The following is a 140,818-nucleotide window of genomic DNA, read 5'->3' on the forward strand; positions in this document are numbered from 1 at the left end:
CAAATCTTGGCTTCGAATAGAATTCCACATTCAACGTTATATTTGGACCCATCACGATAATTAAGCACTACTCTTCTTAGAATCATTAATCATTTCACTATGTGTATTTTCAACAAATTATTTTGATTGATAATTAAAAACGGGTTAATACTATAAGATCAAGAGCGATCGGGCATGAAATACTTTTCCTAGATGAGCTAAATACGTTTCATCTGAAGTCATGGTGCGAAAGCAAAATGTAGAAATAGTATTACTAAATTTACTATCACTAGACAGGCAAACATTGTAGCTGTCCAATTAGGAGAAATGGAGTTCCCAGTTGCTGAATTTAGATACTGCTTTCTTACCACCGAACTGAGTCTTATATACTCACTAAAATATTCATTCACTCCTGAAATAGCTGTTACAGATGTTGACGATGAAGTTAATCCTTCAATTTCAAATAGATCAATAAAAAGTTTTATGAATTTATTCCTTACCCTTATAATAAAGGATTTCATTATAACTTGAACAGCAATAAAAAAACGAACTATAAGTACCTACTTCTTAATTTATCCAAGACCGTCCCAATTTTATTGTTGAGTCCCGGGACACTGATTAAAATGCATAGATAACAATAGGCATTGCAGATCAAACATTTTTGTTCTTTGTATTTATAATAAAGGACAATGGCGATGCAGAGGGACTAAATTGAGACATTCTTTGTTCCCTGTGTGCCTATAATTAATAATGGATGGAGAACCAAAGTTTGAAGTAATGTTTTTCAAGCGGAGCAGACATGAGCTACTTTGTATAGTCTTGAGCTAAGGGAGTGATTCCGTGACATTTAGTGTCAGCTCTCAGTATTGTCGGAGTCCGCCAGAGAGTTGTCTGAGAGCACACAGAGCGCTAATTGTCAGTAGCGTTGTTCTCCAGCATAATTTTCCGATGGTATAGAAATGGCGCTCGTATACTAATCAAAGACATTAAAACAATTTATACATTAATACATATATATATATATATATATATATATACATATATATATATATATATATAGTGACGTTAATAACAGTTTTTCAGTCAATAGTATCACCTTATTATATACTTATAATAAAACAGTAGAAAAAAATTATTTTGAAAACTGGAACACCTGAAGAAGAGTCATAATCCAGCTAAACTTTAGGAAATATAGTTTTTCATTTTGATTAGTATCTTTTGTATGTGTAGGTATCGTTACGCTTTGTAATTTTGACTCCTTACCAAAAATTGTCAGCCACGCGAACGAAGTCGCGGGCATCAGTTAGTTTTACAATAAAGTGACTAGACCTAAAAATAGCTATGTCAATAATGGCATGACTTAATGTTAGCAAAACCCTTGAAATACCTATATTTACTAAATATAAATAATGACATCCATTATTTGAGACCATTTCACTTAGGTATACGTTATGTCAAGGAAGAAGATGAGACACTACTAGTAAGGGTAAGGAAATACAATAACCTAAACTGTTTAAAAAACAGCAAATTCTTTTAAAACAAAAGTGCTGGCACTAATGCATGTAAAAGCCTTTCCGGAAGTTGTGATTCACTTAATAAACTTTCATTCTGTTATCTTCATGTTATCTTGTATTTTATTCAAAAATATCATACTCGTAATAAATGTCATGTCATATTATGGAAAGCACCTATTTCATAATATAACATGACAGTTTCTAAAAAGCATATTTTCCATTAACAAGTACTTAATTATATTTTAAATGACGTCAAAGATGCGACGTCACTTCTTCAGCAAAATGTGACAAATAGCAACTTTTGAGCCTCGGGCGAAAGGAATGAAATTACTTATTCTCCCTCTTGACATAGAATGCCATATATTTATATTCATCTACTTCTTTCAGTGCCATCTTCATGGAAGGTCGGCAATCATCAATGCGATCTGTACCTTTGAAGCGGCTACGTGCGGAACAAAGATCGCGTACTTTTGTTGTACAATTGTCGGTTTCTCGGCCACTTCTTATATTTATATAGCTAGTTGTTCACCGCGAACTTAGACCTCGCGAATACAATTATTTTTTTACAAAATTGTGAATATTTCAAAAACGACTGAACCGATTTTGTTTTCCCACGAACTTAAAAACCTTTTAAATTCCATCAAAATCAGATTAACGGTTCGAAAGTTACCGCGTTACAAACATAGATAACATACAAAAAAAATATTATTGCCCCAAGTTGAATTGTAGCACCAATATTAAGTATCTGGTTATCAGAAATATCACTAAGTTTGAAATGCAATAAATCTATTTATATCTTGAAACACCCCCTTTTTGAAAGAAATGGATGGAGCGATGAATTGAAAAGTCCCGGACTAATTAGGTTTTTTTTTTAAATCAGATTTTTTTTGTTGAATAGTACCTACGTTTTTTTTTATTAGGTATACGCCTAAACTAGGCTATAGTTAATACCTTTAAGTTATGTTTTCACTTATTTTTAAAGTTAATATTACGATATTCATATCACAATGACTTGATCAGCCAGAATGACCCATTTCATCTGACGGGGTAATCAGGCTAACGGCTGCCAACGAATTTTCTCGAACTTGCAGAGCCCAGTGAGGTGTGACAATAATATTCAATTGCAGCTATCAATATGTGGAATTCGCGTAAACAAGTTAAATTTTTAATTAATATGGTAGACAAAAAAATAATAATTACCTGTGTACGGTGTACCTATAAATAGCGATATGTGAATACATATGCTTAAAACGAAACTAGTTAGGTATCGAGAGCTTAATCGTATTGATAAAAGTTAAAATCAAATGTTATATGAAATTAATAGTTCCTTCAGAAGCAAGTTACAGTTCATATAAGTTATATCAATGGCGATACGATTACGTAATACGTACTCGCAAAAACTCATACTCGCCCCACATATATAAACTCATTTCGCACCCCTCTGATAGACGTTAGCTCAATATAGTAAGCAATAAGCAGGATTTAGTGCGCAATTGAGGCCAGGTGAGACAATGCTCACGACAGTGAAGCACAAGCCCGCCGAATACATATAGAACGTAATTATTTAGTTAATTAACGAGCTTTATAAAGAGAGTTACTAAACAGGGGCATACTTATAAAACATAACATTCATTCGAGTTTTGATAATTAGATGTAAAATTTTACTATTAATTTTAAAATTATTTTAAAGTAGTTATACCATATTATAGTTATACCATATTATATGCTGGGCTTCGGGGTGCGCACAGCATCATGTACAAAAAAGCGTATAAGTACGTAGAATACAAATTTCAGGACAGGACAATAAAATTTTAAAAAATCAGTATCATGTAAGATATAATACGAATTATCAGATTAATTAGCGGATGGTCCCAGACCTACCTTAGCTACACAGAAGGTCAAATACGCACAGTATAAACTGTTATAAGTACATATAATTTTTTAACGCGAAGTGTTTGTCACTCTCGCAAATATTGCTCACATGTTTTGGGAATGGGGTAGAAGCCGACCTTGTTTCGAGATTTATTTTGTCGCGCACTCGTAAATCTAAATGGCACCAATCTTCATACCTAAGTACTACTGAAACTATGAAGGAGTGCTTGTTTGTGGAAATATATCACACAGTAAAAACATAGTAGGTAATGTTACAGACTACAAAATCTAAGCACAATATAGTAATTTAATAGTTTCAATCAAGTGGTTGCAACAAACACAAAAAGTAGACGTACCTAAAACGTATACCTACAAAATTACATAGGTACCTAATGGTAGAAATAATGATAAGTGACGCAAATATGCAATAGTCTACGCTGCGTACATATTTTTAACGTACCTACCTACTGACCATAAATAGATAAGACTTCCTTAAATACCTACTAATACTTTCAATATATACACATTTTATTAAGTACTGTTAAAACTTACTAGTTATCATTTTTCATTGATAAAATATTTAAATATTTACACTAAAAATATATATCTCATTGATTTATGAAATATTACGCGGATTAGATAGGTACCCTGCTTCAAAGCACTTTATTTTCAAAAATTCAATTTGCCGTGCAATACTGACATTTGCAATACAGTACAAAAACTGTAACTACCATTGCCACCTAATTTTTACACTATTATTTTTACTTAGTTACATTTTAAATTTATTATTTTAATTTGTTATTTCTTTCTTTTTATTTCTAATAATTATACCTGAGCTTTCGAATAAAGTATATTTTAGGATAATATTTTTAGCCGAATAATGTTTTTCTTTCTTTACTGGCTTTGCTGTATTATTTACATTTACTTTTAAAACATATACGTCATTTGTGATCTTCAAGTGTCTGAAAGTAACATAGGTATCTATTATGTTAGATTATGGAGATCGAGTATGTCATGCACACTCAAATGGTCAAACCGGTAGCGGCGTCGTGGATCGGGTCGGGAGGTTCCATCTATTGTGGTTGAGCTTCGCGATGGCTGACTCACGCGTCAACTCGTGAACGGGTGCTGCCGGGGGAACTGGTCAGCTCGATCTTTTATTAAAAGCTTTTTTTTGTTTGGTTAATTATACACATATATATAAATATATATAGGTATATATATTTTCCTTTCATCAGCAATTGATCACAATCATAATATGTTTCAATATACCTTTTGACCATGTACTTTATTGTGTACTTACATTGTTATATTACTGATAAAAAACTATACATAAATTTATATTTAAAAAATGGTAAGCCCTTCTGGCATAATAGGGACCAACACTGTTTGAATGAGTTTCTTTCGGCATTTCTTCTCAGCAGTGGTCGTTCCGATATGCTAGTAGTTAGTAGCTTTGGTAAACATCATTTAATTTAGAATATGACGTGAAAAAGTGCCTGTGAAGGCCTAATTTCTGAATAAATGATTTGATTTTGATTTTGATTATAGAAATATTAGTATTTGAACAATTACCTACTTATTTATGGATTTTGTTTACATATTTTCACCTCATTTCATAATAAATAAGTAATTTTATAATTCCACAAATTGCAATCAATACACAGAATACATTGATAAACGAAATCATATTAACAATGGTAAACGAATAAAATACTAAGCTGTGCATCTAGCGTGGCCGCCTTTTTTTACAAACTCAAGAATTGAACGGAAACGGAAACTAAACTGCAACGGAAGTACAATCAAAGAATTTTTTTTTGTTGATCTATGGCCAAAGCCCATAGGGAGTATTCCTGCACATTTATCCCGCCAGAGTACAACACTGTATGTTAGGTACACAAAAGCTTTGCCGCATTTTGCTATGTCGATTAAAACGTTTATTTTAGAGTACTTTATTAATCCTTTCATTATGTAAGCATTCGTTTGTGAAAATATACAACACTGTAGCATATTTGGGTGCCTAAATATTGGGAAAAATCGTTTTCCATAAGATAAAAAGACTTCGAAAATTATAGGATACGCCTCACGCTGTAAAATTTTCGAGCCAGTAAAAGGTCGAAAAGAAGCTAGGAACATTTCACAAGTGAAGACTTATTAAAATATGGACTTCATACAGGTAAGATCTTCGATCAAAATCAAGTTGACCACAGTTGACCAAAAAATGCAGAACATAACCTAAAATAGTGTTATTATTTTCAGGATAATCCACTAAGTCCTTCCTTTTTCCTTTTAACTCGCATCACGATTACGTAGAAGGTATTTTTGATCGTTAAAACTGCAACAATATTGAAAATTGGCGCTTTTTCCCTCCATTGGCAATGGTTGTGTACCTTAGTTGTACCAGTAGCGCCATCTGCGATGAGTTTTGCGTAATATGCCCTATTGACAAAACTGAGATTTATTGTATGCTTATATCATGGATTTAGTACTAGGGAGTACCTACTAATTTCATGGCTTATATAACATTTATATAGAACATATTATGCAAAGTTCAGCGCACATAACCAAGGAAGGCAAAAAGCGCCAATTTTCAATATATATTAGATATATAGACATTGTTCTCCGTCATATCTTCTTTGTAACTCATATAAGAAAGAGACTAGAAACACGAAAAAACGAGACAAAGCACCTATAACTATAGAAAATATTAGTAGACAAAACAAATGTATTTGCATCTAAATCTATGATTCGCATAGATTAGTGATGTAACTGAAATAATCTTATTACTTTAATGAATATAGTGACGAGCCATAATCAGAAAAAAAAAATATTTAAAATTGTGAAAACAATGTAAGGTTAGGTTTAGGTTTTTTTTAACTATGTCTAATATAAAGTTTGATACGATTAAAATTTCTTTTTTCTGACAATGTTTCCATGTCAGAAAAAATAAATTTAATAGTTTCCTAACATAAAATAAAAACATTTATATATGTCTTCTATCATATTACTCTTGAAATTAAATACCTCACCATACTGGATAATATAGGCTAACTAAAATGAATTTGTAAAATTATTACACTAGTAATAAACAAAAAACAAAATAGTAAAAAACAAACTGCTAAGGCGCAGAATTAAGTACCAAAATTGGGATGCGGCGACGTGGCACTGTTTTCCAATCGATCCCTATCAAAGTGTTTGTTTAAACAAATACAAAAAATTTGAATGAAATATATTATTTTAGGATATACATGCCTGTATATCCTAAAATAATATACCTATTAATAATGGTGGATTTTGTTTAATGAACTTTTTGATTGAAATCGATTTGCTTGAATCGACCTATAGCAATATCCCTACATTACATCCCTATTTTTTATTGTATCTTTCATGAAATTTGACAGTTCGCAGCTGTGCAATGTTGGATACTTTGATGTTTCTGTTGTCGAGGTTTTTATGTCGTAAATGTGTATTTTTGCATTAAGTTATAACATAAACAGAGTATTTTATTTAAGTGCTTTTAGTACATAAAAAGTAATCATAAATCACAAAATGATAGAGGTAAATAACATTGTTTTTAATATCTTATTTGTTTTCAGTCAACGGTACTGTACTTACTAAAAATAAACAAGATTGATGCAAAAGAGGATTTCTACTAGTAACAACCTGTTTATGTTGAATATGATGTCGGTTCTTATGTTTTTCTTGTGATTGTAACCTATTAACATTTTCAATATGGCTCACCCTAGACAATAAATAATGGGGCATTCTTGTTAGAATGCCATATATTGCTATATGCTTCATATAAATTGTACATCTGCCAGTTACTAGTCTTCAAATAAACATTAAAATGGCTTGCATTACTGACGAATACATTCAACATAAAAGCATGTTAATATGCAGTTACATAAGTATGTGTCTTATTGTTGTTGTCAAACAATAATATTGTATTTCAACTTTAACCTTACAGATTTATTGCTATATCTTTGGTTCACATGTCATGTAATATAACGTGAGTATTTTAAGATATTGTTATTATACCTTTATTTATCATGTTTATTATCAATTTTAAAATAGGTACCTTATATTTCCATCTCTTAACAGGTATCATGGATCCAGTTATAGATAATGAATGGATTGGATTCAAACAGGAATCTGTGGAGGAAATAAGAAATGTTGGCAATATTGTCCGTAGCTGGCAATCAAGGGAACTTGGAATTGTTCCCCTCAACAGCCCTTCAAATAAAATAGTACTTGAAAATGCTGCTGAAGACATACTTGTTCGGAAACAACTTAATATCAGGGTGAATTTCTTCTGAAGCTTTAGCTATTTAACGAATTGACTGCTACCAAATCACAAATAATTTAATTTCCTAAGAATAAAATAAGCACATAGTGTACATTTTCATCAGTCAAAGTGTTTATTTTTATGTAATGGAACAAAATGTATAGAAAGCTTTTATATGAAATAAGAATAATTGAGATGTTGATCAGGTCTATTCAGTGATAGTGAAAGCTTATTGACTAGACTATATCTTCACCCACAGCAGAGGTATCTTCATTGTGGACATTTCTATGTTTGTGGCCATCAGACCCATGTTACAAATCCATTTATAAAAAAAACAAATTAGTATATGTTGTACGGGTTTCTTATTCTAAGAGTAGAAGAAGACCTTCCTCATTAAATATGGAGATCTTTAATTTTTTTCTATATGACGACGGAAAATGCTTCTGAGGCTGAACAAATTAAATTTACTAATGCATGGTATAATTTTTTCATGGTGAATGCAAAAAGTACCTTTTTTTAGTTTAGCCATTTGCCCACATGCACCATGCATATGTCAGTTCTTTGTAGTCTCATATATTCTCTCTTCGATTGCATTCGAGTTTGGGACTCCACCATAAAGCCCACAGTCATCATAAAAAAAAATATATTAAAATTTTGAAGATAACGGTGTCATTTTACTGAATCCTGCGTGAATAATTCTTGGAAATGCTATTGCACTATCACCTGCTATGCCATGAGTCCATTAGTGGTTCTATTCCCAGGGCATAGTGAATAATCCTAATGTATAAAAATGCTGATTAGTATGAGAAAAGGTAGCTAATATGTTCTTTCATGTTTCAGTCATGTGACTTACCAGGATATCCAAGATCAACATTTTTAATGGTTTTTAGCCCTGATGGGTGAGTTGACTTATTTATTATGTTCAAATTAGTATTTTATAAGTCATAAAAACCTTATTTATTCATGGCATAATTTTAAATTACTTTATTTTTGTTTCAAAATGAATGATTCAAAATTATGTTTGAATAATTTGAAGTAACAAGGATAGGCCATAATATATGATATTGATTATAAAGCATCATGTACAGATTTATTATAAGAACTCACAGTTATCAATGCATAATGAAATTATACTTTTGAAAACATTCCAGGACCAAAGTGGCATCAACTCATGGGAATCACAATGTTTACGTTTCCGAACTAGCCAGCGGGAAACATGTACGCATATTAAAAGGCCACCCTCGCACACCCTGGTGCATCGCTTTCCATCCTTCACATCCACAGCTGATTGGCTCGGGATGCTTGGGGGGCCAAGTGCGCGTATGGGATATTGAAAGTGTAAGTGTATGTTTGTTACCTTGTTTGTCTAGGCTCAAAGGCTTCAAACTATACTACATGGCTACAAGCCACCCTAGGCTCCAACGCTCAACAACTAGGGAAGAAACGGGAAAACGCTCAGTTGAGAAGAGAATAAACATAAAATTTCTATACCTACTACTAAATACAATACCTACATTGCTTTGTTAATTAATATGTTGATGTTGAGTGATTATAAAAAATAATATAATTCTATAGATTATGAATATATACCTTATATCAGTAATGAAAAGCGAACCTGTCAAGTATACATTTCTAGCCGCCTGCCCTGGCTTTGCTCGGATAAAACTGTAATAAAAAGCCTATGTTACTTCTGAAGGTTTCGTCTATCTCTGTGCAAAATTTCATCAGAATCGGCCTAATAGTTTTTGAGTTTATTTATTGTAAACAAAAATACAATATATTCTCTTTATAATATTAGTATGGATTTAAAAATACATAATACCTGTTTGTATGAGAAGTATTCGGTGTGGTAAAAACAAATAGATAAAGTCCCAACATTTGAAGACTTGTAATTTAATAATTTAACATTGGTTTGAAAGGGTGGCAGCGAAGTATGGAACGTGCGGAGCGAGACAGTGATAGCGTCTATCGCGTTCCACCCCCGCGAGCAGCTGTTGGTGATCGCGACACACAACGAGCTCTACTTCTGGGACTGGAGCCGTCCCGCGCCCTTCACCAAAGTCTCCACAAATAATTTTAATGAGAAAGTTCGGTAAGTATTTTTTCTGCTCAGGTCCTGGACTGGTTCAATAAAATTGCCAAATCAACAAACGCCAATCAAGAGTTTTCAAACTCTTGATTGGTGTTTGTTGACTCGGTGTGTGCAACATAACATACTTGTACATTTACACAGTGCCAAAATTGCCTAATTATATATATTCTTGGGGTGTAATTTGTCTGGATATCCAAACTGAAAATTTTAATATTTTAATTACAAATATATAATGTCGGTGCTTTGACACCTTCACATCTTGTGACATAAAATCCGAAATACGTATATTTCAAATTTTACAGATATGTGGCTTTCGACGGCTTAGGACATAAACTGATAACGGGTATATCATATATACCGGGTGGTCCTCAAAGTCTGCACGTACAAGAGCAACAACCACTGCGGCCCACCGCCAACACTACTAGCACCAGGCGAGACGACCCTGACGACAGCAATGACAGGCCGGCTGACAACTCCGGGAACTCCGAAGATGTCATGGCGAACTCGTATCAGAACTTAGTACAGAGATACGATAGTCTCGTAAGGAATTACCAGCGGCTGTTCAGAGTGCGCCATCGGCTCGTGAATATTAACACTCCGTCGCCACCGAATACGGTATTTATCTCATATTTGGTCAACATATAGGGCGTCGTATTTGTTTGTTTGTAATAAATTTATTGTATTAAAACAAGTACGTAAATTGAAATTAATACAAGAAAATTTATAACGACGGACTTATTCCATGTAGGGATCTCTTACAAACAACTTACAGTAATAGGTTAAAAGGACACTCAAACGAACAGTAACATATAATTAGCCTGCTGCTTTATTTTGCGATTTATCAAAAATAACTACTAAATACTGCTAATTATTTACATGAAATGTAGGCGTTTTGCCACCACCAAAGCCATTGGACAAATATATATCCACATTTGGCGTATAGTATAGTATTAGCATTCTTGCCATAACCACCACGCTAGTTGACAGTTTCAGTTTATTAGTGTGTATGCGATTACTTGCCACTAGACGAGATAGGTGATCATAAAAGTTATGTCAGATGCCTTCTGGCAACTTGAATAAAATGTAACTTCAGTTTTAGCAATTAACACTCGAAAAGAAAGGTCGATTTCTTTGGATACCGGCTCAGTTTCACCCTCCGTGTAAGCTCACTCAATATTTGTACAGTGTAAAAAATACTAGTCTTGCCCCGGAGCTTCGCTGCTATAGGAATTTCGGGATAAAAAATACCTTATGTGTTATTCCAGGTTATATTCTACCGGTGTACCAAATTTCATAACAATCCATAGATTTAGCGTGAAAATGTAAAACACACACATATATCCTCACAAACTTATATACACACGCATTTGTAATATTAGTAGGATGTGTTGTATGTATGGTATTGTAGATCGACCGCGGCACGGACCCGATGGAGACGGACACGTCGCCGAGCCGCGGCGCGTCGCTGTGGGTGCGGCCGCGCTCCGACGACCACGGTACGGACACAACTCATTTACTTTGCCCGCGTTCTCTCTAGCCGTACATGGCCGTCCACGTGAGGTAAGTTGCCATATTGCATGTTTCATTAACCCCCGACGACAGGAGGGGTGTTATAAGTTTAACATGTCTGTGTATCAGCATCGCAGCAGCCAAACGGCTGAAGCGATTTCGACCGTTTTTTTTAAAGAAAATTGAATCGTAAGCGTTCTTAGCTATGTTTGAAAAATGTGTGTTCAGCCGTTTGACAACTGTCATGTCTTTTCTTTTCGGAAGAAACTTCGGAGTAGATAGGAGTAGATTGTTTTGTGACAGACAATTACCACGTTGACAACACTAACTGAAAGTGAAATTTATTTTTGTGACCGCCTGAAACCTTCGCTGATTATTACTTTATTTGTATACAATGTTAATGTTTATTTTTATGTACAATGTTAATATCAAATAATAACTATCATTATGAGCCATCCAGTGTAACAAACTTTTCATAGCTCTCACTCAGGAATAATTTAGCTTCCTACTAGTGAAATAAATGTAGAAATCAATTGAGTAGTTCCAAAGATTACTACACACAAACACTTCCTCTTATTCAAAATATTTAAGTGTAGATGTAATTAGTATAGAAATGTACATTGATATAATTTTGTTTGTCAGCAACCGCAAGCAGCAGTCGGCGACCAGACAGCGGCGACAGCGGCGGCGAGGGCAGCAGCAGTCGCTTGCTGAATCTCGACGTCTTGTCCATAAACAGCAACCCCACCAGGTTTTTAACAAATTATATGAATGCTGTAATATTTATGTATAATACAGTAATAATATATGTATATTTTTTATCATTACATTTCACACTCCATCTGTGAACTCTTGAACTTCAATAACAAAAAACATATGACTTACAGAAATCAAGAAATGTCTTCAAATCAAAGACAGTCAATATTTGGGTCAAGATCATCAGCATTCCTGCCACTAAATGAAGCCTACCGCCGCACTGTTCGCGCCGGAGAATCCTCTGAACGCTCCAGCAGACTTTTACCAAACCCTTTTTCTTCCACCAACACATCTCCAAGACCACCTCGAGTGCTCCCTGACGGATTACAACAATTTTTTAGAGATCTAGACAACTCATCTCGGACTAGCATTTTTACGTCCTCGAGGCAAGACTCTGACCGGCCAACCTTTGGACAGGATTTTGCCCGTCGAAGAAGAAATTCCTCCCCGTCCACCTCCAGAAGCAATCCATTGCTCCCAGAAGACTCGCCATCTACTTCTGCGCAACCGTCCTCAAATCCTAGCGGCTCCTCTCGCAACACTCCTTCCGCTTCAGGATCTTCAAGGCCGACAATGACGAACTCGTCAACACAAATAAGCCCCTCTACTGCGCCCGTTGATGCCCAAAGCATTAATGAGAGCCTCGATTTAATACGCGATATTTTAAGAGATTCTGGAACAAGATTGTTAAATTTGATCACGAACATGTCTTTGTCGACCCTGGCTAGCGTGGAGCGCAATATGCCCAGACGAGGCAGCGGCTCGCGGCCGCATTCTGATGACAGTGAAGGCGGCAGTCTCCAGCGGCCGTCTGTCAGACCCCGAATGCGATTATTTAGCTCTATGCTTATGCGACGAGAGCTATTAGGCTCCAGTTCGGACTCTGATAGTGATCAATCATTAGAAGTCAACATTTTTAGGACGAGAAACTCAACGTTTCGAGAAGACAATGTGGGAGACGACGATCTCTCGAACACAAATAACTCCACACCTGACAACGTTCCGCTCGCCACAGATAGGATGGTGTTCGAACTTAACAATGACGCTCGAGACGAGGAAGTACTACCACACGAATTAGACTTTACTGTATCTAGATGTAGATTTAGAGTTAGAACCCAAAATAATTTCGCTGGGGAAGGTTGCAGCACATCCAACAACTATGAAGCTTCTTGTAGTAGGACACAAAGTAATTGCGATTTTAACCCCAATCGGCCATCTACAAGTAGAGACGCAGGTACATCGTCGAGTTGGGAAGGTCCATCGCCATGTACGTACAATGTATCATCAAGTAGGGTCAATGCATCAAGAAATGGGGACAACGTACCAACAAATAGAGATAATGCATCAACAATTAGGGATAGTGCATCAACAATTAGGGCTAGTGCATCAACAAGCAGGGATAATGCATCAACAAGTAGGGCTAGTGCATCAACAAGCAGGGATAATGCATCAACAATTAGGGCTAGTGCATCAACAAGCAGGGATAATGCATCAACAATTAGGGCTAGTGCATCAACAAGCAGGGATAATGCATCAACAAGTAGGGCTAGTGCATCAACAAGCAGGGATAATGCATCAACAAGTAGGGCTAGTGCATCAACAAGCAGGGATAATGCATCAACTAGTAGGGATAGTGCATCCACAAACAGGGATAATGCATCAACAAGTAAGGATAGTGCATCAACAAGTAGAGATAATGCATCAACAAGTAGGGATAGTGCATCAACAAGTAGAGATAATGCATCAACAAGTAGGGATAGTGCATCAACAAGCAGGGACAGTGCACAGACCCGAAGCTCTGGCGTTTCCTCGGATGAAGCGTTCAGAAAAGTAAAAGGTGGTGTTAAAGCCTTACAAAAACACGCAGAACAATTAACGAATATGTGGCTGCGGGGTAATCGTACGACTATGCGTGAATTGCGCACCATGTGGGAGAACCTGCGGCGGCGAGTTCTAGCGCTGCACAGGGAAACAGGGAGGCAAGACATACCGAGTTATTACACACGGTCCTTACTAGAAAGATGCATGATGTTAACAGAAATGTCAGAAAGCATTAATCTCGGATCTAATAGAAATACAAGAGCTAATCAGAGAAACGAAGATAATAATAGATCTGCAGAGGCTCGTGATCTACCTATGAATTCTGATAATCCAGGCATTTCAAACCAAAATGAAATGAATACCTCAACTGAGAATACATGTGACAGTAGACCAGCACAAGTCCGCAGGTCACCGCCGACCCGCGCGTCTGGGTTCCGGTCTTCACCGTCTATGAGAAGAAGACTGCGACCTAATTTCAGATGGAGGCAGGAAGACGAACTGAGGAGGCGTTACCGAAATACCACTTCTCACAGAATTATCGCCCGACAAAGAGACTTTATGCGAGCTATTGAAATAAGCAACACTCGGCATGAGATCCGCATGCGAGCTATGCAGGTACTTTCAGTCATGTTCAACATGATGATGATGTGTCTGGAGGAGCGGGGACTGAGTCAGCTGATCATTGACATGTTACGCACACTGAAGAAAGCGCTGGCATTGACATGTTTAATGTTAATGACGAATAGACACAACGGACGGCCAGCTAGTAATCAGACCCCTCCCAGTCAAAATGTAGATTCTCTCAATGTTGTTCGCATTCAAAATGTAGATCATACTGGTCCTGTCAACGTAGATGGCCCTGACGATCCAGCGTCTCCCCACATACCTAGCGACACAGAAGACAGTCAAAAAACGAATGTCGAAAACAGAGCAACAGAAGAGCCTAAGCCCTCTACATCGCAAGCTTGTCCTGCGCCACCTGCTTCAAGTAGAATCTCGCAAAGATGGAGTAACCGGCTAGCCGTACAAATTTCTGCGGCGAATAGAAATAACTCTGCGACCGCTAGGAATAGACGTGACCTGTATTTGGAATGTAAAAGACTGAAAGCTTTACATAGAACGAACCCGACTGCTCATCCACTAATAAAAAAAAGAGTTTTGCCTCCGGCGTCTACTTACAGAATACCAGCGCTGCGATTCTTGCCCAGTAGAGTAAAAGGTCCCGGCTTGATAACACCGAGGCCTAGACCCACAAACACTGATGAACCAGTAGCCGGTCCGTCAAACGAGGCTCCTGCCGCTGAAGGTCAAAACCGAGAATATTCTCTAATGAATGAATTTGAACATAGAGTGAACTTAATTCGGATAGCACACGCCCAAGCGGCTGGCCTGAGGCATGCAGCGCGCAACAGATTTCGTCGACTTCAGACAATACGGTTGTACACTCCATCGTCAGTACGGGAAATGTTTGCGTTGCAGACAAATAATTCTGATAACCAACCGGGAAACCGCTCCCCTCAAAATAGTACAGATCGGCCAAGCGGGCTACGGACGTTTGCGGCTACTTATGCTCCTCTTCCCCCCGGAGAAGCCTTTGACGAGTTACGCGCAGCAATGAGTAACTTCTCTATGCCGGTGCTGCAAGTGAATGACCAACCTTCTAATTCGGAGGCTCAAGGACCGCAACAGCAAAGGTTCCCTCGGATACACGAATATTTGCAACCAATAATTTTGGCGCAGGTAAGATTATATTATGTTTTATTTATTGATTTCTTTCAGAGATCAGTTTTGAATGGGATCTTATCCAATTACCCAATTAGATATAGTTTATTACAAATGTAAAAAATATAAGAATGGGAAATACGTGGAGCTGGCACAAACTAATAAATGAAATATTAAAATATAAAAACATTAACGAACTGCACTTCTAATTTTTATTTTCTACTCATCTTATGGCCAGATTTTAGTGGTAGTTTACGTTCGTAACTTTGTATTTAGAACGCGATGGTGGTGGATGTGGAGGGGAACTTGGAGGGCGGTGGCGGAGTCGGGGGCGGCGGTGGCGGGGGCGGGGGCAGCGGCGGGGCGGGCGGCACGGCGGCGGCGCGGCGCATGAGCGGCATCGCGAGCTTACTGGACGCCGGCTTCATCACCGAGCCGCAGTCCTCGCCCTCGCACCGCGTGCAAGCCTGGGACTTCACCACCGGCGACACGCCAGATATCGCTGATAGTGAGTTTTCTATTGAATGGGGCTGTGGGGCAAATGACCTGGTTGTATTTAGGTAAATAATACCAGAGCCCAGTGAACATTGTACAAAATAAGTCTATTTATTTTGTGAAAAAACATCTCATATTATAATTTGCACCGTTGCCTTGCACGAACCTGGTTATGCTGATTAGACAAAAGATTATAATTTATATTTCATTGTATCAATTACATTCGATTATGAAGGCTGTTCCATAAGGCCACAAGACTGACTGGCCTATCACATCAGTCAAATTTATCTAGCAGACAATATGATATTTTATCAGAAACAGGCCCTAAGAAAACTAAAGACGACGTGCTAGCGTACTCAAATGAGATAGAAGATTTCGATACATCTTCCTAAGCCATATCATACGAAAGACCTAATTGGGCCTTGTAAAACTGAGCACACGGTTAGGGACTAAAGATTTTTACTACTTTCACCGTTTCTTCTCATGTATTTCTAATAATAACTTCTCTTTAATTCAATTCTCATTCGCTTTGCGTCATCTACATTCATAAACCATTTTTTTTTCTGATAAAACGACTAAAGTTCACCAACTTTATTTCAACTAAAATGTAAGAAATCATAAAGAAGAAAACCTTTAGAGCTCAATAAATTATTTACATAATGATTTTATTTTTTCTACTAGGCACGAAGAACGTGGTGGTGCAGCGTTGCAAGATTCACAACGACGCGAGCATAGACATTTCCAAAGACGGCCGGCTGCTGGTCGCTCTCCTGCCGGTGCCGCGATTTCGTAACTCTAATCATTGGCTTGGTGAGTTCCTAAATATTATGTAATTGACTTGACTGACATCAAAATAAAGTAGGTATGAAAATTATTGGTACTCATAGCTGTAAGGTAGGTAAATGATGAAAATACAATTTATCTTTTACATTTAAATGAATGGATTTGAAAAATAAATTGGAAAATTTTAATGTGAAAGCTCGTTGAGTCCAATCGCCTGCCAGCAAGGACTGATCGTCATAGAAGTGGCCCTTGGCGTTTTGTTTAACACGGGGAAAGTGTAGTCGGCACAATCTCCCCAGGCGTGTACTCGCTGGAGTGGGGCCGGCTGGGGCAGTGCCTGCACACGGCGGTGCTGGAGCAGAGCGCGGTGTCGGTGGCGCTGTCGCCCACCGCGCGCCACCTGGCCGTGGGGCTCGGCCTGCGCCGCATCACCAACTCGCCCCGCGCCAGGAACAACGTCATCGCGCTGCTCTACAAGCTTGAGCCGCTTGGTAATCCATAGATAACATCCTTTATCCATACTAATATTACAAAGAGATTGTACATTACATTTGTATTTTTGTAACTGTGTTTGGAACGAATAAAGACAAAAACGACTGGACCGATATAGATTGAAATTTTGATTGAAATAGACGAAACGTGCAAGAAATAACATATCTACTTTTTCATAATGTTTTTAGCGAAGCCGGGAAGGTACGCTAGTCTTATCTTAGCCGTTTTGAAACCTGATCTGAAAGAATCTTGATTCTTGGAACTTGTTCCATGTTTGAACTTATAAGTGAAAGAGTATTGTTGCACACACCCAAATGATAAATCTCAACAGGCACATGTTAGGTACGGAAAGTGATCGATAAAAAAATTATTGATGAACAATAATTGTTTCGCACGCATTTTCAATCATGAAATAAAACAAACAATATTTGTGAAATGTTGTTATTGTTCATTGAAATGCAGATAATTTATTCAACACTTGCCGGTTAGACAATTTAGGTGTCACGTTCATAATTAAATAATGGAGCCTTATGTTCATGTATATTAAAATGAGATGAGCATATTGTACTATTGGTTGGAAGCCAGTTTGAATCTCTGCCGGTTACATTACTTGAATTTCATACAGTAGTTTTTGAATTCATTTACTTCCAAACAAATCATTACCTACCTACTCTTTATAATTTCGTTAGGATAAGTTTATCGATAAGTTATTTTTCTACGACAAATACGGGGTACACACTATTTGACGGCCGGCTGCCATCGGCCGTAAGCGGTAACAGAAAGCATCTGGGCGCAACTGCCTTATCATTGAGAGTATCGGTAACGCCCGAATCCATTGTGCCGTCAGACGGCCAGATACATTTTTTTATTTTTGCAAAGCAAGCAATGAACTTTGTTATGAAATATGCACTAATTGCACTTCATCTCGTTCAAGTCATAATTAATGACAATTTAAAAAATGAAATATGTATATATTTTAATATTTACACATAAAATGTGATTCCATCTTTCACCATGTTCACTTTGCCAATTGTATTTTTACAAATAACCACTGAACAAGCCGGCATTTTGTAAAAAGTTGATATATGTTGACACAGACGCGCAGTAAATTAGATTGACGGCGGAAATCTAAACTATGTAAAGTTCTTACATGGTTTCTGTGGTCTCACACGAGCCGGGCTGCTATGACAAATCTATGGTCCAAACAACAGGCTAGTTGCCAAATTTTTGTTTTGATGACTGTTCGAAGGCTTATATCATTAGAAACACCAGTGAAAAAAATACTATCATAATGACAATACTTTCAAAGATATGACAAAAATAAAATCACACATTTTTGGACTCGTCCAAACGCTCCATACTAAATGATACGAACAAGTGACGTCACAACGTGTGAAAATATTCGCGAAGAAAGTTATGTTTGTTCGACATCTACATTAAATATTACGTTTATGGTGATGATTTCTTAATAAAAGTTGTTACAACATTTTTGTTATTTATGATGGTTAAATTTATTTTTATAATTTCATACTTTTTGAAAATGGACTTTGGTTGGTTGGACCAACTGTAAATCTTCGTATTTAGATCCAGCTGCATTGTTACAGTCTATGAATCATAATAATGATCCTAAATATATCTATTTTATCTAGGTTATACATATTTTCTACAATTCTCTGACCTTGGCAAGTACTCTATTCCGTCGTGTTACATCAATATCGACAGCATTGAGTAGGTATTCTTCTTTTTTTAAATTATAAATGCAGACTGGCAAAATGTATTATTCATTTTTTTTAAATACGAACCAATGTGAATATTAAATGGATGTTGTTATAATTTGTTAGGTATGTTTTAGAAATTGTATTTTATTCTATTATTTTTATTAACTAAAAGCACTATGTATCACTGGATAGAAAGTACGATTCACAACTCGTGTGTATGCAACATACACCCTCGTTCGAATCTGTGACTTTCATTTCTCGTATTTCATTTATGTAACTACTATTTTTACAGTTGAAGAATCTAACAACCACAAGAAATTAAGTAATAAAATGTTATTGTGCAGAAAACTCAAGTCGCACCGGGTTGTCGCCAATCAAGGAGTTGGAGCAGAATTGGGCGCACAGTCTGACCAGCCTCAACTGCATCCGCTGGGCGCCGCAGCCGGGGCAGGGGCTCGTCTACGCAAACAACACCGGACAGCTCATCATCATGAGCTAACTTCATCGCTTACTCCTGGGGTACTATACACGGACGTGGATCCAGCGTTATGGGCACGATGGGTATGCTCACAATCTGAAGACTTGTTATAATTTTTTAACACAGAAAATAATTTACCACTTTAAAATCATTTTTTTGACTCTTATATAACAGTTCGATCTCAATATCGTTATCCTTTTTAATTAACCTAAGGAAAAGTTTGTACCTGCCTCGATAGCAAAGAAAAATAGGTCTTCTAAAAAAGACACCTAAACATTGCTGACCGTTATCGATATCAGCGTTCTTGGGAAAAAGAACACTCGGCGATTGTGACCACAACATTTTTGAGGGCTTATTTGCGCCTTTTCATACAGTTGACTTATGTCTATTTTCGAGGAGTTTTGCAAGCTTTCTACACGAGTCGGTTATTATAAATAACAAATTACAACCAATTGTATTTTGATATGGCAAGCTCCTTCCAAATATCATGCATGAATCATTCTTTATGCAAGACTTGCTATTATTGTACAATTCACAATAGAAATCAGTATAAGCTTAAATGTTGACTTATGAAACTGAATTGAAAACTCGCTGTATTAACTGCTAACTTTAAATAGTTGCTTATAAACCATTGGCGTGGACACCGCTAAATGCATTAAAATTCAAATGTTTATATCTAAGTGATTCTATTATGTGTACGGAATCTTTCGTCGAATTTATTTAAATTTTTATATGTGGTCGCATAATATTACAGTTCCTGACAATTTAATCATATGGAAAAATTAACTTTACTGATCTCAGATGTGTGTATGATGTGAGGTAAGCAAGTAAATTAACTAATAAAAGACTCTATGTCTTTATGATTTTATATGTTATATTCTAACTAAATTTATGATTCATATGCTTTTATAAAATGTAGACTGAGATGCAAGACTAGGTACGAATGGTGAAGCTGACAAAGCCCTGATTTTCACTGATATCTAATTTGTAAGTACATAAATAACAAGGAAAATTAAACGATCAAATGGTGAAACCGCGATATGATCATGATGTGAAATTTTTGTTACTGGTTACATTATGTAAAACCACTAAGTGCTATATACTTATATATAAATGTGTTGTGTCAGTAATCGATAAAAATATTAACTTTGAACTTGATGTGCAGCTTGTGTTTGCCCGAGAAGCAATATATTATAATCAACATTATCTCCTTTATCAGCTGTAACAAAGAACTACATCAACCGCTTTTACAAATCGATTGTACATATTAGTAATATTATGTATTCTATGTATTATCATATTGTATAAGTCTTACTTGAAAGAAAAAATAAAAATATTTGTTTTGAATTTCAGAGATTTTAAGCCTTACATCACTTCTTGAAAAATATTTAAAGCTTGAATAATTATATTTATTTGCCATAGTTTTCATAAGTAATTTTAGAAACTTAAGAAATAGGTTTAAAGCTACATATTATATTACAGCTTTTGAATGTAGTGATGAAATACATCAGAATCTCAATTTAACCTATATAATGTATAGCAATATGGCACGATGTGTTTCATTACAAAGTTTTCATGAAATATGATTAAGGTATAATTTAAAAAATACATATAGAAATATAAAACTTATCAGTTAATTTAACACCAATGTAAGTGATAATCAAAATCAAAAAATAATAGACTTATAGTATTTGTTAGAAGTATATATTTTCTTTATCAAATGACAGTCTCAGTCAGACGACAGTCAGACGCCTCATGTAATATCTATTACATGAGGGGGGATTTACGAGGTGAATAAAGTTGAGGATGATCAATACACGCGTGTCCTTTACATTTCGAACATAATGTTTAAAAAAATATTTAATCAGTGGTCTGGTAGACAATCTGACGACACAGCATTTTGCATTAAATCGAACAAATCTTCAATAGAGCTAGACAACGATGAAATGACGACGATGCGACGCAATGCCGCGACGTAGCCGGATATTATTTCACTCATTGTTTATAAGAAAGTTCTATTTATCGTTGTAATAACAATAACATTCCGGTTAAAAGAAGATACGACATTTCTGTTTTGCCATTCTCTATGACATATTCTAAAGTGCTACGGGGTCGTTTAATTTGAGTCCACGGTTTTTAATAGAGAAATAGTGAGGCCAAAGGCAGACTGCCTTTGGCTTCACTATTTTCCTATACGTTGCACGGCGCACGTTGTGCATGAAAACATGAAAATGAAAAATCACATTATTTTTGATGACGTGTTGCATTTTTAAGTTTACACGAATTATGGTATTCCTGGTAATTTTATTTTACAGTAAAATAAAGTTAAGCGGCAGTGAGATTAGGTTAAAAATTATTTTCATATATTTTGTTCTTCCATCGTTTTAACAACACTTTGTAATATATTTTGTAAACAAGATGTTTCTTTTATTTATAATGTAAGGTATGTGAAAAGCTGAAAAACATCTAAATATATTTAGTCATTCAATATGTATAGATTCATTGGTGTAATTTAGCTTTAGCAAACTCAGTAATGCTATATTTAGAGACTCTGATTGTTTCTACCAGGGTAATGTTCAGTTTCATTTAGGTGAACGTAAATCGTGAAAAGGACACAATAATATTAATGTGCCAAATCAATAAGTTTTATGTTTTTCTGAATTATTTCTGAGTGAGTGTCATGGTTTCTGTACCGTAGGTGAATACGGGCATAACGCACTGCTCAAAGACTTAGTTTAAGGCGTAGAGGTATTTTGCCACGCAGGATTTGTTTGTTGGCATGGAACGCTGCCCACGCCTGTGCAATCCGTAAATCTACTTCCGCTGTCTGATTCTCAGAGCCCAACGTGACCTTATATCCGTTTATGAACTATGTCAAATTTATTCATTTAACATTGTTGCAAAACATGTCAAAGGTGGATAGCTGTAGGCTTTCTTTCTACCATTTTACGAAACAATTATAAATAATGTTCTCAACCCCTTCATGCCCCGGTCAGGTCAAGATGGAAAAATGATTGACCTGGTTCTTGGGTTTATCTATACAAATGTTATAAAATATGGTAGTATCCCATAACACATGTCTCGAACTTAATTTGGCTAACTCAGTCTGTATTATTTATCCCTATATATTTTTAAAGCTAATACTTACATAACAATAAAGCTAAAAATTATCATGATAATAAAATCAAAGACTGATAGTTGATACCATTAAACAAATTACCTCTTTCTTAGCTCGTGTATTGCGTTGATATAACTTATTTTTGTTAAAATGTATTGTATCAACAAAAATTTGCGTGAAGTTAACACTTAGGTGTCAAATCTCGAATATGTTGGTAATATAGGCCCCTAATGCAAATTTTAAGCTACATTAATCGTTGTCCCAGGCTTGGTTTTTGTATGAATTCCTACAAAAAATCGTTTTGAGGGGACTTAAAAATTACGCTATCATTTTTAAAGTTTCGAATAAACGGACATTAGATTTCATCACATTCGTTTACATATTACTAAAACTATTACCAAATTGTAATACGCGAGATTTATTTTTTTTTCTCGTGTACCCTCTTCTAGTTATTCGTTTTGCAAACTGTTCGGGTGGCTCATAGTTTTATTATTGTGTCCTTCAGATGGCTAGTGAAGTTTTAATTACTGCATTAATGTACAGTTATGATAAGGTGTACAGTTGATAACATTATGCTTCATCTATTAAATAATTAATAGCAATATTGGTGTTTTATTACGATCTTACCACGAGGAAACACGTCTTGCAGTTATTGGACTCGGCGTGATAGGTTCACGATACCATTGCGACAGATTCAATTAAACTTAACAATATTATATCAAAAGAGTTATTGATGTAGTGAATAAATCAATTAACGCAACCATTAATATTCAAAATAATGTCTTGATCGATATCCTATATACCACATACTATATTGGATTGTGGAACAGCTTGGAAAGCAGCGCAAGGTGCGCCCGTCACAGACCACTCAGCTTAAGGCAGCTGATCTCTGGAATCAGTTGATTCAGCTGCTAGTTTTTTTTTTCTTTTTTGTAGATCTATGAGTGCTGGGTATTTGAAACAAAGTCTTAAAATGATATAAATATTTTATTCGGTTTCCATATAATATAATTGTAATAATGATGTGACAAAAAATCATAACGTACAAAAATTTTGACAACTTATGTCTATAACACATTTTAAACAATATATGTAATCGAGTGAATTTTGGATACTGTTTCAGTTTACTACCAAGCATTTACCTATGCAACAAATGCTAAATATATTACAAAAACAAAAGTTGAAAAACGACACAATGTATCAATAATACAATGCTATATTACCAATACTGATATATATTAAAAATACTTTGCTTCACGTAATATATATATATAATTCTGATGGTGATTCGGAATACAAAAGAAAAAAACTAGAACAAAGTTTTGTTAAAAATGTTGTACATGAATATATACAAATCTTCATTATAGATCTAGGACTCTTGATATTTTTCCTTCGAAAAAAGCTCTAAAGTTAGGGATAGTAGGCAATGTGACAAAATATATTTCGATTGTGACTCCGGCGATGTCACTAAACACGTCATAAAACTAAAATGGTTTTAACAACTTACAAAGGATATAAGTCAAACCATAAGTAACACTAATACCTACAAATCTTTATTAAAAATGTTAATTTGCTCGTAGCACAAATATACTTTCATCCCTGACTCATCACAGACCAAATGTAAAATCCATTTAGAATTCCAATGTTTCTACTGAACTCTGTCTTTGCCGCACAACACCCTCTGGTGACTTAGAAGCATTTAAATATAATAGCATCTATAACTAACTTCTTGTTGAGGAGGAAGTGGCGATACAATGAAATGCAATAAACGTTAGTGTTCCACGGGTTTGAGCTCTTTGATTTGTTTTATAAGGTAAGCCTTTTCGTCGTTGAACTGTTCGTCCTCCGAGCGATCTGTGTGGAACTTGGTGAGGAAGTCTACCAACTTGTCCTGGTTCCTTAGTAGAATATCCAGGATTGGTTTTGGTTTATTTGGATTGGCTACGAATACCTGAAAACAACAATATCGTTATTGATCTAATATTTACGACTTTTAAATAGGAGCCTAATATTGAACAATGTAATAGCATTTTATGCATTTTCCATCACTCTGTGATCAATTTGCATGCAGGAATATTAATTTTGGTTAGATACCAGCACAAGCACCAGACGGGTTATCAGTCCTCCCATTCTAGGGCCATTTCTCTGGGTGAAACGTGTGGGTTCATAAAGGGGTATGAGGATTCTATTCAAGAAATAGGCATTAATATTCGAAATTAACATTAGTTACCTTAAAAACGTGGAAAGCCTCGAACTGAATATTGCGGGATTTCTCTTTTAACATGTTCATCATAAGTTTTAAATTGTCGGGATTGGTGATGTATCTGGTCATGATGGAGAAGTTATGTCGGTCGAGGAGCAGCTCCCCTAACAGCTTGAGGCTTTGCCGTCGAGTGACGTAGTTCTCAGAGTTCAGCAGCCGCTGGTAATGGCTGAATACTTTGTCGTAGTTTGCTTCTAGAAACTCCGCACATAACATTTTGTGTCTCGTTAGCAATTCCTGAAATATATGATATGCTTGTATAAAGATATTTGTCAATTAGAAGTAGAGTAGGTACGTTAAGAAAATTAATGGAACCCCAACTTAGATCGGACTACTAGGTACATTTATTTCAAAATACATACAATGCAAATGCCGTCTAAATCGGAAGTAAACATACACCTAGCCCTTTTGTTTGTCATTTTTTTAGCATAGGTTGGTTTATGCATTTATGTTATGTGTATAAAAGTAGACATTACATACATTAATACTATTTATAATCGTAACCGTGAATCGAAAGGTATTGATTGCATTTACGGGACAACTAAGATATCGGTTTCCTACTCATATGTGTCACTCATGCGTGACGGGGTGTAATGAGTATAACTAAACGATATATATAAACTTCGATATGTCAAGAACAATCTCAACAACTAGACAGCCAAGAGTCTATGCTTCACTTTACATTGGCGACATTGCTTACCAAGCGAAGTACGACGATTCATTGACCAGGCTTTAAAACACTTTAAATATATAATTTAGGCCGTAACCCAAGTGAAGGAAAGAGGAAAGTAATATCCAATAAAAATGCACATTAATTAACTTTGTTATCAAAAAAGAGTCAAATAAATTACATGAGCAATGGTATCGACGCCTACTTATCTACAGATAATGATACATTTACTCCAGGTGTGCATAGGTATATGCATTTTCAAATCACAGGACAATTTTCAAAACTTTCTCTGTTTGACCGACACAAAAATATAAATAAATGAATAAACATTAAATAATAAAAAAAGAAACAAATTATGATAAACTATAAATTAATTTTAAGGCTGGTAAGTGCCATACTGCAAATGCAAATCGTAATATCTAATTCAACAAATCTTAGTATATGTAACATACCTTAAAAGTAGAAAAGGCATCTGAGGCAATATCAAAAGTGGAAACTTCTACATAACGGAAGAAATTATAAAAATCGTCCGAGTACAACATTATCTTGGCCAGTGCCTCATATCTAGCGCACTCTCGGAGCATGGTTCCACAGTTTGAAGCTATTTCCTGATGTTCATAGCTGCAATAAAATAATATTTTATTCATTATGTGTGTCTTAAACATTTTATTTACCAGTTTGTATCTGCATTGAAGTTGTAATTTAACAAATATTGGATTAGATTATGCTGCAGCCCATAATTACTCTACACCTCTGTCATTTCCCATGGCTTTTCAGCCTTCCAGTTAACAGTTATAGCAAGTTAATATGTAAAATTTTACTAATATAAACTTCGGAAGTTATTGACATTATTATTAGAAATTGAAAGACACAACTTATTAGATGAATTTATTTATTAACTTCATAAAGAAAACATGTATATTGGATAATATGTTTTCAATGTCCAAGTTAAAATAATACTTCTTATATACTGGCATCATCTGTAGTGTGTATTGATGAAATCTGGTAGAAATACAGCATATGCAACAGCACCCACAGATGATCATAATTTAAGTCAAAATAAATTATTTACCCAGACATCAAAGTGAAGAGTATCTCTGGCTTGGTGCAAATGTACTCAACTGTTGGTGATCTAGTGCCGATTTGACGTCGCAACACATTGTTGAATACTTGTGCCACATCTTTCTTGCCTTCGAAATCGATTCGATTTAGGTTCTGAGAAAAATAATCTTAATCTTAATTATAACTTTTATATATAAAGACAATTGATAGCTTCATTATTATCTCATTTAGAATTTTAAATTTTAGATCTCACAAAAAAAATTAGAAACATAATAAGTTTACCTGAATTAGAAGCAACAGCAGATTTGTATTATAAAGTTCTTGTGCTAACTGTGCTACAATGATATCTGTTTGTGGCTCTGCATCCGAGGTGCCATAGAGCATATTTTTAATCAGAACCTAAAGAACAAATTTTTATTATAAAAAAAAAATATATGTGATCTAATTACCTACAATTGCATAAAAATAAAGAAATGGATCAGATTGAACACACCTGATATCATAAGCTCACACAAAAATTAAATTAACTTATAATGTCTACCTTATGAATTGGTGGAAATGTACCTGTCAAACAATTGTTTATCTATTGTGTCTCGATTCTATGTGATTGACAGGTTAAAGAATAATTATAATAATTAATTTCAGCTTTGATATAGTTCGGAAAAAAATATTAAAAATTAATTTCTCTACACATACATTTGATTACACTTAAATAGCACACAGCTTTGTGCTTTGAAGTTGCTTCAAGCATTAGTAAACAGATGTCAATAGAATGTGATATAATTAAAAATCACAACATAACATCCACTAACCTCATAAGTTCAAGAAAAAAATCATATAAATATATATATTTGTGACAGTCACACAAACTACTGACCACCTGTATAAAATACACTTGCACATTTTGAATGAAAAATAGAAAATCAAAAAATTGTACTTGTACTTATTATAGTAGTAATATTTAATCTACTTTACCATATTACTGTAAAAAACGTACATACCTAAACATCCAGTTGATTAATAAGATATGAGTGAAACACTGAACACTGTTGTCTCAAAAAACTTACCAAATTTTTGCTCACATCTTCCTGAGCTTTCTCAGCTTTCTTATCGCCTCGTTCTAATGCAGTTACTGCATCTTTTAAAGATCTCACAAGCTCCGCTGGGCTCTTCTGAGACTTACCAAAAAGAGGCATAGTATTTCAGTGTGTTCGAAAGGCGACAAAGTAATTCTTTCTACATAAGATTGTACCTGAAATCAGTAATTACGCAAACCTGGTGGAGTATACTATTTTATAACAGTTAAAACGACCACTTGGGCTGGATATTCAAGAGAACGTAAGAAAATGAAAATGAGATTTGACAAATTTATAAACCCTTTGCCAACCTGCCTATCTGTCACTAAACCTAAGTGATTTTATTTTTATATCTTTAATATAAATTAAGCTCTACGCAAATCCACAAATACTAAGGAATATAACTCACTTTCAGAATAAATTAATACAATTTTCCCTAGTAAGACAGAGCACAGACAGGCAAAACGAACAGCTGTGATGTCAATATGAATATTACCAGTACTAAAAAATCACCCCGAAGCGCACACTGTTTGGCCATGTTACCTACATTAGTTATACTTCAAAAGGAAAAATCCTTGGTTTTATCCTTTATCCATGGATTTAGTACAGAGTACCTACTAATAGTACTACTGCATATTTATCCTCCCAGTCAGATTACAGGACTGTATGTTAGGTACACAAAAGCTTTGCCGCCTTTTGCTATGTATAAAACGTTTATTTTAGAGTAACTTTATTAATCATTTCATTATGTAAGCATTCGATTGTGAAAGTATACAACAATGTAGCATATTCGGTTGCCGAAATATTGGGAAAATCGTTTTCCATGAGATAAAAAACTTCGTAAATTATGGGAAACCGCCTCACGCTGGAAAATTTTTGAGCCAGAAAACGGTCGAAAAAAACTTCACACCGCCAACCGCCCTTCAGTTTTCTCATGGTCTAAAACGTGTCGTGTGTTAAGTCTTCAAAGTGTACTCAAAGGCGACAAAGAGCTGCTAAACGTGAAGCTAAAAATAAAAATTATGTGTCGTCGTATATGAAGTTAACTCTATACACGATTAATTGTGTTTATTTTTAATTTGATAGTTTTTGGGTAGAAGTGGTGGTCGAAAATTATATAGGTACATATGCCAATCCCACAAATTAATAGTGCAATGTGATATCAATAGCTTTCAATAATTGTAATAAAGGTATTGTGTTTTATAATGGACTTGATTCATTTAGCAAATTGGTCTTGTATTTTAACACTTTGTGTTCCGAAGCCTATTCAATAATCCATTAAATCCTTCTTGTTTTCTTTTAAACTTGCACCACGATTGCGAAGTAGGTATTTTAGTAGAAAATCTTCAAAAATATTGAAAATTGGCGCTTTTTGTCTCCATTGGCAATGTTTGTTAACCCTAGTTGTACCAGTAGCGCCATCTGTTTTATTTGTCGAATATGCTACATTGTTGTATATTTTCACAAACGAATGCTTACGTAATGAAAGGATTAATAAAGTACTCTAAAATAAACGTTTTAATCGACATAGCAAAAAAAGCGGCAAAGCTTTTGTGTGTACTCGTTGGCGGGATAAATGTGCAGTAAAACTTCCTATTAGTAGGTACTCCGTTGTACGAAGTACTTACTAAATCCAAGTTAATAATCAAGCAAATACAAGTGTCCTAAAAAAAAACACAGTTTGCAGTTGGCAACAATGACAGTCAGTGTCAGTCTTATTTTTACTCTATGTTATGGTCTCGTTGTATGGTGGCATTAGTATTCTTTTAGGTTATTTCCTAGTTTTGTTAATTTATCGAAATTAACGAATAAAAATAAATATTATATAACACGAACAATGGCAGAAGCTTCCAGTGAAAAACTATCCAAGAAGTGAGTATAGTGTGTTATGAAATCACGATGTTTACTCTGAAGACATTTTATGCCATGCCATTTGGTATCTTCAGAACCAATATTTTTGTTCACCGGTGCACAAATTTATCGACAGCAGCGAGCAATCGGTTGGTTATTATTTTTTAGTCAAGGTAATATCATCATTTTATTCACATTGTACTTAATGTTAAATTTTCAGTGAACTGAAACGTCGCCTTAAAGCTGAGCAAAAGTTAAAAGAAAAGGCGGAGAAAGTAGCTACAAAACCTGCACCAGTGGCCTCAGAGAAAAAAAGTGTAAAGCTTGAAGAGGAAATCACCCCTAATGAGTATTATAAGTTACGATCATCTGCCATTGAGGCCCTCAAAATGGGACCTAAAGATGAACATCCATATCCCCATAAGTTTAATGTGACAATATCTCTAGAAGATTTTATTGAAAAGTACAATAGTTTGAATAGTGGGGAAGTTCTTGACAATGTCACATTGTCACTGGCTGGTAGAGTACACTCTATAAGAGAATCGGGAGCCAAACTAATATTCTATGACCTGAGAGGAGAAGGAGTAAAATTACAGGTAAGAAAATTGTAGGATTTTTTTATTTTATTTACAAATTCATAAGCAAACATTGAGCAGTGGAAGTGTAGGTCAACATGAGTTTGACAAATTGATGTATAGCAGTTTAAATATACCACCACTTGCTTCAGGTGAAAGATAACAGAAACCTGCATACTGGTTGATGATTCATCTGTTAGTGTGCAGCATTGATAATGCCTGGAAAGTTATTGTGCTTGTTACATAGGTATCAGTTAATGACCACATGACCATGGCATTCAGCCATGAGGAATATGACTATAAGAATAAATTAACCTGTAGATTGCAGGGAATTGAGACACAAAAAATAAAGAATTGTTTGACCGGTGCAATATGTAAGATAAGATATAATAATTAATTTTGAAATAAACACATTTTTAACAATAGTAAAAAATTATACAGCTAACAAAGGATTGTAAGATATTTAACTAAAATGTTTCAGGTTATGGCCAATGCTAAAATGTATGAGTCAGAAGAAAAGTTTGAAAAGGATACTGATAAGTTAAGAAGAGGTGACATTATTGGCTGTATTGGTCATCCAGGAAAAACCAAAAAAGGGGAGTTGTCTGTAATACCCAAAAGTATTAAGTTGCTGTCACCATGCTTACACATGCTGCCTCATTTACACTTTGGTTTGAAAGACAAAGAAACTAGATTTAGAAAACGGTATCTTGATCTCATTTTAAATGATAAGGTAAGTATTTATCATACCACAACAATATTTATATAACAAACCCAAAACTTTAATTGACTCAAGCACAGAGAAAACAAGACAATTAAGTGGGAGCATATTGATATAAAAAATATGTCTATTTATTTTTAGTCAATTCTTGTCTTAGACATTTGCATATACCATGGCTTTTGTGACATAGACCACTTTTTTGTGTTAATAATTATGACATAACATTCAACTTTATTATCAGGTACGGCAGACATTTTACACCAGAGCTAAAATTATAGCTTATATCAGGCGATTTTTAGATAACATGGGCTTCCTAGAGATTGAGACTCCTATGATGAACATGATTCCTGGGGGGGCAGTTGCTAAGCCATTTATCACTCATCACAATGATCTTAACATGGATCTTTACATGAGGATTGCCCCCGAGTTATACCACAAAATGCTAGTGGTAGGTGGACTTGACCGTGTCTACGAAATTGGGAGACAGTTTCGGAATGAGGGCATTGATTTGACTCATAATCCTGAATTTACAACATGCGAGTTTTATATGGCCTATGCAGATTATAATGATATTATGACAATGACTGAATCCATGATTTCTGGTATGGTGAAAAGTATTCATGGTACTTACAAGGTATGTATAAAATAAAAATCAATTAATATATAATTTTTATTTCAATTAAAATAAATAAGTATTTAAAAAATAATTCTTAGGGTACAAACTTTATTAAACATTGAATGAAATTTATCTTGCATGATTTGTACACTATACTTCTTAGTGAGTTGTATTGTAACTAAGAACAAAATTTCAATAGCCATTTTTTATGTTACAGATTAAATACCATCCCGATGGACCCGATGGTGAAGAAGTTGAGGTGGATTTTACCCCTCCATTCGCCAAAGTACCCATGATTGCAACCTTGGAAAAAATTCTAAATGTCAAGTTACCTCCTGCCAACAAGTTTGACACACCCGAAGTCAATACTCTCCTTAGTCAGCTGTGTGAAAAACATGAGGTAAAGGGTGGACCTAATATTAATTTCTTATCTGATCTTTATACTTAGTTTTAAGATAATTGTTAAAATAGAATTTCCCCATGAGGCTGGCATAGTCCACCAAGCAAGTGAAGCCTTGACAAAAAGTAGATTAAAAAATTGTTACTGCCTGCCAAAGTTCATTGTCTTGTCGTATATGTTCACAATTAGTGCATATTTATAGATTGAATGCCCACCACCCAGAACCACTGCAAGATTGCTGGACAAGCTAGTTGGAGAGTTCCTTGAAGAGAAATGTGTAAATCCAACATTCATTATGGATCATCCACAAATCATGAGTCCTTTGTCTAAGTATCACAGAGATATACCCGGTCTCACTGAAAGGTAGATAACATTTGACATTATTGTATTATATATTTATATATCATGTTTTAATTGAACAATTATAACTTGATAATATATTTGCATATCAGTGCATACATTACTATATTTGTGCAAAAGCATGATATTTATAAGCCAAAGACAAAGATAGGTCAAAGGGTACATCGCATCTAGGAAAGATACCTAACTGCAAATAATAAATGAATATTTCATGTATATACTTTGTATACTTATACCTAGTTAAAATTATGTACCTGCAAATTAAACATTCTTTATTCAAATAGGATGATATACATTCCTTTTTGATGTCAAAAATTTACTTTAAAGCGCTTCCCAATTTGTTATGAGGTTAATACACCATGCTTGGACCAAACATTCTTGTTTTTTACACAATATAGGTTTTGTATTTTTACACAATACTTCTTACTATGTTAATTTCTGTTTCTTTTTTCATAGGGCATATTAAGAATCCATTTAGGTAATCCTACTAATATTATAAATGCCAAAGTTTGTGAGGATGGACTTTTGATACTCTTTCACGCAAATCTACTGGACCGACTGTTATGAAATTTGTTACAGGGTAGAATATAATGGAATAACACATAGGGTACTTTTTATCTCGAAATTCTCATGGGAGTGAAGCACTGGAGCGCAGCTAGATTCTTTTAAAAGCAGATACAGTTCACAATAAAAGACATTCTAACCTTGCAAGAAATAGGATTTGCTTATATTAATAGTTTTAAGGCTTTTGAAGTTAGGGATTTCCTTTAATCACATAAATAAGTTTATCTATTTCGTCTACAGATTTGAACTGTTCGTCATGAAAAAAGAAATATGCAATGCATACACAGAGTTGAACGACCCGTTGACTCAGCGGGAGAGGTTCGAGCAGCAAGCGCGGGACCGCGCGGCGGGCGACGACGAGGCGCCGCCGGCCGATGAAGCCTTCTGCACCGCGCTCGAGTACGGCCTACCGCCCACCGGCGGCTGGGGGCTCGGCATCGACCGCCTCACCATGTTCCTCACCGACTCCAACAATATCAAGGTTAATCTCATGTTCCACGCTAAACGCACCTTATGGACGATAAACGACAAATGACATGACTGCCCAAAAAGTTTTGCTTCACCTTTCCCTGTTTTTAATTATTATTATTAGTAATTATCATCCTTGTATGTTGTTGTATGTAAGCACGACCTTTGTACCAAGGTCTGATATCCTCTATATCATTTTTTTAGGATCAACCATAAAAAAATTGGCTGCCTATGTGTTTTAACATTAGTGGGGCAAAAAATTATGATATCAAAAGTACTCTCTCACCTGTTTATGGGTGTGTCCAAGTTTGTGAAGTCGCGAAGCCAAAAAACAAAATTAAGATTTGGCTATGATTTTAAAACTGTAGACATCAATCCTCTTTCAAGAATACTATTGTTGCAGCTGCCTAGGTTGTGTGTCCCTTAGTCGCCTCATACGACATCCCTAGTCTAGGGCAATTGCATTATTTGAACTACGTATGTCTACTATATTTAGTACATATCTCGAAATTGAATTTTATTTAATTTTGCTTTTTTGGTTATTATTCTAGGAGGTGTTATTATTCCCGGCAATGAAACCTGATGACCCAAATAAACATAGTGGAGAGGATAACAAAGCTCCAGATGCAACAGCAATGCAAAATGGTGCATAATTTTATTTATTAGTTTGTTACTTAAGTCATGGTGTGTGAAACCACTTAACATTTTGCTTAAAATAAATTATTATACACTAACATTTTCGTGTTTTATTGTTTCACATGTCCAGAAGTGTTACAAGTTGAAAAACATCACAGAAATACATACCTTTATTTATGTTTCTCAAGATTCTTGTTCTAAAAATTGTGATATACTTATGCACTTTCACACATGAGGATGGTCTTATATACCTAATAGGACCATTGCATAATTTTATATTGGTTGATTTTAAACATGATTACCAAATAATCACAATAAAACAACATAATATTTTATGTTCTTGTATTAGGTCATAAATATCTTTTAATTTGTTTATTTTAATTGTTAACTTTAAACAATTAATGATTTTAATCATCTTCCACATCCTCATGTTCATTCAAGCAAGTTGAGTTGTAATGTTCTCCCAATTTGTACATATGTCTATGATAAGTCAATGTAAGTGGGTCTCCAACAAATTCACTGCCCTGTTCAATGGTTTCAGGTCCTGTAGCTTGTATTATAATAATAGGACATTTCAATGAACTTGATAAAGCTCTTATTTCTAATTGTCCACCCCAAACCTTTGTGTTGCGTATTTTATCACAGTAATCTTCAAACTCTTCATTGGTGAGAATTTCTAAGGTCTCGGTATTTGTCATAAAAGGCAGAAATTCATTTTTGTTGTTGTTAATATAATCAGCAACTTTATTCCTAAGTACATCAACAGAAATGATTTCTTGTCTTTTCAACAACAACTGATGAGCCACAGCTTTGTAAAGACAATCTCCATCAGAAGGTATAGAATATATCTTCAAATTCCTTTGTTTTAACTTTGCATTGATTGCTTCATTTTCAGTGTTTCTAGGTCCATGAATATTTTCTTTTTCTTGTTGTTTTATCTGCTCTTCTCTTTCCTTTTCAAGTTGTATTTTTTTGTCTCTACGCTTTTGAGCCTTCGAAACTCTAACTTTTGTTGCCTCACTTGAAACATCGTCTGATTGTAAAGTAGACTCAAAACCATCACCTACATTACCATTATGTTGTTCAAGGGCAACCTTTAATTCTTCTCTGTGACGGCTATCTTGTTCAACTTCCAGTCGAGCTATTTCAGCAAGTAGTTCTTTCTTTTTTGTTTTATCGTTTTTAGCTGCTTTTTTTAATGCCTGAATCTGTGCTTGTAATTCTTTCTTTTCCTTTCTATGTCTTGCCTCTATTGATGATATCAAGTCATTTGCTTCCATAATTTCAAAGGTTGTAAGACACTGAAATGCTAACCTATGGAATAGGTTGCTGTGACCCAAAAACCTGAAGAATTTGAGAAATGTATTTGTAGTTGAAAAAAAGCGTGGACTCCAGCGAGTTTACTTTTTTATATACAAAACGCCATGCCTTGCATTACATATTGCAAAAATATTGCAATTTGCAATGTTTGACAGTCTAAAAAAATATAAGTAGGTAGTAAGAGGTTGGAATTGGAAGCTTTTTATTTTTTAATGCATGCAAGCAAGAACATTGTACGAATATAACGCAGCTGCACTCTTCTTAATACTTTATGAAAGGTAATCTATTCATTTTAGAGTATTTTATTAATATAAAGTACTCTAAAATAAACGTTTTAATCGAAATAGCTAAAGGTGGCAAGGTCAAATTCAAGTTTATGACCACAGTTGACCAAATAATGCAGAACACAACCTAAAATAGTGTTATTATTTCCAGGATAATCCACTAAATCCTTCCTTTTCCCTTTAAACTCATACTACGATTGCGTAGAAGGTATTTTTGGTCGTAAATCTGCAACAATATTGAAAATTGGCGCTTTTTGCCTCCATTGACAATGTTTGTGTACCTTAGTTGTAACAGTAGCGCCACCTGCGCTGAGCTTTGCGTAATATGCCCTATTAGTAGGTACTCCATATTATAATAAATCCATGTAGTACCTATTTGAAAATGACAGAAAGAGGCAATTTTAGCAGAATGTTTAAACTTTTATATGAAAAAGAATGATAAATAATAAGACGCAACATCACATTGACAATGACAACCCCTTTGCCTTACTATAACTTAAAAAATTGACATGACAATGAAAACTAATGACATAGACAGATGACAGTTCATAATGCTGCACAATTATCAATAGTTTCACTAGGTATCAATTTTATAGACTAGAAAAACGTTTAACTATCGACACTTTCGGGGCTATTTAACGTTATATTAATATTAACGATAGCTTTATTTTAACCTAAGCTACTATATACAACTATATACAGCTAAAAGAAAATTAAAGTAAAATTTAAAGTAGGTAATAAAAACAAATTATATATACGCTCAGATGACAAAAATTATTATCAATTGTTCTAAAACTTTATCAATATAAAAACAAATTGTAGGTAATAAAAAAAATATATATATGTTTTTATATTGATAATTCAAAGTTTTAGAACTGAACAATTGATAATAATCTTTGTCATCTGAGCGTTTTGCCGAATTCTTCCTAAGCTACAAAGTTTAATAATAATTGATAAAATTCGTGCTATCAATACTTGAAACTATTGATACTGCTATCGACAGTGCCTCTATTGATAGTTAGTATCGATAGTACCAAAGAGAAAATCGATAGATTATAACAATATTGATCGATCGCAACACTAATTGTTAAAAAAGGTAAAGAGAAAAGAAAGAAAGAAATCAACCGCCAAGGCATTTTTGCAATTTTATATTTTTGGAAGAATTAAATGATTAGTAGTACGTCTTGGCTTGTTAAACAAAAATGAATCCTTGTACGGTTCCTGCTCCTCAACTAGATTCGGATGGAGATGGACGGTGGAATAGTATTGTATGTACTTATGAATAATTTATTAATACAATTTTCTAGCTCACGATTCTTCTCTAGAAGGTTTCTTTCTTCGTGTGATCACTTAATTTAATGAGCAACGACATATTTGAGTTATCAACTTATCCAAAGTGGTTTAATAAATTTTCAGCACAATAGATTTCTCTCCGACGCGAAAGGGAAGGATGCGGATGTTATTTTTATAGGAGATTCTATTTTACAAGCGTTAGAACATACTGAAGTATGGAACCAGTGGTTTGCACCTCTTCATTGCCTCAATTTCAGCATTCACAGGGATCAGACACAGAATGTACTTTGGCGTATAAAAAATGGAGAACTTGACCATGTGGATCCCAAAGTAAGTCCAAAATTTATTAGATAGATACTAGCGGCCCGTCCCGGCTTCACTCGGTTAAAAACATAATAAATTCCTACCTACCTCAGGAAACACACTATCTATTGGTGAAAACCTAATGAAAATCTGTGCAGTAGTTTTTGAGTTTATCACAAACAGACAGACGCGGCAGAGGGCTTTGTTTTATAATATGTAAGGATAAGAGAACCATGCTAAATAGTGTGGTTTGGTAAAATATTGTAGTGTGGTGTTAGTTCCCTAAGGATATGTACAGCAAGGTAATTGTTATAAAATTATAAAATCATCAATGATGGAATCATGGCACTGAACAAACTTAGGTTAGCTAAAAATGCAAAATCATAAATGATGCAGCCATAAAACTTTATCAAATACTTAACAGGCCCAATTTCCAACTGCTAACTAAATTCTCTTAGCTTTTTATGAGTACTGTCTATGCACTTTTCAGGTGATAGTGGTACATGTTGGCACAAATAATGTTGGAAATACCCCTCAAGAAGTGTGTGATGGGATCTTAGAAATAATTAGAACTATCAGGGAGAAACAACCAAGCGCTTACATAGTACTGCCTGTGAGTAGAATAATTTATTGTTATTATGTTCTTAATTAACCTGCTGCTTATGTTAACCACTGTGCTTTTTTCCAAGATAAAAGGCCCTACTACAACATCCCAATAATATAAGAGAGAAAAATGCCAAGATAAACCAGCTGTTGCGGGAAAAAGTTGCAAACATGAACAGAGTTGAATTGGTCTTACCATATATTTTTCATATCAGGAGGAACCTTTCTTGTTCACCAGTTTCAGTTTTTTTGTATGCATATCTAAAATAATATGCTCTAAAGAATTTTGTATTATATATACATATAATGTAAGCCCATGGCGCCGGAAAGATGGGCCAGAAGAGTGACTACCTGGGTCCCGACTGTTGGGAAAAGATCGCAAGGCGAGCCGAAGGTGCGATGGTCTGACGAACTGTCGGCCTTCGATAAGGATTGGCAACAACTGGCGAGGAATAGAAATTGTTGGAAACAAAGAGGGGAGGCTTTGGCCCAGCAGTAGGACCTGAGAGCTACAATGGTTATGTAAATGATTAATTTTACATTTCAGAGTCTTCTCCCACGAGGCCAACATCCCAATAATTTAAGAGAGAAAAATGCCAAGATAAACCAGCTGTTGCGGGAAAAAGTTGCAAACATGAACAGAGTTGAATTGGTCTCTATAGACAAAGGTTTCATCCAAAATGATGGCACTATAAGCCACCATGATATGCATGATTATCTCATTCCCAGTAATGCTGCATGTCGTAAAGCCTTTGAACCCATCTATGACCTCCTTCAGCAAATTTTATCAGAGGGTGAACCTGAAAAAGATCTAACACCCTCAGAATAAATAGAATTATGATAGCTTTTTTATAATGCAGCAAGCTCATTGTGATTATATAGTACTTACAATTTAGCTTTTTTTATATTATAGTTATAAGATCCAGTGTGTTAATATATATTGATATTATTAAGTTTACTACTTTTACATTCCAAATTAGAAATTTTAGTTGTATGATTGGCTGTGTTTATATTTACTACAGAACTCATTTGAGTAGTTTAATTTGAATGGAGTAATAAGGTCCTCATATGATGAAATAATGGCACCAATCTTGGCAAATATTCTTTGTTATTGTGTACTTAAAAGCATACTCTAATTTATTGCTATATTTGGCATTGTTATTCTAATATTTGTTTTTTTAACCGTTAGAAATATTGTTTACATATATTTGCAAGTCAGCATTAGTATGTATAGCTATAATGTGGAGTACACTCATGTGGAGTTAATGAAGTACATTATTTTAATTTTCTAATTCAATGAATGGACATTCTAGCATTGTTTTAACTTGATTACATCACAACATCCTGTTTAAATTATTTATATATTTCTACCAAAGATTTAGAGATCAACCAAAGGTTAAAAAAATACAACTGTAACATTTATCTACTTGCTTTATTAATTATAGGTTTGTGTGCTCATTTCTAAATATCAATAACAAATAAATTTATGAACCCAAATTTGATAAAATGGTGACATGAATAAATTGCAGACTGAAGTAAATTTAGGTTACAAACCTTTAATATTATTATAATATTGCCTTGATAATGTCCAGTCTTAACTTTTATTTGGGTACAGTATGATATCTCTTCATAGTGAAATTAATTAATATGAAGTATCTTATTGTTGTTTAAAAATATTTGTTTGTGATTTTCTGGTGACTTTTGGTTTCTGCTAATGTTAACTCTATATCGCGTCGCAATAGTAATCCTTATTGTCTGTGTATAAGAACTACTATAGATATGTAATAATAGTTACCTACCACTTGTTGCATTCCACATCAGGAAATATATGATTTGTAAGCAAGAGACTATCGAAAGACATGGGAAATCAGATTTTGTATTTTCTTGAGTTTTGATTCATTAGTGTTGTAGATATATAAGGTACTGTTAGGTACTCAAGTTGCCAAACAAAAGTTGCTTGAATCTCTGTTTGTTATAAGTATTTATTTGCATGCAAAAGCTTGAAAATAAACAGTGCAATTATTTCCATAAAATGTTATTTCATTTTTACCTGGCATATGTGAGTGAGAGAGGCATAGTGAAGAAGTGGTACGTACATACATGCATGTACGTAGTATTGAATTTTTCAAACTAGGAGGCTGCGTAAAGTGTAAGTAGATATATTGTGGTTGGCAGCTTCGCCAGACGAAACAAAAAAAAATTAAAATACTTATCACATTTATTCAAATATTTAACTAGAAATACATTAACAACTTCATAATAAAAATGAATCTTAAAGTACACACACTCTTAATATGTATTCATTAGTCTTTTGTAGTAAAGCTGAAATGGCAAAGTGGGGCTTCTATTCAGTAAAACTTTACTGTAAACATTAAAATGTTCCATTTGTAACTTTTGGAGATATGCATCAGTAAATACTGCAGGTAAGAAGATTTGATTGACTATTTTAGGTACCGAGATGCTTCTTGCCTGAAAAAAAATTATTGCCTTAAAACTATACCATCAATAAAGTGAAAGTTAAAACACAATCAAATGCACTAGTGAATTTATCCATACCAACAAAACTACAGTGTATTTTTTTCAATTCACTAATATCTGGTAAGTATATAGTCTATATCATACTGCCAGTCAGATTTGATAACTTCAGTGTTTTGGAAGATGAATAAAAGGTTAAACGAAAGCAACTATCAAAATATATTTATTTAAGAAGAATTTTCATGTGTTCCCAGTTGCATTTGGGGCTGTGATGCATCGAACATTTTGTGTTTAGGATTGCTAATTTATTGACAATAAAAATTGAATGAAATAAATATTTTATATCAAATTCATATGTTACTTATTTTACAGAGTTACATATTGTACTTCACAAAAGATTTCAAGAAGTTACCTTTGTCAAATGGTGATTTGCCCTGCTAGCTATTTCATAGGCCACATTTCTCATTTTGTCACTGTCTATACATCTCAATACAGTTTCTTGGCTAACATCGTTTTTCATTAAAATATCCATAGGCAAAGATACCATTTTATGATGACTAGATACTGTTAGAGATCTGAAAAATATAAAGGTTCTTCTTCTTCTTACACTTTGTTATTTCACCAATATTATGATATACTACATTCTCAATACTGGACAGATTTCTATGTAGCTTATACAAATAGATAAGGTTTATTCAGGAAGGTTTAGGTGATATATTTAAATATTATTTATTAAGGTTTTACCCAAGCAAAGTTGGAAAGGGCCACCAACACAGACCATTTAACCTTAGCCATCAAGCAGTAATTAATTTAAAAAGTAGGTTTAGAAATAAATAATATACCTTAGTAGGTTAACTATTCCTTGAGCTTTTCCAAGATGTGAGGCTGCATGGTCAGCATGTACATTTTTAACATTGGCAATACTCAGAATAAGATAATAAACAGAAGATACGGTATCCTCTACATATTTCTCCACATCATCCATGTTTCGGAAAAATTTATTCTTCATCATTATACCTCTGGATGCAATCAATTTTTCTAAATGCCTCCTAGGCAGTTGATAAGCATTACAAACCTGGTAAAATTTATTAAATATAAATTATAGTAATTAAAAGTCAATATAGACCAGTGTAGGGATATACTGATCTATATATACATAGACCTAAAATACTAAAAGCAGTACTCGAGTACTGTGTTGTACTATGCAAATAAACCCTTCATAACAATTACATGTTTTATGACTTAAGTACATATCAATTTAGTCTCTAGAAGAAATAAGTAAGTAAAGATGTCTTTACTTTTCATCATATTCTTTTTTTTTCGGTCGAGAAACAATAATGATTACATACCTTATACAGCTCTTGGGCCACAGGGTTCGCTGGAATATTTTTCAATGATTGGTTTGGTGAATATATATCTTTAAGTGCATCAAGCCAGAACTGAAGGCGAAAATCAGCAATTTTTTGGTCAGAAGTTTGATCTTGTATTCTAGAAACTTCTACATTAAATGCTCTCACAACAAATGCTGGTGAACGTACAGCTTTTGTCATCAAAAGTGTAGCTAAAAAATTTTCATAGTCATGCTGTCTATCTGTAAAAGAACAATCAAGTACCAGAAAATGACACTTAAAATTTAAATATTCATACTTATTTAAAAAGGGCAAATTTTGCTTCCCTTTTCAAACTCTTGATCAATAATTTCTTGTGTAATGTAAATAATATTTAATTAGTATTATCGTCGAATAAACCTTATTTTTGTTATATCAGTTTACTACTACTATATCAAATTATATCAGTGCCCCGGGGCTTCGCTCCCGTGGGAATTTCGGGTTAAAAGTACCCATGTGTTATTTCCAGGTTATTTTCTACCCGTGTACTAAATTTCATAATAATCGGTCCAGTATATAATGCGTGAAGAGGTAATAAACAGACAAACTTACTTTCGCATTTAGAATAGTTGGGATAGTTGAGATTTACCTTACAACACTGGCACAATAATTAACACCGCTTTTAGCAGCGTTATTGGTGGAATATCTTTTACATAAAATGTTATTTCTAGCAATATTTACAATATTTGTACACATAGTATTCATATTTTTATGAGTTTTGGGTAATTTTTTCCCAGTAGATGTATCAGTATTATAATTTTCTTTCTGTTGGTTATGTGATAGTGAGTGACAGACAAGATTTGTTTGTTATGTTCTTAAAATACATGGATTTAGTAAGTACCTACCTAGGTACTTCGTACAAGTAACTAGTAGTAAGTACTAATTCCATGTTAGAGATAAAAATTGACAAACAGGATTACTTGACGGCAGAATGTGTAATTTTGACAATGACATTTTGATTTCGAATGAAATTTAGGCCCTACGTTTCGGACCGCTTGCTTTGCTAGGTAGCAGCAACTTTTATCTCAGTTATAAGAACATTACAGTATGTAATGTTCATATATCTAAGACTGAGAGGTACTGGAGTACCATGACTATACCTGTCACCCGCGCGCGGGGCTCCTTTCTAAATCTATGGGTATATTATATATACGGCTTTGATAATACCCAAAGAATAAAGAAATATATAGAGGATAATACATCTGGTGGCGTGTGGTGGCATACAGAGTGCTATACCCTCGGGCTCCCGAGGATGTCATAAAACTGTAGATAACCATTTATATAAACGATCTTGGTCTTGACATATAATTTCTTAATTTTCTATAAAGAGGAGCAAAAAAAGACCCATATTTTTATTTTATTTTTATATAAATACCGTATTTTTATTATTATATATTTCTCGATGTTTTTGCGCCATAGTGCGCATGCGTTTCCACGCATAAAACGCGCCGGCCCTTCAAAATCTATGGTTACTCTGCATTCATTGATTATCTGAAGACAAACTGATATTCCCTATCTAAACAGCTTTTTTCGTCGACCTCGATAGTCTACGTACAATATTTGTACGTAGACTGGCGTGGTTTACAGTTCACCATATTTAATTTATCGATTTCTTTGTTTTGAGAGCGCTGTCATCTGCATTATCATGGCAAAACACTTGTATTCTGCTACATGCTTCTTGAAGAATGTTGTCGGGCACAGTCAGAACAATCCGAATGTAATTGGGATAGAAGAAGCACTGAAACAGAACGCAATTTTTTTGCAAGCGTCACGTTAGGAAATCTTCGCCATAGTAGTAGGTATTATATATGCTATTTTTTTAAAGTGAAAACTTCTTTATAGTGTCAATTCTACGAAAATCACGCGGCAAATTATGGAACTATTAATACCTAACATATTGGCCACGTTGTTGTTAAGAGATTTCTTTCATGATACGAACTCTATATCATGGTAGTTGTTCTGTGCTCTGAGCTTTTTTCAACTCTGCACAATAAGTATTCTAAGTCCATGAATATTCACTTCTACGAGTCCTGTGGTATTGTTTTAGTAAGATAGTGTTAAACTTTGTACAAACCTGTCCTGGAATGCACATAACTGATTGTTCGCCATACAAAGCCTCTACAAACTCAGTATCAGTATGGAATTGTGGAAATATTGACATGTCGATTTCAATCATCATATACATAGCTCCTTGAGGCATGATTGGGCGGAGACCACGAGCGCATTGCAGTTTACCGAAGGCTAGCTTCGCTTGGCTCTAAAACATAGGAACTAAGTCTAAGTAATTGCAATTAACTACCTAAAAAGTACTATGTATAATATATGTACAAAACGACCCCTTACTACCTAAACTAAGACTTACCTCAATGAATAACATCATATTATTAAAATAGTCTCTCGGTACTGACGTCAATATTTTCGGCAATGCTTGTTGTATCAGTCTGTTTGGACCCAAAATTCGGCCACTCAGGTTAAATAGACCAATACGAATGTCATCACCGAAAACTCCATTTCTATCATGAATTACCAACCAGCCCATACGCCAACCAGGAACGAGATATCTCTTGGAAAGTCCACTACAAACAAGTATAGGGACATCTTTTGACACACTTGCAATAGATGTGAAATTGTGCCCAGAGAAAGTGAAAAACTCGTAAATTTCGTCAGCTATGATAGGTACTCGATTCCTTGAAGCAATGTCTAGAACATCACAAAGATGTTTCTCTGTGTAAACTGACCCGCAGGGGTTAGACGGGTTGAGGATAATTATTGCAGCAGTTTTGGCATCCAATTTGTTTTCTAAATCATCTAAATTGATTTTCCAGTGGTCGTTAGGCTAAAAAATAAACTAATATTATTTTTATTGTACGGTAAAACTATAAAATTAAACTACCTAAACAATGTTATCAACTAACCAGTAAATCGTAATATTTTATATTGATGCCAAGCCCTTCCGTTATCGTTTTGTATATCATGTATCCAGGTCTTGGCACCAAAATATTTTCACCTGGGTTAGTCAATACAGTGATGGCCATTTCAAGGGCATGAGCACAGCCATTGCAAAGTACAACGTCTTCGGCAGACACTTTCCCTTGGTAGGAACAGTGTGTAGCTACGGCCTGTCTCGCTGAAAGTAGGCCTACAGTGGGCCCATAACTTCTGCAGCCATCCAGCTCTATACAGTCATAGACAGCTTTCAAAAGCTCGGGTGGGGGCCGAATATTTCCGAATAAAGTCGGATCACCTGCGATGCAACCGATATTTACGTTCAATTAAGTACTTACTTCTAACATAAACTCAAATCGAGACTAGGTACCGAAAGTAATATACAAAAAATAATAATAATTAAGTACATTTGATCTCGACTAACACTACTACTAACAAGTGCATAAGATTGTTGTCTAGAGGTAAAGGCATAATATAAGTGCCTCCATAATTCCTAAACACCTTCACAGATATGGATGAGTGAAGCACCTTTCGTGTAGTTTCTATTATTTACCTAAACTCGAAGAATTTATTTTGAAACTAGGCTTTCTAAAGCACTTTTTCACATCAAATTATAGGTACACTTTGTGTTTATCAAAATATCAAAGATCTACAAATTATTAACTACTGAAGTAGGTACCAAGGCACGTACGTATGGAATGACCACTTCTAAGAAATGCCGAAAGAAAAACCACTTACCAATAGAAAGTGAAATCGATGGCTTGTCAGGATTCGGTTTCACTTTAATTTTTTCAACAACATTTCTGATCGTGTTTTGAGTGTTTCGCGCCAGTAAAGATGCGGGAACCACCCATGGTTTATTTGCACCGTCTAATATTTCACACGACATTACAATCCCAATAGACGATATTCAATGATAGCAATAATTCTCATCTCGATAAAAGTCCCTTTATTCCAATCATCGCATGATTGCCTTCAGCTTCAATACAATTATTAAATAAGCAATTTGATTTTCATCATTGTGACTAAAGCAAGATTAGTAGTTATCAGATGATTCCGCTTTGGAATAACAACGGCTAGAATTACTGTCATGTATAACAGCTTAATAAATCCATACTTCATACTAATAGTTACATGAAAAAGACTGTCTGTCAGTCTGTCCTGCTTTTACGGTTAAACTGCTAGACCGATTTTGATGAAATTTGGTATGCATGTAGTTTAAGATCTCCGTTCACATAGGCTATTTTTTAATCAATCCCCAATATACATACTTATCATGATGGGAGCGAAAGTTTGTATAAAAATCATGTTAAAAAAACGATGAAAGGCGACTTAATTGGCAATCGAACATAAATATTGATCTTAGAAATTAGTAATCTGGCAAGGGTACCTAAACACATTAATCACAAAAAATATAATTATGCTGTCAGAAGTAACTATTCTACGCTGACGAAGCCGCGGGTAAACAGCCAATAAATAATAATGCACGATACAACAAAGCATTTGCTATGTCACCTAACAAGTTACATAATATATTGAAAATATATAGTACAATAAATATTGAGAATAATTTTGAAAGCATCAGGTGTTTAGTCATCTGTACTTATTTCATTGAATAATCTATGTTAGATATTCAGTATCTTACTTTTTTCTTAGATGGCTCAGAATCGCGTGCTTAAAAAGAGCAAAGGTTGTCACGGACCAAACTGCAGCGGCTGTCGCGTGCTAACTTCTTCATGACATTTTTTAAATAGAGTAATTATTAACGGATAAGCTGTTAGTACTTTATAATACTTGTCTACTACTTACAACAAAATACAGTCGAAACCAAACCGCTGTTTGTGAATATGATCCAATGATTTTTAGTGCTGAATGAAGTGTGTTGAACACAAAGAAAGTCAGATCACATGGCCAGATCACATTATTTTCATATGTCGTGCCCAGTTAGTTTGATCGACATAATTATATATTGAAATTTAAGTAGGTAGGTACCTAATTACCTACCTAAATCTAGTGGAAACTTTCTATGAAATAGCTTGGTATTGCGAATGATGTCGCAATCCCACTTATCATAACGGGTTCAAAAGTTGAAATAGATACGTAACTAACGAAAAAGGCACAATTTTTTAATTGTAAAGGGGAAAATGATTTATATTCTATGTACTATATGGATATTTGTTTAGCGGTCTGTCCGTAAAATAAATCTTTTGAAAGTTTAATACCCTTTGCCACTCTCCTATCTCATGATAGAAGGGAACCGTAGTCATAAGAACTCCTTTATAAAACAATGTTACCTAATAACAGACTAGGATTGTTTACTTTTTAAAGAATTAAAGAAATTGCAAAATAAGTGTATGATAACGTAAATATGTGGCATGTTTAATAAACCCGTCTACTACCGTCATCTCATCTGCATTTGAAAACCTGTTCCATCGAAGCTCGGGAGCCTGAGCTTGTCCAACGCCAGTGCTGATACAAAAGTAAGGTGGGTTGGTAGGTGGGCTATATTCACAGTTCAAGTTTAGAACACTTCACAGCTGAACATTGCAAGTGTTTGTGTCCATGTCGAGACGACCACGAGAATGCAAGGAATGGGAGGTGCGCGCGTCAACTCTCGCTCGCAGCACCCATAATCTCATTAGGGGAATAGTGGAGAATCTTCAAGTCGAACCCAATCCAAACAAACAGTTGATTGCCTTGTCTGTTGGTAAGTACATTACATAAGTAATACTTTAAATAATCTTATTTGTAGAACCCAATACATAATATGCTGCAGGGTAAAGCCTCCTCTAATGTAGGTACTTCAGCCATTTCAGTTTCATAACCTAGTCTCCTCCAAAACAGAAACGCAGCCATGCGATGTCATCACTAGCGCGAGCCCATCCTTGTTCTGGAATCAACTTACATTTGAACGGAACAAATACGCCTTTTATATAGGTACTTAAGGTTTCTATCCGAAATTTGTATGTGGCTCTCAGTGTTTCTGAAATATTGAAAAACATTTCACTTTTTGGACTCACGAAATCTATATAGATAATATGTCTGTCTGACTATCCGCGGCACTTAATATAGGTAGTAGAGGTACCGTTAAGAAAGATGTAAACATAGGTACCATATAACCAAACCATTAAAATTAATTGTACTTATTACTGGGAAACACTCTCTACACATAAAGGCATTTTTCTCTCGCCTATCCCATACATTGTAAAACTAGTGCAAAATTTTGTCATGGGATATGTAAATAGTTTAGTGCAAATCCATGCAAAAATGTAACTCAATTAAAACATAAAAAATATATACTGTTAAAAGGATGTAATGGAAAAAATGGTACAACTGGCTTGGACTCGTAGTTCCGGTTTTGAATATCCATGTAAATTAGCAAAATAAAAAAGAATGGCAAAGCCAAGGTCAAACAGGATACATAAGTACCTACCTATTTCACAATATTTACGGTCAATCGTATTTATATTAATATGAATACCATGATTATGGAAATGAATTCAAATGTTTTAACAGGTGATCCCACGACTTTTGGAAATCTGAATCCACCAGAGCAAGTATTAGATAGTATCCGTGAGAGTGTTCAAAGGCACACAAGTCGAGGCTATGCTCCCGTTGTGGGTCATTATGAGGCAAGGCAAGCAGTGGCAGAATACAGTGCGCACCAGGGAGAGGTGTCACCAGATGATGTTATCCTGTGCAGTGGATGCTCGCACGCCATAGAGCTTGCGATCACAGTGCTGGCAGATTCTGGGCAAAATGTTCTTGTACCAAGCCCAGCTTTTATGATATACCAAACAGTGTCAGAAGGATTAGGAATCAAAATAAAATTTTACAAATTATTGGTAAGTAAGATTTTGAGCTCCACAGACAGCCCAAAGTAAAAAGAAAATATTTTTTTTATTTACATTCAGAGCCTTACTAATAAAAACGCTTATGTGAATAAGTGATGTATACACATAGATGATATACCTACAAGTTTCTAGAATCATAACAAGTTTCCAGTTTACTGTGGTTTACATTTGCATATTATTTACGCATTAATTTCTTTGTAACTGCGTAAATCCTTGATTAAAGGTTATTTATAAATAATATTTTCGTTTAATCTGAATATAATTTGTATTATTCTAGCCTGACAGACAATGGGAAGCAGATTTGGAAGACTTAGAAAGCCAAATAGACGATGACACTGCCGCGCTTGTAGTCATAAACCCGTCAAACCCGTGTGGCTCTGTCTATACGAAAGAACATTTAAATAATATATTAGACATAGCGGCAAGAAACCACGTGCCTGTAATAGCTGACGAAATTTACGAACATTTTGTGTTTTCTGGAAATGAATTCACTGCCATATCAGCTTTATCTAAAGACGTCCCTGTACTTACATGTGGAGGACTGACTAAAAGATTTTTAGTTCCTGGTTGGAGAATGGGTTGGCTCATTATTCACGATCGCCACGAAATTTTAGGGAAGGAAATTCGCAAAGGATTGAATAATGTGGCCAGTAAAATTTTAGGGCCATGTACATTAATACAAAGAGCTCTGCCCTCAATATTAAAAAATACACCACAAAGTTTTTTCGATGAAGTGGTTTTGTTTATCGAGGTGAGTGGAAGCTTCCAGCAGTGTAGCCTATGGAGCAAGTCCGATGGAATGTAGTTTTGTGAATTCATTAACCCCCGACGCAAAGAGTGGGGTGTGTGAATTTGAGGTTTGTGTATCTGATCTATATATATGTCTGTGGATCGTAACCCCCAGAGCCGATGGTAAACATATTTAAAAACTTTTCGAAAGGCGATTTAATAATTTACATCCTTTCTTCACGTTTTCCAAAATGCTCAGTCTTTTACTTTAGTATGTTTTCGATAATACGCTAACTCTTTGCAGAGTTTAGTACTGGTAGATGGAGCTAACTGTCACGAGGTGGCCAATGATGATGCGCATAACCAATGGCCACGGTTAGATGTATAAGCAATCAAATGTAACTAACTGAATGAAAACAAAATTAATACGTGATTTTATTTTTAGAATCAAGCCAAATTAGCTTATGGTATACTCCGGCGAGCGCCTGGATTGAAGCCTATAATGCCACAGGGAGCTATGTACATGATGATAGAAATCAAAATTGATATGTTCCCTAAGTTTACAAATGAGCTTCAGTTTGTAGAGCATTTAGTTGCTGAGCAGTCAGTATTTTGTTTACCAGGACAGGTCAGTGACAAATCCATCTTCAGCTTAATTCGGTAAAAATAAATTAATATTAGTTAAGTATGTACCTAGTCACAAGTATATTAGTTATGTAACTATAATAAGGAAATTAGTTACCAATGGATACCGCCAAAAGTCTACCTAAATATAAATATTTTTGGAACAATATGTAGGATTTTTTTATTGCGCAGTCTAACATTACATTTATTACGATACGTAAATATGGTTTGCCTGCGTAATAAAAAACTGGTCATCTACTGCGTAGGCATACCATAATAGATTTCTACGCAGGTCTCTATAATATGTTAGTAAGATTCGGTTGCACCAGTCAATTTCGACATTAATTTTAACGCTATTTTTTTCAGTGCTTCTGTTATCCCAACTTTATGCGTATTGTGCTGACTGTACCAGAAGATATAATGCGAGAGGCTTGTGAGAGGATAATATTGTTCTGCCAAGAGAACGTCGCTGTAGTATGCAGGGATAAACTGGTAGATTATAATAAAAGTGATATGTCTTTATCAATTGTTAAGGAAGTAATTTGCGATAACACTTTACCACGGCCATGGCCAGAAAAATTATAACCTCAAAATTATAAGTTTGTTTTGTTACTTAGGCCGAAATGTCGTTATAGGTACCTATACCTATTTAGTGTGTTAGTAAGTCATAAATCATACCTACTGCTTATAACTTTTCTAGTGTGTTAGTAAGTCATAAATCATACCTACTGCCTATAACTTTTCTTAGTTAGGTGCTTATGTATTATTAAAGTAACTATCTTTTAATACAAACGGTTATTTTAAAATAAATTGTTTATTTTTCACTACACCCATATCTTTATATGTGACTGTCTAAATCAAAAGGGACCTTATGGCGCACGGCACTTACGCCATTATTGCCGTTGTTTTGTATTCGATCAACGGCAATAAAGACTAAGTGCATAATTTGAACGGCCGCATACTTGCCTAAACTACGTAATGGTAAAAAAAGGGGGAGAAAAAACATTGATTTTCCCCGCTTCTCCTATATTTTTTATAAGTGTTTCTCTTTAATTTATGAGCGAAATAGAAGATATGCGATGCCTATAGTTTTCTCTGTCTACTACGTCACATAGCTATAGCATAGTGTTGTTCCAAACCTTCAAGTATACTCGTTTGTTTTAAAGCGACTTCTATAGACTAGAGCAATCATGAAGCTGTAGGTAGATAATTCTGGAGCAATGGAATAGGGAGTATTAATGTATATTTATCCCGCCAGAGTGCAACGCTGTATTCAATAATTATAATAAAGGTGTTGTGTTTTTCAATGAACTTGAATCATTTAGCAAATTCGTCTACACTTTGTGTTCTGAAGCCTATTCAATAATCCACTAAATCCTTCTTTTAAACTCGCACCACGATTGTGAGGAAGGTATTTTAGTCGTAAATCTTCAAAAACATTGAAAATTGGCGCTTTTTGCCTCCATTACAAATGTTTGTTAACTCTAGTTGACCAGTAGTGCCATCTGCGCCGAGCTTTGCGTAATATGCCCTACTACTAACAACTTTGTGAAGCAAAGAACATATATTGATATCTCTTTCGACGTTTATTTGATCTTGTCTTGGTAATCACCTGTATTAGATCTCCCTCACAGACCATGTAAATGTAAATGTTTGCCTAATATTATGTTAAATATAATGTTAGTCAATGTCATCGACAAAAACTGTCAACGTCATGACATGACAGAGGCATGTCTGATACTGTCATTCATTGCTATTCTGGCTACCTATTCTGTTATTTGTGTTGGTTAAAAGAAATTAAGAACAAAACACGTAATTAATTGTTAATTGCCTTTAAAGTATTGATCGTCTAGAAAATAATGTCTCAAGTAAAATCAAACAAAAAGTTCAAGTGGGCCCTAGACTTTAACCCGAAGTAAGTATCTACATACTATTTTGGCTACCTCCATTAGTGTTCTTAGAAGTTATACTTATGTATTGACATCTTAAATCACTTTCAGAAACAAAATTCAAGCAACTGAACTACCTTACCCTCCGGGTTATAGTCAATCATCCAACGCGAGCTACACGGAATCTTCAAAGGATACCGATTCAAACATGCTGCTGATTAAAAAGTTATGGGATGTAGCTTTAGGACCACTAAAGCAAGTACCAATGAATCTATTCATCATGTATATGGCTGGGAACTCCATTTCCATCTTTCCTATCATGATGGTAGGAATGTTGATAGTGAGACCAGTCAAAGCTCTATTTTCTACTCAGAGCACTTTCAAAATGGTAGAAGGTACCCAAGCAGTTGGTCAGAAGATTGTGTACTTTATCGGAAACATCGTCAATATACTTTTAGCACTATATAAATGTCAGAGTATGGGCTTGCTCCCTACACATTCCAGTGATTGGTTAGCTTTTGAAGAACCTCAAACAAGAGTAGAACACATTGGTGGAGGTATGTCTTTACTGTGAATTCAGTAATCTGTGAATTCAGTAATAATAAACAAAGTTCAGTTTTGTGTACTTTATTTAAATTATCATTGTATAGAACTAATAAATGGTATTTACAGAATTACATATTGTATTTTGTATGCCTATGGTTTTCAACAGTCCTTGCCTCCTTTGCCTTCCATTTTTTCTTTAATAAAAGCTTGTGCTTTTCCAATTAGCACTCTTGGATCTTCCACTTTGTCTATCTGAAAAGTTTTGATAAATAGCTACTCAATAAGAATGAAAGGAATGGTGGTAGGTAGTCATGTTCCTAGCAAAACAATTCCTGGTTTAAGATTTTTTATAAAATATCTAATAAGAAATAAAAAAACAAACCATTTCTTTTTGTCTAAGGCCTTGTCACATTGTTCAATTTTTTTCTTACAAGCAAATTGAACCACATCCTGCATTAAAAAAAGGTTACTATTATGTCAATAAAATAACCAAGTAGAAAAATGTGACGAGACACAAAAGAGGCCATATGAATGAACCCAACCAGAAAAACAATTCCCAACATAGGTAATGTTTATTATGAGTACCTATTTATGTGTACTATTATCCATTAGACTTGTTTATTTTAGTTGGAAGATATTTATTTGCATCATTGGCATATTAATATTTAGTACCACTACACAATAAAAAGAAAATGGTCTACAATACATACTATTCGCTGCTTTCCTGGTTAGGGTTTTAAAACAAAGTATGAACCAGGAATAATTTTGCTGAGGTGGATCTTTTGAGATGTTTTAATTTTTTTGTCAATTAAATTAGTCATGGCCTCCTCTGTGAATTTAGCTGTTTTAATTTCTATTAAGCAATATATTGTAAAACCGGTCATTGGCAAGCCTATTCCCGTGAAGCAGTTCTGTACCTGAATCAAGGATTTTTCTTCGTGATTTCCGTGATATATTTAAGATTTAGCGATTTCGTCTAGGTCCTGGAAACTATCAGCGAGGCTTAATATTGTCTACCTCTTTTAAACTTTTAACACTGTTACTAATTAATGAGATCCTATAGTTATTCTAAAAAATGTGCCAAATTCATATAATAACTGAGTAAAGAATATGCACATGTATACCTCTTTATCAATGGATAAGAAGTATCTTGTATTTCTAGATATTTTTCAATCATTCATTTATTTGAAGGGATCCCATATCTACACTTTGTAGAATTTTACTAAACTACCTTATTGTAGTTTAGTAAAATTCTACTGTTTTAAGTTTATACATTTTTTAAATAGGAATATATTTAATTCTATATAGTTTACAATTGAATTCATTTTAAAGTTACCTGATAATTTTGAGCTATATACACTCCCGTATATACACCAGAGCCAAATATAACCTGAAAAAAAATAACAATTTACACACAATTATGTTAACTAGTAACACTGGTGAAGTGGAAATTACTTTCTTTAAAATAAGAAGTACCCTTATACAATTTTTTATCTAATCTGCAACACAGATGTGCAGAGAAAATTCTATAAAATCTATACTTCTTCTCTCCTTGCTTGTTTCCATTATTTGGGGTCATCCCTTATACTAATATTGTAAAACTGTGATTGGCTTTTTACAAGTATGAAGAATTAGATTGAGGCAATTTTTAGTATGGACATAGTATGGACATAGCTGGAGAGTGACATGGGCTACTTTATGCTGCAAGTGGAGCCACAGGCAACACAGTTATGTATTTTTGCCTTTAACTTTTTTGAAAAGTTTAATTTCACTGTGAGTTCCTGCAAATGGATATAGATATAAAAATGAATTATTAAAGAACTATTAAACCACAGAGATCTGCAATTATATGTGAATAGAATACTCACACTGGTTTTGACTAAAGAAAAAACACAGCCCATGGCGTATTTACCAGTGTGTATTTATTAGTTCTTTAGTTTTATTTGCACAAAGATTTATTTAAATACATTTTTTATTTGTTATTTTTTTGATTTCACTTTGGAAATTTCATAATGACAACATCAATCAGACAACATTCTTATTTCAAACCCTATATTTTTTATTGCTTTAAAAAGAGTTTTATACCACATCATAATATGTTTGTTATTAGTTTTTATTCTATAGCGAGGGTACTTAACTTATGTATCTTTTTCAATCTTCTTTTCAAGTCCATGGAAAGTTTCTTATCTCTATATTCCTTATTAACTGAGGTTTGTGTATATACTTAAATCACATCAACTCTTTTGGCATATTTGCAGGGTCAATGATTTGTATTTATAATTAAAACTGCCATAAATACTTACATGAATTGGATTCAAATAATCATGATGCACAAGCAGTATTCAAACCTTTTAACCACCCTGCCACTAACTTATTTACGTACAAGGAGACAAATATGAGAATAATGATCTGATCTGATAATAAGCAGAAGTCTTTGTCTATCTGATGTTCCAATAAAGTGAATGCAAAGTAGTACATACATACTGTAAAACAACTAGCACAGCTACAAGGTTGTCAATTGTCATCAGTACTAAATATAAGGTCCACGGAAAGCTAGGTACTGTAGTCCTACCAAACCAGCTCCTTCGAATCTTTACAACACAATTATTACGAAATACCCAACTAGGTAGGTACCTACTTATAAAGTTATTTATATTTTCTAAAAATGATCATGAATATCACTTACCACTCCTTTAAGCATTGCTTTTGATTTATTTACTTAATAAATAGAACAACACAAATTATTTGCACTTGGTGCAAATATTTGGGATTTTGAAAAAATACCCCGAAACTGCGTGAATCGCAAAATCGTTTATTTATTTTGACGACGCGATTGTTATTATAATTTGAAGTTATGACATTGACATTCTGAGCGCGGCCGTGGCCGCATACGTTCGGTTTCAGAATCAGGATTCCTGATGACGTTTTTTCAGATTCGGAATAGGTACCTACCGTGATACTGGCGCACACAAGGTTTTTTGTATTTGGAATTCAATCCTAGTACATTATAATTTACATAACATTATATAAATAAACAGTTTATCTATCTATCTTTATCTACATTATTATATTTCCATGAATCCGATCAACAGTGTGGCCTCTTTATCGATATTGTCCCTAGATTTGGGGAATTTATAAATTCAACAGCGATTTTCTGAACTTTTGTAATTAGTTTGGTTACTATTTTAACAACCTTTAGTCACTGAATTTTAAATTGCTGGCAACAACTGGATGGGGATAGCCTAAGATAGAGATGTTGGCGGCACAGACCAAAGGTTAAATGGTCGGTGGTTGGCGGTGACGGAAGGAGGTGTATCCCTAGCAGTGGGTCACGGAGGGCTGTAGAAGATGATGATGAGTCACAGAATTTATAATTCTCCAGAAACAATCAAATCGCGTTTACGCAACGCAGTGCCAGCCACACAGAGCCTAGGCTCTGTGCCCTTTAATATTAGTATTAAATGGCTGCCGCGCGCTTTGTAAATTAACTCTCGTCACACGTCGGACAACGACCAACCAAACATTGGTTTAGCCTTGGATTTAGAAGTAAGTACCTATTAATTCCATGGTTTTAGCTGAAATATAGACAGAGAAAGCTATAGACTACATATTCATAGGTAATATTAATATGTAGGCGAGTGCTGCATCTTGGATGACGTACAGCTAATTAGGTCTTTTCCACAGAAACTTACTATTATAAATGAAATATCTGTAGATTTTTCCGATCGGAAAAAGCGGCGCGTAGCACACGTTCCGGCGCGGCGCGGCGCGGCGGGATTCCGGGTTCGAAAACATAATGCCGGCTCCACACTAGGATCGTAAGGATTAGATCTCTCTTACAAACATGGTGTTTTAAATGACAGAAAATCAATAATTGAAAATCTTATTGTAATACTAATTTTCCCGAAATTTTGATTGTGTTCGATAGAAACTATGAAATCGTGAATTTTTGCTGAAACCAACGATCTTACGAGTAGCTACCTAATCGTAATTTCTGTTAGTTATGTAAAATTTGTACTGTTGAACCGCTATAATAGAATATCCGGTTGGAGTCGGACACTGTTTTTCTTATTTTCATTTCTTAGTTGCATTCGAAGCTGATTAATTACGTAAAAAAATCCGAAATAATTAGGATTTAAATTTTATACAAATACCCATTATGCGCATATATATTGATTTTGGATTTTTTATGAATATTAAAATTAATATACTTTAATAATTAAAACATTTAATATATTTATATTTAATAAAATTATACTTATACGTACTTAAATACCAACTTACGTTATTATTTTCATTTAATATTATGCAATACAAAAACTACGTGTGAATTGTGTGATTCCTTTTAGGTAGAACAATTTATACAGTGTATTTGTTTCCATCACAGGTTTCCTTGGATAAATCATGAAAAAATCACCTGTTTAGCATGTCGGTACCAAAATTGAATTTAAGTTGTTTTCGACTCCTGCCGATTAAAAATATTTATCTAAATAATAATAGTAGGTTATACATATCGTACTTAATACAATTTCTGGTAGGCATATTTAATTTGATCTCAAAGATATACCGAATATGTACCTACTATAGTTACTTACGTCCTTACCTATACGTACCATATAAGTATATCTTTGAAAAATATATACCTACCGGCTTACCGATCTCCACTAGAGTGGAGACGAAAACCAATATATTTTTAATTTCATTTTTATTCAAATTTCGATAATAGAATTCTCATGTTTGTAAAGTTTAACATTATGATTGAATATCATAAGTTATTTAATCCATCCTAACAATAAAATAGCAATTTTTAACGTACCTAATAGAGGTAGGAATCATTGACTTTATCAAATGTGAATAAAACCTAATTTCTTTTTACTAGTTACCTACTTAAATTAATAACAAAACCAGGTACCTATTTAGGTACGAAACATTCTTAGAAACAATGCAAATTCTATGTTTTATAATAAATCGGTCGGTCATGCATTTATAACATGAAGGATAACTTTTTTCTCAAACTAATACACGCACTTGCAGAACAGATTGCTGGGGGATAGGCGGATATTCTAAATTTTGTCAGTTGTATTTATTAACTGGAACTTGAAATAATCGTATTATCAATTTTTACCTGTATCTATCAGTCAGTTCCCAGCGATCAACATACAGTCAAGACAACTTAATATCTAAGCATCACAGGCACGAGCCTGCATTTTCAACAACCATGAGTTTTTATCACAATAATCAAGTAGCTATCTATTTATACTACAACTTATATCTCAATGTTCATTGTTCTGCGCTCTTAAAGAGGTACTGTATTGAGTCTTCATGTATAGCAATAAGCAACATAATTACACCTCCGGCAAGAATGCCTAGCACCGCTAATAGCAAATTTAAACTTTTCCCATGATTGTTTTCGTTTATTTCTGGTACTAAGTCAGCAAGAGCTATATAAAAGAAAGTACCAGCTGTAGCAGCGTAAATCCATTGTGAAGCAGATTCGTGGTCTTCTGCTAGCCAAATGCCGCCAGCCATTCCCATAAAACTGAGCACCGATGACAATAAATTATAATATAAGGCACGTTTTATGCTCATGCCAGAGCGTAGAAGCACGGCGAAGTCTCCAAGCTCGTGGGGCAATTCGTGACAGAAGACTGCTAAGGCTGTCGCGAAACCTGTCACTGGATCTCCACTAAACGCGGCTCCGATCGCTAAACCATCAGTAAGGTTATGTAACCCGTCTCCCACAATGACCATGAGAGCCGTAGATGTCATTGGGCGATCCACGGGCGGTGGCGGTGCTCCGGGCATCATCGCACCTAATTCAATGGGTTCAATCTGTTTAGCTGATTCAGTTTTCATTTCTTCTACAGTCATTCCTTGTGAATGATCGTGTGAATGTTTGTGACCTCCATGTAAGGTTTGCATAACTGCTTCAACAGTGTAGAAAAATAAAATGGTTAAGAAGGTGACACTGCATTTGAGAACGACTTCGGTTTCTTCTTGAGGTTCAGAGGATGATCCGTGGCTTTTGAGGGCGTGTGGTAGTAAATGAAGTAAGGCATCTCCACATAGCGTGCCTACGGCAATGGCAACCAGGAAATGGAGTACATAGCTGAATACGACCGATTTAAGAAGCGGTACTATCGCTACTCCAAGTAAGCCAGTAGCACTGATTACTAGGATACTCAAGCTTGCGTATATCCAGGCTGAAAAGATAGAAAATAACAATTAAATTCAAATTCAAATTCAAATAATTTATTCAGAAATTAGACCTTCACAGGCACTTTTTCTCGTCAATCTTTAAATTTATAGTTATTTCTCACAAGCTAGAAACTACTGGCATTTCGGAACGACCACTGCTGAGAAGAAATGCCGAAAGAAACTCATTTGAACAGTGTTGGTCCCTATCATGCCAGATCGGCTTACCATTATTGTTTCTTACAAAAAATTATTCAAGGAATAAGATGGAAGGATAGTTGGTGGCTCATTATTTACAAAGCTTTCTGAAAACTTTCGATTTGTAAATAGTTAAGATTCCATTGCGCATTTGCTAGTTGGACTTATATACTTACTCCAATGTCTTTCAATCTGTGGCGGTGGAACCTCCGACTTGAAGCACGTGCGCTGGTCTAGCTGATACACCAACGCTGGGCACATCTCCAAAAAGGTCTTTGGGTTGATGGTTATGACTCCAGGTTCGCTCTCTATGCCATACACTTCCAACATTTTCCTTGGTGACAGGCATGACTTTTGTAGTGAGGTTTCAGCTGCAACAAAATATTGTTTTTATTTATTTTATATATTAGTAGGATAAAACAATCGAACATCAATAGGATCGAAGTCAGATCGGGCTGCGCGAGAATTGATAGGTTAAGTATTTTAATTGTAACTTAATTATCGTTGAATGATAAGGGTACATACACTATTGTCAAATATGATCTTTATCATTGATAGAAGAAGATCAGAAGTCATAAGAAGCATAAAAGTAAAATCATCGGATAAATTCGTATTTGTAAGTAGGAGCCACCGTTTCCTTGTGGAAGAATGGACTGTAAGGTCCCCAGATCCACTCAATAGGATAATCACTGTAAATGACTGTCGCTTTGTTAGTCCATCTTGTGACTCGTATAATTTATTTTATGGACGACAGTACATTCTCACTGTACCAGTAAATAAAATAGTACAATCATTTAAACAAATCAAATGTGAAATGCGTGTTATATTGCCCATTATTTTCATGCATTTGTTTATATTGGTACAGCAAGTTATTTGGGTTCGTTATTTTTCTATAACCTTCGTCCCACTGCATACATTTTTACCCATCCCTGGTGTTACCAAGGAAAGGGGTGCGTGTTAAGTAGGTAGGTACCTCTATTTCTGTCACACGATCTTAAATCTGACAATCTTAGGTTGGTCCTAAAGTTGCAGTAAATATAATTAACTAGGTACGTTCAATCTATTATAAGAACCTACAGGTGTAAAATAAGTATCTATAAGCCTGCTCCATTAGCTAACTGTCATATACTGCGAGAAAGTAGTTATGAATAGCTTTCATTTAAATCCACGTGAACAAGTTTAACCTGATCATTATGCAGACCGGAGGTTTCTTACTTACTGTATGTACCGATTATATTTCGTTACATTCTGCACGAATACAGGAGTATAGCCTTTAATATCCAATGCTGGCATGCTGCCAACTTTTTGGCACGAGATGCTTAAAGGGTATTATGTAGTATTTGTTCGCATTGTCTAAAAAACAATATTTTATAGGTGCCTAACTATGTTATTAGTATTGTGTGTCCGAATAAAAAAAAATATTAAATACTTAGTAGGTATTAAATCAAATTTCACCACGTATTGTACCCGATTCAAATGTTCAGGTTTAGTTTATTTATAGTTTTATTTTAGTCATAGTTATTTAGGTATTAATTTTCTTCTTACATTGTGAGTCAACTCAAAAAATGACGTTTTGGCGAAACTATTATTTAATACAAAAGCTTTGTTGTATTCCATTTTCGTTAATATAGATTTATTTATCTACTTGACTTTCTATGCCTGACACATAAACTGTAATGTGTCTATTTGTGCATGTAGTAAACTGGTACGAAATATACACATTTAATTCATAGATAATATTAAAACAAGGCACTTGTCTCGGACCACGATATCGTCAAGCGCAAGCGATTGCTTGATAATTACAGCCGACGAATGATGAACAAAAACGAGACAATGATCTTTCTAGAAAAAGAGCATTCATTTTCCGCAATGTATGCACCAAACACAGAAAGAAGATAAAAAGTTTATAGCATATAATCTCATCGACGAATACCTAGTAAAAAAGTGAAAATACTAATCAGTAGATTGAAATACTCGTAAGTACCTACCTCTATTTGACTTTTTAAACACCGTCTATCACGCGAGGTTGTAAACTATAGAGAAATTGTGAATAATATAAAAACACCATTGACTATTTAACGCATTATTTTACGGTAGTTGTTAAATTTATCCTCGAAACCTTTGAATCGTCAAATATATTTAATGGAAGGGCTACCTACTCACATAAATATCAATACACATAATAAAATTGAAGAAAGGTCAAATTTGTACATTGGATTTTTTTTTAATTCTTCATGGAATATACTTACGTTACTGATATAGATGACGAAAATATAGTTTTGGAAATTTTTGTCTGTCTGTCTGTCTGTCTGAACGCTCATCACTCGAAATGTATTGGACCGATTTGATTGAAATTTGGTATGTAGGTACCTTATATACCGGGTTAACATCTTAGATACATTTCATCCCGGTAAATGGTCAGGTTCCCGTAGGATAATTGAAAAACTAATTATGAATAAAAAATGGCTCAGAATCCCAGGTTAACATCTTATAGACATTTCATCCCGGAAAATGAGGAGGGTCCTGTAGGAAAATTAAAATAACAATCAACCCCTATTTACTTTAAAATTTTGTAGAAAGGTGTAAACAGAATATAAACAAATTGTTTTTATCGACTAAAGTCGCGTAATGGGCGCAGTATGTATAAATATATCAATATAAAATTCTTTCGTTACTGAGTGACTGACTGACTGACTGACAGACAACATACACCCGAAACTTCTGGGCGGGAAGTTGAAATTAGGCTTGTAGGTGAGTGTAGGTGAGCACTAAGAGAGGATTTTTGGAAATTCTACTCCGAAGGGGGTGAAAGGGGTGAAAAGCTGTAAATATGAAAGTTCTACACCGTTGAAGTTAGTTACTTGAAAATTTGGATTTTGGTTGTTTACAACAAAGTTATGAATACGTGTTTCAGATTTTTCTGAAAATTAACCCTCAACCCCTTCAAAAGGGGGATGAAAGATTGTATGAGACTTAATACAATTTTCAAGATAAAAATCTGAAAATTGGCACACTTACTTTTTGTAGTAAATAATAGTAGTAAATACAAAAAATCTTTAATTTACGTTTGTGGTTAATAAAAAACCGGGTCGTAAAACGTCATGGAAAATGGGACGGCACGCGTTGCAGAAAGCGGGAATGGGAGTAGGAGCGGAAATGGGAAGGAGACATGTAGTGGGAAACAGGGACGGGACACATTGCAAAAAACATGATGGCATAATATGTAGGAAACGGTACGGGATATCTACTTTACATTACATAACAGGAAGCGGGTTTGGACAAGTTCGCGGGACGAGACACGCAGCGGGAAACTGAAAATTGAACTAAAGATGAGAAAAAATGCGAATTTGAATCATATATGTTTCTGGTAAACATATATGATTCAAATTCGCATTTTTCGCATCTTACAGAGTACGCGATAAAAAAATTACTGAGATTTTAGCTATGGAATTCAAGCGGGCGAAGCCGCGGGCAAAAGCTAGTATATAATATAGCTAGTGGCCCGCCGCTAGATTCGCCGACTTTCTTACCTTCCTCAGGGAATCACACCAGTATTATTAAAAAACCCGCATCAAAGTCTGCTGCGTAGTTTGAAAGATCTAAGCATACATAGGATCAGATAGATAACGGGAAGCGACTTTGTTTTATGCTATACTAACTTTTGCCCGCGGCTTCGCCCGTGTGATTTCTCACGGGAGCAGTTATTTTTCCGAGGTGAAATGTCCCTATGTCCTTCTCCACACCACGAAATACATGTATGCAATTCTTATTCTCAAATTTCAAGAAGATTGGTTGTGTAGATAGAGAGTGAAGTGGTAACAAACAAACTTACTTTCGCATTAATATTAGTTAGGATACATTTGTACTCTTCGTTGTATTAGTATACAACGAAGAGTACGAAATACCTACGTAACATAAATTTGGAGCTTACTAAACATAGAAAAGATTATCATTTTTTGCATTTTTTGGTTTGGACGCAGAGTGTAATCAAAAATGATTGGTCATGGCTTTTTTACGCGTAGAAACTAAGTAAAGTATAGTATAATACAAAACTATAAAAACTGCCGCCACAAAGCAAAGTTCATATTGGTGTTGTCAACAACATAGGTCGTTGCCATTTAAAAAAGTAATTAGGTAGGTATATGATCTAGATCAGATACAGAGAGCTCAAAGTCAGAAGGAATGGAAAAGGACATAGACCAAGATGGTTGAAAAAGGCTAAAGAAGTAGGAGATTATCTAGATTGTCCAAGAAACTATTATTTATATACAAGTTTAAACATAAGTAAAATACTTACATACCTACATAATAACTTTAAAATATAAAATGACCATAGTGACATACTTTCAAGTTACGTGTAGGAAAGTACCTAATTTAAGAAGACTATGGTAATTTTTGTTAAATAAAAGGATACCTATACTCATCTAGTTGGCCGGTACCACTAGGTACTGAAAAAAAAATCGATTGTGGCAATCCTCTATAATCCTCATAAAATCGTACCTAATCATAATTTGTTACGGTGATTAATTTTCTATGCTGCAATGAAGTCAGCTGAGACTTCTGCGGTAGTACTTCTATCGGCTACCAATTTATTCAAGGATGAATTTAACAGCAGTTTTGTAATGGAACCAATCACAATAATATCCGCCTTTCCTTCACTCGTGAGAACTTTCAAGGGCAAACAATATAAGGAAGTTTATTGTTTACCATTTCTAATGATTTCAACTCATTATCTTATCGTTACTTAATTGATAATTAATTATGTATTAACATTAATATTTCGTTCATATTGGAAGCCACTTAGCTTGCTAAATTAAAGATTTATCTAATATCCATACTAATAGTATATAAAGAAAAGATTTGTATTTTTGTTTTAATGAATATACTCAAAAACAACTGGAACTAATGACATAAAGGTGTTTATTAACAAATATTTATTTGTAAACGACACATTAAACATCAGTCCAGATTTATGTTAAAATTAAATAAATCTTTGATCCAAGAAAAAATTACGTAAAATCTATGTTGTAATATCTACAAAAAATGTTTGTCGTTTCGTAGCAACTGCTACAATCTACGAATGACAGTCTACGAATTCTACGATATAGGGCAAAAGGTTCGTAGGCGTCCTATAGCAAACTTCGTAGTGTCATCTCTGACTACAGTCTCTGACCAACGTGTCACATATCATGTTATGTAGTCAAATCGGATTATTGTTTTTAAAATACAAATGTATGAATGGGTAATGCGTCATAATTACAATGGCAGGATCAGTTGACCTATTGAAATATGGGTCAATTTCGAAACAAAAGTTTAGAAAACAGATTATTTCTGAGTTACCTGTGGGTTTCGGTGACCTTTTATGCCGGTGTAGTTGGTCATGCAGCTGTCGGAACGATCCGTTGACGCGGTGAAGAGCTACGTCGTGGGGGGAGGTGAACACCCTGCCTCCTAGGCCGAGGCTGTCCATCAAATGCTCGAAGCCCTGTGAATTAATATATTTTTTAAGTTTCGTTAATTTACTAGTTTACGATGTTGGCTTTGAAACCTCATAGAGAAAATCATTAAATTTATATTTTATTAATGTATAATTCTATTTAGTATCTACTACTTATCATTAAAATTTGCTGTGTCTTGTGTGTAAATTTTGAAATTCCGAAAAAATCTTCTATTTATTTGTGAGCAGTGTTACATTTAAATTTGTAGGTACATGTCTACATATGACAAACAACAATATACATAATACATTTATTGACTGACTGATACGATAGATTTTTCCACCAGAAACATAGTATTAAATAATAATCGATAACTATCAAAGGATTTGTTATCTTTCGAGGTTCGCTGTGCTGACCTTCAGTGGCTCATTCAAAGTGGGGTTCTCATAATATTGGCATACAAGTAGCTAATTTTATAAATTGCAATGTCAAGTGTAAGGCTGTGTTGTATCAGGCAACCAAGCCCATTGATAAAATTGCGATAAATTTCCGATAATTGTGCCAAAAAACGTAGACACTTTATCAGACTAAGTTTGCTGCATTGTGTATCAATTTTCTAAAATATTAAAATGTTTAGTTTTGAAACCTCATCCTAAATTTGAGGGTCATGGTCGATCAAATAGTTTTTTATTATGAAGACTGGTGACGACCTATCATCTATGATGAAAGTTATTATTATTTTATCTATTGTCTCGCAATGTTATTGCCAGATAGAAATAAATAAATAATAAGAGATATCTGTATGAGTGATAGAAATTTATTAAAACTACGACGACGACGACTACGACGTTTTTTATATCGTAAATATGCATTAACTGTTCAATAGAAAAAGAAGACCCCTGTCGAGTCTGTCTGTATGTACGCGATAAATTCAAAAGCTATCGAACGGATTTTTGTACGTTTTCTTTTCACCAATAGATCGTTTGATACCTGAAGAAGGCAAGGTGTATAATTTATTATGGTTTTATCCCTGCGAAACCAGAACGGGCAGGAAGAATTTTAGAATATGCTAACATAAGAAATATTTATTGGAAAATTGTATTCTTACACATACTTAGATGCTTATAAACTTTGTTTTTTTTTTTTGTTATGATTGACGTACGTAACGAATTAGGATTAGCTACAAAGTTGTTTAGTTTCGTTATTAACCGTCAAACTCTTTAGAATTGGCTTCTCAAGAGACAAAGAATCCTATTTCCAACCGGTCATATTCTTGACAGCTGAACTGAGTGGTGACGGACGAGCCTACAAAGCCTTTTCATTATAATATACTTCAGTTCCCGTCTGGTGTTTGGTAAACAAAGTTATACAGAATCAAATTTATAACTTCACTAGCTGTTGCAAATAAGCCTATGTCATAGGTTCTCCACCTATCTCCACATCAGAATGACCTCAATCCAAATACTACGTTTTGAGGTAACAGAAGGACTAACAAACAAACACACTTTCGCACCACACTTATATAATAGAATCCGCATATTATATCATGTATGCCTTATTCGCAAATTTAAATGTAAGAATGCGCCAAATTGCTTACCTATCTCAAATAGACTAATTCGCCAAATGAATAATTGTCAAAATTACTTAATTCACGAAATGGCTGATTCTCAAAAGGACCAATTCGCAAAACATTAATACGAAACCACGCTAATTAGTTCACATTTGAAATTATCTCTAACTAATTTCAATAGGCTTATGCTTAGGCTTCGCTACCGTAAACATTTCGGGATAAAAATGCCTTGTGTTATTCCAGTTTACATTCTACCCGTGTACTCAAATTTTATCCAAACCATCCAAAGATTAAACGTGATTAATAACAATGCAAACATGCTTACACACATCTAAACGTTAAGGATAAGGAAAAATATAAAGATTTGTCTGATCTTGTCATCTAGATGTGGTGCGACACAAATCCGTATTCTGCGATTTACTTCTTTTGAAAACTAGCCATTTTAGGAATTAGGAAAAATTTTGGAAAATTTGGCATTTTGCGAATTAGTCCATTTGAGAGTTAGCCATTGTGTTAATTAGGTTATGACTAAATTGTGACTAAATGAAACCTGCCCGTCACGGTTATCCGAGTTCTCGTATCCATAATGAAAACAAGCATTGTTTACAAATAAGAGTACTTATTATGCTAGAAGATCTCACAGCCGCCGCAGGTAATGCATTAGGTTCTTTTTACGGTAGTCTTCTACGATACTATATGTTAGTTCTTAACTATGCTTTGCTTTGTGTTGCTAAGTTAACTTATTTAGAAAAAAAAGATTTTTCTTTATTTCTTTTTTTAAAAGGTTTAATACCTTAAACGTTAAAGGTTTAATACGGTATATATTAAACTTTTTCGTATAGCTACATACGTACTTGAAGAAGAATCCTATTAACACTATTAACCTACACTCTTTCCCACAACATCTACTAGACGGATTATTATGAAATTTGGTACATGGCCAGTTTGGTACCTGGAATAAACATATAGGGTACTTTTTATCCCGAAAATTCCCACGAGAACGAAGCTTCAATCACGTAAGTTACAAATTGAACTATATATATATATATATATATATATATATATATAGCTTAACGTTATCTCATGTACCTGCTGTCTTCAGTCTATATACACTACATCGTAATAGGATATATCGTATACATCTTTTACGTAATAGGTACCTATACTTACCTATACTTAGTAAACAATATTACGCAACATTAACTCGATTACTTTCTCCATTTGTCATTTTATTTAAGTTTTATTAAAAAAAACTTTTTTATTATTAAATAAGTAACTATTTAATAAAAAAAGGTATTTTTTAAGTTACACTGTTACATTGTAAACAGACATAGTAATGTTGCAGATAAATGTATACTAAAAGCTAAAAAATAATTAAATAGATACAGCCATCGGCATCAATATGTATAGGTAGGTACATTGTTACATTTTCTAAATAAAGTAATTCATAACCTACTCACTTTGTAAAATGGAAATACTTATGTTCACATAAATTCCTAAAAATGCAAAGTTTGTCAAAAGATGTTTTTGAAATATACAAATTTTAATCCTAGGGTATAGGTACTTAGATAAATACTTAGGAAAAACCGTTTACATGGTTATATTTCGATGCCTGATTTTTCTGAACTTAATTTGTAATATATATTATAATTTAGAGCATATACTTACCTAACCGCTCATTCGATTATTTAACTATTTCCTACTGAAACGTTAAAATCGACTGTTCATTCAAATAAGCTATAGATTATGCTGTTTGTTTGTGTTTTCGTATTTATTTCATCTTTGTTTTAATCAATGTAGCATGTAGATCCACGAAGGATTTGATATGATTCTCCAGTGTGACTTTGCGCGGGAAATGTAGCTGGAAAATTCTATGTTTTTGTATCGCTCCCAGACGAATACAGACAGTGTCAGTGATCGTGAATATCTAGATGTCACGCGCTTTTTGCACCCCGTATTTGCTACAATCGCTCCCACACTGTACCGCAAATGGTCATAACAATAGTTTCGGAATCTGTTACGTTGTGTAATGTCAATGCTCCATTGTTATAAACTTGGCTAGGAGCGATTTGGTGGCAAGGGGAAAATCGACTAAAATAAACAGTAAAACTTACATTGTAATTTCTAGTTTACTTCGACCACCAGGTTATTTCAATTGAATTTTCATGAACTCTTAGGCGATTCTTAAATGCGATTCGTGCCGTGTATAACGGTTCAGTTAGGTAACTAAGTTAGAGAATAGGTTTTCCAATAACTATATAAATACTAAATAATACTTAGGTAGGTTATTTATAAATCCTAAACGAGGTTGTTCTTAGTGCGTCCGTTCATAACTTATTTTTGTCAATATCTCGGGTTTTATGCAACTTATCGTGATGAAACCTATACCAGATTTTAGGTTAGATCATCCGCTATACAACTGTGAAAACCACATCAAATTCTATCTAGTAGTTTTTGCGAAATGAGCGAACAAACATACAGACTGAAAAACAGACAGACAAAAAAAATTTGGCATTAATAATAAAAATATTTGGTAAAAATAATAATTTTTAGAAAAAATAAATAGGTGCTCTTTACGGCCCTAATAGAAGGCCTATAAAGAGCACCTATTTATTTTTTTCTTTAATATTTTATTTTTAATATATCTAGGTACAGATAGCTACTTACAGTTTTATTATATGAACAGATACAGATAATTTAAATAAACATGTGTTTACTTAATTTTGTAATAATTCTTATAATTATATCTACTTATTTATTATAATCGTGAAGATCTAAAAAAATATTAATTATACAAAAAGTGTTTATTATATATTAAATCCAGTTGAGTTCATAGTACGAAACATCTGTCGTGGCTTTGTTTAACTTGGCTGGCGAGAACAATACCCCTGGTATATTTTTCATTGGTTAATGAGCTTGTAGCCTAATCTAGAAATAAAAGACACAGAACACCAACAAGTGCGTAAATGGCCATTATGTTTGCGCACACCTTTACCCACCTTAAAAATGTGTGAAGATCCACATACCGTGAAGTGACAATTACGTTGGCGCCATATTTTTTTTCTAGGTCGAAATTATATTCGAACACCAGCATGGGCCTAGTTTTTCAAAATGAAGGAAAAAATATCCGTTTACTGTACTATGTTTGTATAGTTGATTTAATTGATCTCATGGGTATAAACACGGTAACTGACATATGAATTACATTAACAAAAGAGATGTCGAACCAACTTTAGGTTGTATAAGAGAAACTAGTTGGAAGTATTAAATAGAGCTGAAAGTCTATTCTATTTCCAAACATCAAATTTATAATTCATTCACATTGGTTTGAAAGAAAATGTTGAAAGTACGTTTTCTTATAATCAGTAAATATAGGCACTGTCAACGTGGTAGGTATATAACTAATTTGCAATGTCAATCTGTTAATTAACATGTTTACAGTAAATTTATTCCAGAACCTTATCTGGACTAAATGTGTCCAGTTGAAATTGTTTTTACCCTGGACACAAATCTGTTAACTACTTCCTTTTCCGCAATTGCAGGAGACGACTACTAGACGTACTCCAGTGAATTGGGACCATTCTTATGTAAACCATCCTATGTCTGTATAGCAAAAATAGATAAATAACAATGTTTTAAAATAGAGAAGTCTATGTTCTGTTTACGTAAACTGTTGAATGCGGGAAAGAAAACAATAAGCCTTTATTGTTAATAACTTATCATTATCCTAGGTATGGTATGTGGAAATTAGTAGGAAGCTATGTGGCAATATTGGAATTTATCAATGGCCTGTGGATTTAACTAAATACTAGATAACACGTAGATTTTGATAACGTAACTTTGTAATAGTAAGTTCGATGAACTTCCGTTTACGAAATAGGGAAAGTGTTATAGAATATACATACTTATTCAATTTTGGCAGGTATCCCTCACATATTCAGATCCCTGATATCTTCTCCTTACTTCAAGTTACTTACCTACCTAACAAGTCTGTAAATAATACTAATTATTTCTCATAATGTTATAACATCGTAATGATTGGACTTTGACAGAATGTCTGATCGACCTACCTGCAAACTACTTTGCAAATACTCAAGTTATCCTCTGCAGTTTAACTTCACATTTTGCTGAATGGTTCTTTTCAGCTGTATTTGGATTTTTTTTTCCTAAGGGTTAAATATATAGGTATATTATATTTATATGAATTTGGCGGATAATGTTTAGTATGAAAAACTTTAAAACTAAATAAAATAAACGTTGCAGTTTTAAGTTTCATATGATGTAAGTTTCTTATGTTTTTAGCTAGTATGGCACAGGATTGTGATAAATTGATCATTTAATGAAGTGTACAACGAACAGGGTTAAAATTAAATACTTATAATGGTTTTGCCACACAAAATTGCCCAAACAAAATTATGAGTAATATTCTGAACCCTTACCTCAAATGTGATGACGCCTTTATATCCATATTTATCGAATATCTTGTCAATGAAGAATTGTTCTGCAGGTAATGTGTCGTTTTGTTCAGCTGGCAGCGTATTGTTGACATCGAGGTCCAGCGCGATGAGATCGGCGGCGGCGACCGTCGCCAGCGCGGCTACGACGATGCACGTAGTCAACATGGTCGCGACTGAGGCGACTCGAGCGCCCGTGCGCCCGCGCTCAACACCACACTATCAGCCGACCACCGACCAGCCACGAGTGCGCTTCGATAGACGTGATAATGACGCACCTTTTGTTTATTTGTTTGTGACTTGTCAAAGCAAAATCGCGCACCACGAAATGTTCTATTGCAAACGTTCTCGTTAGTTGCGGTGAGGTATGCGTCTGCAACTTTCACCGGCGGCGCTGGCTCGACTGCTGTCTTCGAGGCCGGTTTCTGACACCGTTACTGATAATACTTATATATTTACGAAGTGATCGGCATCAAGTGATCTTAAATCAGTCAATTTATTGCTAAGTGCCTTTCGGAGTCTCGGGTTCAGGGTGAAGACCGGTGGCGACTGTGAGCCGGCTTAGCGTAATATATAAGAGCTCTTAGAATTACTTTATATATGTCCTGGGAATATTTATAGATAGTATCATCAAGATCGTTTGGGTCGTACGGATCATATCACTCAAAAACATTTTATCAGCAAATAAGTATACTTACTTCATTGATAAAACTTGTATTAAATTGGTCTAAGTTAGAGTTCTTGTGTCGTTAAATTAACTTATTTTCTGTTTTAATATTTGTTTCTTTGTACCTATACAACAAGAACAATATTGGGATGTACCCAATAAAGATGTTGCTAATTTGGACCATCATGCATAATACCCAAGCAGATTTGGACGTTGATTCGCGGTCACTTGTCAGTCTGCGCACGTGCAAGTCACGATTATTATTCACACATGCGTAAACGCACGTGTGCTTCCTACTGCTCAATTCAGATCTATTACAATGTACCTAACTATAGTGTAATAATAGTAGCAGAAAACCAATGGTTTTGGTGCAAATTATGTGGAGACGTAATATTCAAGTAAGTAAATTGTGTGAGTAAAATCAAATCTTACGTTATATTTATCAAGTTTCGTGCCTGTGTTAATTTTGGGTTAAAATATCCTATGTGAGTAATATTCATATATTCACATATTTAGTGTACATACTTATATAGGTATATACCTACCTATAAATGCAAAATTTCAGCTCAGCTCATCACGATTTTTGACGTGCAACGTAAACGTAAACAACTTCTCCTTTTTATTACTTACTTTCTATAGTTTAAACACAATAAGGAGTAGAATAGTAAGATGCACCATCCATAATGACTTGGTTTAATCAAATACTATTTAGACTAAATACTTTTCAAGGATACACTAATAATTCTAATTTAAACATTAAGGAAGCTTTGCGCAGCTGATTAGCCACGTAATTTACGTGATAGAAAAAAGATTATAACTAGTATATTACACGGTGAAGATATACCTTATCCACGGTGAAGATATACCTTATCTTCACCGTGTAATATTCAGTATAACTTTGAGTCTAACTCAATATCAATAAAAAATAAAAAAAATAAGTAAATCTGGACCTTAACTTAAACATTTTGAACTTTTTTTCGAAATGTTATAAGGAAATGAACCCGTTTATGTCTTTTGTTTAAGAAATAATCAAAAGTGGTACTATAATTGAGTACCACTATTGACTTGTACTGTTTTTGTATACTTCTTCATTTGCGTAACCGAAATATTTTTACTGCTTAAATTTACGAATTGTTTCTAGTTGTTTATAATCGTTTTTTGATTAATGTTTAAACAAAAAGCAAATATAAATTATATTCACCACACTATTCTTATCAAAATACTTAGTTATATACAAGGTGAGGCATAAAATAGTGTTTTGTGTGTTATTACACATACAGTGTCGCGTTGCGTCTTTTTACCATACAGGGTAGACGTCGAGGCAAACAGAGCCAAGTCTAGAAAATTGAGAAACTATCTCTCTCTCATATGACAAATTTTAGGACATACATACCTTAGAACCATTGGTATAGGCTACATAAATAATGTGTTTAAATTATATTGTTTTTTGTGAACCTATCTATATCTATCTGACCAGATCTAGGCTGTTTAGAATTGTAAGTTCTTTTTGCCTTCTTGTGTAATTCTAATAATGCTGACGACTTCAATATAAGAATGTCGAAAACGTGTGACGTTAAATATTTATCTAACTTGAAAATCAATTGATCCTATTTCTGTTAAGAGACATATATATTTCGCATTTGATTGCTCTTAATGTTCACTTACAAATTCGAAAAAAGAAGATTGTTTTGGAAAGTGGTAACTAAACTGAGAAAATTAACTTTTATTTACTAACTTCTCACATTAAATATACCTTTAGATGATCTCGTTTGGGATGTATGACTGTCCGGCCATGTCGATTAAACATCGTGTGAACACCGGCACACCCAAAGCAAACATACGCACCAGCCACCGATATAGATAGCTAATGTCAATACGATAATTTAATGTTTCAGTTAGTAAATACACTTTACACATAGCGAAGAACTTCGGTTTCTTGTTATTTTGTAAAAGTATAAAATTTACTTTTATTATTATACTATTATTATATACTTATATTAATTATATATACGTATATTAATTATATATAATTATATTAAATTATAATACATTTTATTTTGATTTGATGGAAAATATATAAATTCAATATATAGTAATTATACAAAGCGCACGCATGTGTGAATACATAATCTCCTAATTTATGTACCTACACTCCTCTCTTTTAGATTAAATTATATGCGATAGGTATATTGTTTCTGATCGCATTATCGTGTGTCCTAAATATATCTGCGTCCTAAAGCTTTAATATAAGACTGTGCTTTACGACCGGGCTGCCTCAACACTATTTGAGCATGTTGTTTGTTGCCTGTTAGCTGTCAAGGCGTTCCTATTCTAGGGCGGAAACACATGCCGCCGGTACGGGTGCAATATATAAATTACCTACACCATAACCGGGAATGAAATCGGAAAATCAACAACAGCACGGCTCGAGAGATCGGCACGCAGTATTCACGCATCAATGATCTCGATTTTGATTACAAAACGTACAGCCGTGATATCGTGTGTCATGCTGGATGGTCACGAACAAACGAAACAGAAATTGTATTTTTTCTAAATAATGTTATTAGGTATTTTTGGCAATTTCTCGGAGTTTTGTATTAGGCGGTACCTTGGTGCGACATGCAGGAAGCCTTCCGTAGATTTATGTTACAACTTGTAATAGTTATACCTACTAATAAATCTACGGAAGAAAAGAAAATTATCAAAAATGATTTAAAAAATAAAAAATGTTCCCTGAACATATCACTTTTGGTGTTGAATGACAATGATAGGATGTGGTGGAACTAAAATCGTGTCTATGTTTCGGATGTTTTTTCAGCCATTCAAACAATAGCCAATGACGACGAGGTAGATCGTGTGAAAGAAGATTCAGTGGGTACATTACATGTATGTTACATAGATAACTATGTAGTTGTAGGTAGGTACTACCTATTCATTCATCGAGGGTGTTGTGAGAAACGAATTGACATACAAGGCTCGTTCTATTAGTATAACTAAGTATCTTAAACTGTCGCGGTTCCATTTGAAGATATTTTTGTTATTACAAGCGTATGTCTGTTTAAGGAGTATTCTTAAGAAGATAGTGACTGTATGTTCATCTTTCACCATTTAATCTTATTATTTGGAGTAAAGAATCATTAGGACAGTTCATTGTGTAAGGCGATTGTTTGAGTGGTATAATTGTTTAATCAGACGATCGTGTTCTTCTCTTAACTTCGGTTGGAGACTGCACGTGCAACAGGACCTTGCAAAAGTAAAATCAGACTCACATTTGTCACTCGGGCGGAGAATTGGGTCATATGATCTGTATTGTAAAAGGAGTGTTAGCCACGGTTGGCATCCCTTCAATTGGTGTTGATGTTGAGCGTCTATATCTACAGCCTATCCGCTTTTCCCTTGGCGTGTGAGGAGTCTTGTTTGGAGTGCCATACATTGGCAAAGATATGTAGAGCACAACAATATACAAGACTAGTAGCTGTCAAATAATAATACATCTGGAGGCTTGCGGTTGAATATGATCTGCGATCCGGCGCCCTATCTAAACAGGAATTGACCTCGTAGTTCCTAATGTCATGTACCTACAATATCACGTCTTCATTCCTGGCGAAGTAGACAGATTCTTCGAACTTGAAGTCCTTATTTAACCAGATAGTCGGCTTATGTATTGGTGATATTGAGATTTAAATAGTGGCAGATTGCTGGCCCATAGATTGAGAAAACCCTCAGCATATATATATTTTTTTCCCATATGTAATTGATTTATTATCTGCGCGGGAGAATAAGCGGCTGGCTGGCCTAAGCTTCTGATGGAAGATCATTGACCTGTGTGGCTTGCTAATTGGGACCCATGGCAATTTGCCGGCTTGGCACAATGCAATTAAATCAGTGTCTGATTTCCAGCAGACACTGACGTTAGTTTTTTTAAAATATTTAGTTAATTAATTTGATTATGTGATTATCAATTTTTTTTACCATTTACAGTTGAAACGATGGTCCCTTACTTACTTTGCTGGCTCAATCACAAAACACTCTTCTCTTCTGTGCCCCTTTTTGCCATTCAGCTCTCAAATGATGCTAAATTATATTTAAGAGACATCACGATATGCTTCGTGCAACGGGTTGGAAGATTAATTATTTTGTATGGTTGATTACACAGTTCGGTTTGAAATCCTCGATTAAATATATTTACTGCTCAACAATTAGCACGTGAGCAGGTTTATTCACGTTTTCCTTCAGCGGAAGTAACTACGAACGAACGCAATGACAACAACATCAACTGTGACAATCTATAGATTGCGCTGTTGATGTTGTTGTTGTAGCAGACGCTATAGCGTCTGCTATAGTAGTTCTCTTTTTTTTAATTTACTGTTATAATCTGTGTCTATACATAACTTACAACATGAAATTGGATTGGCGGTGTAGAAACCATTGAAGTATATATGAAAAAATAGAAAACTCATTCAATAAAAACAATAAAATTGAATAATATGAAATTTATTATAATTTTGTACTTAACAATAAGTATTATTAAAAACTTAAATTAAGCATAGGAATCATGTACTGTCGTAAAGCTTATTTATATAATGTTTCAAGTATATATTACGCTTATCACGTCGTCCCACAATAATATATTACATATTTTATTATAGTTCGACGTCGAAAATAGGATAAAAATAATAAGATCACTCATATCTCAGATTTGGAATACATATATCACTATTCAAGATCATAAATCCTTCGAGTCTTCGGGTAGACAGAGGAATAATTTGGAGCACAGGATGTTGAAGGAATGGCAGGCGGACTGCAGCCACTGGGGCTTGGATCGCCAGCGGATGAAGACGCAGTACACGGGGACGCCGAGGAGGACGAAGGCGACGCCGAGCCCCACCTCCTGCGGGTTGGTGAAGCTGGAGCACACCACCAGGAACGCGCATATGACGAGGAACGCGACGGGCAGCAGCAGGCTGACGCGGATGGGGCGAGACATCTGCGGCCGCTTGTAGCGCAGCCACAGCAGCCCCGACACCGAACACAGCGTGAACATGGCCTCCACAGCCGTCACGTAGATCATCAGCGACTCCACGTTGTTGGTCATCAGCAGCACCAGCGTCACCAAGCACTGGGATTGAGAGAAAAAAACGTTGCAATTAAATTTTACCATTTCAAATCGGCTGCAGTTAGTTCTAGCCGGAATTATAGTAGCTAAACCTAGTTCTAAATAGTTACAGTTATTCTTACATGTTATGTATCTATTTAGCAGCTACCAGGCATCTGATAAGATTTTATAACACATCGGGTAAACGGTTAAGATCTACCAACAATAACACCAGAGCGTATCTAATAACCCTATAGTGACTCATTGAACAATTGTACTTTCTAAATGACTTCATTTGATCACTTTCTATTATGAGCGTAGCGAGATGGATTCATGTACATTTACTTTCAAGGACTTAATTGCCAATGTGAATTGAAAAATACAAAAAAAATCAATGTGTGCGACAGATCGAAATGTGTACAGTAAGTCATGAAATAACAACCATCATCAATTAAAGGCTGCCACACACCGGATGCGTCTGCAACATGACGCGTTGCAATTGCAGCACATCATGGTTCACGTCGACAGCGTTGCAGATGCTTTGCGTTGCTTTACATGTGACACCGTCGGTGTACACTAACGCATACAATTCAAATATTAGAACTCATGACGATTCTCAGATACGTCGTGTTGCAGACGCATACATTGTGTGTCTTTATTCTCTCAATCTTTCACATCCATACCACATTTAACATTTGAACTTCCACATTATTACTATAAAATATTAGTAATGTGGCAATAACCCAACTGAGTTTAAAATTATTTCAACAGTAGGAAGTTACATTATTCCTGTGTGTTTATAACCATATATCGTTCAGGAATAAGATTAGTGTGGATGGGAAAGACGCCGCGTACCGTTTTAAAGTTAAAGTTTCGAAACGAAATTTTTATTTTATCTTTAAAATTGTGCAGCAAAAACCATTTCAAATCAATTTGATACGGTAATAACGTTGTCCTTATATTAATGAATATTAGAATGAAACAACCTACTCCTATAACTTAAAATTTAAGCATAATAATACAATAAAATTGACAAATTTTGTTTTGATGACTGACTATTCGAAGGCCCTATATTAATAGAAACACCAGTGAAAATAATACTGTGAGAATTACAATAAAAATATAATTACACATTTTTCGACTCGGCCAAACTCTCCATATTTATAATTCTCTGACCTTGTCTACTACCCTATTCTGAAACTGAAATTTATGACATAGGTATTCATGTGGTCCCTTTTTTTCACAAAATGTATTTTGTCCTATTCTTTTTGTTCTTTATAATACTGATTTTGGCATAATAGGTCTAAGGCATAATTGATTTTTGGCATACAAGTAAATGTGGCAAAATCAACTTTTAGGTTATTTATGCTTCAAAAAGTTATGCGTAAACCGTTATGTGTAAGAACGTTATGCTTAAAAATCATTACGCCCTAGTACAGTATGCTACATCACATTATTGCTTAAATTTTTATTGCGGGAAATTAATTTCTAGAAAGTACCTATATTATAAGTCACGACTTAAATTCGTGAAAAGATAAACAAAACTTACCATAAATATAACAGACGGTACTGGTGTCATCCTCCTAATGTCGATTAACGATATAGCCAATGGGAGATGACCATTCCTAGCACCGACGAAGAATAAGCGAGATGAGGCGTAGATAGCTCCGTTGAGGGAACCAAAGGTGCACAGTGCGACGAACAAGGGCATGACCCAGGAGAATGAACCCAAGATCTTCTCGCTGAAGGTGACGGCAACGGCTTCTGAGGATCGGATCTCGTCGTTGGTCAGAACGGCGAAGTATGCCACATTGGTGAGAGCGTACACTAACGTCACCACTGGCATCGATATGCAAATCGCTCGGGGAAGGTTCCTGGAAGATGCGAGATTTTTTTTAGGAAATTTTTCGTAACGCCATCACTAGAGATATTTCGTGTAACACAATAACGATGCATGTTTTTAGCAGTCAATGTGTAATTCTTACATATTAGAAAAAGAAGTCCTGTCCTGTCGCATTAGTCTTTCTGTCTGTATGAATGCGATAAACTCAAAAACTACCAGACGGATTTTTGTACGGTTTTCACGAATAAATAGTGAGATTCCTGAGGAAGATTTAGGTGTATAATTTATTAGCGACCCGCTCTGGCTTCGCACGGGTGTAGTATTATGCATCTTATACACATATAACTAAGATCTAAGCATATATAGGGACAGTCAGACAGCGTGAAGCTACTTTATTTCATTTATAGAATTATGATTCTACCCGAGCGAAGCCAGGGACGGGTCGCTAGGAGAAAAATAATCGTTATTACCTGTATGGGTCCTTCAGTTCCTCGGTGACGAAGTTAAGATAATTCCACCCGGAGTATGAGAAGAGCCCTGTGTAGAAAGCGATGGCAATCTCTCCCGCTTTCATATTGGTGCCCTGTTGTAACAATATGTAGGTAGGTATTCTTAAAACATTACTTGGATTTTTACGTCTGAATTAGCTTAAAAAGTTATCGCGAAAAAATGATAATTTGGCATTAATTTTGTCTGCGTGTAATAAATGAATGCATAAGTCCATTGTGAACAATATTATTTTCTATTGTAAACAATACCTCACATTCTGATATTTAGAAGATTTTAAGTTAGATATTCAGCAGTACAATAGTAAAATGTAATGTAATGTAAATTCTATACATATATTAATTTTTAGGCCGTAGTATATGCATGATCCGCATACAGACAGATATTTCATAAAATAAATTGGTTTTTAAAATACCTCTCATAATTGTTTTTCTTACACGTGCTAAATTAATTAAGATTATTATTAGTTAGACAAGTTATTATCTGTACTGTTACTATGCTTTATTATATGTTTAGACATATAATAAAGCATTAAGTATTCTTTACCTGTAATATGAGAAAATAGATGAAAAAATGTGGGATCATGATCTGTAGAGGTAGAAACCAAGTTTTAATATATGCTAACTACATTCACACGTAGGCGTAATGGACTTAATGTAAAAGGTTGAAGTTTAATTCAATATTGGAAACGCTTTGAACAGATTCCTAAATAGTATATTGAAATTAACCCATATGTTGCAAACTGCTTTATCGAATTTAATCATATCTATTTAAGATTGTATTAAATTCTTTATACCCAATGTTTCATTGCATAGTTTTGAAATTTGAGTAAGGGAGACAGAAACTTTTTACTACTTCAGAAGCATATATTTTCCAAAATATTGGAATAATAAAAAAAACTATTTTAGAAACCTTCACATAATTTTTAAAGACATATTATTGGATAGTTGCTAACCCACAGTGCTATGTTGTCTAAATAAAAAAAACATCCCTCAATTACATGTATTGGACGACACACGGACAGACGGACGGACGGACAGACAGACATGACGAAATTATAAGTATTCCGTTTTTGTCATTTGGCCAGTGAACCTTAAAAATGACTATATCAATTACCTGCATAATCGACTGCAAATTCTCCGTGTGTTCAGAAAACAAATACCATAGACTGGCGAAGAAGGTGACCAGCAGTGCCAACACTTTGGCCGCTGTGAACGAGTCTTGCAGTCGTGTCACCCACTTCACGTTGTAACAGTTTATAACCGTGAGGAAGCCTGGAAAAAATAATATAACAATAATAAATAAAAAGTAGAAATATATATGGACAAATCACACGGATTTAATTAACCCCGTAGTAAGTTCGAGACATGTGATATGGGATACTAACATAACGAATTATATTTTATGACATTACATAAATAAACTTCTAAGATCCAATCAATCTGACAAAAAAAATTAATCTTGACCACACAGGATCGAACACGGGACCTCTATTGTAGCAATTTAATTTTGATTACACACATATGATCACACCTGTTTGCCATGGGGGTAGATTAAGTTCGATTAAATTTGATAAAGTGGCGGCATATAAGTTATGATCTCGAACATTCCACGGGAATAGAGTTTCATTATTTCCCATAAATAGTCAATTTTACAGATCACACGACAATGACGACAGACTGGTCCTTCAAGGCAATCACAGTGACGATTTGGTGCCCTTACATTCGCCAAGATAATTCCGCACAAGAGCGTACGTATGCGCGATGCGGGAGGAAGCTCGTATTATCCTGTCAGGCCCAATCAACTGCGGCTGCGGCTCGGAGTACTATTTACTGAGCCGATGGACGTCGACACATCGCCCTACTGACGGGACACAACGGCCTTAACTTTATATTTGCTATACAATATCCTTTATTGCACATTATTTTAGGTATACGTTATAAAAATGACAATATGACAATAAGGTGGTTTTGTTAGCAGCGCTGTAAGCTGATTTCTTCCAGTGTTGCTATTCCGAGTGTTTTTGGAGTATAAGCTAAGATTGTTAAGATAAGGGCAGTAAAATATGATTCTGCAATGCAAATCAATATGTTCGGTAAAAAAACAGGCAGTCTGTGACAATATGTGTTTGTGTCACCATGACCAGTGTGCCTAATAAAAATACATAATTTAACTAATCATTTTAAATAATGTTTCCCCGAACTATTTTCTAACTTGTTTATTTTATTCGACAGCTTTCTGTCTAGCTAACAATTACTTTGTAAACAGCTGTCAACCACTATTGTGAAATATCGTGAGATTTAAAAATAAAGATTAAAGAAACCAGTTCAAAGAATCGCCGTATAAGCATATTTATTTTAGCAAAACTTGTGAGACTTGTTCGTTGTATGGGATAAAAATTCAAGGCACCCTAATTTTTCACAACCATATGCATAAATTCACCCCGCATGGAGCTCTATGTAGCGGTAAGTTGGAATTGCCTGATTTATTTATTTATACCCTATAAATTATTGTATTCTTACACGTACAATATAAAAAAATCAATATACAATTGATGATTTACATTATATATATACTGGTGTATTATGATTAAATGAATAATATTTATCTTTGACAAGTTTTGCATAAATTTGTAGCACGGAAGAGATTTCCCAGAGATATGGGTCGCGTCTAGGAATTTAACGCTGTCCATTCAAGAAGTTAGATATCTTCTAACTATACATATATAAAGCGTAGTGTAGGCGGCCACTGCGGCTAGTGTCTCTTTAACGGGTCAAGTTGAATCAAAAAGAAAATGAAATGACCAATGATAAAATGAATAAGAGTTGTTCTCTCTCGCGTTAACGGTTTTAGGTTTATTAAAAAGAGATCCAGGCATTATTGTAAAAAATCTCCTACTAAGAACAAAAGTTCCATTCTTCCTTTAACCAGTTAAGTAAAAAAGCAGCAATAATATAAATTATCGAAAAGTGTTAGCCGTAAAATAATGTAGGACAGACATTAAATATGTTATCTACAAACTTGTTAAATTTATGGTAAAAGATATCTGGAACTAATTAGATAAGTAATAATTTATGTAGTTGCGACGTAAGTTTGCCTTTATCAGCGATATCATAATGAGTGATTTTTTATTGGCTCTGTGTGTAAAAAGGTAATTAGAATGTAACTAACAGGTAATTAAAGCCGCTATGAGGCTTACAGCTTCGACTGGGGGCGTGCAGGCGGGCCAGAGCGGTTGGAGGATGTTCTGGGCGAATGTGAGGGCTGTGATGGCGTTCCCGGTGGGCACCAGGATGAAGAGCGCCACCCATAGGTATAGGAACGCCGGCAGTGACCCAAAAGCCTCGCCGATGTATGCGTAGTCCCCGCCGGACTTCGGGATCATTGTACCTGGAACACACATCAAACGATGACCCTCGAAAGAGTACAGTCACCTATATAAATGAACTAAATGATGTTTGCTGTTGTGTTTACAAGATTTACAAATATGGTACTACCAAAAGTTCATGATGTAAAACATTATTGAAGATATATTAGGAAGAGCTATGGTTATTGTCTGGCACCTTTGACATTTAAACAGTTTTTTTACGAAAAAACGAAGCGTCACGTGTATCTTTAAAAAAAAACTCGTTCTTAGTGAATGTTAATTTATTTTGTGAAATATAAATTGTCCTAATTGTTAAAAAAAAATATCGGTAGCCTAAACCGGCTTACTTTATTATTCTCGTTTCTCTTTTTAGTCCAGGTGCAATTTTACTCTTACATTAGTGAGGTCCATAGCTCACATTAGTTAGAGAAATGTCTTATTTAATTGAGTAAACAAATCTCTATTTGGTTCCCGACGCACGTGGATGTTTTGTTCGTATCTCAATAATATCAGTGTCAGGTGTAAGAATTATTGTGGGGTGAACATAGCCACTGAAAGCAATTTAAAACTCTAAACTCATAACCATAACGTTTTGATTCGCGCATCATCTCGAAAATTGCAACGGATTCACGATTGGCCACTTTGTGGCAATTGCAATGCCACTTGCACCTCGTATGAAGGCGTGGCAGTCAAATGCAGATTACAAATGTGCATTTTCCTGTTCTCTTACGACAAAAAAAGATGACTGGATTTTGTTGGGTTTCGGGAAATTTTCTCTTTCAGCGGCCAGGGAAAATTCTATTTCTATTTAGTAGCACCCAAATAAATAAATAAATATATCGTGGTAACGTTATTTAATGTAATATCGGAGCTAACATTTTTAATTATTTATTTCTTTTTGGAACATTTTATTAAAATCACAAAATAGGAGAGATATCTAATGCATTTATCACTAGATACCACTATATACTACCATATACATACCTAGTTTAGCTTATGTATTTGAATCAAAGTTTGACTCTCTTTATTATATTCTTTTAACATAACACGGAGGCCAGTAACTAACTGGCGAAATTTCAATAAAAATAACGCCAACTTTACTCATATCCCTTTGATACATAATATATGATGACATCCTGTCGTTAATATAAAAACGCATTTTCTTACGCATACTACATATTTTCGTTTCAAATCCTTGCATTTGTATAAAACAAAGTCCACTGCGTCTGTCTGTCCGCGATAAACTCAAAAGCTACTACACGGATTTCAGGCGGTTTTCATCAATAGATAGTGTGATATCTGAGGAAGGTTTAGGTGTATAATTTATTATGTTTTACCCGAGGGACGTGTGGCTATAGTTCATTATAATTTGCTACTCTTATAAATTTTACCATTTGGTTATATATACTTATTCCAAATTACAACTTTCTAGTACATACCAATACTTTTTAAATTGTAAAAGCTTTGTAAAGCTTAACCGCGGACAGACAGATGGAGGTATATAGAGAAATTCCTTGTCTAATAAAGTGTAGATACTGGGTTTCCGAAGGTCGCAATATGTGGGCTAAATTAACAGCCGCAAGCAGGCATAATACTTAGATAACGTAATTATTATTATAAACGAAAACGTTGAAATTGGGGTTCTGTTCTGTATCGCAGAACATCAAATTCCCTTCTCACTACCTGTATATGAAAAGAAATCGGCGACTTAAGATATATTTTATAACACAAGATCGAAACGACAAATTGAATTTTCTTAAAAGCAAAACACGTTTTATGTAATATCATTGAGCTCATAATAGATGTTAAAGATATTATCTTTGTTTCACATGTGCAGTGCAGTCATGGTGATGGATCCACAGCACAGCTGCATTTTACAAGCTAAGACTTTTGTCATACGCAATGTACATTTAAACAATTTTACTGAAAGTCGCAATAACGAAATACTTAATAAGGATTTTTTGATGCGGGTTATTTAAAATACTTGCTTCTTGAGGAAGGGGTCATAGACGAAAGTTTACGTGAGTGAAGCCGCGCACAATCACTACAGCATTATGTTACCTACATACCAAAAAGCAATGATTAATGAACATTTACTTAATACACTACATAGTGCTAATTAAAATGCACTCACCTAGCTCGGCATAGCAGAGGGCACCGACCATGGACAAGAACCCTGAGAGCACCCACACAATGAGGGCCATCCCTTTGGAGCCAGAATGCTTCAGCGCCAAACTCGGAGACACGAAGATCCCAGACCCCACAATCACTCCAACTATTATCGCGACACCATTCAATAAACTTAATTCTTTTTTAAGTCGAACACCACCGTTTGAAGACTTGTCATCATTTTCACCACTTTCTGCACCAACGTCCATCGTCTTTGGTGTTAGTCCTTCAGCTGCTGACACTTTAGCCATTTTTAAGTTGATTTAAGTATTCAAAACAAATAAATTAAGTTAAAGCTAAAGTTATTAACACATGTTTTAAAATCTAAAATAACAGTTGTCGTAACTTTGTTGCCCAAATTTTGAACTGATCGTTCTTCACGCGAACATTGCATCACACTACGGTGAAGTAGCGGGAAACGACCACGTGCTCTACCAAAAACCATAAAACCACTATAAGCTGATAAAGGACACAATTAACTGTCGGGAGTCTATAACAGGAGTCACTGATAACACGAGTCAATATGAATAACTAAAATACACGCGCGTCACAAGTTTAAGTAAGGTTAAAATATTCATTACATTTTTAAAATTAGGAACGTTAGAGTAAGTAATGGTGAACTGTTCAAAAAATTCTAATTATTTTTTTTTATCAATATGTTTATGTATTGATAGAAAACTAAATTTGTTTCGTTGAGATCGAAACTACATCATGCCAGATGGTTAGCGGAGACGATGTGAACACGTATGACGCGTGCTACTTTACTATTCACTTTACCGCTTTGCAGTTAACCACCCGTCTGCCGGTATCGCCGCCGATCGACGAATGAATACCAAAACGTCATGGATCTATAGCCTAAACTAGCAAAGTCAACCTTGCCGAGTTGTAATAAGACATTTTTTCGATACCTCCAGCGAATTCACTGCCAAGTTTGAACAACTGGTTTTTATGTCTCAGTCCTCCAAAGCCACGTGGGCTTACCTTCTGACATACATTTTGACAATATAATATCACATTCAGAAATAGCTCAAGTACATCGTAGGCATCATATCTACTGATAAGAGAGCACGTTGACCGCGCACCTTATAAGATGAATGTCGGTGATTGTAATGCTCACAGGAGCAGGATATGAGCGATTCACTTTAGAGCTCAGCGATACTTGGAGGTCAATGACAGTCTTCGGCCTAACAAATACCAATTGTGTATGTGAAGAAATCATAGCCTGTGATAGTACAATAGAGCAAAGGATCTTCCACATCATTGATGCGATAGGATGTGGCTAAATAGAAAATACAAGATGTTTTTATACAAATTTTATTAATCTTTGTCTTTGTTAATTTCGTATTTAAATATCCTGGCCGTACCATCATCAGAAGTGGTAAGGACAATATTTTGTTTAACGTTGTAGCATAAGTCCAAAATTTCTGACCTGTGACCTGTTAACATTAGACACTGTTCCCCGGTCCTGCCTTCATAAGCCCTCACAGAACCGTCGAGGCCACCTACCACCAACCGGTTCTCCACCCAAATCATCTTCGTAACTCCTGCTATCGAATTCTCGTCCGATTTTGAACACTCGTATCGTATCATTTGGCGCGGTACATCCCAAATACTTATAGCGCCTGTTAGAGTACCTGAAGCAAAATACGTTTATGTCAGAAAGTGAAGATTTTCATAGGAAGGGCTGCTCGGACGGCGATAGCTAATTAAATCCTTATTATAAAAAGAAAAGAAACGCCTGTCACGTCTGTCTGTATGAATGAATAAACTCAAAACGGTTTTTTGTATGGATTTCTCTAATATATAGTATGATTTCTGAGGAAGGTTTGGTGTATAATTTATTATGGTTTTACCCGAGCGAAGTCCGGGCGAGCCGCTAGTTACCTAAGTCTAAAAGTATAAACAATAAAATGGGACTGGCTCTTTTTTGTGCCTTTGTGACTATAACATCGTTCAAGGCCATGTACGAACTGGCTAAGTGTGAATCATACAAACCTGTAGCAAAGTAATCCATCTGAGGATCCTTGGAGAAAGCTATGACCTCCAAGTCATTTTCGGTCTCGAGCTCCCCGACTACTTTGCCGTTTGTTGCTGTACTTAGAACAATTTTACCTGCAGAGGAAATAATAAATGTCATAATGTCTTGACAGAGACCATGTTTTTACATTACACAGATATATTTAGATGATAATTATTATTTATTCATTAATGGTTAATGCCGGGACCAAAACATTTATGGTCAAATTACGTCCGGGCGCTAACCCATCATGAGTCTATGATACTAGTAGCGGTACAGAAGACTCCCGTTTATGGCGGTACTTGTAAGGTCGTGCTTTCGAATCATACTCATGAGATTTCCCCCTTCCAAATCACAAGTTACATTTTGTAGGTATTTTAAAGGCATGTAAACGACGTTAAAACCCGGTAAAGTGAGAGATTGACTCACGCACAGAGTGAGACACCTAAAAATCTTCTAAAAACAGTCAACTCAGTCGGATATATTCTTAAATATAAGAAATTTTATGCTCTTAATAGATTACTACCGAGTTAAGTGAATGGGATATGGGTCTAAGGGAATTACTCTATAGGTTTAGGAATTTGGATCCCCTGCGAAATCGCAATTTTTCCACCATAAACAATCATACTTTTTCTTATTGTACTTTGAATTACAAAGTAGGCAGACAGACAGACAGACAGTGTGACAATTATCCCAATAAGGGTTCCGTTTTATCCTTTGGGTTAATTTATTTTTTGTAAGCTATTTTATTGTGATTTATACTACTGTATTAGTAGTTCAAGTGTCATTATGGCAGACTCAAAAAATAAGTACATGCTGCTTAAAAAATTATGATAGGTACCTACCAATTTATTTTTTTGTGGAAATTCATCTAGCTCTCTCGATCTTGTGAGATTAGGTGAGATTCATAAAAAAACTACCTACTTATTTACTTTATAGTATACATATATATTATTACTGTTACTGATACATATTATTTTTACTTTACAAATCTGTATAGATTCAAAAAACTATAATTTAAAAGATTTCAGAATTTGTATCTTAATGCAATAATATTAGTATAGACAATTAAATTTTATAAAAACTCACCATCTGTGGATATAGAGGCTATTAAGTTGTTGTCATGGTGGGTGTCAATGGCTGTCACTCTGATTCCATGGACATTGTTAGGAATCTGCTGGAGTACTGAACTTGTCTTCAAGTCCCATACTTTAACTGCTCCATCCTCATAACCAGCCGCCAGGCGAACTCCATCATTAAATAACTGGAATAGATAAACAATTTTATTCATTTAATTTAGAGCATCTGTCAGCTGTAAATGCTACACTAGGTTTTGTTGGTATTAATAAGGGTACAAAGTGGAATATTCCATCCCCATCCTGGGTCCCATTATAAGTTTCTCCTGTTACATAGTAAAAATCAAGTATGAATTCAGGAAAAAATGTATCAATAGTTTTAATTGTGTAATTGTATAAAATTTTGTATTTAGATTTCTAATATTTGAGATAATATTGTAAGTAATAAGTAGCTATGTATACATATACATAGTCATATACATATATGACTATTGAAGACTTGAAGACTTCAAGCTAAGAGGCATCACAGCCAGTATAAAACTGGGAATACTCTCAGATGAGTGAGTGTTTTATTAGGCATATTCAGCAATAAATATCTACATTATTTCTTGTGGAAACATGCTGTTGACTATAGACATATAACAATTTTGATAGTAACAAAATAATGACTACAAACCTTTCCACATTCAACTTTAACATTGTGGCCTTGCAAAACCTTTGTATCGCCAGATGGTATTTTGAATATATAAATTTCACCACTGTTAGCACCACAAATTAACACATGTGCTCCAAAGTGCCAGGTTCCCCAACTAAGATCATCTGATTCATACTCAAAAGCGACTGGCCATGGCAACTGTTTATTTTCCTCTAAATTACATTTCCAAACTTTAATGACACCACTCATGTCAGCTGTTGCTAAATAAGTGCCATCAAAGCTGAATCCAACAAAAACCACAGAATCCTTATGTCCAGTACAGTCCATTACAATTTGGCCAGTCTCCACAGACCAAACATAAGCTTTGTCATCTTCTCCCCCGCTTACAGCAAATTTGCCATGAGGGTGCAAATCACAGCAAAATACAGATCCAATATGTTTATCAAACATGACAACAGAGTGGTCTTCAGGTGGCTCTATTTCAAAATCTTCCTCATCATCTTCCATTTCTTCATCAAGTTGTATCTCTTCCATTTCATCTAAATACATTACTCCATCTGCGTCCATCGCAGAGATCTCATCGCCACTTATTGAGGATGGTGGAGTATCCTCTTGAGTATATTTCATACTGGGAATTTTTTAATTATATACTTAATAAGTATAATATAATAGAAAAATAACTATTAGTACAAAGTGAGAAAGAATAATATTGCACAACATTACTTATTTGGCGAATATTGCTTTATCATTGTTTCTTACCTGTTGTATTTTGTCTGGTATATAAATATGAATAAATAGATTGAGTAACAAGTAATAGATACCTCATTCAATTTATTTTAATTTCGCGGATTCACCACGCATTTGTTAAGACTGATTTGAGAGGTTATAGAATTACCAATGAATTGAATACAGCTACGCTACTACCACCTATACACAGTGAGTGATGAATACAGGCAAGTCAATCAATGTCATAAATGTCAAAACAAAATTATAAAGGGCCTATTCATGACGGTCCTCATGTCATGCGTATGCATTATGCACTGCCTGCATGCCCTGCCCGCCAGTTCAGCCAGCCTTCTTTGTCCGCATATTGCTTGCTGCTTCTTTTCCGGTATAGGAAGGTATGTCAATGTCAGGTCGATTAGATTACTTAGACGTCCAAATCGAAAGTTAGGTTAGTTTTATGAGCTAGTTTTGATTTTGTTGATTTGATAACTTGATTATCCAAAAAACAAAATAGGAACATTAATTAGACTATTCAGTGTAAAAACAATAATGGCTTTAGTTAATAGAGGTAAAATATTTAGTTTCTTTTTTTTATCAATTAGCTACTTTCAAGTACGTAACATAACAATAATCATAACAATATTCTTACTTTTCAGTTATTCTGAAATCACAAGCACCGTTTCTGATGGTGAAACGTTTTCGTGGGAAAATCAATATTCAAAAGCCCCGAAAGCCGCATTTTGAAAGGCAGCTTTTAATAGATTTAAGTCAGCCTTTTTATGGGCCTAGAAAAAACAGTTTGCCAGATTTCGCCTTATGTGATAGAGGAGAGAAATTAGCCAAAAAAGAAATAGATAATCCTTTTGAAAGGATTTTAGCCCGAGAGTGTCTGGATTGGTTCAATACATCCAAAATGGTGGTTTTCTTACATGTCAATTCTATAAGCATGGAAGACAAAACACCTATATTTGCATCTCTAAGAAAAAATGATATGCATTTAAGGACTTATGGTAAAAAGATTGTAAGCATGGCTACAAAAGGTACTCGTTATGAAGCTGTGAACCACTTATTTACATCTCAACAAAATATAATTTTTGGTCAACCGGAAAATGCTGCTAAGATGTTCAAAATATTGAAAAAGACACCACAGTTGGTAATTTTGGGTTAGTATTAACTTATTCCACATTTGTGGTTTAGTAATGACTAAAAAATATAGTTTAGTGAAAAACTGATTTCCCATAGAAATAGAAAAAGCCAATTTTAATAGTAAAAAACTGAATAAATTGCTTGTGTATTATATTACTCGTACTTTTTAAATTATTGTTTAACTTGTACTTTTAATTTTCAGCTGGAATTATTCAAGATAAACTAATGTCAAAAAATGAACTATTGGAATTCAGCAAAATGCCCAGCCTTGATATGGCCCGCAGTCAGCTTTGTGCAGTGCTGGACAGTGCAGGCTCCAGTGTTGTGAGCCAGCTTAACCAGAGCCAGCAGATACTTGTTTCACATTTAGAGAAACATGTGGAACTTCAAAATAAACCAAAAATACAAGATGCTGAGAGTTGAATTTTGTGTAATGATTTTAATTTATATAATAAATGATAGTACTATAGTTTTCATAAGCATTATTTATCAGTATTAATGTTCAACAAAACCTAGCTCTTATCTAGTGCACCAAGTATTTTGAGGAAAGTAAAGAACACATATTAAAAAACATTTATTGAGATTAAACTTCAATCATTATCTTTGGCAGGTATTTCAACTTATATCTAAACTAATGGAGATCAAATAATCATAATTGCAAAGTTTTTTTATGGTATACATTCTACAAAATGTCTTACATTAGTAATACTTGAGCAAAACTTAAATGTGGCATATATTTTTATTATGCATTAAACATGGACACATTTGAATATATTTGGATAACCCACAGCAATTTAAAAACATTTTCTAATATCTTTGGGATAACAATGTCATTCACACCTGTCAATAAACAATTTTTATGTGACAGAAGGGTCATGTATGTCTCTGAGTGTGGTGGCAACACTACCAAATAATAATAACAATATTGTTATTATTATTATTATTAAACAATTGTTATTATATTTGGTAGTTAATTCTGATTTTTTTTTTCTCTTTGTAAAAATACAATAATTTAATTGTAACTTGTATGACTGTGACGTCATTATTTTGTAGTTTATTATTTTGGAGTTCTAAAACAGTGAATCACATAATAAATAAAATTGATCAAACGAAGTGGCATGAAATCACAGATATAAAATCGAATTTAAAGCATACAAATGTAGTTGCACATTGTTATAATACACAATAAAGTACAGACAACCGCGCCTCAAGTTAACCTGCACGTAACTGTATGCTACATTAGAGAGAATTTTGGATTATTGAAATGCTGTTGAACTGTACTTGCAATCAGTTATTCTCTTAATTTCGTAGGTTTATTACCAATGAGTTTTTTCCATCGTGAATATTATAAGCAGTCTTTAGCTTAAAAAACCTCTTAATTTCCAACCGGAATTTCCATATTGGCAAGGCATTTATGGAGCGGTCAAGCTTCTTGTAGCGCCGGCCAAAGTTGTTAGAGCCATGGCGGCCTCAACTTCATCTCGGTCGTGGCGTGATGTGTTGATCGCTCTCTGTGTTTTGGTCTCCGGCTTTCGTCGTTTACCATCCGCCCACCACGAGTAATTGGTTTCACTAGGTTGAAAGCGGGCTGCGCTCTCTAACCACTTGCTTAGCAGCAATGGACTTGTAACATTTTTAGACTCCTCAAGGGCGCAGTTATCATGGACATTATTATAGGAATTGTTGTTAAAATTGTCACATCTTTCTTTAACGGAAGACGAATCTGAATCGTACTCGGGATACCGTGTTTGATCAGGACTGTCGTTAATGCTGCGTGCGAGGTCGAGTGACTCAGGGTTGGGGCTGGCCTGCTCGTTCTCGCTCCATATGCTGTCGTCTGAACAAATGCTGAATTGCTCAACGTTACCTTGTGCTCGGTCATTGTACGTGCGGATGAGGTGGCCCCATGTTTGTTGATTACGTTCAGAGTTAACGTTTTTCAACTTTCTTCTCCAGTTAGCAAACCAGTTGCAAATCTGAAAAGTAAATAATTAATTTTTCGCTTGAATGATGTCGTTTGCTGGTAATGTGTGCTTTTAGAGACCATGTTCTAAAAATATTTTTCGTGTTTACTAGGTTGGCCTCATAATGTAACGTCAATCGTTAGTCATTTAAAATAGATTTAGATTTTTTACATGGCGCTTTTTTTATTAGGACTTGTATTAAATTGCCTTCAAAATCTAAATACCTTCACAGTGTTCTTATATCTGTGAATGCACTTTGATATCTGTGATAGCTTTCAGTTATGTTGTTTGTATAAATAATGCCCAATTTAATGTCGGACCTATTAGGAAAAAAATGTTTTTTTTTCTCATTTGCGTTACTATACCTAGGCACTAGAATACGATACGTTTTGAAGCTGAAATAAATAAGAGACGTCGTAGTTAACAAAGCAGTGACAAAAATAGTGCCTATATAGGTACAACAAGCGAATCTTGGCGGTGTGCCAATTAGGTTGTTGTAGGCATCGAGTAATAATATTCATAAAAGACGAAAAACGTCTACAAGTTTATATAAATGGAGGTGTAAAAAAATAATAAATTGAAATATTCAAATCGAAACTATCATACTTATATAAAAACTTGGCTTCTATTATATGTATATATGCTATAAGTATACCATACTTGGTATGGAAGTAGACTCACTTGGATATATGTCAGCCCTGTTTCATGAGACAAGAACTTTTTTTCTTCTCTGTTCGGATACGGATTTTCTCTTCGTCGCACTAGCCAATCTTTTAAATATCTCTTTATTTCTGGAGTAAATAGTCTCTTTTGAGGCCTTTGGCCTGCCACTAAACTCCTCCTGAAAGTTACTTTGAATTGTCACTAAACTACTTACATGTGTGAGTAAAACATGCAAACATAAATTTTCACGTCACAAAAACATTGATCAGCAGGAAGAATGACTTTGCTCTACAATTCGCACTCGTATCGTACGTGACTCACAAATATATTATTACTTATTTACAAAATGAAAATGAAAGTTACAAACAAAATATTTACTGACCTAGTGTACCTCCTGTTTCGCACGGGTCGCAAGGACTTGCCGTCATCTTTAGACTGCTGCCCGTCCATTGGTTCCGCTTTCGATTCGAAAGCCTTTTGGATGAGAGTCATCGGACTGAGACAGAGTGGAATATTGGCTGAAAACAACCCTTTGAATAAAGAACACTTGGATGCAATGCAGCACGTGTGAAGGGCACCACGGCTTGCGACACGACTCGTGTCTCGCAACACCGCCGCTGCGGGGGATGGTTACTGATCTATTAAAAAAATAAGGACATGATGACATAAATAGATCGACTTTCGAATAGAACACGACACACTGTCTAATTACTCTGACCAGTTAGATAGTGCATTGTGGCCTGTATATACGTTGATGTAACCGAAACATGACGGTCACATTCCTGAGTTCACTTTTAGATGTTATTAGCCCTCGATTGTTTCCAGACATAAATATGTTTAATATGTCATTAATTAATTAAAACACATATGCTAAACTCTAATAAAATAATATTTATTCTAACAAATAGTTGTGGCAAACACGAAAAAGAACAAAAAACATGCAACTATTACGTGTGCTCTCGAGGGTCAATGTTCTTGTTTTTGAAAGGTGTTTAATTAAATAAAGTTATTTGCGTTTTTTCGTAACCGAATTATCTCTTCAGTGATTTGGATGTGAATTGCCGAGTATTATTGATAAGTTTATGTTTCAAATATTGTTCGTGTGAGTAGTACATACCTGGATGCGGGAAAGCTCGCGGACTGTGTGAAAATGGCGTCGGATAAACGGGCGACTGTAGCGCCGCGGCGCGGGCGCATCGGCGCTGCTGCAAATTCATGTTATTTCAGGATGTCTCCCGCGATGTCTTTTAAAACATGATCGCAAGAGATAGTTCCGTAGTGTGTCATGTGATATAGGTACAACACTATTCAGACGTGAATACAATCAAGTATTAAAAATATTGAATTTATTTACTTAGGGAAAAACAAGAAAATTTCTGTTTACTTTGGGCTCTAAGTCACTAAAAACGAGTAAGTTCGTAGTTAGTTACGTATTGTTAAAGTATGCTTTTGTATTTGTCTATATTTATTATGTAACCTACCTATGTCAATTACCTGCTTACACTGCCTGCAACATAAACAAAAAAAAATAAATAGAAATATTAAGTCTCACTATCTACAGCGGTTGCTATTAGATAGAACTTAATTTCTTTGTTTTCGAGAGAGTTCTATTCAAGTCGGCTAAAGGCGTTTCACATGACTTTTATGACCACTTACTTCAAGTGACAAGCATTCACATACACACTAGTGATCTTAAACTGTCAACCAGTGTGTAGGTTTCCTCACGATGTTTTCCTTCACCCGAAGAAAGTCGTGGTTAATGAAAATACATGAGTCAGACTCGTATACAAACTCTCCCTTAGGTCAAGTAAGATCTTAATCTGCGATAGGTACTTAGGATATAATATATTTAAGTTATATTTTAATTTGTTTTTGGTCAGCTCATCATTATAATTGTGATCATGTATTTCTTTTTTCATATATTTTTATAAGCTGATAATACCGAGAAGTTTAAATATGAAATCTTATGAAAACGAAATTTCTATTAGAGCGATGACCAAGCCAAGAAGGTAAGTAATATGGAAAGAAGATAATTTAATAAAACAACGCGGTAGGTAGGAACTTTTGGGTGAAAGAACGCATATTTTATACTTGGTAGTTTGAAGATTATATAGGTTCGTTTAATTGTTGTGAAAGTTTACTTGAAAATGCGTCTGTAAAGGTAAAACGTATACATCGAAATAATAAATCCTTTATGTCAGAACACTTATATGTAACGTTCTTGTAAATTACATAAGTACTAAATTCGGGCGTTACAACAAACATAGCTCTATCATGCGCGGTACAAACTTTAATTTTTGACGTAGCTAAAAATGTGTGTATAAAAGATAGAAGTGACATCACAGACTTATAAATTAACTGGCGCCATCAACATGATGACCATGACATAGAATGTAATGTAAAAATCTAGTACTCCTAGTTTTTGTACGTAGAAGCTTATAAATAGGCCGTCAGTGACTTGATATGTTTTTTACTTTTCCATCGACCTTCAACTTCATATGGTGCGTGACGCAGGTAAATGCGAGTATTTCGTAATCGACCGCCGGAAAACCATGACATGGATTTTACTGGCGTATGGCGGTTTAGTTGAGGATATTTTCGTGGTCATAGCTTTCCACTGTTGGGTTTTGTCGTTTACAGGTTTCCCTTGTTGGTCGTCTCCATGTGCTCGCGAGGGGTCTTTTCTGCGTCTCTTTCTGGTACGTGCCCAATTCGCGAGTATCGACGTCGCCGTCTCAAGTGTAGCGGTCGGCTCGCAATCCACAAGTCCTCGTGTTCACATGCGCCGTGGCGACTGTTCGGCCGAGTCGTGTCGCGGAATTTGACGTTAACAAGTTACCAATCCGCTCGTAAAAATGGTAACAGAAAGTGACTCAGTCGTCTAAGAGAATTCGTGGTGTATACAGTTGTTAATGTCCCGCGGGAACAAGTGACAAGAGAGGCGCGTGTTAGCCATTCATAGTTCGCTGTAGTAACACGTGCGTGCGTATACCGGGTGTGTGATTGATTTTTTGCGGAATGGGCGAAGAATCCCAAAACGGGGACGGTAAAGTTGTGTTAAAACGTAAAATAACATTGTTTAATGGAGTTGGTATCATTATTGGGACTATTATTGGCTCCGGAATTTTTATATCGCCGACAGGAGTATTTTTGAATACTAAGTAAGTTTACATAGTTTTAATAGCAGTCTTAAAATAAATTTTATCAGTTCTTTATTCTAGTAGGTACAACCAAATAATTTAGAGCCTTAGTTTATATTTTTGATTAATGACATTGACATAATTATTTGTTTCCGGTTTGAGCTATGAGTTTGAAATAAGAAGTTTTTAAGAAATTTAGGTTTTAAGAAATAAAACTTACTGGAAATAAATTCCATCAAGTATTTTAGCCCTTTTGTAATCTTTATATTTACGATATAAAGATTAAAAAGGGAGAAGAAAAGAGGAAAAGATCCTTATATTTTCTAAGGAACATTCCCTAAAACATAGAGATTCAATTAAACTTTGAAGATTTTGTACGATAAAGATTAGGTAGATGGTGAATTAGTAGGTACTTCGACGACTTACTAAATCCATGGGTGCAGCAGCAGACGCCACTGTTTGTTGAGAATTTAGTTTATGAAGTCAGTCGAAGCTAGGTATTTATTATGATAGTTATTGATCTCTTTGCATCATACATTACTTGTTTACCCTAAAATGTTTCTGTTAAGTGCTGAAACATTTTTTATAGGTATTCAAATAGAGCTTCAATTGTAGACACATTTTGTGGTATCTTACTAAGTACTGCGTCGTTTTCCATTGCTTCCGGTAAAAAATAATAGGTACTAAAAATTCTTATTTCTATGTTAGACCATGAACGGAAAATATTACAGACGAATGGTGCGACATTTGTCAATGGTTCGATCGGACACTTAACACATATTGAGGTTAACTGCAAAACTGGTGCTAACAGTTTGAATTGAACTTGTTATGTACCTGTTGGAGGGTCGCTGAACGCTTTACGTCTGACTTAGCAACAAGTCCAAGGCTGAATAAGAATATCAAGTCACATTGAATATTTAACATGTAATCGTACATACCAATATCAAGGACTTCGAAGTGGACTTTAACCTGATTTTTAGTTCTGCACCTAAAAATATATAAGAAATAATTTTGCATTTCATTCAAACAATAAAACATGTCGCAAAAAACACGTCCATTAAAAATGTAGAGTCACCTGACAATTATTACGAAATAGGTACATCATGACCTGGAAAATCGAACGGTTATTGCAAATAAATCAAATTGATTATATTCTTATGTGTATGTAACTAAACTTAATTAAATATTTTGTATTATTTACGTTAGGTACCTACCTACGTTGAAATTAATGTCAAGCTAATGATTCTGTAGAACTAGTAGACCGCGGCTCTAGAACCAAAACCAAATGCAGAGGCGGTAGTTTTTATTCAATTTTAATTTACTGTTCTGTGTTTCATCAACATTAATATTCACCTCTTTTTCTTTCGTAGGAACATTCATTATACACACTCATTATATTCATGTCAGCTGTGGTACTTAGTTGCAATAAGCATTTTAATTTCCCACTGAGCTTTATAAAAGAAATATAATCATCATAATGAAAATCGGGTAAATCGCACGTGAAGACATTGTGCCTTCAATGAAATCGTTAATTTTTTTTCTAATTTTTATTCTTGTTATCAGGTCAGTCGCAGCGTCATTGCTAATATGGCTGTTCAGCGGTCTGTTATCCACCCTCGGAGCTCTGTGTTATGCAGAACTGGGCACCTCCATCACCAGGTCAGGTGGCGATTACGCCTACATCTACACGGCCTTCGGTCCTCTGCCTGCCTTCCTGCGGCTCTGGATCGCGCTGCTCATCATCAGGCCGACCACGCAAGCCATCGTGGCCTTGACCTTCGGACAGTACGTCGCCAAGATCTTCTTCCCTGAATGTGAACCGCCACAAAATGCCATCAGGCTATTGGCAGCAGTTTGTTTATGTAAGTTACTATTTATAAATACAGTATCTCATAGGGTTAAGTTATCGTATTTTTGTTTCCATAATGTTCTTAGTGATAAATAAATTAGATACCGAGTTGCTAAGCTTCCGTAAGTGCTCTGAAAGAAAAGTTTACAATGTAATTAGTCTGTCCTTGAATAAACATTTGTAGTGTGTTGTGTCATATCATATATCACAAGTATACATTAGCTAAGGTGTAAACCTTGTAAAGTTACTTATAAAATAACTAACTACCTACTACCACAGATTAAATAATACCCCAGCTACTACTTATCTTCTCTTTAATTAAAATTAAAATTATATTCAATTCCTATATGTTCGCTTATGATAACGAAAGTATTAACCTACCTACATTCATTACCTAATTTATTTTCGTAAGATGAAGGTTAGGTTTATTCCGTAATCAAATAATAAAAGCGGCCAAGTGCGAGTCGGACTCGTCCATGAAGGGTTCAGTAACAGCAACTAACATAAACTTGTTGATCGATGTTTTTTCTAAGAAATAAGTTATTGATATGTAAACATTATAATTAACTGAAATATAAAATAAATAATAGCTAAATGAGAAATATTTTTTGAGTTTCATCATTCTCTTATTTTAGAAGTTCCGTTTTTGCCATTTGGCTACGGATCCCTAAAAATACAAATTTATTGAAAATGTTTTAGTTATCAAACTTCGTACACAGCAGACCATTTACGAAAATTGCTACAAAATTATATCTATATAGATAGATATATGACAATTCAGCGGGAACGATCCCTAGCCCCATGATTTCTGTCACATTTATAAATAAACAAAGCCAACCACAAAGTAGAAGTATTATTGAGATCATTGACACTCAAAGGTTATTTAATCGATGAATAATGGTTACCAGTACATTGTTGGTTGTATTCAGTGCCGAAATCATAGCTGCATACTTCGAAACAGTGTATGATCAAACCTACTCAGGTTTCCGTCGATAAATTGCGAGCAATATACTTTGGCTACTTCGGTGGCCTGTCGCACATTCCTCGTTGACTTCTGACACTTTTAACGATGGAAGATCACCATATCTAATAAATAGGTGCGTCTTAACTACTGACAACTTAATAAAATTGTTTACTAGTCTGAGAATGTGGTCATTGTTAATTGGCTGGGAAGTAGAGGTAGGGACTAACAAAGATGTTTTGTAGGAAGTCTTCGTCTTTTTTTTACGTAAACACTACGGACTACGGGGGTAAGACTCAACTCGTGTTTGGTGATTTTAATTGCCAATTCATTTAAAAAATCTCGGAATTTGAGAAATGGTAACTTGCGTGTGTGTAATATTAATTAATTTTAATTAGAGCTGTCTGTGGCGCCATAGTCAGAGCTATTAAATAACTACTTAGATGTTACTAGCTATGCCATGGGACTTCGCACCCGTGGGAATTTCGGGATAAAAGTACCACTTATGTTATTCCAGGTTATGTTCTACCCATGTACCAAATTTCAAAACAATCCGTCCAGTAAATTTTGCGTCAAACATACACACATACATCCTCACAAACATTTACAATGTAGGATATAAGTATAAGAGAAGTAGAATTGTATTTACTGCGTACAATAGAACATATAAATGCACATGCTAAAGGTACAAATTACAACGTCATGGTTTTATTTCTAAAAATGAGAATTAGAGAATATGATCAAGTCAATAATTAAAACTTTAGTCAATCACCACCACCATCATCATAAATTACTTAATAATTATAATACGATTTTAACACGATATTAGATTTTTCATATAATAAAACGATATTTCCTAGACACTTGCTACAGTCAGCCTTCTGCGTGGTATAGTCAATTATTAAATGGTGGAATAAATCTCTTTGCTTCTCATTGTCTTGTCCGTTGTCCCAGTTTGCGTATGGATTTCACATCTGCATAAAATTGCAATTAAATAAATTGTTGCATTGCACCTGGACTTACATCTGAATGTAGCGCGGGTTGTTTCGCTTAACGGCGCAAGATTTACAAACTTGTTCTTATATGGGTTTACGATTCATTCTAAATACCGACTGTTCTTGCATTAATTTTATTTTTAACTCGTAGTAGCGACCGGCCCTGTCTTTGCATGGCAAATTTTCTTGTATTAGTGGACCATTTTTTGAATAACAGTAAGTTCAACAAAACTAGTTATTTTATGTAAAATGTTTCCGCTGGCTTATAACTTATCAACATAATTAACCTATTTTGATTCTTCAAGTAAATAACAAAATGATTTCATAACAAATGGAAGTAATTTGTAACTGAAAACAACAATTTGCTAATTATTTCTCGACATAAGTCTTATCTTCCGACTCTATTTATAGCTTCATAATAATATTAAAAACAAAAACACATTACCTGGTAACTTGTTTACCGATATTAATAAGAGCTAAATATTTAAGAGTAGGTACAATCAGTTGATGAGATTTTACATCACTTGCACTTTCTGTTTACTTAATGGAGTCGTAATTGCTTAAGCCATTAGGAGGTCTTGCTAGATCATCGTTTGATAATATTCAATGAAGACAAAAAGGCTTTTCAACTTCGTTGTAATTCTGGCTTAATTCTAAATTACCTATTTCAATCAATTGGTCTTCATGCCAAAAGGTCTCTCCCCGGGCTTTATTATTTCTTCTAAGGCTAAATTTGGATTTAAGTGTTTTTATTGCAGCAGAAATATAGTTATCTCAAGGTGTCTCAAACTCAGATATAACACGAATACGATTCTTCTATAAAAGTATAAGTCCTTCACTTGTCACTTCCCTAGGATTAGCTAAATAATATCAATCTTTTACATTGACGTGAATTTCCTACAAGTCTGGCCGTGGGCGACTAACGGGGCACGAAGTCGATGAATAAGTGTGCATGGTATCCGATAATTCTCTTGATTGCATTGCGCCTCTCGGGACGAGAGCGGCGGACGCTCCCACTTAACCTAATTATTGACTAAGGGAAGTTACTCCATCTTGGATAAATTCCGCTCCTTGACTCCGTTGAATAAATTTTGCCTCCCTAACGCTCTCTCTCATATTGAAGAAAAACGAAAAAGTGAAAAGAGAGTCATTACATTGTGGTGCATTTTACAACTGGCCGCCTGCTTGGCGGGAGGATATGGAGCAGTCCTAGATAGATAGAGATTTAACTATATTATGTAAAATATAGGTGTTCATACGAGAACTCAGTTTTTATAAAATTGTTAGAACCAAGAATCCGTCGTCGCCTTCACGTGGAAATTTAGGATAGATTATTATGTTTTAAAATATCTATCTATAGGCCATACTATCCAGATATCTGCTGTTTTTGTTGATCCGTCTTGTTACAATTAATCTTATCTTTAATTGTTTGATAGTGTGGTAGTAAGGGGATTACTTCCGTTATATGATGTGCACATCTTATCATTAATCAATGTTACTAAAACACACAGAGGATATTACACATAGCATTAGTGTAGTGCGAAATGTGCTTTGGGTGATTTTTGTATTAGGCTTTTTGCATTAAATTTTGACTAATTCAATTTTTTATTTACAAAAATATGGTTACATTTTTTGCTTGTTATAACTATCTACGCATAGACTCATTAACCTGACCTAGGCAGTATATATAAGTGGCAAATGGCCGCATTTTATGTAATACTTATCGTAGTTTTCATTAGGTATCATGATCGATCGACTCATCATTCATTAACACAACTAAGGTTCTAAATATTTATTTTCACAATTAATTTTGTTTTTATATCAGTGCAATATAACATTTTGTTAACGATCTTATGTGAAACCTTTTTAGAAAGTTAGCGTTAGTCCATAATAAATTCAAACTAAACATCGAAAATAAACTTTGAAAATCGTGCAGGTTACCCGAATATAGGTTATAAGTACTTTCTAATTCAAATTGAGAGATAATTTTCAAGTTTTCATGACTACCGGCTCATTTTGAAATGAACTTTTTCCTACAGGTATTCTGACCGCCATCAACTGCATCAGCGTACGTTGGACGATGAGGATACAAGATGTGTTCACCAGCTCCAAACTCCTAGCGCTGGTCATCATCATCATCTCAGGAATCTACTACATTTGCGCTGGTAAGAACTTGTCGTCTTTTGCCATTACATTAGTTAATGCGTCCCTCTGGTGTGTACCTATTGTGTATGGTCTCTAACTATACCGCACCCAATCGAACGAGAATTAAGTAAAGTATAAAAGCGAAAGGAAGTGCGAACACGTTCAGATATTACATTAGTACTTCTTTATAATAATGTAAATGAAAAGTGGAAGATATAATCTCTATATTGTACGTCAAAATCTTGTTACTTGTTAATAAAATTTCAATGGTTATGATTTCGTCTGTATACAGCGAAGCAAAAATAGTAGCTGTATGAATTCAATCAAGCGTCATTCGTTCTGGCTCTAGGTTATAGATGTAGTTACATGTAGTAATTGAAATTAAAAAGCACTATTTGAATTCCATAAACAAGTAACAGTTCCATTAGAAATATTGACTAGTGACGTGAACATAAGAGCTAATTCAAGGGTACTGAATCAAATACCAATGCAATTTATTGACACAACTCGGCTCTTGTTACTTGTAAAGGTCCGTTGAATAATTCATTATCATTACTGTCAACAAGTCGTTTGCAAAGACATGAGACAGTAATAAAGTATCTTTGAATGAGTTCGCCTCGAGAAAGCTCTGTACATCGATACAGTGCATAATAAATTGATTGGACTACTTTGATTAGTGGAGTCTTTATAGTATATTGATAATAAATTAAGTACTTATGTTTTAATGTTGGTTTACAATGGTACCTTTATGTGGGAATTTTCCTTCTTTTTTATCACCTATGTATGTCGTAATTTGGTCATTTTCATTAACAGAGTCATTGATATTTGTCACTTTGGCTCTTAGTTTAGTTACACTTATAATTTGATTTTTTTAAATCTCATTATCTTAAGTCTTCAGAATTTTATGTAAGCTTTGACAATAATATTACTTGTTACAGGTAACACGGAGAACTTCGATAGACCTTTTGAAGGTGAATACAGCGCGGGGAACATAGCGCTTGCGTTTTACTCTGGCCTCTTTGCTTTTGGTGGTTGGAATTACCTTAACTTCGTCACGGAAGAACTACAAGATCCTTATAAGTAAGTACATTTCATTTTTGTTCCAAAAAACATAGAAAACTCTCTAGCTAACTTATACCAAACTGTGTATAGTCTTTCTGTCGCGGTATCTATTCCCGAATCGATATGACATTGAAAACTACAAGAAATGATTCTACCACTTTTGAAAAGCTCCTGTACAATAAAACGATATATACCTACTCAAAGATAAATCAAAAGAAGGTTTCAGGCTTCTTGCGGCTCCATATCATGGTACCTAACTAAATTCTTCACGTTATATGTTTGCAGTACTTTCAGACTATTATTGATGAAATTTAAATTTCATTGCTACAAAACAGATTTTCATTCTTAATCTATTTATCTATCCTATCTATCTATTATACTCAGAATATCATTCATTACCTGCCACGCTTTTCGATAAGGACGGGTCCACACTTCCACAGTATATTTATGTAACGCCAGTATTATCAGTTAGGTATTTTTTACGAAAAGGTGATTCATTTAAATTCAGGATAAGGATATTATACTAGTACTTAGGTATGAGACATATATTTATCTTATTTTAATGCATACTTATCTCAAACTTGAGGACTGTCGATATATCTTGCATTATAAAGCCATTATGTAATTTGTCTATGATGAATCTCGAATATCATTACAAAAATGTGCATAGCTAGAACAATCACATAATAGCAATGTTCAGCAAAAAAGAACCTTTAAATAAGAAATTCTACTCGACATCTTATAATAAGCATCGTTGTGTTTGATCACGTTCAACACTGTACTCGTATCTTCATACTATTTTCTTCCAGTTGACATGGTTTCGAAAGTGTCATAATGATAACATTTTTAGGTAGATAATATTGCTCATCATTCTGCAAAATGTCATTGCCGTCGTGATAAAATACCATTTTGTGCTTGAAACAAGACCTTGACCCACTGATTAGCAAGTTAACAATACTCTTTCACGTAACTTTTTACTATTCAAGGCGTATCCAACCAGCGTCCAACCAAGATAATCACCTATATAGAGATCTGCTTGAATTAACTGTTACATTATAGGTACTTACCTATTATGGTCGAACTCTTCTTTTGTAAAAAGAAGTATCTACTTAGTATATGTTATTATCTTTAATAAATGTAGGTACCTACTTAAATATACAACAAAAAGGCGAAATTGTCGGTCGACATGAAAATATCGGGAGTTTAGTTTAAATATGTAAAGAAATGAGTTTATCAAAATTCTATATAAATGCAAAAAGCAGTTTACCTATGTGTTTGTATATATATTCATATTATATCTACGTAACCAACCGATCTTCTTGAAATTTACATGGGATGCATCCGCCGTTCATATATCTTTTTTATAATAATTTTAAATTATGCATAAATTAAATGAAATAAAGTACTTATTGCACAAGTATATAATTGAGTTAATAATTAAGTACACGAAGATGCACATATAGGATACCTTTCACAAAAAAATACCTACAGAACCCGTGGGGAATTCCGTTGGACTATTATTATACCCATTCCTCCATATGTAGCAACCATGAAATTTTCGTAGAGTGAAGGTTCAATTCCAAGAACACTGTAGTCTATGTCGAGTTTATACCGGCCTTGAAACACGTGCAACACCGTCGCGCATTGCGTCATCTTGTGTGAAAAATCCCTCGTAAAAGACAAGCCGGTGGTGGCGGTAAATTTGCCCATTGTACGAGGAGCTAGGCAACGCGATACTAATTTAGTTTCTTATTTTGACCATATTCAAATTATGTAGTAGCTACATCTTCGTATTATGGAATGTGCATCAATGAATCCAAAATTAATTTAAAAACTCCATCACTATGATTTGATCCTATAACATATTCTATAACATAACTATACTTATATATCATAACTATACTTTCCTCCGTCACTGATGGAAAACGGCCACGGGTCTGTCGAATCAAATTACTAATACCGTAGAGTGGTGGACTCGCTCGAGAGTTTCTCAAATAGTTACATTATCTACTCGTCTCCTAGTTGCGAAGGGTTCTTCAGCGATAGTGATTTCATGAATGCTAAAAAAGATTTTATCTATCTGACTTCATTGGCCCTTTTCAATCGCTTTGGCAGTCTTGTTCTGTGCGAACACAACCTCCCTCTTCTTCTCACGTGTTCTCGTTTGCTTTTAGGGCTGTCACGCCGCAAATCCCAGGGTCAGCTAGGTTACCTAACTAGCAGAATTTTCCTTTAACATATTTTTTATAGGTTTATATGTTTTGCGGGTATTCCTTATTCCATGTTATGAGATTGTACAACAAAAATCTGAATTATAAATAAGTTCATTATCATCATTTTAGGGAAGAATCGTGGTAGGTCAAAACTCTTTCGTTTATCATTTAATATGAAGTCAATATCCACATAACTAGTAATGTTACCTAGGTATATGTAGTGTGGTTGATTGACTCAATTTTTTTTCTTCTGTTTCGTGAAAGGGAATTAACAAAAAAGTCAAGAGGGGCTAAGTAAGGGCTGATTTCTTTTTCAAATAATTGTACTTCTACGGTAATCTTCAAGCACTTTTCCTATTACATGTATTATTCATGGCACCCGTACACTGCCGGGAATGGAGCTGAAGCTAGCTAAATGAATGGAAATTTATTGCCTCGCAGCACCCTTAGATAAGCAGTGAAAGATAGATATGTGTACATGTTACGGCTAAACCCTGAAGTGCGACCACACCTAGGTTTAGCCGGATAGACCTAGGTGCAACTGGTCTTAGTTGCTTACACTTAGGTGTATCATAAATATACTGAAGCATATGATTTTTTTGTCTACGATCTAATTTGCCATATAGGTATGTGCATATTGTTCAGAATTTTTTAAACATATAGTCGATTAGATAATTAGGTTTAATCCTATAATTATGGCGATTGCGTAGTATCTATCATTCTGATTGGTTTGATTTCCTTTCACTTTAAAGAAAGTAAAACCAGCAGGTTGTGTTATGCATTATTATTTACTCAAGCTGTTATTGATAGAGAAATACCTTTTGAGAAAGTTGCATATCTACATACCTATCTGATGTGATGGACAAGATTTACACATCCAAGTTTTATGACTATTTGGCATGATGCCAAATTAACGTGCTGTTTTCCAGCAATTCATAGTATCCTTCTTCAAACTGAAATTATAATTCGGTTTTAAATATTAAACTAGCAGCCCGTTCCAGCTTAGCTCGGGTAAAACCATAATAATTTTTCGAAATAAATTTAATTCAAAATATAGCAGTTCAGGATTCGAACCATCAACAGTAGCAACGTGAATTCAATGGTATTTACCGCTGACGTTTACTCATATCTTTAGTTGTCGAAATTTTGAATGGGATTATTCGTTATTTCTTTTCACCCTCATTTAACAACCCTATATATATATATATATATATATATAGGGTTCTCGCGGCTCGCGGCTTCGTCCGCGTGAATTTCAAGCAAAAATTAGCAAAATCTCAGTATTTTTTTTATCGCGTACTCTGTAAGACTGGTAAACATATATTCGTCATTAATTAAACATTTTTTGTATTTACTATTACTGTTATTTACTACAAAAAGTAAGTGTGCCAATTTTCAACTTTTTGTCTTGAAAATTGTATTAAGTCCCATACAATCTTGCACCCCCTTATGAAGGGGTTGAGGGTTAATTTTCAGAAAAATCTGAAACACGTATTCCTTACTTTATTGTAAACAACTAAAATCCAAGTTTTGAAGTCACTAACATCAACGGTGTAAAACTTTCATATTTACAGTTTTTCGCTCCTTTCACCCCCTTCGGAGTATAATTTCAAAAAATCCTCTCTTAGTGCTCACCTACATAACAAATTTCAACTTCCCGCCCAGCAGTTTCGGGTGTATGTTGACTGTCAGTCAGTCAGTCAGTCAATCACTCAGTAACGGAAGAGTTTTATACTGATATATAGATACAAACTGAGCCCATTATATCCGACTTTCATCGATAAAAATAATTTGTTTATATTCTGTTTACACCTTTCTACAAAATTGATACCGTGGATTGTTATTTTAATTTTCCTACAGTACCCTCCTCATTTTCCGGGATGAAATGTCTATAAGATGTTAACCCGGGATTCCGAGAAATTTTTGATTCATAATTAGTTTTTCAAATATCCTACGGGAACCTGACCATTTACCGGGATGAAATGAATGTAATCTTCCTACAGGACCCTCCTCATTTTCCGAGATGAAATGTCTATAAGATGTTAACCCGGGATTCCGAGGCATTTTTGATTCATAATTAGTACCTATTTCAATTATCCTACGGGTCCTGACCATTTACCGGGATGAAATGTATCTAAGATGTTAACCCGGTGAAGTTTCCAAAACTATATTTTCGTCATCTATATCTGTAATTAAGTATATTCCATGAAGAATTTAAAAAAATATCCAATGTACAAATTTGGCCTTTCTACAATTTTATTATACCTATGTATTGATTTATATTTCTTGCATTACGTTGGTTTGGTGATCACCTACTACAACATCGAAATTCAAAATTGACTTTTCATTTGGCTCACATAGGTGGATATTTCAGTTTATCTGAGCTACCAACCAAAGATGTTGTTACATGCATACTAAAAATTTAATAAATAAAAACCTTGTTATTCCTAAAAAAGTTAAAACATACTCTAAACTAAAATATGTTTTGTCAATTGAATTTTCAAATATTAGAAAGTGCGATAGTGACAAAACATATTTTAGCTTAGAGTATGTTTTAACTTTTTTATGAACAACAGGGTACTCGTACCTACCTAAATAACTAGTTATGTAGCTCAAATATTGCATAATAAATACGCTGCTTTGCATATTATTGTAGTTGGACGCGTTCTTACATGTATGTCATTTATTTCAGGAATTTGCCGCGCGCCATTTGGATAGCTATGCCGATGGTGACTACTATCTACGTGATGGCAAACTTGGCCTACTTCGCGGTCGTTTCCAGAAATGAAATGATGTCACTTGCTCCTGTAGCCAAGGTAAACAATAAGCCTTATTTTATGCTAGCTGTACCACTGATACGGATAGCAAACCTGTTGTAATTTATATCCATGGCTAATAGTCTTCACTCTCGGAAACTTAATTCTATGTACGTAAGTATCGGTAAATAAATTTCACTATTATCATTACTATGTATTATGAAAGTACAATCTAAGTATCTATCACGAAGTATGCTTAGGTAATTGAATTTAAACTAAGATCCCAGTGACTCACATAATCTTGTGTTTACCTAAGTATTGGTTTTAATATTAATGGCTTAGTAACTACCTATCTGATAATGTTGTTTGTCCCTACATAATTGTTTCTTGACCCACTAAGTAAAATGACCTAGCAACATTAATAGCTGTTTAATCTAAATTGAGGCCGTGAACTTATAAACACAAAGTATATGTACCTAAACTAAGTACTTAGTTTATGGTTTATACCTACGTAGTGTAAACATTTTTTTAAATTTGCTACCGTAAGGGTGTAAACTCGAAAGGCCTATATGCTTAGCAGTGGGCAGAAAAGAGTGGCTGAGATGATAATGAATAAACAAGTATACTTATTTGCTGAAAATTTATAAATACTTATTCTGTCTCTACAGAATAAGTATTTATTAATTTTCAGCAAATTAGTAAAACTCAAACTCAAACTCAAATATCTTTATTGCAGTAACTGTGTAGTACAAGGTGTGGCACATACAATACATATAGTTTCAACAGTTTACCCTTTCAGGCATGCAATATTAGCGTTATGTTACACTTATAACACATACTATATTTCTATATATGGATAAGTACGTGCAGTACTTACAAATTAAACTGTTTGAACAACTTATAAGTAAGTTACTCACGATATAATTATTTATGGAATACATACCAATTTATTCTCGTAAGTTACGAGTATTATACTCATAGTATTCATCCAAATTATAAAACACATGGTCTAATAACCAAGCCTTAAGCTTCAGTTTGAATAAGTGACTATTTTGGATACATTTGATATTTACAGGTAAATGGTTAAGTACATTTATTCCAGAAATATAAGCACTTTTTTTATACACTTCATTATTTACAATGGGAAGATACAAATCATTTTTATATATATTTATTTATCATCATCATCTTTCATTGAGAAAACATATGAAGAAAAATGCCGTGGATCTCCTACGGCACAGTATGTTTGTAAAGCGTCGAAGCCCAGAGACCGGTTTCCTTCTTTTTTCGGGTGGTACTACTGTCTGTAGGTATGTATTTTGACGACGTCAAGGCAGCACTTTTTGGGTTTGCCTCTTCTGCCAAGATTAGAAATGGATTGCATCCGTTTTTAGGGATTCCACGACATTGTCATTGACAAATTGCCTCAGCACTTGTGGAATAACAATTAAGGTGTTATGTACAGGATAGCACATAAAGCTACTTAAATTTTATACCGCTACATATGCAAGGCAACTTGTTTTGCGATCGAACTGTACCTACAGAAAGACATGTCGCTCCCAGATTTTCGGAGACCACTTATTCGGTGGCTGGAGCTGGCTGATCCCGGTGTTCGTGGCTCTGTCCACATTCGGCGGCGTCAATGGAGTGCTGTTCACGTCAGCACGGCTGTTCGCCACCGGCGCGCAGGAGGGCCACATGCCCGCTTTCTTCTCCCTCTTCCATGTGGACAAGCAGACTCCGATACCATCGCTCATATTCACGGTAAGTTCAAATCATTGCGATAACTAAAGGGGGGTCGCACCTTCAAATTTGACATTGATTATAACCAGCCGCTGATGTTTGACTGACTTAATGGCGTTATTTTCCAAAGTTGACTGGTGCAACTTACCCTACTGTAATGAAAAATGTCTAGTTATTCCATATAGATCACAGACTTTAAGCACGAAGTGTGAAGTAAATATGCTAGAATATTTCTTTATATTCTTTGAAAGAAATAAAATTACATATTTAAGTATTTATAGTAAATTAGAACATAAATCATTATGAACTATTTGTGATAATGATTCACGTGCTGTCCAAATAAGCAGTAACAGAAGATCTTATTTTTTCAGTGTTTCTTCTCCCTTGTAATGTTGACGACGAGCAACGTGTTCGACCTGATCAACTACTTCTCGCAGATCCTCTGGTTGTCAGTGGGGGCTTCTGTGGTGGGCATGCTGTGGCTCAGGCGCGCCAAGCCTGACTTGCCTCGACCTATCAAAGTCAACATCGTTATACCACTACTCTTCCTGATCGCAATCGGATGCTTAGTCATCATTCCAGCTATCACCAATCCCAAAGACACAGCCATAGGACTTGCCATACTCCTTTCAGGTATACCTGTATACTACCTTTGTGTAAAATGGGATACCAAACCTGACTCCTACAATAAATTATCAACTGGCGTGTTAAGGTTCCTACAAAAACTTTGCTCATGTATTTATGTAGAGTCTTTAGAGAAGTTATCCGCTTGAATGACCAGAAAATGTATTTTGTCTGTAAATAGGTACTTCTATATACCTACGAATATATAAAGGACCAATATATGTGTATGACGCTTATTGTGATAATTTAAGACATATAATGGACGAGCTTTTAATATATACTTAATTACCAATGCATTGAAGCATTAGAAAAGTAGTAGTTATTCATAAACTATGTTTATGTTGAAATGAGATTAATTGATATTTTTAATAAAGCAATTCGAAACGTATTTTTGAAAGACATTTATAATACCTCTCACCTAGAGACATGCGGGGGACGAGCGTTATTATTTATTATTATTCTATTTTTTTCCAGTTCTAGGCTGAGGTAAAAGACAAAATGATTGGATCCTTGTTGGTTACTGATTTATGGTACCCTAAAATTTGATATTAAATACTGTGTGATTTTGGCAGATCTATGAAGATACATTGAATTACTTTTTTTATATTTTTAATTTGCGTGAAATTGCGTATTTTGATATTTCGTATTTTGAATTTATTTACAAACACATATTACTTTTCGCTTCATTTAAGTAACTAGAAATATTTGTGTTTGGGTTAAGCAATAATTTGTCTAATGAATCCTAGTCCTACCTAGGTAGGTAATGATTATTTATATCATACACGTGGATGAAACGTGCGTAAGCTAGTTGTGTTCAATTAAAAGTATATTTATTTATTAAACAGTTTATGTTCACAGAGTTCTTGGTAATAGGTAATTTCGTGTACCTCCATTCAGCGGTGTCACCAAGTTTATGGTGCGGATCATGTGCGGACATAAGTACCTTCCTAATGCCACGCAAGGATTGTATCTTGATATTATTATTATGTCTACAGATTAGTATAGTGACAAAATTTCTTGTCATTTAAAAACGGTAAATAGCTCTCTGATCCTCGAATAAATAACATAGGTACATAGGTACCTTAATACTGTATTTCCTATGTTTACTTAGGTATGTATTTAAAATATATTTAAATATTCTTAAGTAGTATTTATAAGAACATTAATTAAGTAGGTAATTCGTTTTATTCATGATTTTAAGTCACGTATTTCTTCTAACTTAAGTACCTACAAAAAAAGATGGCATGAAAACCTGTGTGGAACATTTAATATTTTTTGATAAGTAGGTAGGTACATACCTACTTAGGCACCGAACTAGGTAATGTTATCTATCTTGTGTAGGTACCTACCTAGAAATTCTTCCATCAATCAAAAGGAACAATTTGTCTAGTGAGTCTTATCTATATAAAATAAAATGTTCTATGTGGCTGACCCATTAATCATCACATCACCATGATGTACTTAGGTACGTTAAATTTAAAAATAAGTATTTATTTCTCAAAATTAAAAATAAAATAGAACGTTATTCAACGCTCTCTTGTATTGATATTTTTTTCATAACGAAATGCATTCATCAGAAATGACTATTGCATAGTATGGAATGCCTTAATAAGCATTGCAATAGACATGCATTTTGCACAAATTTTGCCGTTGTGGCTAAGTGGTCCGACTTCATTGCACGAGGTACCTATCTATATCACTACCTCTACTTAATCATAAACATGTATTTGTATGTTTGGGCCAATATAAAGATTATTTTTGTCATAAAAATTTATTTGATAGCTTGTGTAGGTCTGCTGTTACGCAGATCAACCGTGGCGAAAGCTTCCTATTCGATGTTGTATTGTAGTATTTTGTTGTCAAGTAATTCATTATTTCTACAATTACATAAAAACAAATAATAGGTAGGTGCCTAAGTACTTAATTACACAGGCAGTCCCGTGTCATATCCGGCCAAAAATGTTCCCATAATCTAATCTTCAAGAGGTATAGGTACCTAGGTCATTAGGTTATGGTAACCCTTCTAATATACCTACTTTGCTTAAATTATTACTTAAGTAATATATAGAAATAACATCGATAAAGTAAATAAACACGTTGCAGACCGAATGTAGCACCTAAGCATGTTAGTAGGTATGTTATGAAATATTGGCTAACTGTGTTACGTACGCGTGCTAGTACCTACCTATGCGTACAAATCCATACATAGGTACCTACGCATGCGTCTTGTATTACGCATTCGGTCTGCACACAACTAACATACTCAAAGAAAGAATCAACGATTTTAGTTGTACGTAATATTTTTTTAAACTTATCACGTGGGCGAGTGCGCTGTTTTATTTTTAATACTTATTTCATTTACTTACTACCTACATTCCGTTGTAAACACCTCAGCATATGAATATTATGCATACATATTTATGGATAGTTATAATTCACTATAATCTTTTCGAAAATAATTTTTAAACAGTTTATATACCATACATATTTTATAACATTTTATAAAAAACCATATACTTATTTACCTATTACATTTAAAATTTTTATAATAAGTATTTTTCTACAGTAGTTACTATTTGTTATGTTTATGAGTGCGTTTTGTAAGTTTTAGTTCATAATTTAAAATGTATACTTGTAATAATTACCTATTAATAGATCTGTTACAAAAGCTGTCTGCTTTTTTTACTATACTTTTTTTTGGAAGTAAATCATGGTTAAAATTAATTTTCTATGAAATCGGTTAACAAAAACAAACCTTCGATTTAGTTTTGTGGTCAAGTTATTTTTTATCTTATTTTTATTTTTGTACATGAAAATATATACAATTATATAACAAAAGAAATTAAAACTAATAAAAACAAATTTATTAAATTATTTAAAAATATATATATACGTATAGTACATTTATATACATATATTTACAAAAATGCCAATGTCCCTGCAATTCGATACTTACCTTGAGGTAGCGTCCCGAGAAGGCTGACAGCATTGCCACGTTGAATGGCAATGCTTAATCTCTGGCCTAGATAATTATGCCAGCCTTTTGGTCACCTCTATAATGGTTTTATTGGAGATGCCTTTGTATAATTTGTGGGTTGAAGGCCCCGACGGCCCCAATGTCTCAACCCCAAACGGCTCAAATATGTAAAATTTGCCAATATTGGCATATTTACGCCGTTTGAGGCTTTCGGCAGCAGCCGCAGCCGCGCTGGCCTTAGACCCAGTGACCGGAAGGTGAGACGGAGCCAGGGTATCCGTCTCACCTTCCGGTCACTGCATCCCAATAGCAGGGGCCGTCCCAAACTCTAGGGCACTATGAAAAATATTAAAAATAATTTAACCAAAAAAGAAAATAATAAATGAAATACCACGTCACTTCCTGATGAGTGTTTCAGTTATGGAAGTTGAGATTAGATTACATTCGCAATGCGATCTTTGACGGATTCAGCGTATCTACATTGCTGGTTTTTTATTACGGCAAATAAAAGCGTTCATGTATTCGCGTCAGCGGTCGACGATAGTATGGAGCTGGCATTAGAATCGGCGAGCGGCAAATTGATCGGCCGTTAGATGCCTTTAGTGCCGTTTAGTCATCTTCCACAAAGGTCCCTAGATTGATTGCTGACAAGCAAAATTAAAAGAACTTTCTTTCAATTGTGCTTGACATAATATATATTAACTTTACAAGGAGGTCAATATTTGCCAACTTCTTCTTCGTTCTATTGCCCTCACGTTGCCGATGACTCGAATAGAAATCCAAAATAGAAAAAAAGAGAAAACATTGGTAAGTACCGAAGTATCGAAGCTGACTTGTAGTCGGTCGCTACGTCGATCTTTATTGCTTGAGGAAATATGGCGACAGTCACAATGACCGAACAGCAGAAACAGTAGGTAACAGCGCAAAGGGCTCCCAGGTATTTACCTATGTATATTACTCATGAATTCATGATGCTGAAGGGCCTATTAGAAAAGCGGTAGTCATAGAGAATAGTTTATACCTACAGAGAGCTTCTATCCAATTACAACTGGATGTGAGGTTTTTTGACTTATCGCATAAATTAAGTATTAATAAACAAGACGTGTGCGTCAATCAATCGTACAACATCACTCATTCATCCTGAGTGATGTTGTACGATTGATTGACGCACTTCAATAATTATAATAATTTGATTGTGGAAGTTCATTTTGTTGTTGCGCCTGGGGAATTGCTCGGTTCCGACGGTGTCATATCGGAGGTAGAGGGAGGTATAGGTATGTAGAGCATACACAATATAGGTATACTTCCTATCGTAAACGGACTCTGCTCGGTCTACCGTCTAGGTTTGTCATGCCGGCTCCACACAGTTGTCGAACAGTTTCCCAAACTTTGGCGGATTCTGTATGCATTATTGGTTTTACATTGCGTTAGATAAAAACACTCATGGTCTGAGTTCGGCGACAGCAGGGGGGTGACAGCAAGGGTAACAATCTCAATACATTAAGACTGGAAATCGTTCAAGTAATAAACCAAACAATTTGCATAGGTCTGTTGGACCGAACAAGCTTGTGAAATCAATGGTATTTTCAAATTATTGGAATTATAATATAGTATTTCTATGACAGACTAAGAGATGGCGCAAGCGTGTTAAAATATAACAAAATAAGAAAGTATCCTGTATAATGGAAAACATTCTATTTTACTGACTTCGCTACTCGGCTGCTTTATAATGACAATAGTATGGCACTAGAAAAAAATATTACCACATTGGTAGTTTTGTTTTTACTCATCTTAAATAATTAAATGATAATTATTCAAAAATAGACTTAAGCTTCTAGTTTTTAATATTATTTTAGTCATATTTAAATAATGTGCTACTGATCTTGACATTTTTAGGGCCGTTCATCAAAAAGAACATAATAAATAATAAAGATATTAGACGTGATAGTACAAATTATAATTCAGTATGGCAACAGTTTTGACAGCCGGATCAGCCGGCCGGCGAATTGACAACAAATGGTTGCGGCGGTGTTTTTTCATATTGTTATCATTCATACGTTGTCGTTGCTGATAATTTGTGAATTCTGTCCACAATTAACTTGCTTTGTGCTGTGCTACCTGCCTGTGATTCCGTTGAGTTGAGACTTTCTCCTCCGGTTCCGGTTAGTACCACCCGGTTTGTTTGTGTTTTCAGAGATTTTTACTCGCAATTAGAGATAGGACTCAAGTGTTAATTGTACTTTCCCTTATTTGATTCCCGTTCTACGATGTCACGCTTGAAGTGTTGTGTTGCTGGTTGTTTTGCATCGGGTAGTAAGTATAGCCACATCGTAATAATTATAACCTATAAGAAATTTATATCACTTAAACTTTCGACATGAGGGTCCATTTTGAATTGAGTTATAAAATAATAGGTACTGTGTTTTGCTATATGTCTTGTTTCCACAATTCTTGTTTGGCATTAGCTTATATTTTAGTGTAAAGACTTTCTGTAGTGCTCTTAGTTTATCCAGTACAAGTGGACCCTCATTTATAATATACTCCAAATTTTAACTCGTTTATTTACTATGCTACTACTCGCTTACTCCATATTATAACCCGCCCATAACTTGCTTATTCGATTTTGACAAATCTAGTTCCAACTTTCATGATTCTTCTAAATCCTGAGCACTCTGAGAGAGTGGCCCTCAGAGCACATGCACACAACAAATGTAATAAAGCTTATATTGTGTCAAATTTGTTTTAGATGCAGACCCCATTTTGCACATATTTCCCAATCCTGTGAAGGACAAAGACCGCTTTAACAGCTGGATATTTGCAATAGGAGGAGAAATAATTGGTTTGGACAATGAATTTATATTTCAACAACGACGTGTATGTCATGCACATTTTGAAAACAAGTTTCATTGTCGCAACAACAGATTATCCAACAATGCCATACCAACACTAAATTTGCGAGGTAAATTTCATGTTACAATGATAATCTTAGGGTTTAATATAAATTTACCATTTGGTAACACAAACTCTATAAAACAATCTTCTAATGTTGAATTTGGTGAACTATTATTTACTTTTATTATATTTTATTATTTACTGTTATCAACATAATATCACTACAGCGCATCATCTTGCAATTTTTTGACAACCATACCATGTATTGTGTTTGCTTACATGTCCAAAATGGTGGTGAATAAAGTAAACAAAGTAAACCTATATTTGAGGAACAACCAATAAAGGGTTTGTAGCTAATCAGTTGTAGATGTAATGGAGTCTTCCATCTGTCACAAAAATGTGTCAACAAATCCACCCATACTTAATATACATAAAATCTCAATAGGTATTCATTTTTGTCTATGAGCTTTTATTGCTCTTGTAAGTAGAATATTTGCCACTCTTCTCTAGCAACTAACTAATGATACTATATAAATGATATGTTTTGATTATTTCAGAACCTCCAAGGCTTTTACCCAAGGAAAACCCACCATTTAGACCTGTATATTCCTCTGATGAACCTATACCATCCACATCTAAAGGTAAATATTATTTTCTTTCAAATCTGTTCAAATGATAGGCTCAGTGGGCCAACCATTCACTCATTTTAACATCACCTTATAATACAAAATAATTACCTCTCTAATACTACATATATATAAACTAATTTATATGAACAATTAATTATACTACTTAGTGTTTTACTGGGGCTTTGCCCGCATGTATTGCACTTGCCTTTCTCATAAATCACTCTGTCCATTTTCTTGGAAATAATATTAAACTTGCGTGGTTTTGAAGTTAGCGGATATAAAACATATTTTATGAAATATAGACTTATTTTTATATGAGGATATTTTTCTCTACATCTAAACATGTAACACCTTCCTACCCTACCCCCCAAAGAAATAGACCTTTTACATTCTTAAATTTTAGTTTCAGATTTTGGGACTAAGCTGCAGTATATGGATAAAGAAAAAAAGGAGTCCATTATTTCGACACATATGTATGTATGTAATATTCTTGGAAATGCACAATATTAGTATATGTAGGAATTTGTTTCTAGAAACATGTACCAAATTTCATATTGTACTTGAAAATAGTTATGTACCTGTATTATAAAGGACAAAGGATTGAATTTCATAAACTGAACATTTTATTTTGTTTATTTTTTTTATCAGACTATTTTGTCACACTGCTGGGCAAGGCCTCCCCTACAGTTCACTTTTATTCACTTTATCACAGATTTTATTTTTATTTGCATTTTCAGACCAACTTGCTAAAAAAAGAAGAATGAAAATGTATAAAACAAACTCTGAAAAGAAATTATATAAAAATGTAATGTTGTTGAGAACCAAATTGAGCAAACTTAAATCTAGAGTGAAAAAACAAGCTGCAAGTCTGAAGGCAGCTAATACACTTGTCTCTAATGAAACTTTTATGGCGTCAATTGAAGAGATGTCTAACCACGGTAAAATATTAACTTTGTCACAATTCCGTGAATGTAAAAAGAAATACAAAGGTAGGAGGTTCCAGATGAATTAAAAAATTGTTGCCTTATCAATCTTTAAACGAAGTCCAAAGTGTTACCGATTTCTCAGAAAGGTATTGATATTGCCGGCACCACAAACACTTGCGAAAGTGTTACAAAAAGCATATGTAACACCTGGTATCAATGAAAAAATGTTCAGTCAATTAAAGGAGGTATCAAAAAAAATGAAAATAGAAAACAAATTGTGTGCAGTCATATTCGATGAGATGGCGCTTAAAGCCAACATATCCTTCAATCAAAGAAGAGATTTAATTACAGGATTTGTTACTAATGGTGCAGATACAAAACCTGATTTCTCTGACCATGCACAGGTATTTATGCTCAGAGGCATTGTGAAAAATTACAAACAAGCTGTGTCATACACATTTTCTGCAGCTGCAACAAAAGGCCCAGAGTTGGCAAAGCAACTGAAAGCTGTAATTAAGAAGGTTATAGAGGCAGGCTTCATTGTGGTTGCAACTATTTGTGACCAAGGAACAAATAACCGTCAAGCTATAAACATTTTGATGGAAGAGACACATGCTGCTTCATTGAGATTGGGAAATGAGCCAAAGGACAACACCTTTATAGTCGATGGACATGAAATTGTACCATTATATGACCCACCACACTTGTTGAAGTGCATAAGGAATAATCTTAAGACAAAAAATTTAACATATAATTTTGATGGTCAAGAACATATAGCAAAATGGGATCATATATACGAATTACATAAAGCAAATCCTATATATAAAGGCTTGCGGCTTGTGTCAAAACTGACAGACTACCATGTCGTTCACAGCAAGATACCCAAAATGAAAGTGAAATTTGCTAGCCAACTGTTCAGCCGAACTGTAGGTGCATGGGTTATCTTGCAGGTAAATACAAATTTTTTGTCATCATCTTAGCGTATTCCCGGTTGCATGCAACCCAAATGGTAAACCAGAATCAACCCCAGGATAGGAAAAGTGGCACCGGTTATATGGTGCTATATCCCTTGATCGACTTTTATGATCTGCCCGGGAAGATAAGTAGCTGGCACATTCTATATTAGGTTAATAAGCGGAAATACTTTTTTGTACTATCATTTAATTAGTTTTAACTACAAAAATAGGAAGTAAATATGAATCATAGTTTGGTAATATAGATGAATGTATGGATGTTTGTTATATTTTCAGGCAAAAACTACTGAATGGATTTGGAAGAAATAAACATAAATGAACACTATATTAATTTCAAACTAAATAATTTGATATGATCTTATTTTCATTATTCTTTTTTTTTTCAGATAAGGGCATTCTGACTGATGAATGCAAAGAAACTGCAGATTTGTTAATATTTTTTGATAAATTATTTGATTCAATGAATGGGAGTTATGCAAGAAAAGATGACGGAAACGGAAAACCACTTCTCCAAGCTGTGAAGCCTAATTCCACTCATAACAAATTTTGGAACATTGCTAAAGCTAATTTAAGAAATATGAAATTTATTCATAAGGACACACATAAAGTGGAAAGTGTGCCTACATTAAATAATTGGGCGTGGACGCTGGATGGCATACAAGTGCTGCTAAAAAATTTGCAAAATAAGTTCAATATACAATCAGTTTGGATGCGGCACTTCAATCAGGACCCCCTCGAAAACTTTTTTGGGAGTACGAGGGCTGCTATTTATGTATCCGGAACTGGCCAATAATTCTAGAATATTTAAAAAGTAATTACAACATTTGAAAATAGAACTCTTCGGCTGGAGAATAAATATTTTTCATGTCCCTGTCATTTGTTTTTTTCAATTGGCGCCAATTTTGAAAATAGCTTGTCTTCATTGCCATGGATTTAACTCGTGAACATTTTCGCGCGATGATTTATTATGATTTTCGGCGTGGATTAACTCAAAAACAGTGCATCGAACAACTGATTTTAACTTTTGGAGATGAAGCACCATCGAAAACCACTGTGTATTATTGGTTTAAGGAATTTCAACGTGGACGGTCTATGCTCACGGATGAAATTAAGGAGGGTCGTCCTAAATCTGTAGTGGTACAACAAAATATTGATGCTGTGCGACAATTAGTAATGCAAGATCGTCATGTTACATACCGCGAGATAGAGGCGTCTCTGGGCATTAGTATGACGAGTATACACGCGATATTACACGAACATTTAATTGTTAAAAAAATTTGTTCGCGTTGGATTCCGCACAACTTGAGCGTAGATCAAAAACAGGCTCGTGTCGACTGGTGTAAGAAAATGATAAAAAAATACAACCGTGGCACGTCAAAAGCTGTTTATAATATCTACACAGGTGACGAAACCTGGATCTATGCTTATGACCCTGAAACTAAACAGCAGTCAACGGTGTGGGTCTTTCAAGATGAACCGAATCCAACAAAAGTTGTTCGTGCGAGAAGCACTTTAAAGCAAATGGTCGCTTGTTTTTTTGGTATCAACGGACATGTAGCTACAGTGCCACTAGAGAATAGTAGGACGGTTAATTCTGAATGGTACACCACCATTTGTTTGCCAGAAGTCTTTGAAAAAATACGAAAGAACAACCCACAACGCAGAATCATACTTCATCACGACAATGCTAGCTGCCACAAGTCGGCTGAAACAAATAATTTTTTGGAGGGTCAAAAGATTGAATTGACGGGTCATCCGCCGTACAGCCCCGACCTAGCACCCAATGATTTTTATTTATTTCCAAACATTAAAAACAAATTACGTGGTCAACGTTTTTCGAGCCGCGAAGAGGCCGTTGATGCGTTCAAAACACACGTTTTGGACATACCTCAATCAGAATGGAAAAAGTGCTTTGAAAATTGGTTTCATCGTATGCAGAAGTGCATAGATCATCGCGGAGAATACTTCGAGAAACAATAAAACCATATGTAATAATATATGTTTGTTTAATTTTGTTATTCCGGATACATAAATAGCAGCCCTCGTATAAGGAGTCATGGGTGCCAAAATAATAACCCAACACCCGAAAATTTCAGTAGTGCATTTACCACTCTTTTAATAAATAATATGTCCAGCATCCATGCCCCGGGCGCGAGAATGATTTTGGAAAAAATCTACATTCACTTATAATCACCGAAAATGCCACTGAAAGTAAAGTCTGCGAATTTGAGAATATACCGGATATTGATATTGTTGACTTGGATCAAAAAACAGATCCACGAATATTGGGGCCACTACAATATGTAACTGGGTATTTTGTACGTAATGCGAAAAAGAAAATATTTCAATCCTGCAAGGTATGTAATAAAAATGTGGTGGCCTCAGAACCCTTGGAATATATAAAATATAGAGAATTCGCAGGTAAACAGTGGCTCTGCAGCCCAACAAAAGAAGTATTACAATGCTTTTCAGCAATACAAGATATTCAAATTGTATTAAAAAAAGTGCTTCGTATTTATAATAATCTTAAGCAATTTTTAAAGACCTTAATTTTAATTAATATAGATTTTGATTTTTTAAATTGTGCAGAACACAAAGAAAAATTAATAGATTATATAATTGATTCTTCTTGTAATTTTTTTATATATCATTATTGCAAAATATAAATAGAATTTTAAACGGAATTAAGGATGTAGATGATCCTGAAGATTACTTTCAAGACAAGGCTAGAGTGCAAAATAAAAAAATGTTAAAAAAACGATGAGTTGCAAGTTACAACTCATCGTTTTTTAAACATTTTTTTACAACTTGCAATGGATTTTACTGAGAAATAGTATAACATTATTACAAGCAAAATTATAATTATAACGTAACCCAGAATATTGTGTATATTTTAAAATTTAAGATTTTTCTCATTATAATTGTTATGAGTATAATATTTAAAAATCAAAAATAAAAACATATTTTAAGCTGCAATTGAAAAACCACTAAGATTTTGAAGTTTGGTGTGATGTTGTTATGTTTCGTAAGCATCCTGATTTATTATTATATTGATTAAACCGTTGATAAGTAGATATTATTATTATTGTAAACCTTATGTTCATTATTTATTATACTATCAGGACAACGTATTGACCGTGAACATGAATAAATTGTTTTTAATTGCTTACTTCTTATATTTTTATTATGTATTTTTTATTGTAAACTTAATATTTTTGTTTACAATAAAGAAATCACATTTTACGATCCCTTATAGAATAAATTACTAGGTATATGGAGATTTACTATGTAGGTATGTATAGTACAACTACGGTGCACATATAGAACCTATACATATATAGATTGTGGAAAAGTTGTCATGCCTTATTCATAGATGGCAGTATTTATGTGTTTCCTTTTCAAGGCGCTGAGAGAGGTCTCTATTTCATTATAAATAGAAAGTACTCTGTGGGTGACAGTGACACTTCTTCGGCGTCTGTCATTCGACATAGAAACAGGCGCCACCTGTATTTCCAACTTTAAAACTTTTATGCATTGCCAGCTATTTACCAAAAAATATATTTGTTGGAATAAATAATATAATACAAATTAATACGTAGAAAAAAACCACAATTATAATAAATACGGTCTTGTTTTTTTTTATTAATAAATTTTTTATTCTTTCAAACGTCTGACAAGTGGCCACATTACATGTAATTGCGCCTTTAAAAACTTGTATGCCACACGAAAATTGCCGCTGGCACCGCCGTGTTTTTTGTTTATTTCGTGTGCTAGTGGTACCTATTTTAGATATTTTAACTTACAGAATTTTATATTTTAACTTAACAGAAAATAAATGAAATATTAATTATATCAGTTTTTTATTTTAATAAGGGGGTCACTGAAGTAGGCTGATCATGATGAAAACCCTAAAAGAAAGAAAGCATCGTGCTTGTAGTAGATCATCTGTACATATGCACACACGCAAACATAGATAGAATTGTCTCTCTTCTCGAAAATACAGATGGCGCTAAATCATGCATCAAAACTCGCATGCTTAAATATCTCGCAAGATGTCTCTCTTTCCCCCTTAAATTAATTTACTCTTTGAGCGACAGTGTAGTGTCAGTGTGCCATTAGATTCTGTCGTGAGTCAACTGTAGCGCCATCTGTCCGTAGAGTTGTAGATCATCTGTATGGCTTGTATTTTCGTTGCATTTGTTAGTCTTTCGTATCTGCGGCGTTGTGCATGTGGCGTGTTAGATGTCGCCACAAAAGTAAGATTTAACCACTGACCTCCATATATAAGTACAGTCTGCTACAGAGAAATCTGGTCAGATTTATCTTAGGGGGTCCCCTAAGAGATGTTGTGTCCGTGGCAGACTGTACATTGAATTTATGACTGTACATTGTATTTATGTATGTCAGTGGATTTAACTATTTTTGACGTTAGTAATTTTTCGTAGATACCTACGTAAACTACTTACTATTTCCAACCATGGAATTATCGGTACTCCGTTGTACGAAGTACTTACTAAATCCATGTTTCCAACATATATTTTGGTTTTGATTTTTGTGTCTTTTTTTTTCTTTTCTTCTTTGTGGCAATCAAACTTCTTCAATAGAGCTTATTTTTTCTAGTGTCGAGTTACATTGTTATTGGACGATAGGATAGGACGTAGGCGGTGTTGAAGAATGAGGGCAATAAATACATATATTATCATATGTAATGTAAGTGTAAATAAATAGTTTTAAACATAAATATTATGGTAAGAAAGGAAAGAAGCAAGAGCTTTAATATATTTAAAATCTGTAAAGGAAAGGATAGTAAAGGAATCACAAGAAAGAGGAGAACGGAGTTCTATAAGGAACTGGTAAGAGGCTTTGAGTCATATTTTGGACATCTGAACAGAAGATGATCAATATCACCTTCTTCAACTAAAGCGCAGTCACATATATCTTCACTAAGAACACCGATTCTTTATAAATGAGTAGCAATACAACAATGACCAAATCTAAGTCTACATATGATAGAAGTAACCCTTCTATCAAAAATCAGTTTTGAAAACCAAGGTTTTAGACAAAGTTCTGCATTAAGGCGTCGATAATGTCCTCCCTTTGACTGACTAGACCTCTCCCATGTAGAGTTCCATTCTTTCAAAAGATACTCTCGTGGAACAGGAGGTCTTGACAGTAGACAAAGTCATTTTCAGCATTTCCCTGTGATGCTGCTATGGTTGCCAAGCCATCGAATAATTCATTACCTTGGATACCCGAATGACCAGGTATACAAGGTAGAGTTACATGTAAATTTAAATTATGACAATGTTTTAAATGGCATTTGACCTCAAGGGCTAGAGGACAAGAAAATTGTTTTTGAAGGGATTTGATAAAATTGATTGAAGAAAACTAAGCGAGTCTGAACAAACATAAGAGTTTTTAATTTTGTTCAAAATAATATATCTAATACACTCAAGAATAGCCATGCCTTCTCCTATAAAGTTAGAGAATAAATTTGAATATTTAAAAAGTTTTAAATAGCCTGACTAATGTCTTAAAAAGGCAACTCCTACACTATTATTACTAGGGTCTAAGCATTTAGAAGTATCTGTATAGAATACTTCAGGTTTAGAATCCAAATCTTTAAGATACGAAATAAATTTAGACTTTGCTAATCTTGATGTTTTAGAGTGATTCTTCCGTTTCGTCCTAATCGCCATTCCGACTTTTAAGTCGTTATGAATATTGTAGTCAGCCATATTTTTTTATTGAATAATGTAGGACGTACTTTAATCTTAAATATCCATCATCTATATCAGGTTTAAACCTCATAACAAAATAAAGTCTAGAACAAAACAATGCATTTTTTTCATTCCTCTCCGTATCCAAATAGTCCCTCAGAACGTTGTGACACACTTTTGTTGACTTTCCTAGGGGAAAAGTACATAATTTTTATTCTTATATACTAATTTATTCACTGACTATTATAAACCTGCAATTCAGTATTTTTTATAAGTGTTTAACATAGAAAGAATTGTCTTCAAAGTTTTGTCAACCCAAAAACTTCATTCCCTTCCACAAAAATGTAACATAAATTTTTATGCACGTACAACGCTATCTATTTGTTGCCAAAAAAATACGCCTCCCGCGCATCTCAGTCCATCGATACAAGAGGTCAGGAGAGGATGCGCGTTGCCCGAACAAAATATTTTTACGATCTTATTTCTGAAAACAGCGTTTCTCACGAGTAAGTAAACATTACCTTCCATAGTTTTTGAACGGAAGTGTATGACGTAATAAAATAATTTTGACTTTAGGTATTAGCATACTGTAGGCCCTAGTTATCAATTAATTATGAAGATCTAGCCTTTATTAATTCGTGAGTAAATTCGGGAAATCTGCTCAAACTTCATTCCTTTCCGTGTCATTCCCTTCCATTTTTTTAACAGAGGGGAATGAATCACTTTGGAGGGTAATGTTTTTTTTTAAATATAAAATTAATATGTACCTATGTCTCTTTCTTAATTGTTGTTTTTCTATTATTTTGATTACATCCAATTATAACTTGTGTAAGTATGTCATACTCATTATAATGAGTACTTAGGTAGGTTACAAAATGCACAGATTTAATTTAAAGTAAGTTCAATAATACTGGCATACTTAGTAAATAATAATTCCCCGCTGCTTCTTTCTTTCTGTCTGCCTCTCTGTTCGCAATAAACTGAAAAACTACTGCATGGACTGATCGCACTTTTTCCCAATTCTACTCATTTGATCCAACCGATGGACGTAGCGGTTTTTCGGCCACTCAAATTATCATGGAATGGAAGGCAGAAAACCCAGACGCACGCTTGAAAAAGGAAGATTTTGCACCAAATTTACAAAAAGCTTTAAAAAATATTAGCCCTGAAACCATAAAAAATGGTTTTCGTAAAAGTGGTCTTCATCCAATTGGGACGGAATATGTGGATATGTCTAAAATTGCTTCTGGGAATCACATAGCGAGAGCAGATAATAAACAACATCAGACTGAAGAAATATTAGAAAAGACGAAGTTTATACAATATTTAGAAAGAGAGATTCGAGAAGTCTTTTCATCAGATAAACTGACTTTTTTCAATAAACTATATTTCATGTCCAGAAATGAGGTTGAAAATCTAGTGCCTGATGAAGACCAAAATCTGTACATCATTTGGGCCAAAACTAAAGGATACCTTACTGAAACGACTAATATTTCGCCTGATATTGATAATATGTGCCAAGTAGAAAAATCCCGTGCAAATGCGGAACCCGATTTAACTGCATCAATTTTATCAAGGGATTTACCCCAAACTACGGAAGCTTCAATGTGTCGCCGTCAAGCCTCACCCCAAACCAATGAATATGCAGCTGGCCAACCAAAATCCACTTTGACAAAAAGTGTACCATCAACTGACATTGGTGTCGATGAAATTGCGACTACAACTAAATCACTTACATCTTCAATGTTTCAAACTGTGGAACTAATTGATGAGAATGATGTGGTTTCAACGCCCTGTGAACAAGCTTTGACGCTGCATCAACATGATGATGATGTGTTCCTTACAAAGGATGGGTCCAATTTGGTTACTCCCACACAAAATACAACAGTGGCGCTAATTGGTAAAAATGATGTGCATTCATCGACTTATGAACAAGCTTCAACGTGTCATCAACATGAAAATGATGTGCTGCCTATTAAAGATGGATCCAATGTAGTTGCAGCCACAGCTATAGTTCTATGTACACCAGCAAAAACAAATTTTACATCCAAACCGTCTACATCTTCCACTACACCGATTGGTATTGTTCCGTCACCTTTTAAAAGAGCCTTGTTTTGGCCGGAACTCGATACTAAAAAACGCCGAGTAAAAGAACGATTGCCGTCCGCTATAACAAGTGACCCATATATTCGTTACGTAGAAAAAAAAGAAAAAGAAAAGAAACAAAAAATAGCAGAAAAAGAAAAACGTGCAAAAGAAAGAAAAGAAAAACAGTTATTACGAGAAAAAACAAAGCAAGAAAAGGAAATAAATAAAAAAAGTAAGAAAGACAAAACTAAAACGGCAAAGTCTAAGAAGAAGCAGATGTCAAGTACTTCTTCAGACGAAGTAAACACTGATGTTGAATATCAGGACAGTGAGTACGATTTAGAGTACGATTAAAAATTATTTAAAAAATCATATGTATAAGTTATAGTTACGTGAAAGAGTTAATCTTCTGATTGTTCATTACTTTCCATACAAAATCTAATGATTTTGTAGTGTGTGAATGAGGAGTGTAATCACTCCCGTCATATTTAATTTTATTTCATTACCTTCCAAATTCAATCATTACCGTCCGTACGTATTTCATTACCTTCCGTGGGTTCATCACATTCCAGCGATTTTCTCAACCATGAAAGCTTTTTCATGAAGGCCTTTACTGATAATCTATACTTGAAAGGTACAGGAATGATTATATGTAACTCTTTTGAAAATTCGATTAAAAAAAAAAATTTTCTCAAATTCGTTGAGATTTGGACGAATCGGAAGAATCACTCTTTAACAATGCCTAGGGACTTTACTATTACTTTTGGCTCAAAAATTAAAGTATCGTAATCGTATGAAAACACAGGATGACAATAGTATTTGTGAGTTGAGCACTGAAGGCCTTCAAATCTCCTGAAGCTAGATATCAAGTGTGGTATGCTCTTTTTACGCCAAAATACATCCCGATCATTAATGGTGTCACTGAGAGTACGTAATTTTGAATTTAATGGACGATTGGTATATTGTTGATTTTTAAAAATAAACCTATCGGAAAGATATTGTCTACGTAACGCCAAGGGAGGCTCGGAACATTCGACTTGTAGTGCATTTGTTGGTGTACTCTTCATTGCACCAGTTATTATCCTAAGACATTTAAATTATCTATTAAAATTATTTAATAAATCTAATTTATGAACTGCAGTTTTATTTTCAAGACAAAATATTATAGAGCCAAAATCTAATAGGCTTCTTATTAAAGCATTATACATTAATTTAAGTATACTAGGATGTGATCCCCACCAAACTCCACTAACAGCTCTAATTATATTTATATTCTTTTCACATTTTGTGATCACATTGTTAATATGAGCGTTACCGTTCATAGCAGTGTCAAATAAGCGTCCAAGAAATTTAGCTTTATCTGACACCGGAATCATTTCATTATCAACTGAATGGAATTTTCCTTTTACGAGTAAATACAACTACTGTGCTTTTGGATTTGGATAACGAAAGATTATGTTATGTATGCTCCGAGAGCCATATTGACAATTTATGTAATGTACTACTTAGGTTTCCTGCTGAATATCAGTGTCAGATGAATAAATTAAAACATCGTCTGCATACTGTAACACACAACATGATGCCAGATCTATATTCGAATGTAAGTTATATAACAGGGGACTAAGTACAGACCCCTGTGGAACGACTTTCCAAATAGTTCGTTTTTCATTTTCAAATCCAGGAACGTACACCGATATAGTTCTTTCTGAATATAAATTAAAGATAAAATTGACATACCCAATTATCCCAATTTTTGCAACTTCTCGCTTAATTTAATTAAGTCAACATTATCATACGCGGCATGAATATGAATAAAAATAAAATGAATGAAAATGCAGCAACAACTGATTCTGATTTTGTAAAGGATGTTAGTATATCTGTGGTAAGTAAAGCATGACTATCAGCAACACTTTTACCTTTTCTAAACCCAAACTGTGAAGGGGGAAATAGATTATTATGTTCTATGTACCATTTTAACCTTTGTTTAATTAAATGTTCTGCCAATTTCGCCAAGACGGATGAAAGAGCAACAGGTCTAAACGATGTAGGATCATTAGAATCTTTGTGGGGTATTAATATAGGTATAATAATTTGATGTTTCATGAAGGAGGGATCGAGCCTGAGTCTACAAATGCATTGATTAAGTTTAGTAAATATGTAAGAGTAAGAGGTCTGGAATGAATTACGAAAGAGTAAGGAATGCCGTCACAACCTGGAGTTGAATCTGATAGTCTGTTTAAAACGAACTGAAACTCAACTAAAGAAAAGGGAGAAGATAAAATATTATTAATATTTTCAGATAAACAGTACGTATAGGGTAATTGATTAGAATTTGGAACAGTGCTGGGAGCAAGATTATTTCAACCCAATCTACAGAATTTGAATTCCTAGCCTGAGCTACTGTAGATGCTCTAAACTTATTTTCTTCCATATTGCAGACGACGGTACATCGGGAGAAAGATTTAAACAAAAGCGTTTCCATCCATCTCTTTTCTTTTTACGCAGAAGTCTTTTGGTGGCTGCTTCAGTATTTTAAAATAACAGATAGCTATTCAAGTTTAAATTATTTTTAATTGACTGTTCTGTTTAATTTCGGGGGAGAGGGTATTTTATTACTGGCAACTTTCTTTTTTGGGATGTGTTTGCTGCAGCTGTCAAGTATGCTGTGATAAGGTTATCATATGCTTTATTTATGTTTTCCAAATTTGTAGCACATAATGCGGGAAGTGGCTCGGCTAAATGACTCCCAATCGCAATTATTTAATCTATACTTAAAAAGAGAAGGTAATAGAGAAAAGGAACCTGTTTTACCAGAAGGAAGATAAATAAGTATTGGGTAGTGATCACTGCTACCGGAAAGTGATAAACATTCCCAGCTTAGTAAAGAGGACAACTCGGGAGAGCTAAGGGTTATATCAACATGGCTTGGTGCTTGTCCTAGTACTGGACGACGAGTTGAGAACCATCATTTAACACACATAAATTATTGTCATGTATAATTTCCATCAAGCCATTTCCCATGTTATCATCATTAGGAGCACCCCATAAGGAGTGATGAGCATTAAAATCTCCTATAACTACTATTGGCTTAGGCACTGGACGACGAGTTGGAGAACCATCATTTAACACACATAAATTATTGTCATGTATAATTTCCATCAAGCCATTTCCCATGTTATCATCATTAGGAGCACCCCATAAGGAGTGATGAGCATTAAAATCTCCTATAACTACTATTGGCTTAGGCAGAGAATCAATGATTTTATCTAATATAGGAAGAGCAGATAAATACTTTTCAGAAATATATATGGAAAGATAAGTTACTTCACCCACTCTAGCAGGAACTGCTTGAAGAGTTTCAGAATCAAAAGAAGGAATGGACAGTGAAGAGAAAGTATGATTATTGCGAATTAAAAGGGCTGTGCCACCATATCCATCAGTTCTATCATGTCGAAGAATATTAAATCCTTGGATATTAAAGTTGGACTTGGGTTTTGACCAAGTCTCAGAAATAGCTAAAAGAAATAAATTATATGAGTTAATCAAATTGATTATATCATGTTTTTTAGGTGTAATGCTTTTACAGTTCCACTGGAGCACTTGATCCATTTTTAAATATATTTAAAATTGATATTGAAATATTGTTTATTATTGTAACAGCAACGGATTCTGGAAGGTTAGAATTAGCAATAATGTTAACAACTGTTGGTAACGACTTATTAAGTTCCTCTGATGAGGGTAAAGGTGCCTTATTTGCTGGGAGAGCTGTACCTGTAGTTCTAGTTTCTTCAAAGGAGATGGAGTGTATCAAGGAATTATGTTCCTGCTTATCATAACCTGGAGAATGACTTGGTGCTTGTTTAGGTTTCTTAACAATAGTTTTCTTATAAGAATGGATATTGTTATTGTCAAGAACAGAATTTGAAGAGGGAGGATGTGAGGATTGCAAGGAAGTCGCTACATGAGAATAGGTATTCTTAAAGGGAAATAGCTTTTCTGCTTCCTGATAAGAAGTTGAGTTTTCAGACATATGTTTTTTGATATTTGCTTGCCTATTGAACTCAGGGCACAGCTTATTTGTTGCCATGTGAGGTTCAGAACAATTGACACAGACATATTCAGTCACCAGGCATGAGAGCCCACTGTGTTCCGCACTACATTTGCTGCATCTCGGTTTACTCCTACAGTTATGAATAGTTGGAAAAATATATTGTTCCACTGGGATGCTCGAAAAGAAGGAATAAACTCTTGAGGGCAAGGCCTGTCCTTCAAAGGTTAGGACCACTGACTGAGTAGGAGTCCATGAAACTGAGTCTGAGTTTACAGTCCTCCTACTCAATCTGCGGGACTTAACTATTGGTCCATACCCGTCTGGTATTCGTAAATTCATTTTAATATCCTCATGGGTCCATTCTACTGGGATTCCCTTAACCAAGCCCATCTTACAAATATTGAATGTTGGGATGGCAACCTTATAATCTAAATTTTTGGACATTACATTTAAGAAATTGTTCGCATCACTATATGTTTTAAAAGTAATTGAAATGCGGTTCCTCCCTATTCGTTTAATACCATCCTGAAGTATATTTCCTAATCCATTCTTCATCAAAAAGCTGCCAAACTTCAGGGGATGCAGTGTGGTACCTGACATGGGTTCTGATATCAAAGTTGCTTGTACCATATATGGACCTGGGTCAGTTTGCATATAAAATGTTCTATATGGAGATTCAGCTACTTTAGGTGCCCTTTGAGTCACTGCAGCAGGCTCGAGAAAAGATTCTACCTCCAAGGGGGACCCGCGATATTTGGCGTTTTCTTACTTAAAATATATTCTCTGACACCAGAGCCATTGCAGCAGCAGTGGCCGCATTGACAATTGCTTATCTGTATGTTTGGTTTTGAAAAAATTACATCATTTATTTTTCTTTTCTTTCTTTTTGTTTTTGATGTTAACAAACTCTGCAACATTTGAATGATCATATTCATCAACAAAAAATATCGGTTTGCTGAAGATGCTGTGGGTGGTATCAGCAAAATCTCCTAAATCATCTTTCGGATCCGGAGGATCCGGGTCCGGCTCCAAATCCATAAGTAATAAAAAAAGGCTTAAAACTTACTTACAAATTATTGGCAATGATATATACACTATACTACAATATATTATTTATAATATCTACACAGAAATATAACGATATGAATTTTTTAAAAAGGATATCAAAATTTAAATCCGCCCTGTTTTCCCGCCAATCTTAAAGTCCATGATAAGTGTCACTTTTAGTGTCAATATTAAAGTAATAGTTTGGGCTTAGATTATCTATTACTACTAGATTGCGCGTATTGATGAAAAACCGTACCTATGCCACGTGTCTTAAATAGCTAGTTACGTATTTAATCTATCATACTCTTGATTGTGTATATATTATGGACCGGGTGATTATCCATACTAATATTATAAAGAGATAAGTGTTTGTGAGTTTGTGTGTTTGAGGAGGGTAATCTCTGAACCTACCAAACCGACTTTAAAAATTCTTTCACCATTAGAAAGCTATATTATCCGAGATTGCTATAGGTATATTTTAGTTTTGAAATAAATTAGTTTTCAGCCAGAACAATTAACACTTATAAAGTAATCCGAAAAAAAGCGCTCATGCAAATCTTTACGAGCGTGCGCCTACTATTGATTATACATACATATGCATATATTGCATGCATAATGCATAAGATTATTTATACATGTACTACAAAAATATAGGTTTTTAGTAGATCCATAAAATAGTCAGCGACACAATATATCTATTTTTTATAACTTAAGTAAATATAAGGCATTTTATATGTAACAAGATAATGTAAATTAAAGCGTGCATTTTGACAATTATTATTACACAAGTCAAGCATATTAATCCTTATAAATAAAAGATATTTCATCATCAAGAGATTTTCACGAAGATAAATTTTGTCCTTTATAGCACATAAATTGGATTAATATATTCGTGAAATTAGAAAATACGCACGCCAAATTATTTTAAGTAGGTACCTACGGCACGCGGCGGCTTGCGGTGTAACGCATAGTGCGTTCCTAGCCCGCAACGAAATCATATGATTTTTACTTGATACTTATAGTGCACATGGTAATTTTGTGTGGTTTGTGTGGTGAAAGATTGTATGGGACTTAATAAAATTTTCAAGATAAAACGCTGAACATTGGTAAACATACTCTTCCTAATTTTTCTTAAAGAATGACCGAGATTTTACTATGAAAATCACGCGGGCGAAGCCGCGGGCAAAAGCTAGTTAATTAGTTAGTTAACAATGCCCGGGTACTTTGAATATAAACGATCCATTTCAGGCGTAATAAATTGAACCATCGAATAGGGAGTATTACTGCACATTTATCGTTAGGTACACAAAAGCTTTTCCGCCTTTTGTTATGTCGTTTAAAACGTTTATTTTAGAGTACTTTATAAATCCTTTCATTATGGAAGCATTCGTTTGTAAAAATATACAACAATGTAGCATATTCGGGTGCTGAGGAAAAATCGTTTTCCAAAAGATAAAAAACTTCGAAAACTATGGGAAAACGCTGAAAATTTTTGAGCTAGTAAACGGTCGAAAAAACTCTGAATACTTCACACGTGAAGACTTATTAAAATATGGACTTCATACAGGTAAGATCTTCAGTCAAAATAAAGTTTATATCAGTTTATGACTACAATTGACCAAATAATGCAGAACATAACCTAAAATAATGTGTTATTATTTTCAGGATAATCCACTAAATCCTTCCTTTTTTTTTAAACTCGCACTACGATTGCGTGCAAGGTATTTTCGGTCGTAAATATGCGACAATATTGAAAATTGGCGCTTTTTGCCTCAATTTACAATTGCATTATGGGCAATGTTTGTGTACCTTAGTTGTACCAGTAGCGCCATCTGCACTGAGCTTTGTGTAATAATGCCCTATTGATAATATTATAATTTCATGATAATATTATAATTTCATGATAATATTATAATTTCATGATAATATCGTGTGGCTATTGGGCAATTATTTGAGAGATTTTGTTATAATAAGAATTACCTGTATTTATTCGGTTTTTTTATTTTGATTTTGTGTTGAAAAGGAAAACACGATTTAATTTAATGCTATCATGCTTGTCAGATGATAGGCAACAACAGCATTTCCAAAGCGGTTTGAATCTTTCAAATGTAATGGCATTTTTTTACTCTAACCCTGGGCTGTGGCGTCACAGCTTCGAATATAATCGAGAACAAAACATTATGGAGCTTTGGGCTTTATCTAATACTAAACTAGTTTTTTTAAATAAAAATGATACCTTGGTGGTTCACCAACGTGTCACAATTTTTCATCAATATGCGTGATCTGGTAGTAGTAGTTGGAGTTGAATTCATAATCTCAGTTCAGTCAGTTCCATTAATTTCATTCACTGTCAGCAGTCAAAGCAAAGTTGCTTTGTTTTGTTGTTGTACCTTGGTACCTATTGCGTGTGTGTGTTGCATTGTGTTGTATACCAATTTTTTTAGTATTCTCGTGACTTTCAATAGCTCTTTGTTTCATATCTAATCCAATAAGTATTCAGCATAATATTAACTGCTATTAAACTGTACTAATTATGTTGAAATTTGAAATAGTTTCCTCTAGAACAGTGGAAGGAGATGAAAAGAAGTTTGTGGCTTATATGATGCAAGCGAGTCGGAATAACAAAGGGGCAAACGAAATGTATGATGCAGATCCAGCTAATGTGGAAAGACGATACACACATTTTCTAGAATTATACAATGGCCTGAAAAAAGAATATCCCGCTTTGCTTGGTAGTATATCGTTTCCTAGAAAGGTAAATATATAAATGTATTAATGCGTACTAACTAAAATGCTACTGAACTATTGGATCCATTTATCAGAAAAATAATGAATGAATATATATATTTTAAACAATTATACACACACAGTCCTTGTGTGAGATTTTGCAAAATGATTCTATTCTTTTGCAAAACTCACTATCATTGCAACAACTGTTCAAGAATAGAAACATATTGCAATAAAACACAATGCATCTGATGGCTAACAACAATGCCAAATAATTAATTATCCTTTTATCAAGACATTCAAAATCCTTCTTCTGAAACAAAAAATGGCTATTCTGGCATGTTTGTCTGGTGGCTAGTTTAATGTTGTATTTTTTAATTTCTTATTTGCACATTGTTTTTGAAGATGTTGATATAGATACCTATTATAAAGTAGGTATTGAATTTGTATGAATCATTGATGTCAATTTTTCATTCAACTTGTAATTCATTATTAAATCTTTATAAGTATTAAGTTTAAATTTCAAAATAGATGTGTCTGATGCTTATTACATTTATTTCTTATAGCTTTTTGAGTATGAAAATTTAATAAAAATGTAATATAGTCTGTTTTTATGATTTTCAGATGATGGTGGGAAATTTTGACCCAGAATTAATATCAACCAGATGTGCAGCCTTCGAGTCATTGCTGGAGTTGATAGCAAGTGAATCAAGATTGAGAGAATCCCCAGTGACCATTATGTTTTTCCAGGATTCTGAGCTCAAAGAGGCAAAAAGGCTCATACAAGAAGAGAAGTTCGAGAAAGCCCTGTCTATTTTAGAAACCAGTTTCAAACTATTGAATAAGGTGTAATAACTAACTTGTTCAATTAAATTTTATTAATAATAAGAGCCCACACTATGTTACTGGTACCTTGTGGGTCAGACTTGTAAGAGACAAAACAGTGTGGAATGATTTGGAAAAAGCCTTTACTTATTATGTTTAATTTGTATATTAGCATTAAAGGCTTTTAAAATTGAAATGGAATAGTATTGATGACATATATTTTTAGTAGAATTTTTGGTGACATTACCAGTTTCAATCTAATGAATCATGTTTATAAAATAAAGTTTGTAAATTGAATAGCTCACAGGCTGTTAGTCATTATAGTTAATCTCTCTTATTCATAAACAGATACTGTAACCTAAATATCTCTTTCTGTGATGTCAAATATTGTGTAGAGTGATATTTGCAAAAGATACGAGTACTTTAGCTTAGTTTTATGCTAACTTTTTAATGAATAAGAGGGAATATAACGTCAGTATGAGAAGATTGATCAGTGCTAGCACCAGACGGCTCTAGTGCTAGCACTGACGTCCCCAAAATGAAATAATAATAACGTCAGGTGTACACGGACCGGTCGCGCGCGGTGCTGTGCGCGCTGTGCCGGCTGGTGGCGTGCGCGGGCGCGTCGGGCGGCGCGCTGGCCGGGCCGGCCGAGCGCTGGGCACAGCTCGCGCTGCGCCGCTACGAGGCCGTCAGCGACAGCGACCTGCTGCTCATATACGTACCCCTGCTGCATACCTGCATCTCTATATGGTGACCATTTTCATATTTTATTTATCAATTATTAGTATTATGATAAATACAACAAACAACCTGTCTTCCAAAATTAAACAATACGTTTTTTTCAAGAATGACATTTTTAACAGAAGACATTGTTGTCAGAGAGATCCTATTGCATTCAGTGTGTGACAAATAAAACATGTCCGTGCAGTTAACCATTGAGGAATTCCCTCGTCGGTAACTGTTTCTGGGCGCACCATCCGGTGATGCTTATCATAATAATACATAGTAATCGAAATGTGACTACAACATTTCGGCTCAATCGGTTGAAGATATCTGCTTCAAAATTTAGTTACAAGATTCCACCCAAACAGACATAGATAGGAATAATAAAAGCTTGTAACAAGAGACGGCTTCTTTATTAAAAGAATGGTTCTTCCCTGCCAATGAACTCCTATCACAAGCCTCTGCTAAGGGCTTGCAAAGCCGATTGCAAGATGCAGAAATAAAAAGATTGGATACTAGTTGGATACTAGCTGGATGTACAGCCATATATGTGGTGTATTCACAGTATTAAATCTTACGTGGTAGAGTCAAAGGTTGCAAATATATTATAAACATTATTTTTATTTCCTAAATTTCTGCAGTTCAGTGAAAATTGAACAAAAGCTAACTATATCTTGATTTAGACCTTCTAAAATAATCCTCTATTGCAATATGTGTGATATGTATGTGTCTATTATACATTTATATACTGTTTGATTGATTTATGGAAGTTTACTCAAGTGTCAGTTATTGGTTAATCTCTTGTTTGGTTTGGTAGTGACACGTATTTCTTATCTCTCATTGTTTAGAGATTATAATGTTGTCATAATGAGCGATCACACACAGCTAATTATGTGCTCCTGTCTTTATGAAATTATGCATCACATATTAAAAATAGCGATTTGTATATCATGTTGTATTGTGTTGTGATTAAAAATGCCATAAAATTGTACTACCTACCTTTTCTGACCACTGATTAAATGTGATAGAACATTTTTACATTTACATATATTTTAAATTTCAGGGAGACCTTGGGCAGGGACAAATCAAAACTGGTTGAAGAGTTAAATGCTCTACGGAAAAAAGGAATGAAGGTGGATTCAGTGGCCAGTCTCATGGATGCAGTAGATGAGTTGAATATAACTGTGTAGTCTTCCCTTATGATCAAGTGCTTTAACTCAGCTTACTGGAAGTCGAACAGGAAAACATTTGTACGATTGGCGATATCTCTATATCTCATTAAGTTCTCTATGCGGCGATAGTCACGTCCGTTGCTATCTTGGATTTATTGGCGATTAAATATATGTACGATCTGAATTGCTTGCTATGGTTGCTACTGGGTGATACTGGTAATGCAGTCGAGGCTTTGGCGTATAATCAGTGCAGAATAATTTACGAAAAACATACTGTGCCTCGTATTTATAAATAGTTGAAGCTTAACCTTTTGTTATAAATAAAAGCATTAGTCTGTAAATGAAAAATAGGTAGTTCAAAATACCATATTGATTGTATGATCTACTGATTTGATTCACTGACTGTTTCTTTTATATTTGAAAAATCATTAAAAATGAACTATGTACTATTCACGCGTAGATTTTTTAATTAAAGTTTTAATATACATTTGGCATGCTTCAGATTTTAATATTACATATCCACAGTCAATTTTAATAATCTTCCTATTTTACAGTTAGGCGTGAAATTGGCATCTAGAAAGAAATGTAGTGCTTTACTAGTCTTAAAAATAGGTCACAATAATTATTGTAATGCGTATGCATTACATAACATATTATATGTTTATTCGCTTTTTAAACAATTAAGTGTATAATTGAAAGTTGATTGTCAACCAAGATATAACTGCCCACATAAGTTCGCTTCGAAGGCGTTGCTTTATTTGTAAGAATACCGATACGTGTATATTACGCGACATGCCTCGTTAGGATACATCACAAGATTTTGCAATAGAGTAAAGCTTGACTAAGTAATCAAAAATGAATGAAAATCTCACAATTATTCACCTATTGCGTATAGGTTATTACATTTAGATATTAGTCGAACATAAATCTCATTTATTTTTGTAGCTATTAGAAAGTAATATATTTGATAGACATTATGTAAAATGTTTTTATTAGCTTTAAAGTGTCATTTTTGCCATTTTTTGTTGTTTTTAAATTGTACTGTACCAGAAAAATAATTGTAATGATTTTGTTTATTTTAGGCCAACAATTAAAACCAACAAATCACCAAATATGATTAGTATTGTAATGTTATTTTTGAATCGTTGAAATGGAACCAAAAACATAAAATTGTTACTAAAATGCTACATGGTCCTGATTTAATCTGTATATAAGAAATTTAAGCATAATTAAGTACTAATTTTGCACATATTGTGATAACCTTTTATTTTAACATTTATTGTAGCTTAATGTTTAACACATAATAATATTAAAATAATTTATACTTATTAATAAATTAAATTATTTATGTAAAACTGCGCCCACAAAAAGGTTATTGGTACAAAAAATGCATACTACTTATATACACATTTGCCTGAAATATTAACGCATGTGTTTTCATCGATGTTTTACGTCACGTAATATCAAGTGTGTTGGACAAACGACGCATGAGACAGGCGTACATTGACTTGTTAATTATACATTCAACTATTAAATTCATGATTCTATCGTCGTATAGTCGTCAGTATATCACCCTACTACTTACTCGATCATTTCACACTTGGCGTGCGTTCGACTTTACTAACGTAATCATAACTCAAACCTAATACCTTATTATAATTATATTTTGGCACCTTATTCATAGTGGACGCAGTTATGGTTCTCTATATTTTCGCAGACGTTTTTGTCAACTTTTTGTTTACATGTTTTTATTATATAATAATAATAATAATAATAATAACCCCCCTAAGGGGCCACCTTGACGTGGGAGGGGGGCTTACGGGGAGGGGATTTAACAGTCCTCTTCCTCAACTAACGGTCCCAAACCAATCCAAGCCAAGGTAGAACAGCATATGCCGAGGGCTGCATGGCTATGGGAGAGCATAGTCCTAAGTATGCGAACTCTGGATACCGGGGGACCTCCAGTTTCAATTACCCTTGCCATGGTATGCGGGGCTCTGCCGTGGTGGACTTCCAATCCCTTGCTGCTCGTGGGAACCACATGGAGAACGAAAGAAATAAAAACTTATCTACCCAGTCTCAAGCTGTTGTAGATCAATCAAACCCCAATCAACCACAGAATTTTCACAATATATCTGAACAAGTAAATTCTGTTAGGAGAAGTACTAGACGAACATACAACATATATAGAAGTATCTCACCCAATCTTTCCGATATAACAGAACCTTTTAGTCCTAGTACAATATCATACACCCCAAGTCTAGCTTCTGTGGATGAAGATCCTAGTGATCATTTAGTTCAGGAACCTCCTGCTTTGGATGTTGCGCGGGGGGAAAACTCCCTTTTACCCGTGTCCACCAAAACTGGGAAACCAAGAGTGCGCATGAGTTGGAGCTCAGAAGTTAACATTTTTATCATGCGAACTTACTACTACATCACAAAATTAGAGACAGACATGACAATTTACAGGAAAAAACTACATGAACATTTCTTAGCCAGGTATCCAGATATTAACGTGTCAGAACAAAGAATATCTGATCAAAGAAGGGCCATAATAAAGAACAAATACTTATCCGAAAGCTTTTTGAACGAACTGAAAAAAGAAGTCCAAACAAAATTAGAAATTGAATCAAATAATGAAAACAACTCTACCATACATACAATACACAGAGATGATACTACAGATACTCCTAATATACCATCATCTATCGTGCCTTTATCTATACACACACTTTCATCAAGAAACGCCCCTGTATTACAAACACACATACATAATACCAATGCTAACCGTGGTAACTCTGAAGACGTTCCTACACAAGTCACGCAACCATCTAACATGTCTACACAGACAGAAAATATTAATATTCTTCTTGAAAACGAGGTTGAATGCCTGGACTATGAGCTCGAAATTAACACTGATCCTATTGTCCAGCAAATGTACGAAAAGTTACAAACCACATTATTACTATATAGAGGTATAGATCCTACAGTCAGACCAAAATTACCAAAATTAAGATATAGCAAGAAACTAAGTCAGTTACTTAACCTGTTTAATGAACATATACTGAACCGATTTTTATCAAACGAAGTAGAATTAAGTGATATACACACATTAGTGTACTGCACTGCGTACGTAATATCTCAAGAACTAGGATTTAAAATTAATAATGATACTGAAGAAAGAGTACATAGACACATTAAACAGATTAAAAAGCCATCGTGGAAAGTAAGGTTGGAAAAGGATATAGAATCTATTAGAGCAGACATAGGTAGAGTTACTCAATATATCAATAATAACAGATCTAGAAAATTAGTACAAAAAGTAGAAGAAATATTTCAGAAGCTTAGGGTCCACAGCAAATATGATAAAAATAACGAAAAACCGGAAGAATACTTAGATACATTAAAGCAAAAATTAGCTCTCAAATCCAAAAGATTAGCAAGGTACAATAAATCTTTGAAAAGAAAAAATGATAACAAATTGTTCACAACAAATGAAAAGAATTTTTATAGGAAACTACAAGCAGAAAATAATTCGCAAGATAACAATGGTAGCACAGAAATCCCTTCAACAGAAGAGTTAGAAAACTTTTGGGCTGGTATTTGGGAAACGGAATCACAACACAAGGAAGCGGAATGGATGATAAAAGAAGAAGGAAGATGGGAAACAATAGAAGAAATGCGCCTCGGAGACATTACAGAAAGCGATATCAAAAAGAACACTGTTCATTTACACAACTGGAAAGCACCTGGTGTCGATAAAATTCATAACTTCTGGTATAAAAAATTACATGTTTTGCATAGGCCAATAGCGAAAACCTTTACAAATATATTTCAAGGTATGGAAAATATACCCCAATTTGTTACAAAAGGTATTACATACATGTTACCGAAAGGATCTCACACTAAACAACCATCAAAATATAGACCTATTACCTGTCTTCCTACTATCTATAAAATATTAACATCAGTTATCTCATCAAGGATCAATGCACACTTAGAACAAAATAATATCTTATCTGAAGAACAGAAAGGGTGTAGAAAAGGGCACATGGGATGCAAAGAGCAACTTATAATTGACTCTACAATTCATAAACATGCTGCTGCAAAAAGAAGGAACCTACATTGTGCGTATATAGACTATCAAAAAGCTTTTGATAGTGTCCCACACTCTTGGCTACTACGTGTCCTAAATATATATAAAATTGACCCAAAAATAGTTTTATTTTTACAGAATATAATGCCGAACTGGAAAACTTCACTTTGTCTAACCACGCAAAACTCTAAAGTCACAAGCAGGGAGATAACCATCAAAAAAGGCATATATCAAGGGGACTCACTGAGTCCCTTATGGTTTTGTCTTGCCCTTAATCCACTGTCTCATTTGTTGAATGGTCTCCGTGTTGGATACTCTCTTAAACATGACAATACAGAAACTAATATTGATCACTTAATTTATATGGATGATATTAAACTTTACGCTAAAACAAAAAAAGACATTGATAAATTAATAGAAACCACAGCAAAATTTAGCAACGATATTAATATGAAATTCGGACTTGACAAATGTCGTACATTACATATAATTAAAGGTAAAACCCAACCCGGGGGGTATGCAATAAGTGAGACAGAGTCAATAGCAGCAATGGAACCCAATGAAGTTTATAAATATTTGG

General features: G+C 34.5%; 19 protein-coding genes across 29 annotated transcripts in view; 11 read left to right on the forward strand and 8 right to left on the reverse strand.

Moving 5' to 3' along the window:
• Window positions 1-6,771: 6,771 nt before the first annotated feature.
• On the forward strand, window positions 6,772-23,230 carry LOC128669361 (uncharacterized). The gene is made up of 14 exons (XM_053744135.1): window positions 6,772-6,923; window positions 7,333-7,374; window positions 7,467-7,666; window positions 8,491-8,549; window positions 8,802-8,988; window positions 9,570-9,742; window positions 10,045-10,357; window positions 11,151-11,238; window positions 11,894-12,002; window positions 12,139-15,568; window positions 15,827-16,058; window positions 16,727-16,855; window positions 17,128-17,319; window positions 19,383-23,230. The coding sequence occupies exons 3-14, from the start codon at window positions 7,472-7,474 to the stop codon at window positions 19,535-19,537; spliced, it is 5,262 nt and encodes a 1,753-aa protein (XP_053600110.1). The 5' UTR covers window positions 6,772-6,923; window positions 7,333-7,374; window positions 7,467-7,471; the 3' UTR covers window positions 19,538-23,230.
• Window positions 23,231-23,608: 378 nt separating this feature from the next.
• On the reverse strand, window positions 23,609-28,249 carry Mo25. 2 transcript variants are annotated; one of them, XM_053748708.2, is made up of 7 exons: window positions 28,115-28,249; window positions 27,697-27,881; window positions 26,912-27,028; window positions 26,640-26,782; window positions 26,020-26,188; window positions 24,865-25,134; window positions 23,609-24,585 (listed from the first exon to the last, which is right to left on the reverse strand). In XM_053748708.2, exons 2-7 carry the CDS (start codon window positions 27,823-27,825, stop codon window positions 24,406-24,408), a joined length of 1,008 nt encoding a protein of 335 aa, XP_053604683.1. In that variant the 5' UTR covers window positions 27,826-27,881; window positions 28,115-28,249; the 3' UTR covers window positions 23,609-24,405. The 2 variants fall into 2 exon arrangements, with proteins under 2 accessions (XP_053604683.1, XP_053604690.1); XM_053748715.2 differs by having other exon boundaries at window positions 28,017-28,151.
• Window positions 28,250-29,417: 1,168 nt separating this feature from the next.
• LysRS (Lysyl-tRNA synthetase) lies at window positions 29,418-33,996 on the forward strand. 2 transcript variants are annotated; one of them, XM_053746287.1, is made up of 8 exons: window positions 29,418-29,577; window positions 29,777-30,152; window positions 30,613-30,864; window positions 31,094-31,486; window positions 31,686-31,868; window positions 32,071-32,231; window positions 33,033-33,273; window positions 33,812-33,996. In XM_053746287.1, the coding sequence occupies exons 1-8, from the start codon at window positions 29,543-29,545 to the stop codon at window positions 33,911-33,913; spliced, it is 1,743 nt and encodes a 580-aa protein (XP_053602262.1). In that variant the 5' UTR covers window positions 29,418-29,542; the 3' UTR covers window positions 33,914-33,996. The 2 variants fall into 2 exon arrangements, with proteins under 2 accessions (XP_053602262.1, XP_053602252.1); XM_053746277.1 differs by having other exon boundaries at window positions 29,571-29,705.
• A 228-nt stretch (window positions 33,997-34,224) lies between these two features.
• LOC128670547 (uncharacterized protein) lies at window positions 34,225-35,319 on the reverse strand. Its single transcript, XM_053746298.2, has one exon. It carries the CDS (start codon window positions 35,174-35,176, stop codon window positions 34,304-34,306), a length of 873 nt encoding a protein of 290 aa, XP_053602273.1. The 5' UTR covers window positions 35,177-35,319; the 3' UTR covers window positions 34,225-34,303.
• Window positions 35,320-36,550: 1,231 nt separating this feature from the next.
• Paf-AHalpha (Platelet-activating factor acetylhydrolase alpha) lies at window positions 36,551-39,732 on the forward strand. Its single transcript, XM_053748926.2, has 4 exons — window positions 36,551-36,768; window positions 36,917-37,123; window positions 37,587-37,709; window positions 38,247-39,732. Exons 1-4 carry the CDS (start codon window positions 36,703-36,705, stop codon window positions 38,526-38,528), a joined length of 678 nt encoding a protein of 225 aa, XP_053604901.1. The 5' UTR covers window positions 36,551-36,702; the 3' UTR covers window positions 38,529-39,732.
• A 166-nt stretch (window positions 39,733-39,898) lies between these two features.
• Window positions 39,899-42,402, reverse strand: sicily (severe impairment of CI with lengthened youth). The gene is made up of 5 exons (XM_053762920.2): window positions 42,152-42,402; window positions 41,524-41,761; window positions 41,017-41,249; window positions 40,587-40,749; window positions 39,899-40,168 (listed from the first exon to the last, which is right to left on the reverse strand). The coding sequence occupies exons 1-5, from the start codon at window positions 42,265-42,267 to the stop codon at window positions 39,989-39,991; spliced, it is 930 nt and encodes a 309-aa protein (XP_053618895.1). The 5' UTR covers window positions 42,268-42,402; the 3' UTR covers window positions 39,899-39,988.
• Window positions 42,403-42,899: 497 nt separating this feature from the next.
• LOC128680009 (tyrosine aminotransferase-like) lies at window positions 42,900-46,896 on the reverse strand. 2 transcript variants are annotated; one of them, XM_053762781.1, is made up of 6 exons: window positions 46,318-46,896; window positions 45,247-45,487; window positions 44,478-44,806; window positions 43,925-44,398; window positions 43,637-43,819; window positions 42,900-43,300 (listed from the first exon to the last, which is right to left on the reverse strand). In XM_053762781.1, exons 2-6 carry the CDS (start codon window positions 45,395-45,397, stop codon window positions 43,160-43,162), a joined length of 1,278 nt encoding a protein of 425 aa, XP_053618756.1. In that variant the 5' UTR covers window positions 45,398-45,487; window positions 46,318-46,896; the 3' UTR covers window positions 42,900-43,159. The 2 variants fall into 2 exon arrangements, with proteins under 2 accessions (XP_053618756.1, XP_053618662.1); XM_053762687.1 differs by having other exon boundaries at window positions 45,247-46,896.
• A 29-nt stretch (window positions 46,897-46,925) lies between these two features.
• On the forward strand, window positions 46,926-51,630 carry Tat (Tyrosine aminotransferase). The gene is made up of 5 exons (XM_053762562.1): window positions 46,926-47,215; window positions 48,025-48,353; window positions 48,640-49,113; window positions 49,537-49,719; window positions 50,082-51,630. Exons 1-5 carry the CDS (start codon window positions 47,071-47,073, stop codon window positions 50,298-50,300), a joined length of 1,350 nt encoding a protein of 449 aa, XP_053618537.1. The 5' UTR covers window positions 46,926-47,070; the 3' UTR covers window positions 50,301-51,630.
• Window positions 51,491-52,281, forward strand: EMC4 (ER membrane protein complex subunit 4). Its single transcript, XM_053763136.1, has 2 exons — window positions 51,491-51,630; window positions 51,716-52,281. Exons 1-2 carry the CDS (start codon window positions 51,575-51,577, stop codon window positions 52,176-52,178), a joined length of 519 nt encoding a protein of 172 aa, XP_053619111.1. The 5' UTR covers window positions 51,491-51,574; the 3' UTR covers window positions 52,179-52,281.
• Zip71B (Zinc/iron regulated transporter-related protein 71B) lies at window positions 52,216-70,459 on the reverse strand. Of its 3 annotated transcripts, XM_053762274.2 has the most exons (8): window positions 69,991-70,459; window positions 63,884-64,028; window positions 58,720-58,914; window positions 54,837-58,353; window positions 53,487-53,540; window positions 53,068-53,140; window positions 52,533-52,600; window positions 52,216-52,402 (listed from the first exon to the last, which is right to left on the reverse strand). In XM_053762274.2, the coding sequence occupies exons 1-4, from the start codon at window positions 70,171-70,173 to the stop codon at window positions 57,431-57,433; spliced, it is 1,446 nt and encodes a 481-aa protein (XP_053618249.1). In that variant the 5' UTR covers window positions 70,174-70,459; the 3' UTR covers window positions 52,216-52,402; window positions 52,533-52,600; window positions 53,068-53,140; window positions 53,487-53,540; window positions 54,837-57,430. The 3 variants fall into 3 exon arrangements, with proteins under 3 accessions (XP_053618249.1, XP_053618405.1, XP_053618323.1); XM_053762430.2 differs by lacking the exon at window positions 53,068-53,140; XM_053762348.2 differs by lacking the exon at window positions 52,533-52,600.
• Window positions 70,460-75,150: 4,691 nt separating this feature from the next.
• Window positions 75,151-84,797, reverse strand: mnd (minidiscs). The gene is made up of 6 exons (XM_053757037.1): window positions 83,619-84,797; window positions 81,289-81,507; window positions 79,234-79,391; window positions 78,081-78,193; window positions 77,317-77,641; window positions 75,151-75,791 (listed from the first exon to the last, which is right to left on the reverse strand). Exons 1-6 carry the CDS (start codon window positions 83,902-83,904, stop codon window positions 75,399-75,401), a joined length of 1,494 nt encoding a protein of 497 aa, XP_053613012.1. The 5' UTR covers window positions 83,905-84,797; the 3' UTR covers window positions 75,151-75,398.
• Window positions 84,798-84,951: 154 nt separating this feature from the next.
• LOC128677923 (uncharacterized protein) lies at window positions 84,952-88,366 on the reverse strand. 3 transcript variants are annotated; one of them, XM_053760294.2, is made up of 5 exons: window positions 88,161-88,366; window positions 87,423-88,029; window positions 86,760-86,934; window positions 85,649-85,765; window positions 84,952-85,287 (listed from the first exon to the last, which is right to left on the reverse strand). In XM_053760294.2, the coding sequence occupies exons 2-5, from the start codon at window positions 88,026-88,028 to the stop codon at window positions 84,971-84,973; spliced, it is 1,215 nt and encodes a 404-aa protein (XP_053616269.1). In that variant the 5' UTR covers window position 88,029; window positions 88,161-88,366; the 3' UTR covers window positions 84,952-84,970. The 3 variants fall into 3 exon arrangements, with proteins under 3 accessions (XP_053616269.1, XP_053617075.1, XP_053615477.1); XM_053761100.2 differs by having other exon boundaries at window positions 87,423-88,051; window positions 88,161-88,347; XM_053759502.2 differs by having other exon boundaries at window positions 88,223-88,339.
• Window positions 88,367-88,532: 166 nt separating this feature from the next.
• Window positions 88,533-89,752, forward strand: mRpL10 (mitochondrial ribosomal protein L10). The gene is made up of 3 exons (XM_053766034.1): window positions 88,533-88,695; window positions 88,784-89,290; window positions 89,476-89,752. Exons 1-3 carry the CDS (start codon window positions 88,677-88,679, stop codon window positions 89,694-89,696), a joined length of 747 nt encoding a protein of 248 aa, XP_053622009.1. The 5' UTR covers window positions 88,533-88,676; the 3' UTR covers window positions 89,697-89,752.
• A 102-nt stretch (window positions 89,753-89,854) lies between these two features.
• LOC128679577 (uncharacterized protein) lies at window positions 89,855-96,272 on the reverse strand. 4 transcript variants are annotated; one of them, XM_053763184.1, is made up of 7 exons: window positions 96,255-96,272; window positions 96,116-96,148; window positions 95,979-96,028; window positions 93,018-93,105; window positions 92,283-92,538; window positions 91,919-92,078; window positions 89,857-91,249 (listed from the first exon to the last, which is right to left on the reverse strand). In XM_053763184.1, exons 5-7 carry the CDS (start codon window positions 92,390-92,392, stop codon window positions 90,686-90,688), a joined length of 834 nt encoding a protein of 277 aa, XP_053619159.1. In that variant the 5' UTR covers window positions 92,393-92,538; window positions 93,018-93,105; window positions 95,979-96,028; window positions 96,116-96,148; window positions 96,255-96,272; the 3' UTR covers window positions 89,857-90,685. The 4 variants fall into 4 exon arrangements, with proteins under 4 accessions (XP_053618282.1, XP_053619159.1, XP_053620778.1 ...); XM_053762307.1 differs by lacking the exons at window positions 96,116-96,148; window positions 96,255-96,272 and having other exon boundaries at window positions 89,855-91,249; window positions 92,283-92,418; window positions 95,979-96,090; XM_053764803.2 differs by lacking the exons at window positions 95,979-96,028; window positions 96,116-96,148; window positions 96,255-96,272 and adding an exon at window positions 93,382-93,496 and having other exon boundaries at window positions 92,283-92,418.
• On the forward strand, window positions 94,476-109,776 carry JhI-21 (Juvenile hormone Inducible-21). The gene is made up of 7 exons (XM_053758288.2): window positions 94,476-95,061; window positions 96,604-96,902; window positions 100,885-101,010; window positions 101,929-102,070; window positions 106,958-107,081; window positions 108,585-108,785; window positions 109,136-109,776. Exons 1-7 carry the CDS (start codon window positions 94,919-94,921, stop codon window positions 109,535-109,537), a joined length of 1,437 nt encoding a protein of 478 aa, XP_053614263.1. The 5' UTR covers window positions 94,476-94,918; the 3' UTR covers window positions 109,538-109,776.
• Window positions 109,777-114,231: 4,455 nt separating this feature from the next.
• Window positions 114,232-116,751, forward strand: LOC128672627 (uncharacterized). Its single transcript, XM_053749904.2, has 5 exons — window positions 114,232-114,678; window positions 115,112-115,324; window positions 115,815-115,898; window positions 116,290-116,359; window positions 116,624-116,751. Exons 1-5 carry the CDS (start codon window positions 114,633-114,635, stop codon window positions 116,634-116,636), a joined length of 426 nt encoding a protein of 141 aa, XP_053605879.1. The 5' UTR covers window positions 114,232-114,632; the 3' UTR covers window positions 116,637-116,751.
• A 151-nt stretch (window positions 116,752-116,902) lies between these two features.
• On the forward strand, window positions 116,903-121,636 carry LOC128683403 (uncharacterized). The gene is made up of 2 exons (XM_053769028.2): window positions 116,903-117,762; window positions 119,797-121,636. Exons 1-2 carry the CDS (start codon window positions 117,037-117,039, stop codon window positions 119,974-119,976), a joined length of 906 nt encoding a protein of 301 aa, XP_053625003.1. The 5' UTR covers window positions 116,903-117,036; the 3' UTR covers window positions 119,977-121,636.
• An 11,408-nt stretch (window positions 121,637-133,044) lies between these two features.
• Snx21 (Sorting nexin 21) lies at window positions 133,045-137,404 on the forward strand. The gene is made up of 4 exons (XM_053746545.2): window positions 133,045-133,447; window positions 134,044-134,265; window positions 134,804-134,997; window positions 136,034-137,404. Exons 1-4 carry the CDS (start codon window positions 133,226-133,228, stop codon window positions 136,158-136,160), a joined length of 765 nt encoding a protein of 254 aa, XP_053602520.1. The 5' UTR covers window positions 133,045-133,225; the 3' UTR covers window positions 136,161-137,404.
• Window positions 137,405-138,054: 650 nt separating this feature from the next.
• The window catches only part of LOC135310067 (uncharacterized), a 4,095-nt gene continuing 1,331 nt past the window's right edge, over window positions 138,055-140,818 (forward strand). The window contains exons 1-2 of the mRNA XM_064437073.1: window positions 138,055-138,931; window positions 138,962-140,818. The exon at window positions 138,962-140,818 is cut by the window's right edge and continues 1,331 nt beyond it. Coding sequence (XP_064293143.1) covers window positions 138,055-138,931; window positions 138,962-140,818 — 2,734 coding nt within the window. The remainder of the gene's footprint in view (window positions 138,932-138,961) is intronic.

The sequence above is a fragment of the Plodia interpunctella genome, chromosome 1 (genome assembly GCF_027563975.2).
Source record: "Plodia interpunctella isolate USDA-ARS_2022_Savannah chromosome 1, ilPloInte3.2, whole genome shotgun sequence".
In the NCBI taxonomy this organism is placed as follows: Eukaryota; Metazoa; Arthropoda; class Insecta; order Lepidoptera; family Pyralidae; genus Plodia; species Plodia interpunctella.

Excerpts from the sequence above, each read along its gene's own strand:
- LOC128669361 (XM_053744135.1), top strand. The coding sequence starts at position 7,472 with ATGGATCCAGTTATAGATAATGAATGGATTGGATTCAAACAGGAATCT. Across the intron at positions 8,550-8,801 it reads ATGGTTTTTAGCCCTGATGG|GACCAAAGTGGCATCAACTC; the intron begins GTGAGTTGACTT and ends AAAACATTCCAG. Across the intron at positions 16,059-16,726 it reads CACGCCAGATATCGCTGATA|GCACGAAGAACGTGGTGGTG; the intron begins GTGAGTTTTCTA and ends TTTTTCTACTAG.
- Mo25 (XM_053748708.2), bottom strand. The coding sequence starts at position 27,825 with ATGCCTCTTTTTGGTAAGTCTCAGAAGAGCCCAGCGGAGCTTGTGAGA. Across the intron at positions 26,783-26,911 it reads TGCTGTTGCTTCTAATTCAG|AACCTAAATCGAATCGATTT; the intron begins GTAAACTTATTA and ends TATTTTTCTCAG. Across the intron at positions 24,586-24,864 it reads AGGCTTTCCACGTTTTTAAG|GTATTCGTAGCCAATCCAAA; the intron begins GTAACTAATGTT and ends TGTTGTTTTCAG.
- LysRS (XM_053746277.1), top strand. The coding sequence starts at position 29,605 with ATGTTTACTCTGAAGACATTTTATGCCATGCCATTTGGTATCTTCAGA. Across the intron at positions 30,153-30,612 it reads GAGAAGGAGTAAAATTACAG|GTTATGGCCAATGCTAAAAT; the intron begins GTAAGAAAATTG and ends AAAATGTTTCAG. Across the intron at positions 31,487-31,685 it reads GTATTCATGGTACTTACAAG|ATTAAATACCATCCCGATGG; the intron begins GTATGTATAAAA and ends TTTATGTTACAG.
- LOC128670547 (XM_053746298.2), bottom strand. The coding sequence starts at position 35,176 with ATGGAAGCAAATGACTTGATATCATCAATAGAGGCAAGACATAGAAAG.
- Paf-AHalpha (XM_053748926.2), top strand. The coding sequence starts at position 36,703 with ATGAATCCTTGTACGGTTCCTGCTCCTCAACTAGATTCGGATGGAGAT. Across the intron at positions 36,769-36,916 it reads ATGGACGGTGGAATAGTATT|CACAATAGATTTCTCTCCGA; the intron begins GTATGTACTTAT and ends ATAAATTTTCAG. Across the intron at positions 37,710-38,246 it reads GCGCTTACATAGTACTGCCT|AGTCTTCTCCCACGAGGCCA; the intron begins GTGAGTAGAATA and ends TTTACATTTCAG.
- sicily (XM_053762920.2), bottom strand. The coding sequence starts at position 42,267 with ATGAATACTATGTGTACAAATATTGTAAATATTGCTAGAAATAACATT. Across the intron at positions 40,750-41,016 it reads GGAATAGTTAACCTACTAAG|ATCTCTAACAGTATCTAGTC; the intron begins GTATATTATTTA and ends TATATTTTTCAG. Across the intron at positions 40,169-40,586 it reads CAAATCACCATTTGACAAAG|GCAAGAAGCATCTCGGTACC; the intron begins GTAACTTCTTGA and ends ATTTTTTTTCAG.
- LOC128680009 (XM_053762781.1), bottom strand. The coding sequence starts at position 45,397 with ATGTCGTGTGAAATATTAGACGGTGCAAATAAACCATGGGTGGTTCCC. Across the intron at positions 44,399-44,477 it reads TAAAATATTACGATTTACTG|CCTAACGACCACTGGAAAAT; the intron begins GTTAGTTGATAA and ends TTTATTTTTTAG. Across the intron at positions 43,301-43,636 it reads TTATGTGCATTCCAGGACAG|TGCTTCTTCTATCCCAATTA; the intron begins GTTTGTACAAAG and ends GTTCTGTTTCAG.
- Tat (XM_053762562.1), top strand. The coding sequence starts at position 47,071 with ATGTCGAGACGACCACGAGAATGCAAGGAATGGGAGGTGCGCGCGTCA. Across the intron at positions 48,354-48,639 it reads TAAAATTTTACAAATTATTG|CCTGACAGACAATGGGAAGC; the intron begins GTAAGTAAGATT and ends GTATTATTCTAG. Across the intron at positions 49,720-50,081 it reads TATTTTGTTTACCAGGACAG|TGCTTCTGTTATCCCAACTT; the intron begins GTCAGTGACAAA and ends TATTTTTTTCAG.
- EMC4 (XM_053763136.1), top strand. The coding sequence starts at position 51,575 with ATGTCTCAAGTAAAATCAAACAAAAAGTTCAAGTGGGCCCTAGACTTT. Across the intron at positions 51,631-51,715 it reads GCCCTAGACTTTAACCCGAA|AAACAAAATTCAAGCAACTG; the intron begins GTAAGTATCTAC and ends AATCACTTTCAG.
- Zip71B (XM_053762430.2), bottom strand. The coding sequence starts at position 70,173 with ATGTTGACTACGTGCATCGTCGTAGCCGCGCTGGCGACGGTCGCCGCC. Across the intron at positions 58,915-63,883 it reads AAGGTCACCGAAACCCACAG|CTGAAACCTCACTACAAAAG; the intron begins GTAACTCAGAAA and ends ATTTTGTTGCAG. Across the intron at positions 58,354-58,719 it reads ACAGATTGAAAGACATTGGA|CCTGGATATACGCAAGCTTG; the intron begins GTAAGTATATAA and ends CTATCTTTTCAG.
- mnd (XM_053757037.1), bottom strand. The coding sequence starts at position 83,904 with ATGGCTAAAGTGTCAGCAGCTGAAGGACTAACACCAAAGACGATGGAC. Across the intron at positions 81,508-83,618 it reads CCTCTGCTATGCCGAGCTAG|GTACAATGATCCCGAAGTCC; the intron begins GTGAGTGCATTT and ends TGTGTGTTCCAG. Across the intron at positions 75,792-77,316 it reads TACCGTCTGTTATATTTATG|TGCTTGGTGACGCTGGTGCT; the intron begins GTAAGTTTTGTT and ends TCTCAATCCCAG.
- LOC128677923 (XM_053759502.2), bottom strand. Across the intron at positions 86,935-87,422 it reads TTAAAGTTGAATGTGGAAAG|TTATTTAATGATGGAGTTCG; the intron begins GTTTGTAGTCAT and ends TATCTATTCCAG. Across the intron at positions 85,288-85,648 it reads GATGGATTACTTTGCTACAG|GTACTCTAACAGGCGCTATA; the intron begins GTTTGTATGATT and ends ATTTTGCTTCAG.
- mRpL10 (XM_053766034.1), top strand. Across the intron at positions 89,291-89,475 it reads ACCACAGTTGGTAATTTTGG|CTGGAATTATTCAAGATAAA; the intron begins GTTAGTATTAAC and ends TTTAATTTTCAG.
- JhI-21 (XM_053758288.2), top strand. The coding sequence starts at position 94,919 with ATGGGCGAAGAATCCCAAAACGGGGACGGTAAAGTTGTGTTAAAACGT. Across the intron at positions 102,071-106,957 it reads GAACTACAAGATCCTTATAA|GAATTTGCCGCGCGCCATTT; the intron begins GTAAGTACATTT and ends CATTTATTTCAG. Across the intron at positions 107,082-108,584 it reads CACTTGCTCCTGTAGCCAAG|ATTTTCGGAGACCACTTATT; the intron begins GTAAACAATAAG and ends TGTCGCTCCCAG.
- LOC128679577 (XM_053762307.1), bottom strand. The coding sequence starts at position 96,062 with ATGAAATGCAAAATTATTTCTTATATATTTTTAGGTGCAGAACTAAAA. Across the intron at positions 92,419-93,017 it reads GCGAGCTTTCCCGCATCCAG|CCAATATTCCACTCTGTCTC; the intron begins GTATGTACTACT and ends GGTTGTTTTCAG. Across the intron at positions 91,250-91,918 it reads CAGGGCTGACATATATCCAA|ATTTGCAACTGGTTTGCTAA; the intron begins GTGAGTCTACTT and ends TTTACTTTTCAG.
- LOC128672627 (XM_053749904.2), top strand. The coding sequence starts at position 114,633 with ATGTCACGCTTGAAGTGTTGTGTTGCTGGTTGTTTTGCATCGGGTA. Across the intron at positions 114,679-115,111 it reads TGGTTGTTTTGCATCGGGTA|ATGCAGACCCCATTTTGCAC; the intron begins GTAAGTATAGCC and ends AATTTGTTTTAG. Across the intron at positions 115,899-116,289 it reads TATACCATCCACATCTAAAG|TTTCAGATTTTGGGACTAAG; the intron begins GTAAATATTATT and ends CTTAAATTTTAG.
- LOC128683403 (XM_053769028.2), top strand. The coding sequence starts at position 117,037 with ATGTTCAGTCAATTAAAGGAGGTATCAAAAAAAATGAAAATAGAAAAC. Across the intron at positions 117,763-119,796 it reads GTGCATGGGTTATCTTGCAG|TTTTGTTATTCCGGATACAT; the intron begins GTAAATACAAAT and ends ATGTTTGTTTAA.
- Snx21 (XM_053746545.2), top strand. The coding sequence starts at position 133,226 with ATGTTGAAATTTGAAATAGTTTCCTCTAGAACAGTGGAAGGAGATGAA. Across the intron at positions 133,448-134,043 it reads GTATATCGTTTCCTAGAAAG|ATGATGGTGGGAAATTTTGA; the intron begins GTAAATATATAA and ends TATGATTTTCAG. Across the intron at positions 134,266-134,803 it reads GTTTCAAACTATTGAATAAG|GTGTACACGGACCGGTCGCG; the intron begins GTGTAATAACTA and ends TAATAACGTCAG.